General features: G+C 38.9%; 3 protein-coding genes and 1 long non-coding RNA gene across 11 annotated transcripts; all 4 read left to right on the top strand.

Moving 5' to 3' along the window:
- The first annotated feature begins 20,117 nt into the window (after nt 1-20,117).
- On the top strand, nt 20,118-67,573 carry LOC127432512 (HMG box transcription factor BBX-like). 5 transcript variants are annotated; one of them, XM_051683688.1, is made up of 17 exons: nt 20,118-20,251; nt 22,248-22,327; nt 40,952-41,123; nt 41,368-41,625; nt 43,277-43,478; nt 43,567-43,634; nt 46,698-46,778; nt 46,941-47,018; nt 47,312-47,389; nt 49,868-49,945; nt 51,035-51,920; nt 54,983-55,121; nt 56,683-56,831; nt 57,007-57,096; nt 59,029-59,217; nt 59,473-59,662; nt 60,338-67,573. In XM_051683688.1, the coding sequence occupies exons 3-17, from the start codon at nt 40,965-40,967 to the stop codon at nt 60,417-60,419; spliced, it is 2,727 nt and encodes a 908-aa protein (XP_051539648.1). In that variant the 5' UTR covers nt 20,118-20,251; nt 22,248-22,327; nt 40,952-40,964; the 3' UTR covers nt 60,420-67,573. The 5 variants fall into 5 exon arrangements, with proteins under 5 accessions (XP_051539648.1, XP_051539653.1, XP_051539652.1 ...); XM_051683693.1 differs by having other exon boundaries at nt 56,683-56,792; XM_051683692.1 differs by having other exon boundaries at nt 49,871-49,945.
- A 17,193-nt stretch (nt 67,574-84,766) lies between these two features.
- LOC127432523 (popy Class I histocompatibility antigen, A-1 alpha chain-like) lies at nt 84,767-90,914 on the top strand. Of its 4 annotated transcripts, XM_051683721.1 has the most exons (6): nt 84,767-84,872; nt 85,164-85,212; nt 85,491-85,856; nt 86,059-86,373; nt 88,366-88,455; nt 90,351-90,913. In XM_051683721.1, exons 1-6 carry the CDS (start codon nt 84,870-84,872, stop codon nt 90,506-90,508), a joined length of 981 nt encoding a protein of 326 aa, XP_051539681.1. In that variant the 5' UTR covers nt 84,767-84,869; the 3' UTR covers nt 90,509-90,913. The 4 variants fall into 4 exon arrangements, with proteins under 4 accessions (XP_051539681.1, XP_051539682.1, XP_051539683.1 ...); XM_051683722.1 differs by lacking the exon at nt 88,366-88,455 and having other exon boundaries at nt 90,351-90,914; XM_051683723.1 differs by lacking the exon at nt 85,491-85,856 and having other exon boundaries at nt 84,774-84,872; nt 90,351-90,914.
- Nucleotides 90,915-98,009: 7,095 nt separating this feature from the next.
- On the top strand, nt 98,010-104,740 carry LOC127432525 (tapasin-related protein-like). Its single transcript, XM_051683725.1, has 5 exons — nt 98,010-98,091; nt 98,257-98,619; nt 98,822-99,136; nt 99,618-99,698; nt 102,506-104,740. The coding sequence occupies exons 1-5, from the start codon at nt 98,046-98,048 to the stop codon at nt 102,625-102,627; spliced, it is 927 nt and encodes a 308-aa protein (XP_051539685.1). The 5' UTR covers nt 98,010-98,045; the 3' UTR covers nt 102,628-104,740.
- Nucleotides 104,741-110,733: 5,993 nt separating this feature from the next.
- LOC127432533 (uncharacterized) lies at nt 110,734-121,338 on the top strand. The gene is made up of 3 exons (XR_007895760.1): nt 110,734-110,836; nt 114,272-114,332; nt 120,008-121,338. It is a non-coding gene; the product is annotated as an uncharacterized LOC127432533 (long non-coding RNA).
- Nucleotides 121,339-130,726: the final 9,388 nt, after the last annotated feature.

A 130,726-nucleotide genomic window follows, 5' to 3' on the forward strand; every position in this document is an offset into this window, starting at 1 on the left:
TGCAAAATGTTAGCCTCTGTCACCATTCTCTCATTGCATCTTTTTGCCATACAATTAAAGTGAATGTTGACTGAGATTGTCATTCTGCCGTACATCTCCTTTTGTGTTCCTTGGAAGAAATAAAGTCGTACAGGTTTGGAACAACTGATTAAAATGATGAAAGAATTTTCATTTTGGGGTGAACTATCCTTTTAAATTGCCTGAGGAAAGCGCTAGTAAACTATTGTGCTTTGAGATACTTTTAAAAAGTGTTAATTGAATAAAGTGCCAAAAAGGATTAGTATTGTGCATGTCTGCACTTCATCCTCACAGGATGCATGCCTGAATGCACACGTAAACACAAGTATTGCGCTAGCACAGGAGTACAGGATCGAATTATCCCTGTGTAAGCACTGAGGTCCCTTCAAATAAAGTAGGATCTTTTAATCAATGAACACACACACACACACACACTGTGGCAACACAGTTGTCACCTTCCTCATTGCATTCATTTATTATCTTGCTATTCATCACTGGAAATGGGATATGATATGGTGCTGAGTGCCCTTCATATTGTGTTGACCCAGCGAAATGGCTTCTTGTTGGTAACAGTTTTTCTGAATTGCTAAAACACTAAACCCCATTCTCTGAACCAAATGCTCAGTGGCCTAAACCCATTTGTCGAATCAATCACTGTTTTTTTCAAAACTCGAAACACATTCTCACTCACTAAAACACATTTCGCACTGTGATGCACTTACTTTGCAAAACGGTTAACACGGGCAGCAAACGTTAAACTTAACTGCAACACAGTTGTCATCGTTTACACACAACGACTCAAGATTGTTCACACTTGTTTCTAATGATGTGAAACATGATGCTGAGGCAGAATGAATCTCTCATTGACTTTGATTTTGTAGTTGCACAACATTTTTGAGTGAGTGCACTATAATGTGTTTTTCATTTAGAGTGTTCTTTGTTCTTTGGGGTTTTGCAGCTGGACTACTGTATTTTTACAGTATGCAAGTGCTGAATATACAGACATTCAATATTGTATTACTTGCAGTACTTACAGTATACAGTATATTCATTTATTTTATTTTTTATTAATTGCAAAATGCGCCTACTATATACAATAATAAAAAAATCATTCTGTAACTACATGCCCGGATGCTGTGTTCTCCATTTTCTGATGTAGTGTCTAATGAATGCTCTGTAGTGTTTATATATCGACTTGCTGTGTTTATGATCTGAAAGCATTGTTTGATTTTGAGCACAGATTAAATGGTTTTGAGGAAATTGTTTGATTTTGCCAGAAGAGGGTTTTATGAATGAAGTTTGAAGATTTGGTTTTGTGTATAAAGTTGTGAGAAAATGAGTGAAGTTTTCAAGAATTGTGTTTTAGCAATTCAGAAAAACTGTAACATAAATCTGAGTAAAGATAATGACTCTGATCAATGGGATTGTTTGGCAAAGGCCTGATCAAATCGCTCTGATGCAGTGCTTCCTCTGCTGATCTGATGCTAAACACATTATCTTCCCATTTCCATCAGGCCCGAGGCTCTCTCTGCCGCATAATGTCTGCCAGACAATCAGTCTCTATAGGAAACCAGAGAGAGAGAGAGAGAGAGAGAGAGAGAGAGAGAGAGAGAGAGAGAGAGAGCTGTGTCACACCCTCTGATCTAAATGTCACAGGCCTGAGCTCCTCTCCTTGATGCCATCAGGACCTACATGCATCCGGATGGGTTACTGATATAGCACAATTTTCTGTGGATTCTGAGATTCTGTCACAAGCAATGCTATTTTATTTATTTATTTATTTATTTATTTTAATTTTTTACAGATGAAATCTGGGTCGGGTCAGTACTGATGTAATGTGAAACTTTTATAAACATGTCTTTTATCTTTTTTGTCTCCTTTGAGTGTATTCAAAATTAACTGTATTATTAACATTCTGATTTTTGCATAAAATCTATGTAATCTTTAATGACACATCAAGCAGCTGGATTGGGCAAGAGTTGTTTAAAAAGATAATGTATACTTCCACCTACTGGACATTAACCTTTACTGCAAAGTACCTTGCTAAAAGGACTTTTCGGTACACAAGTAGTCTACTGGACTCTATTTCAATAAATAGGTCTATAATGAAAAATACATTTAATGGTTTCTTTTTTTTATGTATATAATGATTCTATTACATTAATATGTATTATATAAAAAATATATAATTATATAAATATTCAAATATATGAATAAAACATTTATAGAAATAATGCATTTATATTAATAATATAAAAATATGTGATTTTTATATTTGTATTGGCTTTAAATTTACACCCCTAAAGATAATTTCAAGTAATGAAACGTTTCAATAAATAGGCCCATAATGAAAAAGAAATTTAATTATCCCTTTTTAATAAAAAAATAATATAATGATTCTATTACTTTAATTTGTATTCTATTAAAAATATGATATAATATATTTTTTATAAATAATATATATTTAAAGAAACAATAATTTGAATAAATATAATTCTAAATAATACAAATAAAAATATATGTAATTTTATATTTTTACTTGTTTCAATTTTTAATTTTTAAATGAAAAATTAATACAATGATTCAGTTACATTAATGTTTTTAATTTAAAATAAAAAACTATAAAAATCATATTTGAATAATGCATATTTATTTGTTCAGAACTTCTTAAACTACTTCAGAGTTCTCATCAAAACATCCTCCATGTGCAGCAATGACAGCTTTGCAGATCCTTGACATTCTAGCTGTCAGTTTATCCAGATACTCAGGTGACATTTCACCCCATGCTTCCTGTAGCACTTGCCATAGATGCGGCTGTCTTGTTGGGCACTTCTCACACACCTTACAGTCTAGCTGATCCCACAAAAGCTCAATAGGGTTAAGATCCATTACACTCTTTTCCAATTATCTGTTGTCCAATGTCTGTTTCTTTGCCCACTCTAACCTTTTCTTTTTGTTTTTCTGTTTCAAAAGTGTATTTTTCTTTGCAATTCTTTCCATAAGGCCTGCACCCCTGAGTCTTCTCTTTACTGTTGTACATGAAACTGGTGTTGAGCGGGTAGAATTCAATGAAGCTGTCAGCTGAGGACATGTGAGGCATCTATTTCTCAAACACGAGAGTCTGATGTACTTATCCTCTTGTTTAGTTGTACATCTGGCCTTCCACATCTCTTTCTGTCCTTGTTAGAGCCAGTTGTCCTTTGTCTTTGAAGACTGTAGTGTACACCTTTGTATGAAATCTTCAGTTTCTTGGCAATTTCAAGCATTGTATAGCCTTCATTCCTTAAAACAATGATTGACTGATGAGTTTCTAGAGAAAGCCGTTTCTTTTTTGCCATTTTTGACCTAATATTGACCTTAAGACATGCCAGTCTATTGCAGACTGTGGCAACTCAAAAACAAACACAAAGACAATGTTAAGCTTCATTTAACAAACCAAATAGCTTTCAGCTGTGTTTGGTATAATGGCAAGTGATTTTCTAGTACCAAATTAGCAATTTAGCATGATTACTCAAGGATAAGGTGTTGGAGTGATGGCTGCTGGAAATGGGGCCTGTCTAGATTTGATCAAAAATGACTTTTTTCAAATAGTGATGGTGCCGTTTTTTACACCAGTAATGTCCTGACTATACAGGTGCATCTCAATAAATTAGAATGTTGTGGAAAAGTTAATTTCAGTAATTCAACTCAAATTGTTAAACTCGTGTATTAAATAAATTCAATGCTCACAGACTGAAGTAGTTTAAGTCTTTGGTTCTTTTAATTGTGATGATTTTGGCTCACATTTAACAAAAACCCACCAATTCACTATCTCAACAAATTAGAATACAGCATAAGACCAATAAAAAAAACATTTTTAGTGAATTGTTGGCCTTCTGGAAAGTATGTTCATTTACTGTATATGTGCGCAATACTTGGTAGGGGCTCCTTTTGCTTTAATTACTGCCTCAATTCGGCGTGGCATGGAGGTGATCAGTTTGTGGCACTGCTGTGGTGGTATGGAAGCCCAGGTTTCTTTGACAGTGGCCTTCAGCTCATCTGCATTTTTTGGTCTCTTGTTTCTCATTTTCCTCTTGACAATACCCCATAGATTCTCTATGGGGTTCAGGTCTGGTGAGTTTGCTGGCCAGTCAAGCACACCAACACCATGGTCATTTAACCAACTTTTGGTGCTTTTGGCAGTGTGGGCAGGTGCCAAATCCTGCTGGAAAATGAAATCAGCATCTTTAAAAAGTTGGTCAGCAGAAGGAAGCATGAAGTGCTCCAAAATTTCTTGGTAAACGGGTGCAGTGACTTTGCTTTTCAAAAAAACACAATGGACCAACACCAGCAGATGATATTGCACCCCAAATCATCACAGACTGTGGAAACTTAACACTGGACTTCAAGCAACTTGGGCTATGAGCTTCTCCACCCTTCCTCCAGACTCTAGGACCTTGGTTTCCAAAAGAAATACAAAACTTGCTCTCATCTGAAAAGAGGACTTTGGACCACTGGGCAACAGTCCAGTTCTTCTTCTCCTTAGCCCAGGTAAGACGCCTCTGACGTTGTCTGTAGTTCAGGAGTGGCTTAACAAGAGGAATACGACAACTGTAGCCAAATTCCTTGACATGTCTTTGTGCGGTGGCTCTTGATGCCTTGACCCCAGCCTCAGTCCATTCCTTGTGAAGTTCACCCAAATTCTTGAATCGATTTTGCTTGACAATCATAAGGCTGCGGTTCTCTCGGTTGGTTGTGCATCTTTTTCTTCCACACTTTTTCCTTCCACTCAACTTTCTGTTAACATGCTTGGATACAGCACTCTGTGAACAGCCAGCTTCTTTGGCAATGAAAGTTTGTGACTTACCCTCCTTGTGAAGGGTGTCAATGATTGTCTTCTGGACAACTGTCAGATCAGCAGTCTTCCCCATGATTGTGTAGTGAACCAAACTGAGAGACCATTTTGAAGGCTCAGGAAACCTTTGCAGGTGTTTTGAGTTGATTAGCTGATTGGCATGTCAAAATATTCTAATTTTTTGAGATAGTGAATTGGTGGGTTTTTGTTAAATGTGAGCCAAAATCATCACAATTAAAAGAACCAAAGACTTAAACTACTTCAGTCTGTGTGCACTGAATTTATTTAATTCACAAGTTTCACAATTTGAGTTGAATTACTGAAATAAATGAACTTTTCCATGACATTCTAATTTATTGAGATGCACCTGTACTTTGTGATCAGCTGAATGCCACTTTGGTGAATTAAAGTACCAATTTCCTTCCGAAACAGCAAAATCTGTACATTATTCTAAACTTTTGGCCGCCACTGTATATAAATTTACCAGGATCATTTCGATTCACTCATTCATTCATTTCGAAAAATGCAATAGTTGTCCAGCTGTGTAACAAGTTTCCTTCTCAAACGTTATGTGAACACTAATCCAGGTTGTTCTTATGTATTTCTGAAATATTTTATAAGCAGCATTGCAAAGCTTTGGTATTGCTTCTAAACAACATCAAAAGGATGATGTAACAAATCAATTTGTCAATAAACAGATTTACTGGTAGAAGGGGAAAGCAGTGCTTATAAATATGACCATGATCTTACTGTGTAACTGACAGATCTGCCCACTACTGTAGTGTGTGAGAATGAATGAATGAATGAAGAGTGAGAGAGCATGTCTACATCAGTGCCTCTGAAGCTCGTCAGTGGGAGATAAATGAGACCGCCAGGGGAGCATTACACACACACACACACACACACACACACACACACACACACACACACACACACACACTGAATCTCCATTTCAAAAATATCTCCCTCTATCTGCCCACCAGCTCTCCTCTCTTCTCCCCTGCTATAAATGCCAGCTGCCCCCTGCTGTACGCAATGGTGTTTTTCTGCACACGACCAACTACAGTCGTTAACTAGAACTATGGCATCATATGAACCAGTCACACACTGGAGGACCAGATCTCCCCCTCCCAAATGCTAAATTAGCTGGCCTTCACAGCAGGGACAATTAACATGTAATCCCTTTTCATGCTAATAAGACCTGCCATCCCCAGTGTGTCCTTCCATCCACTTCCTGACCCATCCAAAGAGATTAACCTAAATGAGAGGGCCGTCTGGCAGGAGGCCCCTCTGAGTCCCCTAGTTCAGAGGCTGGAGAGGGAGGGGGAATCCTCCAGCGGTATTTTCCACCAGAGTCAGGAAACAGCAGCTCTGTGTATCCAAACCCAACCTCCCCTTCCACTCTATGTAAGAATGTACAAACTGGAGTTCTAGAATATTACATAAGAATGAGCTTACTTTGAATTCTAGAACTGTGTTTGAAAAGAGTTCTAGAACTTTAACGAGGCAAGCTACAAAATGCAGCCCTTCTTCACTGGAGTAGTGCTAATATGCCTCTCTCCCTCTCTCTCAACAGTGTGGCCACCAATCCACCTACAGCACTAACCTAGAAATCCCCGGACAGCCAATCAAAATCAAGCATAGACTTACTTCAGCTCTGTTCAAATCCTTTTACACTGATGCTTCTTAAAGGGATAGTTCACCCAAAAATTGAAATTCTCTTATCATTTACTCTTTCTCATGCCATTCCAGATGTGTAAGACTCTTTTTCTTCTGCAGAACACAAACAAAGCTTTTTAGAAGGATATTTCAGCTCTGTAGATCCATACAATGCAAGTGAATGGTGACCAAAACTCTGAAGGTCCAAAAAGCACATAAAGGGAGCCTGAAGGTAATCAATAAGACTCCAGGGGTTAAATCTATGTCTTCAGAAGCTATATAATAGGTGTGGGTGAGAAACAGATCAATATATAAGTCATTTTTTTAAGAAATTAAGAAATTTTCAGAATGTGAAAGTTAAAGTGGAGTTTTATAGTAAAAAAGGACTAAAATATTGATGTTTCTCATCCACACCTATCATACAGATTCAGAAGATATGGATTTGCACTGGTGCCTTATGGATAACTTTGATAGCGTCTTTATGTGCATTTTGGATATTCTGACATCTGGTCACCATTCACTTGCATTGTGAGGACCTACAGAGCTGAGATATTCTTCTAAAATTTAGTTTGTGTTCTTCAGAAGAAAGAACACCTCTGGGATGGCATGAGGGTGAGTTAATGATGAGAGAATTTTCATTTTTTGGGTGAACTATCCCTTTAAATGAATTAAAATGTTTGTATACTTTATATAGAGTACTGTGCAAAAGTTTTAGGCACATAAGATGTTTCACAAAAACATTTGTCTTAAGATGGTTATTCATATTTTCAACTTTAGTGTGTCAATAGGGAAAATAAATTTTAGACTCCCAAACATTACTTTTGCAAATAGTATAGAATAGAATAGAATAGAAGAACAGGGAGCCCTGCAACAGATGGCATGGTCCCCACAGAGCCCCCCACTGAATATTGAGTTAGTCTGTGATTACAAGAAGAGATAGAAGCAATTTAGACAGCCAAAATAGATAGAGGAACTGTGGCAAATTCTCCAAGAAGCTTGGAACATCCTATCTGCCAACAACCAAGAAAAACTGTGTCCAGGTGTACCTAGGAGAATTGGAGCTGTTTTAAAGGCAAAGATGGTCACACCAAATATTGATTTAGCTTTTTTTGTATGATGTTAATTGATAAATGAAAACGATTTATGGCATTATTTTTGAAGACATCCTCACTATGCAATATTTTTCATAACTGCCTAAAACTTTTGCACAGTACTGTGTATATATATATATATATATATATATTTCTGTTCTCTATTTATTAAAGTTTTAAGTCATACCTTTTGTTTCTAACCAGATAATTTGGTGACACTCAAATGTTTTATCATAAATGTTGTCATGAATGTTATAATTCCAAGCCATTCTAGCACAGTGTTTTTTGACTAATAACATCTTAATTATTAGTTTATCAAATCACACACCTGACTGCATAGATTAGGCTGAAGCAGTGCTGCAGGTAACCAGCAGGGGGCAACAGGAGTAGACTTTTAAAAATAAGAAGCTGTAATTTTATTCCACTAGATAGTGCTAATGTACCACTAAAACAACATTAGCGGCAAAAATCAACATTTACAATACATCAGACTTAGTAATGAGAGCAGACATCAACGAGCATATTTAAAGAGCCTGAAAGTGGGTTGAGCAAAGATTCTACTGTCCTTATCTTCAGAGGTTAAAGAGCAGGACAACTCATATGGCCCTCTGGCATTGATCTATAGCTGCTCCAGAATTCACCAGATTATCTGAATTTCATTAATTTGGTCAAAGATCACTGGTGAAAAAGGAATCCTCAAAACTTGCTTGAGAGAAAAGAAAATGTTGCACTATAAGCAAAAATAAAATAAGTCAAATGATAAAGCTAAAATGTCAGCTATCTTCCATTTATGCCCTGAATGCAGCATATGAGAAGCTTCCTTCAAAGTAGGAAGTTCAAGACAACAAAAACAAAACAGTTTTGCAAGTGCTACCAATTAGGTTATAAATTCCCACTAAGGCAAGCAAGCTAAAGAAGTTAACATGCTAAAGTCCTTCCCACATTAAAATGTATTAAAACTCTCTTATCATTTACTCACCCTCATGCCACACCAGATGTGAATGACTTTCTTTCTTCTGCAGAACACAAATGCAGATTTTCTGAAGAATATCTCAGCTCTGCTCTTATATCATGCAAGTAAATGGTGATCAGAACTTTAAAGCTCTAAAAAGCACATAAAGGCAGCATTAAAGTAATCTATGTGACTCAAGTGGTAATATCTATGTCTTCAGAAATGATATGATAGGTGTGGGTGAGGAAAATGATAAATATTTAAGTCCTTTTTTGCTCTAGACCATTTCAAGGGGTATTCGTCAGTTAAGGAAGTGACATCTTTGTGCCTTGAACATTTCCTGCTACTTGTTGAATTTATTCAAAACAACAGCGGGAGGCGCTTCATTCATATTGACTTTAACACGATTAGCATTACTCATGTTAACACGGTTGTCATAAATGTCATTATTAAAATGTGGACCATGTTGTTCGGTGGCTGGATGTTCCCTGGATGCCTGGAACTAACAGAACTTAATATTGAATGAAGCTGCGCAAGTAATTAACTATTACATTTAGTCATTTAGCAGACACTTTAATCCAAAACGAGCACAAAAAAATAAAAAGGTCACGCAGAAAGCTTCATTGAATGGGTTCATTGATTATAATTACAGCGATCCAATATTCCAGATCTCTTCGCTGAGGAAATAATTGTGAGCATCTAAGCTATGATACAGTTTCATCACCTCTCTCGCGTAGATGCTCAGTATCAACAACACATCTGGATAAGTCACTTCACGTAAATGTTTGATGTTCTTAATATATGTTAACTCAGAGCCTTGTTTAAAGGATCCGATAATCTCCCAGGCCAGAAGCGTTGTAATTCCTTTGTTATTGTTTACATACTTGAAATGGTCTATAAATCTCTTTGACCACCCCTGACCAGTAGATGGCGATATGCACAAAGAATGTGAATCGCCAAAAAACAAAAGAAGAAGAACGTGGAAGTAAAAGTTGAGAGTTATAGTAAAAAGGACTTAAATAATATTCTGTTTCTCACCCACACCTATCATAACACTTCTGAAGATATGGATTAAACCACTGGAGTCGTATGGATTACTTTTATGCTGCTTTATATGCTTCATGGAGCTTTAAAGTTCAGGTCACTATTCTCTAGCATTGTATAGACCATTAGAGCTGAGATTTCCTTCTAAAAATCTTAATTTGTGTTCTGCAGAAGACAGAAAGTCACACACATCTGGGATGGCATCAGGGTGAGTAAATGATGAGAGAATTTTCATTTTGGGTGAACTATTCCTTTAAGTTAAATTAAAATGTAATGCACAAGTATATGACTTTGTACATCAATAATCGTTTTAATGGCTTTGCAATGTATTCATCATAACAAAATATGTAAATACAGTAAATGTGGTACTATACACATTTTATTATAAAATCCACCAAGGAGCCCTTGGCCTGAAAAACATCAAAGACCCCTGAATTAGTCATTAAGATGCTGCTTTTATCCAAAGCAACTTGGTACACTTAAACTACACTAAAGGACAGTACCTATAAAAGGTTAAACGCTTAAGGACACACAATGATGATAGTTCTTGGATCAACCCTTGTGGCATTTGAACCTAGATCCCTTTACTAGCACAGCTCATTCACTATATAGTACACCTCCTCAACCATGTTTATTAAAGGTGAACCCTGTAATTTTTTTCCTCATTAAAAAGTTGTACTCCTTAAGCGATTAATTGTCATTTTGAAACATATGTATAAAATCATGACCACTCATATGAGATAAAGACTCCATGTCAGTAACCTTATAAAAGCTGTTTTACTGTCATGGAGAGGGTCTCTTAATGGGGGCTGCCATGTTTGGATCACATGAAAAGCCAGAATTCTACTCATTTAATCTCAGTGATTGCCCTGTAATTACACACTTTCACTCTTGGATTAAATTTAACATGGCTGAATGTGAATAGTGAAGTGAATGTCTACAATGGCACTGCTAACTGAAAACTATTGGTTTGAATGATGCTGCATCTAGGCCCCAATGTGACAGTGTAAGACCCAGGCGGCATACGTAAAAAATGACTGAGTGCACCTTTAAGGTGATCATCCATAAAGGTTACTAAAATGTGCATATAAAGTTTAATTAATCTGTAAATATGTGGATGAAGATGACAATATTATGTGATATTGTTAGTCTTTGAATGTACATACAGTCTTTTAACAATTAAGGCCCAATTGAAATTAATAAGTGGCCAAGAGTAGAACCAACTGAAGTACTTACTGTAGGAGCAAAAGCCTCCCTTGATACTACTGTATGTACATTTATACATGTAACTATCTCATAAATCTGTTCAAATAACTCATTATATCATTTTTTATTAAATTATCATATACTGTGCATTACTTCCCAAAATTCATCAAAGTACAATAATTCAGTTTATAGATCTGACACAATCAATAGATGATGGCAAAAATAATTTGTGTTCAGTCATTGTGTGTTATCAGTATATTGTTATTTGGCCTGAGATGGGGTTACATAACATGGAAGTTATGTTAAGTTAACTGGCACCATATTTGCTCAATCAGCATAGTAATTAAAGAATTTGATTCTTTCACAAGAAAGGTGGCCTCGTAAATCACACATATTCTGACATTACAGTATTCCCGTAAGTCCGTCACTATACAGTAGATCACCCCAAAAGAGATTCCACTCAACACAGTTTGTATAGAACAGGCTATACACTTGAAATCTCTCATTTCACCCCTAAAGCAAATCTGCAACCTAGTATGCACTATTGCTGTAGTGTATAGTATAGTATAAAGCCTAGTGTAGAGAGACAAAAGTGAGATCTGACATGTACTGTATATTACAGGTTGAACACCTGCCAGCCTCAGGAGTGTATACTTTGAAGGTGATATTACAGTTAAGTTGGTTGCTCTTGCGAGCACGAAGAATTGTCTTTATACAGAAGAGCAACTAAGGTGTGGTGTTTTAAATTCATTCCTGCATGTAATTATTGTTAGAGAGAGTGAGGGATTGTGTGGAACTCTGCCATGAACTTCAATTGTAGGTATTTGGTGGAACCATCTCAAATGACCGAGGCAGAAGCTGTTGTGTGATTTAAAGATTTGAAGTGTTTAAGTTCAATGTTTTCAGATATTCAGTGCTGATGAGGAACTCAGAAAGTGTAATGAACTGGCCATGGAGATGGTGTTAGGATCCCTGTGCTGGAAGTTTATTATGAACACAAGCAAACAATCCAAATCAGCAGGCAAATAGAGGTAGTCGTTAAGCAAGCGGTATAATCCAATAAATCAAAAAGACAGTCCAACAAGGCAAACAAAACAAAGGGGTATCCAGAAGGCAGTAAATCCAGGAAAACAGGCAATGGTCATAACATGAAAACAATCAGCAAAGGCAATGGAAAAACGCTTGGTAAGACAGGATAAACTGGCAATACTTCGCAAAGTCAAAATAGAACAGCATGGTATTTATATAGTTTAAACAGGAAGTCACCAAAGAAGAAACGGTACAGAGTTAGTATTCGGGAGAGGGCTCCCTCTGGTGGTTGGTAGGAGGGTTAACAACCTCGGATGTTACAGAACCCCCTCCTCTACGAACAACTCCTTGTGTTCTTCTGCTGGGATGTCCCCTTGGTCGTGGTGCTGGACGATTAGGATGGGCATGATGAAATTCTTGGATCAGGGACGGGTCCAATACGTCCTTGGTGGCTACCCATGATCTCTCCTCTGGTCTGTAGCCCTCCCAGCTCATCAAGTATTGCATCTGGCTCCCTCGTCGTCTTGAGTCCATGATGTCTCTGACCATATATGCTCGCTGTAGCCGGACATGTGCGCTGTCCCTCACCCTCTTCCTTTGCTTAATCCAATCGTCCACCGCTGGCACCGTAGAAGGTTCTCCTGACCAAGGAAACATTGGGGGTTGGTAGCCCAGCATGCTTTGGAAGGGGATAAGACCCGTAGAGGTATGAGTGAGGGAATTCTGTGTATATTCGGCCCAGGGCAGGAAATCACTCCACTTCTCCTGTTCACAGCTACAATAACTCCAAATATATCTGCCTATCTGCCTATTTAGACATCCACCTGTCCGTTGGCCTGAGGGTGGTAACCAGAGGTGAGACTCACATTGATATCCAGTTGTTTGCAGAAAGCCTGCCAAACTTGGGACGTGAACTATGGATCTCTGTCAGACACGATGTCCTCTGGTATTCCATAGACCCTAAAGACTTGGTGGAACAAAGCATTAACAGTTTCCATGGCAGTGGGTAAACCCTTGAGAGGGACAAGTCTACATGATTTAGAAAATCGATCTATTATTACCAGAATGGTAGTGTTACCTTAGGAGTTTGGCAGGTCTGTGACGAAGTCAATGGACAAGTGGGACCATGGTCTTTGTGGTATTGGCAGTGGTTGAAGCAACTCCGTGGGCAGTTCTCTGGGGGTCTTGGATTGGGCACACACCTGACAAGACTTTACATAGTTAGTTACATAATGAATCAAAGCTGGCCACCAGAAGGAATTATGCACAAGGGTAACAGTTCTTTGGATGCCAGGATGTCCAGTGCTCAAGGAAGTGTGGACCCATTGGATAGTCCTCTGACGTAGAGCTTGGGGTACGTAGTGCTTGGTCGGGGGGCAGTTAGGAGGTGACGGTTCATGCTGTTGTGCTCGTTGTATCTCCTCCATGATGTCCCAACTAATCAGTGCTATGATGACAGATGGTGGCAGAATGGACCCAGGGTAAGGTTAGAGGTAGGGTGGATCATTTCTGCGTGAAAGTGCATCTGCCTTGCTGTTCTTGCTGCCAGGGCGGTAAGTGGCTTAAAATTGAATCTGGAGAAAAACAATGACCATCAGGCTTGACGTGGGTTCAATCTCTTGGCTGCCTTGATATATTCAAGATTTTTGTGATCAGTGATAACCTGGAGAGGGTGGACTGCCCCCTCTAACCAGTGACGCCATTCTTCGAGGGCTGCTTTCATGGAAAGTAATTCCTTATTTCCCACATCATAGTTACATTCTGCAGAGTTAAATTTTCTGGAGAAAAAAGCACAAGGGTAAAGCTTGCCTGGTGTTCTGTGACGTTGTGACAGGACCGCTCCAATCCCGCAATCTGAAGCATCTACTTAAACAACGGGAAGATTGGGGTCAGGATGTTTCTGTATCGGAGCGGTCATGAAGCTTGACTTGAGGGAGATGAAGGCCTGAGCGGCATTGTTCCAAGGCAATTTGTTGGGCTTTCCCTTGAGCAATGACGTGAGTGGGGCTGCAATGATGCTGTAATTCCTGATGAAACGGCAATATAAGTTGGCGAAGCCCAGAAACCGCTGTAGTTCCTTGATTTTTGAAGGTCGAGGCCATTCGGTGACTGCTGTTATCTTAGAGACATCCATTTCTACACCTTGATGGCTGATATTGTCACCTAGGAAAGTGGTATGGGAGGTATGGAATTCACATTTTTCTGCCTTGACAAATAGTTGGTGTTCCTGGAAACATGATAGAACTGTCTTGACCTGCTGGTTATGTTGTTCCATGTCTTGTGAGTAGATGAGGATGTCGTCAATGTAAGCCACCACACAATGATTCAGTAAGTCTCTGAATATCTCGTTGATAAAAGATTGGAAAACCGAGGGGACGTTAGCAAGTCCATACGGCATGACCAAATATTTATAGTGCCCCCTGGTGGTGATGAAATCAGTTTTCCACTCATCCCCTTCTCAGATTCTGACAAGGTTATAAGCACTTCTCAGATCAAGTTTGGTATAGATCTTTGCCTCACGCAATTGTTCAAGGGCTGAGGTGATAAGTGGTAATGGGTAACAGTACTTTATGGTGACAGAGTTCAGGCCTCGATAGTCGATACAGGGACGTAGACCTCCATCCTTCTTCTCTACGAGAAAGAACCCTGCAGCAGCTGTGGAGGCAGAGGGACGGATGTAACTGGAGGCAAGGGCTTCCTCAATGTAATTTTCCATGGCGAGGGTCTCGGGGCGTGACAATGCACATGCCTTGCTTCTCGGTGGGGCTGTATTGGACAGAAGTTCAATGGCGCAGTCCCATGGATGAGGAGGAAGTCATGTAGCTTTGATTTTGCTAAACACCTCACTGAACTCTGCATACTCCTTGGGGATCGTGGCCCCTTCTGTGATTCAGGGATCTCAATACTGGTGATGACAAGGCATGGAAACAGCAACATGGAGACAACGTTTGTGACAAAAACTTGACCATTGCGTGAGATCACCTTGGTTCCAAGATATCGATAGATCATGGATGGCCAGCCAGGGATGACCCAGGATAAGAGCATGCTTGGGTGAGTTGATGACATATAGTGAGATTTTTTCTACATGAAAAAGTCCAACCTTGATGGTTATCGGAACAGTCTGTTGGGTTATGCCAGTACCAATAGGAGTGTTGTCAACAGTGGTGATGTTAATCGTTGGGGAGCATTGAATGGTGGGTATGTTGAGTTCTTGTACAATCGCCTGATTAATGAGATTAACAGCAGCACCAGAATCCACTAAAGCTGTAAAACTCTTTACATGATCACCAATGGAGACCTCTACAGGTAACAGAAAATTATGTGAAACGTGTGATACAGTGTTCATTGTACTCACATTTTGCCTTGACTCAGGAGAACTTGATTTCTTGTATGGGCATGCAGTGTTGAGATGACCTGGTGAGCCACAATAAAAGCAAAGGTTTTCGGTGCATCGATGTTGGCATTCCTCCACGGAAACGCAAGTGTAAGCAACTTGCATGGGTTCGGGTGATACAGTGGATGCCTGGGCCTGTACTGAGATTGTAGAATTCGAGGTGAAGCGAAACTGAGGCCGTGAAGCATTCTGAAGCAGGTTATCAATCTTGATGGTCATAATTATGTATTCAGAAAGATTCGTACCTTCACCCTTGCAGGTCAGTTGCGTCCTGAGTTTCAGGTTAAGCCCTTCACGGAAAATGACATCATTCCACCCACTCTGAGCCGCTAGTGTCCTGAACAGAACTGCATAATCCGCTGCTGATCGATGACCCTGGCATAGATGAAGTAGCTGAACAGAGATATCTTGGCCGCCTGCTAGATACTCGAAGACTTTGTGGATTTGTTGAACGTAATCAAATGAAACCTGGATTTGAGTATCTTTATCCCAAACAGCGGTGGCCCAATCGAGAGCTTTGCTGGTAAGCAGTGACATAAAAAAAGAACATTTCCTGGCATGTTGATCAAATGATTCAGGCTGATTTGAGAAAAATACCTTGCATTGTCATAAAAAACCCCGGCATTTTTCAACAGAACCATCAAACTTATCAGGTAGAGCAAAGCTTACTGGTTTAGCATGGGGAGCTGGCAGTGAGTGAATGTATTGTGTCAAACATTCGTTGGCAGCTCGTAGGTTGTTCAGCTGGTCTTGGTAACCCCTTAATACCTCGCACTGGTGCGCGTATGTGGCCTGGGGCTGTGAAACTTCCTCTGGATCCATGTTAGGCAAAGTATTCTGTAATGAACTGGCCATGGAGACGGTGATAGGATGTGCTGGAAGTTTATTATGAACACAAGCAAACAATCCAAATCGGCAGGCAAATAGAGGTAGTCGTTAAGCAAGCGGTATAATCCAATAAACCAAAAATACAGTCCAACAAGGCAAACAAAACAAAGGGGTATCCAAAAGGCAGTAAATCCTGGAAAACAGGCAATGGTCATAACATGAAACAATCAGCAAAGGCAATGGAAAAACGCTTGGTAAGGCAGGGTAAACTGGCAATACTTCATAAAGTCAAAATGGAACAGCATGGTATTTATATAGTTTAAACAGGAAGTCACCAAAGAAGAAATGGTACAGAGTTAGTATTTGGGAGAGGGCTCCCTCTGGTGGTTGGAAGGAGGGGTAACAACCTCGGATGTTACAGAATGTCATAAGGGATAGTCTATTCAGACTGATCTCACAATGAAATCGGAAACAGTAGGTTCTTTTCTTTAGCTAAAATTGGTCTGTGCCTACTGAAATTCGAAACACTGCCTCCAGTGGCCAAAGCGGTAAGTGATGTTGGGCGAATGGGCACATGTGAGCTCCATTTTCCAGGTGTAATCTCCACTGAGGGATGGCAAAAGTGAGTTGTGAAGTGAGTTGATTTCAGCTGTACACAGGGGCGGACTGCCCATAGGGAGAACCGGGACTTTTCCCAGTGGGCCAGCCGCGAAATTGGGCCAAACAGGCGGCGATAAGCTGAAACGGGCCATTGTGCTATGCCGACCAGGCCGCAACTTGCTGAAGAGGGCCGCAAAATGGTTTCTATGTAAAATCCAGGGCCGAATTCTCTTCCCAGTCCGCCCCTGGCTGTACAGGCTGTAATACAGTGAATATGAATGAATGTTTTATAAACTGAACCCCCCCAACCCAAACCCCAGACCTAAACCTAACCATCAGTTGGGTAAAAATGTGATGTTAGAGGGGGAAATGCAACCTCCGGATCATGCTTGTCACTGAATATGTGAAACGCCGTACTTTCTGGTGTCTGAACCTGGGTGTCCTACGCTGCCGATGCAGCGGATTTCTGGTTGCACCACAGGGGCATGTAAACACGCTGGAGCCGATGCAAACATGTCTGATGGAAGATGCCGCTTGTCAGTGAGTTGGCATAACTTTGTCGATCCTAGTGTACTGGAAGCAACGGAAACAACATGCCGACCTCCCGTGTGATCATGTTGGTCTAATAAAATACACAATCAAAGCCTAATTTGAGCTTTGTGTGCAGTTTAGAATGAATTATTTATGGTCTCACAATACTATTGTGGTTTCACCTCAATGAAACATTATTACTACAACATACACAAGCTACAGAAAGATGTTTCGGTTGTCTTAAAGTACTTAATATATTATGCAGCAATGATGTATAGCAATAATAGCATTGCTAAATTTTTTACTCACCTAATGCAACATTTAAATGATTTTCAAGCCCCGAACAACAGATGAAAATCAAAAGAGAGAGGGAGTGTACACAAAAATAGCAATCCACACAAGCCCTTTGCATTTATCATCACTGTCAGGACAGTAAAAGAGGGGCTGGGACATTAATAAAGACCACCAATGCAAACACCTTGATTCTGTGGGCCACTTCAATCAAAACACTAATCTGATCAGAGTGCTCTCTCTATTACTCTCTCAATGGCCAAATTTTACAGATGCAAACTACTTAATCAGTGCATACTGTTTTAGATGATTCATCAAAATAGAAGTGATTCGATTTCACTTTTGTGGGAACAGAATGTGTCATCAAACTTATCTGACCGGTAGGTTAATGATTGGCCTATTAGGTTCACCCATCGAAGGTGATGGGATAAACAGGTGGGAATTTGATGCCTTTGGTGTGAGTGGTAGATTCGGTTACACCCATAGAGAAAAATTTAAAAATGAAAGCTTTAGGTTTACCATGGTTCCTTAACTACAGAATGTCACGTTTGGCATTCGTGTTGGATTTCTCATGATGAAAAACATGATGAACACAAGTAACAAAGTATTAATGGTGATTCAGGTACATTAAGTTTAAGCACAGCCAATTAATCATCAAAGTTCATCACTCACCCTGCAACACCTAAGCATAATAAATTGTCACGATGATCCATCAGAGACAAAATAGCAAGAGTCTGTGATAATAATCATGAAAACAAAACATATCATGGTAGTGATGAATTAGAATCAACAGAAAACTCATCAAAATCAGTTTCTTCAATACATTCTGTATCAGGGTAATTTCTACAGTGCTCTGCCTTTTAAGTCCCCAGTACAAGTTATAGTATTTATAATGTTTAATTTTCTACCGATTACAATTTTAATTAGCTTGCTAAAAAGAATAAAGACTATTTATTTTATTACACACTGCTGTGGGCCTAAAAGTCACATTTTAAATCATTGACAGTGAAGCACTTGCAATAGAAGTGAACGGGGCCAATCCGAAAACATTAAAATACTCACTGTTTCAAAAGTATAGCCAAGACATAAACAATATGCTTGTTAACATGATTTTAGTGTGATAAAATTGCATCCTAACCTTTTCAGTGTAAAGTTATATCCAATTTTACAACTTCCATGCCATGACGACATAACACAGCAACCCTTAAACCCTAAAGCGACGGTAAAAACGACAATTTAAACTACTTATCGGCTCAAATAATACACAAGTTTTAGCATAAGAATGAACGTAAGTGCTTTCATAAAATGATAAGCTTCACATTTCTGCCTTTAAACCCTCCAGGATTTGGCCCCATTCACTTCCGTTGTAAGTGACTCACTGTAAAATTGATTAAAGAAGAGTCGAAATAATTTTTTGTGGTAATCAACGTTATGCCACAGATGCTGTCGATTGAGCTTAACGTGTGTTGAACACAGAATATTCCTCGAACAGAAATAAAATCACCTCTGTAAATTTCCAAATATGCTAGATATAATTTACAGACGATGCAGTGGCAAATTTATGCAATGAATGTCCACCCTGTTATCATCCGGCATGGAAATCTGAATGTTTAGCTTGACCTGTAAGACATATTAAATATTTAAATGTCTTTTTAATGATAAAACAAAAAGCTACTTTAAAAAGTAAGCTTGCCCAATGTAGGAATGACCCATAATGTTACAATTATCTATTTCTTTACATGCATTATCAAGGTTCAGTCGCCACGAAGCAAGTATACAAAGACATATTATGCAAGAGTACAGACAAGCTGACAGCATACTGTCCTGATTCTTCCAGTACCGCTTGCATAGGGTTAAATCTAGCATTACACCACGAAAGCTTGACAGATATCAAAAGTATGAACTTAGAACGCTGAAGCATCGCACAACCCATCTCTCAGGTACGATTCTCTCTGTCAACCCCCTCTTCCTCATGATAGTAATCATCGTTAATCATCAACATCATAAAAACGGAAATAGATTGTTCGATTATAGCTAATGTGTGGCCAAACTGATATATAGGCTGATATAATGCAATGTCCACTCTCATGTTAGCACGTACAGCCATCGCAAGAAAAACTCTTCATAAAGAGGGCACGAGACAGGAAAACGGTGCAGCAGTATGTGTGAGAGAACGAGGGCAGTGACACGAACGAACACCTCGCAGGGCTTTATAGCGTGTTTTAGCCATAATGAACCCGCAAGAGGAGTGAATGACGGGCGAATACATCAATGTTGTTCACAAACGTGTGTTTGTACTCGAAGACGGCTTGGTGTGTGTTGGGGATAGCTCTGTAGCGTATGTCACACTGTGTACAAGCTCTCTTTTCTCGATGGCGTCTCTGTATCGTTAAATGTACACCTCCTGTTGATCTAATGAATGATTGTCTGGACTTCTTCTGTAACTACTGAGTGTTGTGCACGTTGTATTAACGTCCAGGACGTTTATGAAGATGTGGTTTTAATCTCTCTGTGTCGAAAGAGTGCCGAAATGTTTCGCGCGCTCTGACTGGCTTCTCGGGCTGTCACTCAAGCGTGCGGCCAATCACAACCGCCCTTACATGAAAACTATTTTCACAGTGCATGTACAGTAGACTGTATGTTGCACACACACACACACACACACACACAAAAAGAAGAAGAAGAAAAAAGTGAACAGGGAAAGACACTGAGAGAGGTGGACAACGGCACGGTCGACATCAGACCTGTAAAGTCACTTTGGTGGCCTGTTGCAGGTAAGCGCCGACGCACATGCACAGTTAAAGACTTTATTTTACAAGCACAACACCGATCTGACACGAATATGCAACACCCAGGAAGCTCTATTAAAGTAGTCTTACACGACTAGTAGAAAGAGAGTGGACCTGAGATCAAAAAGCATAGTGGTGTCATCCTTTAGAAATGGGTGCTGTGATCAATTGAAAGGGAGTAGAAAAGTTTATGGCTGAATGACTTGACTCATAAGGCCATAGAGTGAATGCATGTTGATGATGATGATGATGATGATGTGACAAGGGTAGGCCAGTCGGTCCTGCGCTATGAACATCCACACACAGTGCACACAGGCTTCATAACAGAACAGTCGGTGGGAACACTTGAACGCACGAAGGGGGAGGAGGAGGGCTGCGAGAGAAAACAAGCTGAGAGGGGAATTGTTCGACTGAAACGAAAGTACTCATTCGAAGTGCCATTCGGCCACCACCGTTACTCGTTTTGAGCGATCGGCGCTATTCGGATGTAGTTTTGTCGACTTCACACTGCGCCGTTCCATGCACGGCGGCGTCCATCCGGTAAAAATAATATAGGAGCTGTCTGCACGGACGGCCACTGCAGAGCAGTTCTGGTGTGTCAATAAGTTTGAGGTGCACCGAATGCTGGAATGAGAAGGCCCTGGCGTTTCGGCAGGATTTCAGGGGTAAGTTTGCGCTCACGCACGCCGCGATGACTGAAAACTTGGACATATTTTGTGTGCGAAAAATACCCGAGTGCCGATTGTTCGCGAGCTCGCGCGCAGACTGGGCGAAATTCGTGCCAGTTTGTTGCACCGAGGCGAAGTGGCGAAATGGAGAATCGCACTATTATAAACAACTTCAGCGATCGGTGTGTTTGACACCTGCTTTCTGTGAAATTAACGATGCGACCCTCGAAGCGTAGATACAACATGTACGACATGGGGGGGGGGGAGAGAAGGCAGCGATTTGCTCTCATCAGAGGATCAGAATGGGCACTTCCCTCATCCAGCGCAAGGTTACAGCGTCACGAAAACATTCGAACGCGTCTCATTGAAGTTGCGTTCCAAAAGTGCGAAAATGTCGTTTACGAAGTATCCAGCGCGTGCGGTTATTGCACAGGGGTCTGGCAATGACGCTTTCAGACGAGCTCGAGCTATGTATCTCGCATCACAGGGGGCTAGCAGGCTAGCCAGCTACTTTGATTCCATCTGGCGAAACGCAGCGAGGAACCCTAAGACAAAACCGTATCATGTGAAAAGTCTACCTCGAAAACCCCTAGTTTAAGTAATGAAAGCTCGCGGAGGGGGTTCTCTCTGTATATAAACCGCCTTGGCGGAGTTTGACAGGAGTGAGATTTATACTTCATCTTCCCCAAAGCAAGATGGACTCTCTTTTCGCTTGTATGTGTTGTCACAGCCCACATCGACATTTTTTGCACCGTCTGAGCTCAGCTCAGATAAGGGGTCAAATGAGTTATGAAATGGGCACTATTGTGTTAATAATGCGAGAATTTCAGCGTGATTGGAGTTCTTGATTCGGTGTTCTTCTAGAGTTCCTCCGGGCTGCAGAGAGAGAGAGATAAAGAGAGAGAGAGAGAGCGCGAGCATCGCTCTCAGGCTATACCTGAAAACTAAACGGTCTGTTCGGTCCGTCCACTCGACGAAATAGTGACGGATATGCTTTAATAACACATATGGGAACGAGCCGTCGTGTATTGAATGAATTCCGTGTGTGCTGTGAGTGATGTCACTCGATGTATACGGGTAATTCATAACTTTACGCTTCATCAACAAAACCGAAGGTGCCACCATAGTTTGAAGCAGGAGCAGCGCGCGCACGTATGCCTCCTTCTAATCCACAACACACGGTTAAAAGTCGTTAAAAAAAAAGTCGAGACAGCGTTATGTGGTGCATTTGGCTTTTCTTTCTACGATATATTCCTGTACTGAGGGCACAGTGTGTGTTTTTTTTTTTTTTTTGTTGTTGTTTCACTTTGTAGGTCATCTTCATCGCATGATACAGCCTGACTGACAGATCCATCCTCATCTTTCCAATACAGTATTTCCATATTCTGTGACTGTAAGTACACCTTCACGTCATGCCATGTGTTTTTTCTCCATCAGTAGTTGTATCTTGCGATTTCACAGACTATTTGGGATCTGGTGCCTTCACATCATGTATCAAACAGTCATGACATCACAGATGTTAAGCTCATGTCTGTGTATAATCACCTGCTTATTGGTTTGTGCTCAATCCGAGATGAAATACATATTAATTCTTCAACCTTTTATTATACACAAGCTAGGATGCTCCAAAAAAAAAAGTTATAGTTTTCTTAATGATTGCATTTAATAACAGTAATTGTATACAAACAGTGTGTTTGATCGTCATATAGTCTAATGACCTGTCACATGCACAATATAAAATGCAATTAAATGAATATTCCGGGTTCAATACAAGTTAAGCTCAATCGACAGCATTTGTGGCATAATGTTGAATACCACAAAAATGTATGTCTTGTCCCTCCTTTTCTTAAAAAAAAAGCAAAAATCGAGGTTCCAGTGAGGCACTTAACAATGAAAGTGAATAGAGCCAATTTTTGGAGGGTTTAAAGGCGGAAATGTGAAGCTTATAATTTTATAAAAGCACTTACATTAATGCATCTGTTAAAACTTGTGAATTATATGAGCCGTAAATAGTTGTTTTTACAGTCGTTTTTGGGTTTATGGCATTGCGTCTTTATGACAACGAAGTTGTAAAATTAGCTATAACTTTACACAGAAAAGGTATGTAAGTGATTTTATTACACTAAAGTCATGTTAACACATATATTGTTTACGTCTTGTCTATACTTTTGAAACAGTGAGTATTATAACATTTACTGATTGGGCCCCCCATTCACTTCAAGTGCCTCACTTTTACCCAGATTTGTGCTTTTTTTTTTAAAGAAAAGGAGGGACGAGTCGATATTAATTTTTGTGGTAATTCAACATTATACCACATATGCTATCGATTCAGCATAACTTGTATTGAATGCAGAATATTCCTTTAATAACTGTGATTTTTGCCATTCAAGTTTTTGTAGATAATAGCTGGGGTTATAAAAGATAACTTGCCTAGTAAGTACAATATTGACATTTACATATGAAGTCCCAAACACTACTGTTTGTAATGAACACCTGCCTTTTCTCTTGGACAATACAACAAACTTATAGGTTTTCATTGCATTCAGGAAAAGTGCATCATTGAAGTTTGATTTCAGCCTTTTATTTCTGTAGTAAAACACACACACCTGAGTGTTGTGTAACAGAGGTAAGCGATGAATCAAGTAAGCTGCACCATTGGGTTTAAAGTAGTTTACCCAAGAATGAAAATTCACTCTATATTAATTTACTCATCCTCATGTCATTCCAAAGGCATGTGACTTTCATTCTTTCATTGGACAATAAAGAAGATATTTTAATTAAAATAGCCCTCCATCATTTTAATGCAATCGCAGTGAATAGTGCCATACTTAAAAGATTAAAAAGTGTCATAAAAGTAATCCGTTCGACTTGAGGCCGATTTAAACTTCTGCGCTGAACTTACACCGTAGGCTCTGCGTAGTGGCCAACATAGTGGTATGCTTTTATAGTTTTGCGTTGGTCTGTGAGTATACAGCCAAGTGCTAGTTTTAGTATATTGAGAGAAAATGCCTTCATTTCTAACATAACTATACATTTAATAAATAATGGCAAATGCAATTTGTGGATTCAAAAGTATGTATTAAGTTATAGCTTCATAAAAAACTGTTCATCAAACTATGTAACATTTAGGTACATATTATTTATTATACATGTTTCCTGCCATGCAGAGATAATAATAAATCAGGCATAGACTGTATGCTTGCTAATGTTAATCAAATTACAGTTGAAGTCAGAAGTTTACATACACCTTAGCCAAATACATTTAAACTCAGTTTTTCACAATTCCTGACATTCAATTGTAGAAAACATTCCCTGTCTTAGGTCACTTAGGATCACTACTTTATTTTAAGAATGTGAAATATCAGAGTAATAGTAGAGAGAATGATTTATTTCAGCTTTTATTTCTTTCATCACATTCTCAGTGGGTCAGAAGTTTACATACACTTTGTTAGTATTTGGTATCATTGGCTTTAAATTGTTTAACTTGGGTCAAACATTTTGAGTAGCCTTCCACAAGCTTCTCACAATATGTTGCTGGAATTTTGCCCCATTCCTCCAGACAGAACTGGTGTAACTGAGTCAAGTTTGTAGGCCTCCTTGCTCGCACATGCTTTTTCAGTTCTGTCCACACATTTTCTATCGGATTGAGGTCAGGGCTTTGTGATAGACACTCCAATACCTTGACTTTCTTGTCTTAAGCCATTTTGCCACAACTTTGGAGGTATGCTTGGGGTCATTGTCCATTTGGAAGACCCATTTGAGACCGAGCTTTAACTCCCTGGCTGATGTCTTGAGATGTTTCTTCAATATATCCACATAATTTTCCTTCCTCATGATGCCATCTATTTTGTGAAGTGCACCAGTCCCTCCTGCAGCAAAGCACCCCCACAACATGATGCTTCCACCCCCTTGCATCACGGTTGCAAGCCTTACCCTTTTTCCTCCAAGCATAACTATGGTCATTATGGCCAAACAGTTAAATTTTTGTTTCATCTGACCAGAGGAAATTTCTCCAGAAAGTAAGATCTTTGTCCCCATGTGTACTTGCAAACTGTAGTCTGGCTTTTTATGGCAGTTTTGGAGCAGTGGCTTCTTCCTTGCTGGGCAGCCTTTCAGGTTATGTCGATATAGGACTCATTTTACTGTGGATATAGATACTTGTCTACCTGTTTCCTCCAGCATCTTCACAAGGTCTTTTGCTGTTGTTCTGGGATTGATTTGCACTTTTCGCCCCAAACTACGTTCATTTCAAGGAGACAGAATGCGTCTCCTTCCTGAGCGGTATGATGGCTGCATTGTCCTGTGGTGTTTATACTTGTGTACTATTGTTTGTACAGATGAACGTGGTACCTTCAGGTGTCTTGAAATTGCTCCCAAGGATGAACCAGACTTGTGGAGATCCACATTTTGTTTCTGAGATCTTGGCTGATTTCTTTTGATTTTCCCATGATGTCAAGCAAAGAGGCACTGAGTTTGAAGGTAGGCCTTAAAATACATCCACAGGTACACCTCCAATTCAGTACACCTCCTATCAGAAGCTATATTGGCTAATTATCTAAAGGCTTGACATCATTTTCTGTAATTTACCAAGCTGCTTAAAGGCACAGTTAACTTAGTGTGCATAAACTTCTGACCCACTGGAATTGTGATAAAGTCAATTAAACATGAAACAATCTGTCTGTAAACAATTGTTGGAAAAATTACTTGTATCATGCACAAAGTAGATGTCCTAAACGACTTGCCAAAACTATATTTTACTAATATTAAATCTGTGGAGTGGTTAAAAAAATTAGTTTTAATTACTTCAGCCTAAGCGTATGTAAACTTCTGACTTCAACTATAATGATTAACCATGCGTTGACCAAATTGCGATTTGTTTATAGTTAAAAGTTCTTTAAAAATATCAATATTTTAGTATATAGTTTAAAAGTCCCACTATCCTGTTTTTATAGCTTGTATTTACATTAGGAGTATCAAATAAGCCCTTGTATTTAATAATGTGTGTCTCTTTTTAGGGACATGTTTCTGTATCAAAGTCTACTTCTACTTCTTGTGGCACAACTAATAGGAAACTTTTATATTAAGAGACATAAAGCTAACAGTGAAGACATAATTAAAAGAGTGTGGTATTGCCCAATCCCTTTTCTCTCTTTTGTAGATTCAATCACAGTTTCTTATCTACCTATCTTTGTCATTATCTACCCCATTTAGCTATTTGTTTTTTAATCAAATACTGCCTATTGGACTTTATTAATATGATGGTTATGATTAATGTCATGCACCAGTATCACATTCTTTGAATCTTAGAAGGTTATTGAAATTATACAGAATAGAATAGAGTAGCTTTATATGTATAAGTTTCTTAGAAGTGTAACTTTGTAAATGAACTGCAAACCTATTGCAAATCCTGTCGCTCTGTCACTGTTATCTTTGTTCAGTGAAGTTTTGAACTCTTATTTTATTTAAATTTGGAATATTTAGAGGTAATTTGAAGTTGACCTCACATTAGAAGTGCATGAGAGCACATGAGAGGATAGGAAAATTCCAGCAAACTGTGCACAGTGAACTTCATGAAATGCATAAAGTGTAAAAACCTTGTTCTGATGCTCATAATGAGATTTCACATTTTCAAATTTAATTTTCAAATTTTTCCAAGTCTGTTATTGTTGATTTCCTTTGCCAGTACTGAAATTGGTATTTGCACCTGAGAGACAGAAACAGATAATCGTGGAATCAGTTTATTCAAATTGAAGTCAAGTAATGCTTGCTTAGCTGTCAACAAGAATACTTATTTTTTTTTGTTTTTTTTGTATTTTTTTTTTTAGAGCTTGTTAATGGGTTCATATTTGTTTTTAATATGTTTTGTCTGTCTAAACTTTTATGTTCAAGAAATGTTCCAAGTTAAATAGAACTTAAGCTCCATTGTCAGCATGTTGTCAATTGCCTCAAGATAATCATTTTGACCCATCCCACAGCTTGTAAAAACAAACAAACAGGTTTACAGTTATGCATTTTCAACTTAAGTCAGTCGTGCTAGGAATTGTATTAGAATAAACATTAAAATACACAATCAGTCCCACTAGGATTTCCTGATTATTGCGGCCCAGAATGACTGAATTTGTTTCCGCTTTTCTCAAATATTGCGATTGTTTGTGTTGTTTGGCAGTAAAAACTCACAAATCATCAGTGGAAATGTGTAATTTGTGTCAATGACAGTGTATATGCAATAACATGTAAATATTTTAGTTAATTGAGTTACCAAGGAAAAAATAATGAACACATACAAAAATACCATACATTTAGGTGAAAGCTGTGATATGGCTGTTGGGAGAACTTTAATAATTTTTTTATTAAAATTTTCTGCAGAAAATGCAAGAAAAGTTTTTTAAGATTGAAATAGGCCTACAATAAATCTGTAAACTAAAAACACAAATGAGGATTCAATAATTAGGCCTGTTGTGATTTATTACTTTGTCTAATACAGAAATCTGATATATGGCCATAGACAAACATATAAAACTGTAGTTCATATATTTGAGCATTTGCATACATACTCATATTCCACAAGAAGGCTATTTGGAAGAATAAATGTTACATATATGTAACCTTTTTATATCAGTGAAAACCATATATGAACATGTATTTCATATACAGTTGAAGTCAAAATTTTACATACACTTAGGTTGAAGTCATTAACACATTTTTAACCAATCCACAGATTTCACATTAGCAGACTAGTTTTGGCAAGTCATTTAGGACATCTACTTTGTGCATGACATGAGTAATTTTTCCAACAATTGTTTACAGATGGATTGTTTCACTTATAATTGAGTAAATCACTATTCCAGTGGGTCAGAAGTTTACATACACAAAGTTAACTGTGCCTTTAAGCAGCTTGGAAAATTCTAGAAAATGATGTCAAGCCTTTAGGCAATTAGCTAATTAGCTTCTGATTAGCTAATTGGAGGTGTATGTACATCCTGTGGATGTATTTTAAGGCCTACCTTGAAACTCGGGCCGTTTACACAACAACGTTTTCAACTAAAAATGGAAAACTTTTTATGCGTTTTGGCTGTTCATTTACACGACAACGGTGTTTTGGGGCCTGAAAACGCAAACTTTTGAAAACGTGTTTCAAAGTGCACGTTTTTGAAAACGATGCCGTTATTGTCTCCGTGTAAACATACAAAAACGCGAATTTGTGAAAACGATGACGTCGTGCGCACGTGTATTCAAAACTACAATGGCAAATTACAGGACTGTGTTTGTGCTGCTCAAGATTTTGAGTTTACTGATGCTTCTCCAGCAAAGTAATTGTAGTAAAAAAGCAACCTCATCGTCCGTCCAGACAAAACTGCTACATGTTTTCCCCATCTTCATTTTTTGTATTCGCCGCTCTGTGGAAGAATGCTTATGTGCGCAGGCATGTAGTATTTCTTTACAAAGTAACATCGCCAACTACTGGCCTGGCATGCATAATACAGCGTTTTTAGTCGTTTTCTCAGATCCGTGTGAACGGGGATCGTTTTGACAACATTGCCGTCAGTGCCTCTTTGCTTGACATCATGGGGAAATCAAAAGAAATCAGCCAAGACCTCAGAAAAATAATTGTGGACCTCCACAAGTCTGGTTCATCCTTGGGAGCAATTTCCAAATGCCTTAAGATACAATGTTCATCTGTACAAACAATAGTATGCAAGTATAAACTCCATGGGACCATGCAGCCACCATACCACTCAGTAAGGAGACACATTCTGTATCCTAGAGATGAACGTAGTTTGGTGCGAAAAGTGCAAATCAATCCCAGAACAACAGCAAAGGCCCTTGTGAAGATGCTGGAGGAAACAGGTCTATATCCACAGTAAAACGAGTCCTATATCGACATAACCTGAAAGGCTGCTCAGCAAGGAAGAAGCCACTACTCCAAAACTGCCATAAAAAAGCCAGACTACAGTTTGCAAGTGCACATGGGGACAAAGATCTTACTTTTTGAAAAAATGTCCTCTGGTCTAATGAAACAAAAATGTAACTGTTTGGCCATAATGACCATCGTTATGTTTGGAGAAAAAGGGTGAGGCTTGCAAGCCGAAGAACACCATCCCAACTGTGAAGCATGGGGGTGGCAGTATCATGTTGTGGGGGTGCTTTGCTGCAGGAGGGACTGGTGTACTTCACAAAATAGATGGCATCATGAGGAAAGAAAATTATGTGGATATATTGAAGCAAGGAAGTTAAAGCTTGGTCGCAAATGGGTCTTCCAAATGGACAGTGGCCCCAAGTATACCACCAAAATTGTGGCAAAATGGCTTAAGGACAACAATGTCAAGGTATTGGAGTGTCTATCACAAAGCCCTGACCTCAATCCGATAGAAAATATGTGGGCAGAACTGAAAAAATGTGTGTGAGCAAGGAGGCCTACAAACCTGACTCAGTTACACCAGTTCTGTCTGGAGGAATGGGCCAAAATTCCAGCAACTTATTGTGAGAAGCTTGTGGGAGGCTACCCAAAACGTTTGACCCAAGTTAAACAATTTAAAGGCAATGCTACCAAATACTATTTGTTATTCTGACATTTCACATTCTTAAAATGAAGTAGTGATCCTAACTGACCTAAGACAGACAATGTTTTCTACAATTAAATGTTTAAATGTATTTGGCTAAGGTGTATGTAAACTTCTGACTTCAACTGTAAGTGTATAGTGTATATACTGCCATTTATCAGATTCGTACTAAATTAAGTTCTAGTCACATTTTATTGTAAAATTAAGGGAATTTTAAGTGAAAAGAAATGCCATTAACGCCGGAATTTTGTGTCTCATTCACCGCACTGAGAGTGAAGATTAAACACTAGCTGTGATGTACATGCGCTGTCTGCGGTCCGCGCGAAGTTGAGACAAGGATTTTGGTAGTGAATGCAAAACATTACGGTCTCACGTTAATTTAACATTCGAGTAATGGCAAATGTTTCTTGGCTGTTGCGGGTTCATATATGCAGGGTTAATGACACAGAGGAGTCGAGGAGGAGATGCTCTGTACTGTGGAGATGATGATAGAATGGAAGCTGTGCAGTTGGATGTGTCGTGACCGCTTCAAGTTTTTTTCCAAGCACATGTTTTGCCGCTGTCAGTTTAAAGAAGATATTGGATTACCTCGGATTCACAGTTTATGCTGAAAAATTGCAGGAATTATTTAAAATTGCAAGCTATTGCAAATAATGCCAAGATTGGTTGAATTTGCAAGATTGCAAAATCCTAGAGGAACTACACAATGTTTCGAAAAAGTAGTCACAAGACTAAGAGGGAAATTCACTAAGAATGAATTAAAAGCGCTATTTATTTACACGCCGGTTTATCGCCTGATGCACTAAAGGGATTATGCATATTAGGCAACAACAAAAAACCTTAAATAGCAGATGATGCAACAGACCAACACAATATGGCACACTCTGTCGGGACTGTACAGCATCACTCGACTACTGTGATCCAGACACTTGAATCCTTTTAACATGCCAAAAGTGCACTTGACTACACTGTGCATCTGGATATACAGTATGCCAGATTATAACTCTCTTCTCCATCATTTTATCATTGTTTGATAAAACAATGTTAATCAGAACAACTACTGATTAATAGAAAATGTACACATGCATCTCTTTTAAGTAAAATTAATTTTACCGCCTACTTTCCTGGGACGGTAATAGTGCAGCAATGTTTATTGCGCCGGGCAAATAGCACAGTGTTCAGTACTGATTGTGCCTGCTTAAACAAGATTAAGTTCACTAAATCTTTCACAAGATTTAGTGAATAAGATTTTGCACTGAAATCCCATGTACAAAAATTGTGCCACAAAACTCTGTGTCTTTAACATGTTAACGTTGGACTAGTATGAATCACTTACTAACCTTGTGTATGCGCAGTTCTATCCAATAATTTAACTGCTGTCATGACCATGTTAAGCCAGTAAACCTTAGCGTGTTATCCTCAAAAATACCAGAAAGGAACACAGAATAACTTTTCGCAAAATACTTTTACGTGGCGCAAACTCCACGCACGGGAATCATGTTGGTAAGGCTTAACCATATGTTCATCTGCCTTGAACAGTAGTCCACCACTTAAAGGACAATTCAGACAACTTTTCAAGTAAATTTTTGTATGGAAGAATGTGCTACAGTATATGGACTTTAACAAAATTCAACCCTTTACATTTGTGCTTTTAAATCCTCTGGAATAGCTTGCTATTGTGACTTTAGTAAATTTCTTTAAAGGTATAGTTCACCCAAAAATTTAAATTCTCTTTTACTCACCCTCATGCCATCCCAGATGTGTATGACTTTCTTCTACTGAGCACAAATGAAGATTTTTAGAAGAATATTTCAGCCCTGTAGGTCCATACAATGCAAGTGAATGGTGATCAGACCTTTGTAGCTCCAAAAATCACATAAAGGAAACAGAAGTAATCCATAAGACTCCAGTGGTTACATCTGTCTTCAGAAGCAATAAATTAGGTGTGGGTGAGAAACAGTTCAACATTTAAGTCCTTTTTTTTATTATAAACCTCAACTTTCACTTTTACATCTGAAAGTCACATGTGGTACCTGTTTAGTTTCATTTTCACATCTGAAAGCTAAAGTGGAGATTTAGAGTGAAAAAAAGGACTTCTCACCCACACCTATTATATTGCTTCTGAAGATATGGATTTAAACACTGGAGTCTAATGGATTACTTTTATGTTTCCTTTATGTGATTTTTGGAGCTACAAAGGTCTGATCAGCATTCACTTGCATTGTATGGACCTATAGAGCTGAGATATTTTTCTAAAAATCTTTGTGTTCTACTGAAGAAAGTCAAACACATCTGGGATGGCATAAGGGTGAGTAAATGATAAGAGAATTGTTCTTTTTGGGTGAACTATCCCTGTAAGTGTAATTCCCAATAGTTCTGAAAATTAATGTATTGTGTATTTATGCTCACAACCATGATTCACCATGATAGTCATATATTTAGGTTATGTTGGTTAGAAAGATGTACTTTGATAATTGGTGACAATCTTTTTTTATGTGAGAATATTTTCTCCAAGAAGTTTTTTGAAAATGTAAGCTCCCGCAATGTCTGTTTTATTGCACTATATCAGGTCTTTACTCACTCAAAATGCAGCTATTGCCACTCCAGCTTAGCAAGAAATATGTTATATGGATGCAGTCAAAGATGATTCTGTGATATAGTGTAGGCCCAAAAATGTATTAAAGCAATTACAAATAAATTAAAGCAATAAGCCATGAGAGGCTCCACTTTGCATCGTGCCAAAGAACGCCCCTTACCCATGGTAAAGTCACTGCACTCTGTAAATGATGTTGTAATTGCGATTAAGTTCGATCAGTACAGCTTACGTTACATATTTTGTCTGGAGCATCTGCATGCTACATTCTTTTCGTTATACATCCAAAACAAGCTAACCGTTTCTGAATTACTTTGTTGCGGTTTTATACATCAGTTAATTAAAACAAACAATCAACTTCACATAGCAGCATGAAAAACATAATTGTTATTGCAGTTTTGCCAAAATTATACACAGAAATTGAGCAGTGGACATGTCTATGATTGGTAAATGTTACACTACTGCAAAAACACATTGGGTCTGTTCCAAAACTTGGTAAGCTGCCTCGCTGTTGTGTATGGCAACATCCTAACTGAAATGGTGCCTCAAAAGAGACCGATTTGGAAAACTCTTTATCGTTAGCTCCTGCAGCGCACGGGAGACTCGACTAGCAACTCGTTTCAATACAGGCAAAGTCTTTCTCAAGGCAAGTCAGTCCACTTAGTGGCCAATCTGGAGTTGATTGACTGGGGATGTCTGTAACTAAAAGGTGAGTGGATCTTTTACACGTAAGGCGATACTTTCGTTTCTACATCCGCAATATTGGACGTTCCAATTTCTCCCATTCATTTCAATACAAGTGCTCTTTCTCAGGCTAAATGATAGAGGTGATGTGAGAGGAACGATGCGATACTCATAAATATGCATAGCACACACAAAGTTTGGGTAAAATATTTAGTTTTCTATCATATTAATTGTAGTATTGAATGTATTTTGAATGTATTCTCACTTCGTCAGCTGTCTTGGATTTATTTTTCCACCGAGCTTATAACGGTGCATTCTGGGAACACCCACCCTGGAGAAGGATACATATGATGATACCTTAGTATTTGGCCAAAATGAGATATCTTAAGAGGCAGCATAATTAAAGGGATAGTTCACCCAAAAATGAAAATTCTCTCATTTACTCACCTTCATGATATCCCAGGTGTGTATGACTTTCTTTCTTCACCAGAACACATTTAAAGAAAAATATCTTAGCTCAGTAGGTCCTTAAAATGCAAGTGAATGGAGATTTCTCTTTTGAAGCTCCAAAAATCACAGTCAGCCAGCATAAACGTCATCGATACAACTCCAGCAGTTAAAGTAATTGCTTCTGAAGTGATACGATCACTTTTGGTGTGAAAAAAAGATAATTATTTAAGTACTTTTATAACAATAATCCAAAGCTTTGGGTAAGCTTCACGAGAGGGTGGTGTCCAAGTGGTCTCTCGTGTGACGTAGTGTATTCGTGTTGCCATGATACAGACGTAATCTCACGTTAAGACATGCAGAATAAGCACGCAAACGCACCATTGTGAGTAAAGAAATGGATACAAAATCAGATCTAAATCAAAACCAATCAAGCTGCTGTACAGCATTCCTCCTCCTCACTTGTAAACAGCGCCACTCTTCCAGCTGTGCCGCACATGCCTTAGTTCTCCCGTGTTTCAAGTGCCAATGTGATACGTCAAATAAGTCACACGTACATAAAACTGCTGACCGGAAGCATGATTTAGAGTTTAAAAAAAGTACTTAAATATATACACCAAAAGCGATCGTGTCGTTTTAGAAGACATTAATTTAACAGTCGTATAGACATTAATTTAACAAGAGTCGCATGGATGACGTGTATGCTGACTGTGATTTTTGGAGCCTCAAAACAGCTAAAATATTTTTCTATTTTTCTTCAAATGTGTTCTACTGAAGAAAGAAAGTCATACACACCTATGAGGGTGAGGAAATAATGAGAGAATTAAAATTTTTGGGTGAACTATCCCTTTATGAAGCCTACCTTTTGGAACAGCCTTCGTGTCTGGAGTGCGCCTATGATGTCTTAAAGTGCGGCCTCCGGAGACAGCTCTCAAGGTTTTGAAACAGACCCAATTTAAATATAACTTTTTTTGCTCCACAGGAGTAGACATCAATGGTATGATGTAATTGACACTTCATGATTGCCGTATTTTCTGAAATATGTCACTTTTTATCATCTGAAAGGCCCTGCAACTTATAGTTTGAAGCAACTTGTATACATAACTTTTAATTAACTGATGTCAGCTGGTCAAACACATGCACACCAAAACAGATGAAAACATCAGTCATAGAGACGGAAGAAGCATTTTAAAGTTGCCTATTCAGAGTATTTTGACTTTACAAAGTACTTTATGCATCAATTTGAAATATTTTGTCCATCATAACATTATTATTCTAACAAACTCTAAACCGCTGTGAAAAACTACTCACATGCCCACAAAATGATGTTTCATCACAATCGTAGTAGAAACTTTCAGTCAGTGAACCGGATAATTAATACATTGCAATGAGGCTTCTAAATATCAGAAATATCCACAGTCGCTAATGTTAATGAATGAATAGAATACAACAGGCACACTATTTTACTGACTAAAAGCTGTTTATTTGTGCACAGCATAGAGTTACAGATGTTTTAACAGATGTGGCTTAATTGTTGCGTTTCTTACGTGAGACATAAAAAGTATATGTGAAATCTTCACGGAGCACGTTTGACATCTGAACCGGTGAAGTGCCTGCTGCATGCAACCTCTGTCAGTGCGTTTTATACAGAGATGCGACTTACTGTATGTGTTTTTCTCTCTCAACAATGTGATTTGGACCTGGTGCAACTTATAGTCAGGTGCGACTATATTTACAGTAAATACGGTAGTTCATTGTGGCAGCTGTAATTGTAATCCAAATTACTTATTTAATTAATTGTGCAGGCCTAATAAAAATATATATTTATTATTAATAAATAACGGAATTAACCATTCTTCTGCCAAGTAATTTAGTTCATTAGTGCAACTGTAGGCTGTTTGTGGTTGCCAAGCAACACAACAACCGGATGCATTAATATAGAATGTACAGTCATAGGTTTGCGTTTACAGTCGTTTTACAACTGTTTCGAATGTGGCTCATCCAGTCAGAATTTAGAGCCTGAACTATCTGTTTATAAAAGAAAACCAAGTGGCATCTGCAAACAAATGATGCAAGACCTTTTGCAGAAATACACTATATTGCCAAAAGTATTCGCTCACCCATCCAAATAATTGAATTCAGATGTTCCAATCACTTCCATTGCCACAGGTGTATAAAATCAAGCACCTAGGCATGCAGACTGCTTCTACAAACATTTGTGAAAGAATGGGCCGCTCTCAGGAGCTCAGTGAATTCCAGCGTGGTACTGTGATAGGATGCCACCTGTGCAACAAGTCCAGTCGTGAAATTTCCTCGCTACTAAATATTCCACAGTCAACTGTCAGTGGTATTATAACAAAGTGGAAACGATTGGGAATGACAGCAACTCAGCCACGAAGTGGTAGGTCACGTAAAATGACAGAGCGGGGTCAGCGGATGCTGAGGTGCATACTGCGCAGAGGTCGCCAACTTTCTGCAGAGTCAATCGCTACAGACCTCCAAAGTTCATGTGGCCTTCAGATTAGCTCAAGAACAGTGCGTAGAGAGCTTCATGGAATGGGTTTCCATGGCCGAGCAGCTGCATCCAAGCCATACATCACCAAGTGCAATGCAAAGCGTGGATGCAGTGGTGTAAAGCACGCCGCCACTGGACTCTAGAGCAGTGGAGACGCATTCTCTGGAGTGACGAATCGCGCTTCTCCATCTGGCAATCTGATGGACGAGTCTGGGTTTGGCGGTTGCCAGGAGAACGGTACTTGTCTGACTGCATTGTGCCAACTGTGAAGCTTGGTGGAGGGGGGATTATGGTGTGGGGTTGTTTTTCAGGAGCTGGGTTTGGCCCCTTAGTTCCAGTGAAAGGAACTCTGAATGCTTCAGCATACCAAGAGATTTTGGACAATTCCATGCTCCCAACTTTGTGGGAACAGTTTGGGGATGGCCCCTTCCTGTTCCAACATGACTGCGCACCAGTGCACAAAGCAAGGTCCATAAAGACATGGATGAGCGAGTTTGGTGTGGAAGAACTTGACTGGCCTGCACAGAGTCCTGACCTCAACCCGATAGAGCACCTTTGGGATGAATTAGAGCGAAGACTGCGAGCCAGGCCTTCTCGTCCAACATCAGTGTCTGACCTCACAAATGCACTTCTGGAAGAATGGTCAAAAATTCCCATAAACACACTCCTAAACCTTGTGGAAAGCCTTCCCAGAAGAGTTGAAGCTGTTATAGCTGCAAAGGGTGGGCCGACGTCATATTAAACCCTATGGATTAAGAATGGGATGTCACTTAAGTTCATATGCATCTAAAGGCAGATGAGTGAATACTTTTGGCAATATAGTGTAACTTGACTTTACTAAGCCATGTTGCAATTACTTTTAAAAAATGGTATCAAAGTCATTTTTAGTGGATGTGTGATGGTGTCCTAGCAGAGTTCATCACATTAATTATGGACATGTACCACTCAATTTGACAACCAGAAAGTGTCCAGAAAACTTATTGTCTAAATATTGAACAATATATCTTTTGTTTTATAATTTAAAATAATAAATGTTTTGCTTGAAATATCACTTTAAGATAAACACCTGTAGTTTTCATTTTCAAAAGAAGAATCAAACTTATAGGGCTGCCCCCGACCAAAGATTTTTCTTTTCGACTAGTAATCGTTAGTTTAAGCCATTAGTCGACTAGTTGTCGCACATTTATGATATTAATTTAATTACTTATATATGTTGGGGGGCATCAGAAAATGGTTTGAGTTCCAGGGCAGGGAAAGTACGTTATAAGTAACTTTGCTAACACTGTTCTATATTACAGAGAAACAGTAAACCGTAATAATGACCCTTTAAAATATAAATTATACAAGCGCACACATGAAGCGAGCCACAGCGACACCAAAGCGGTAATGATTCTGAATGTGTCGGAAAAACCAGCAGGGAGACTGTCTGAACATTTTGTTAATTTATAGAGAAAAATGCAATTTAGGGTTGTGCCGACAGACGATGATCTCGGGGATCGATGATGGTCAGAGTGATCACCAATAGCTGATGCCTTTGACGATGTTAAGACGATGTTTGGCTAGTTTTCCCATGTATTCAATTATTATTATAATTATTATTATTATTATTATTATCAAATTAATATTACAAATAATTTGCCCGTGGACACGCAGACACGTGCTTGAAGAAAAACACTTTATTTTTTTAAGAACAGATGACAGAAAAGCCGTCTATGCACATGTATGACATGCTGTTTGTACGGAGGCATGCAGTCTCGGGGAACACACGCATGTAAAAGGTTCTCACGCTTTCTCTGTTTCTGTCTTCTGATTTTTTTTTTTTTGTTGCAACAACAGTATCGTCTATGAGTGCTGCAGATGACCGCAGACATCTCTGCTCAGGAGGTGCTTTGAGTTCAGTTCGTTTTATTTCCACAGAGCAGTTCATTGTGAACGCAACTCGGCAGCCTATTCATCTGTGATTAAAATAAAATAATACAAAAACACGTTCACCTCAAACCATGAATTATATCTCATTGATTATTTGACACTTGCCTGATGGTAAATTGAAAGGTGGTTACTTATATTTTTTTTATCACGTCATTATTTTAATTGCTTTCTCGTTTTGTTTGGAGTGCAATTTGAATTTAGAAATTCATTTGATTTTAAGTTTTTCATTTTTTTAAATAAATTAAATTTTCAATGCAAAATCACTAAAGCAACAATGTTCACCGATCCCTCAGCCCGTGGGTTGCCAATGTAATTGTGTGTGTGTGTGTGTTTGTGTGTGTGTGTGTGTGTGTGTGTGTATATATATATATATATATATATATATATATATATATATATATATATATAATATCTTGTGAAGGAGGGAACAAAACGAATTTATTTACACACATGATGTATTTTCCTGGACAACAAAATACCCGAACGGTACAGAATGCACAAATGAAGAAGGTTATTTGCCAGAGAGATGTTGTCCTTCACAACTGTTGTAAAGCCATCTTTCAAAAAGTTGAACAACACGCATTTTAATTGCACTTAATTTTTTTTCACTTTCATTTTTAGTTAAAAAAAAATAAAAAATAAAGTTCAAAGTTTGAAATTAAGGTGTCTTGCTTTATTGTGTAGGCTTAACCCTTACCCTACTTAACTTTAAGTAGGGTAAGGGTTTTATCCCATAGTACCACCTAGCATCCAACCAGCTGTAATACCGGTGTTCGTTGGTTTCCTGTGGAGTTGTTTTTTTTTTCTGCGACCAACCAACCAATCAAAACTTTGTCAACCAAGACTCTTCTCATCGACTAACGTTTGGTCGACTATTAGGGGGAAGCCCTACAAACTTAACATCGAAATGAATCCTTAATGACAAATTCAATGTCTAAAGTAGGTTGATTAAGCGCCGTTAAGTTCACTATTAGCTGCTCTTTCTCAAGTGTGCATTCTCTTCATTAATGACAGTTTGATTGATCATACAAGATTTTGTCTAGTGACACAAGCCTTTGTTTTTAACACTATCCAAATTAACAGCAAGAGGGCAGCAGACAGTAGTTGATGAAAGCCATACAGAAGATGTCTGCTGGTATTGGAATATCTAGATACACTTTACTCCCAAATACCTTTTGTTGTATTTTCCGAGCACCTCTGGACCAGGGATCAGGAACCTTCCTTTGTTTGTTTGAGGATGTACAGTTTACACTCTAGCCCATGACAATTGCAGCACAATTATTAGAAAACAGTAATTGTTATGAAAATGGTCATTTACTCACCCTCATGTTGTTCCAAACCCATATAACTTTCTTTCTTCCATGGAACACAAAAGTAGATGTTAGGCAGAATGTTAGCCTCAGTCACCGTTCACTTTCATTGCATCTTTTTTGCATACAATGAAAGTGAACGGTGACTGCAGCTGTCACTCGCTTACATTTCTGCCTAACATCTCCTTTTGTGTTTCACAGAAGAAAGAAACTCATACGGGTTTAGAACTGTTTGTGAGCGTACAGTGATGATTTGTGTATGTGAGATGTGTAATCAGGTCTTATTGGAGAGGAGAAAGCGTGTATGCGTGTGAAGGTCACATGTACAGTATAGCTGCACTGGAGCTGCGGCCGCAGAAGAACAGTGCTGAGATCGACAGGGAACTCTGTGTCCGCCTCCCCTCACCGAACACTGCACTGCACTCGATAGCATGCTTGTTTTCCCTGAACTAACAATACACTGCACTCTGAATCTGAGCTGAATCAACATTGTACAATTGTCTTATGTCGGCTCACTCCAGCTGTTTAAGGCCTAAAGATCCTCCCTGCTTAATTTACAAGCCCATCAAAAGTACATTATTGCTGTCTGGCCTTTTCTTATATTCTTATGTCAATTTATATTTACAGACTGTGGCTTTCTCTCTGTCTCCTTCTATCTCTCTATTCTATTCTGCCTCTCATCTATGTCTGGTGTCAATGTGTGTTTATTATAAAAAGTCACTCGTGCCTGGTGGGGTAATATTTATGCAGCACTTATTGTAATATCTCAATTATCACGTCACTGAATGAGAAAGAGAATAAAAAGAGGGAGAAAGCTTTTGTGCAAGTCAGTAATTCAAATATTTATTCCAAAGAGTATTGATAATCTTTGACAACAACAGGAAAGTTTACACATTGCTTTTAGTTATGTAATTTAATGTAGATGTAAAAGGGGAGGTGTAACTAAAAACAGAATTGCAACAATAACATTAATATTGCCTTTGCATATTAAAGGCAGTTATGATGGGACAAAATCAGGGATTTACCTGTGTCACAGCGTTTACCAGATAACAGGGTTTGCTGGCATTACAACAAAGTTGTAACATTGGATTTAACTTTTACACAGTAAAGGTTAGTGATTTTATCACAGTAGAATAATTAGGATAGTTCACCCAAAGATTAAAATTCTCTCATTATTTTCTCATTCTCATGCTATTCCAGATGTGTATGACTTTCTTCTGCTGAACACAAATGAAGATTTTTAGAAGAATATCTCAGCTCTGTAGGTCCTCACAATGCAAGTGAATGGTGACCAGATGTGAGAATGTCCAAAATGCACATAAAGGCAGTATAAAAGATATTCCAGTGTGCACAGCTCCACTCCAGTGATGAAATCCATACCTTCTGAATCAAAATGATAGGTGAGGGTGAGAAAAGTTCAATATTTAAGTCCTTTTTTATCATCACTCTCCACTGGTGATTGGCATTCTTTGTGCATATCACCACCTACTGGGCAGGGAGGAGAATTTATGGAAAAAAACGGACCTAAATATTTATCTGTTTCTCACTCTTACCTATCATATCGCTTCAGAAGGTATGGATTTAACCACTGGAGTCTTATGAATTACTTTTATGCTGACTTTGTGCTTTTTTTGGGGCTTATAAATTTTGGCACCCATTCACTTTCATTATATGGACCAACAAAGCTGAGATATTCTTCTGAAAATCTTCATTTGTGGTCTGTATAAGAAATTCATACATATGAGATGGTATGAGGGTTAGTAAATGATGGAAGAATTTTCATTTTTGTGTGAACATCTCTTTAATATGCAAAGGAAATGTTAATGTTTTTGTTGCAGTTCTGTTTTTACATTTCCTGCCAGGTCATATAATTAAAGTGGGTCATGTTTACATGCCCTCTTCTTGTCTTATGGTATATAATGTGAAGTTACAGTGTATTGGTGCCTGTGGTTGACCTCTGACCTTTGCCCCTTATTAGGGTCAGCAGCAGTATGAAGGGTGGAGGTGGAGGAAAGGAACCTCCGGTGGAGGGAGAGGTCAGCGGAAAGAGGCCCAAACGCAAGTGCCTGCAGTGGCACCCGCTGCTTGCCAAGAAAGCTCCAGACTACTCTGAGGAAGAGGAGGAGGAGGATGAAGAGGAGCTGGAGAAGGTGAATCATTGTACAGGCTGGATTAACTATTGACTCTGCATTAACCCTGCTCTAATGTTCAGTGAGTGTTTCCTGCTGAAAAGACCAGCAGATGTTGTGTTTTGGATGAATAGTTTAATAGGCCTGGAGTAGGTTTTTAGCTTTGACTTTAGATTCATGCAGCTTTCTTCAGTGTTGCTGTTGGAAATGACAAGGTTTCCTTTGTGTCGTCTCTTTCCAATTTTTTTTCCACTCTTCACCTCAGGAGCCAGTGTTATGTGCAAAGAGTGGGGGTCAGGAGACAGAATGTGGTGGAGTGGAAGATGATGGTGAAGAATTCTCATCTGAGCAGCGGGCTCGCCGGCCCATGAATGCCTTCCTGCTGTTCTGCAAACGGCACCGCTCGCTAGTCCGGCAGGAGCACCCACGACTTGACAACCGGGGTGCCACTAAGATCCTGGCAGACTGGTGGGCTGTATTGGATCCCACAGAAAAACAGAAATACACAGACATGGCCAAAGAGGTGAGAGACCAAATTAAGGGCCGTTCACACAGGACACATTTTTGTGTCTGTCTGCATTGTAAAGATGCAATAGATGGACATCTTTGACCATTGTGATGCATGTCATGCCACGAGCGCCACATTTTAAAGACACCCTGTGAAGTTAAAAGAGGGAATCAAAGCTTATTTTTATGCAAGAGCACATTAAACATAGGAGGTGAGCAGGTTTGCATTTGCACATTAAAATAATTCTACTGTTGGGGGGCCTGTGTAGCTCAGCGAGTAAAGACACTGACTACCACCCCTGGAGTCGCGAGTTCGAATCCATGGTGTGCTGAGTGACTCCAGCCAGATCTCCTAAGCAACCAGATTGGCCCGGTTTCTAGGGAGGGTAGAGTCACATGGGGTAACCTCCTCATGGTCACTATAATGTTGTTCGCTCTCACTGGGGCACGTTGTGAGTTGTGCATGGATGCCGCCGTAACGTGCTCAACAAGCCACGTGATGAGATGCATGGGCTGATGGTCTCAGACGCGGAGGCAACTGAGATTCGTCCTCCTCCACCCGGATTGAGGCGAGTCACTATGCCACCACGAGGACTGGGAGTGCATTGGGAATTGGGCAATCCAAATTGAGGAGAAAAAATTAAAATACATTTTATTCCACTGTAAAGATGAAGTGTAGAATTTCCGTGCTACTAGTGTCACCAAAAGGTATGGCGAAAATAATGATTGAATGTTTTCAGCAGGTTTCCTGAACATTCCCCCCATTTGCAGTTGGTCTGACAACCAGAAAGATCTGCAGAAAATTCACATCATTGGTTGCGTCATTGTTGCTGTATCGGGCTGCTCGGGATGCTCAAACAAAAAGAGCAATGTTTTTGATAGCACAACAGATCCATTATTTACAATTTTCAAATCAACCTTGAAATTTCTTATTTATTGATGTCTATATATATATTAAGCTGGGAGAAAGTCATTTAACATCGGAAAAATGCATCTAATATACCTTTTAAAATAATGTTAATCATAAATCAGTATAAGGGACACACATCATGTCCATTAAGGAGTACATCTCTTTATGCTGTAAGATGATTAAAACCCAGTGCTCATTGTGAACAAAGACTTATAATTTAATGAACTGGTTAACATCTGCCCTCTCATTGCGGTCATAGTGCCATTTTCTAGTGTGGGGTCTTCAGTAGGCGATCACTTATTAGCCTTTGCTCCCAAACATTATCAAGTCAGCGAATGCCTCATCACTGCCTCTGCGCAAGATTGGATGTCAGATTGGGTGAAATTGGTGTTCTGTGATCTTACGCCTTTAAATTACATTGTAATGACCCTGGTAGATGTCATGTATTATCTCAGATGATGTGTGTTTTCATCCATAAAGTGTGTACTTCTCTAGTTTGAATGAAACAGTTCAGGCAGAAAAGATAGTTTTGTCATTATTTACTCACACTAATTGTATTGCGAACCGTAAAGCAGTCATTTTTTTGTGGAACACAAAACTAAAATTATCAATAAATTATAATCTGAGACAATGTGTAACTATTCAGTTTTAAGAATGAAATGCTTCACAGTGTCACAGTTTAAACTTCTGCTTTTCTATATTTTTTAAGTGTTTGAATTTACAGTATTATATTAATAGGGTGTTTTGCATTGTACAGTACAAGGATGCCTTCATGAAGGCTAACCCAGGTTACAAATGGTGTCCTGCCACCAACAAGCCGGTAAAGAGTCCCTCCCACTCTGTGAGTAATGCCCGTAAGAAGGTCTGGTCCCTGCCCTCTAACCCTAGCAAGGATTCTTCCGTTGCCAAAAAACAGCCCAAAACTGACAGCACACCCCAGCTTAACTTTGCCATGGCAGGTAGGTACACAACAGAAAAAGCATTTAACGATGAAAAGACAAACCTGTGTGACATCTCTTAACAACTTTTCCTCTGCTGTGTTCATAGATCCCACTAAGATGGGGGGCCTAAGCATGCTGCTGTTAGCTGGGGAACACGCCCTGACTGCCAGAGAGGTATACGACCAGCATCGTAATACATGACACTACAACACAGCTTATTACAGTTTTAGGATTATAGTAAATTATACAGCACATCAGGATGCTCTGCCTCTATTTCGCCAAAGATCCCAAGAGCCTAGGATATGTTGGAAAGCCAGACTTTTGACCAATCGATAAAGTTTGGTGCACGTTGTAGTTTGCTTTTAACTGCCCATTCAGTACGTAGTTCTTTTTAGAAAGAGTAGTTGTTTCCATCCTGCATTTTTCTGTGCAATATCTTAAAATTTGCTTACAAATATTTGGATGGAAACCCAGGATTGGCGCTGCAGCCAAAAATGTGGTGAGTGCCATACATGGGCTTTTTTAAAAAAACATTTGTCTGTTTAATTCCTTACACACATTACGGAAAGCTGCCAATACTGCTTTAGATTCACATATGCTTTAAAAGGTCATTTTTGGCCAGTAACAGTGGGATTCTACGAGGTGTACAAAACAAGTTGATATGTTAGCAGTGTAAACAGGCTTTGTTTTTTTTTATCTAAATTTAATTTAAATCTGTGTGCTTCCTTCAACACACAAACATCTATGCGTTAAATTGGTCCAGTTAAACAAGGTTTTTAAAACAGGAACTGAAAGCAGGGGTCCAGATGAGACTAACAGTTGTTAGTCTAGACCCGTGTCCTTGTATCCCGATATGATTGAGACAAATCTGCATCATTGTGTACTCATGGCAGACCTCTGATATAATGAGCACATGATCAGTGCACACATAAATAGACTATAACAGGCCCATCTCCACGGATACAGCAGCCACAGTGGGTTATGACTAAACACGCTGGCACTGTTTTGGGCCCCAAACTGGGTTTTTGTGCCATTATGAGTTGCACAGACTAGTGCTTTAGTTTTTAGGCTTTGTAGTTGTGGACTGAGATGTCGGTGTGTGTGTGTGTTGCCTACATTGTGAATGTCCCCACAAACATAGGGAAACCTGAAATATGGTACATTTTGATTTTATATATATATATATATATATATATATATATATATATATATATATATATATATATATATATATATATATATAAAATTCCATTCAATTGGATATAACAAATATGTCGTTAGCTCAGTATACAGTCAATAGAAAGTCTCCACCATTACATAAATTCAAACGTGTGTGTGATTCAGGGATGTTTCTGAGCTGTGTGTTTTGTTTGTGTGAGTGTTCCTGTGTGTTCCACAGACTCTCACCCCTGTTAATCCTCTGTAAATTCCATTTTCCTGCCACTAAGTGATCCTAATTACCTTCGGCGCAGTGCATTTGTCACTGAAGAAAGCCACGGGAGGTTTATACAAAACAAAAGACAGTGTCTCCATGTTTTGTAGACTATTACATTACATCATCTGTTTAGCTTATTTTGAGGAGAGGATGTAGAGGAAATGGCAGGGCACAGGGCAAAATCCTCTACCTGTTGACTATTGATTCATACCGTCCATAGTTATAAAGGATATTGTAAAAAAAAAAAAAAAATGCAGCCTTTTTACAATATTTAAATTACCCAGTGTTAATGTATTTTCCCTTAATTGTTTAAAAATGGGTCCTTCTTCAATCGGAGCAATCAAACAGAGATTCAATGTTTGAAGTGTTTCAAATATGTAGTTGCAGTAAAAAATCTAGTTGATATAACCAAGGCACATTTTCCACTCTAAATGAATACAAGGAAGAATGATATTTAATAATTGTATTAATATGCTTTACGCATCAATATAGCAATACATAATACATCAATATTTACCTACATAACTTTTTACTTCAATTACTATATTTTTACAACTGCATTTTAATACACGAATAATGCCATGTTGGGATTATAATAAACAGAACTATCAACACTGCAGGCACTTAATGTGCCGCATCATGTTGCAATGCACTTTCAGTTGATCGACGAATTTTGCACTTTATTTTAAATAATTAACTTGATTTTATCCTGTCCATCTGAAATAAAATTAGTTTATTTACAAATAACATGTTTTTTATTATTATTATTTTTTTCTCCCCTTTTCTCCCCAATTTGGAATGCCCAATTCCCACTACTTAGCAGGTCATCGTGGTGGCGTGATTACTCACCTCAATCCGGGTGGCGGAGGACAAGTCTCAGTTGCCTCCGCTTCTGAGACATTCAGTCTGCGCATCTTATCACATGGCTTGTTGTGCATGACACATGCTGCTCTCCGCGATCCACGCACAAATTACCACACGCCCCATTGAGAGCGAGAACCACTAATCGCGACCACGAGGAGGTTAACCCATGTGACTCTACCCTCCCTAGCAACCAGGCCAATTTGGTTGCTTAGGAGACATGGCTGGAGTCACTCAGCACTCCCTGGATTCAAACTTGCGACTCCACGGGTGGTAGTCAGCGTCAATACTCGCTGAGCTACCCAGGCCCCTACAAATAACATGTTTGAATTAATTGCATTATGTTTCTGATCTATGGACAACAATTTATAATTTCGTTTATATCCATATTTGTATAAACTTATGTTTTTCTAAAATAGTACATGAGAAGTCTGTTTTTATTCTGATGGATAAAGTTGAGTACCAAGTTATTTGCCCATTTGCTGTTCCTGAAAGTCTAAGCAGTATTTTTCTCTTTTTATTTATTTATTTATTCATTTTTACTGTTTAAATAATTCTTGAAAAGAGCAAGCTATGAATTAAATTATGTGTCAAACCTTGTTCCAAAAAGAGCATGTATAACAACAGTAAATTTGCTTCAAGGTAAACTGATGCTAGTAACTTAACGTTAACGCAATCTCCCATTGATTAATTTGGAAATTCCTGCAAAGCTTGTCATAGTGAGCAACAGTAACCAATGGGGTGCGGAGCTTAACGAAGGGTCAATTGATGAGCATTTTCCAATTTATTGAACCTACTTTTGGCTTTTCCATCATGTTGTCAACAGAGGGAGTTGTGGAGTTGCAAATGTCCATGATAAAATTCAAAGAGGATGTTGATTCATAAATTTGCATACTTTTATCACCTTGTTCTGCTTTACTGATGTCCTTTATTCATTTTAGATTTCCTCCAGCTCTTCCCAATCAGGAAGCACAGATGTTGCTAAACATACTGGGAAATCAGCCCTTTTCCAGCTCGCTGAGGTGAGGCTACCTGAAGACCTGTCAGTACTGAACAAGACTCATGAAACCCTCCTTAGCAATGAGACATCTCAGATATGCCTGAGTGGCAGTGTACATCTAAATGACTTGAGCTTAATTATCTGAATGCGTTTTGTTGACAGTCATGTTTGTGCTCCTTCTCAGCAGATTTCTTCCAGTCCAGTGCAGCCAACTGGGGGAAGGAAAAATGCTGAGGATACAAGCTCTCTCACACATGTAGAGGTGAGAGGCATAGACCTGTGTGCCACATTCACACTTGGGGTTTTGGTGTAAACCCTGGTTCGATGGACCACACAGCTTAAAACTGCTTAAACCAGCCTAAGATGGTAACTGGTCTTCAGCTGGTCAAGTGCCCAAAACCCCTCTAAGACCAGACTGGGAGACCAGCTGTAACCAGTAAACCAGCTTAGGCTTATTTCAGCTGTTTTTTTTCCTAAGGGCAAAGAGTTTGGTTCGTTTTATTTGTGTAAAAACTCTCATTCATTTCTCTTTGTTTCTTTTTGTGTCCTCCTTAGGCCTCTGGACCATCTCAGCCAAGCTCACCAGACCTCCCCAAAAGTTGTGTTAAATCACCCCTGTTTCAGCTGGCTGAGGTACAGTTGTACTAAACTCTCTCCTAGAGACTGATTCAGATGTCTCTCACAGTGCTACTAGATTATTCCTGCACAGCACTGCATCAATGTCGAATGTATTTGAGAATTATTTAAAAATATAGTAGTAAAGGCCAAATTGCATCTGAATTTTAAAAATAAACAGTACATTAATTTCTTCGCACTGAAGTTGGAAACCGCAACGTCATGTTCTTTTTTTTTTTTTTTTTTTTTTTTGTATTCAAAGGCTAGGTCGAATTTTATTTATTTATTTATTTATTTATTTCAAATGAACTGTTCATTTAGTAATCCATTATTTTTTCAGTGGCCTGCGATAATACACACACAAAAAAATATAAAAAAAATTATCATTACTGTAATGACATTCAAACTGTCTTCACAGTTTTTGTGAGATTCACCCTGTGATCCTGAACTCTTGTTAGTTGTAAATATGTTGTCTTGAAACTGCTTGATTTCAGTCAGTAAGCCAGTGTTTGACAGTTGATGGTAACAAGCCTTTTGCAACTTACAAGTTACTGAAGTTAAAGGGAAAATTTAGCTGGTATGATACCTGACAAACTCCCTCCATAAAAGTGGCTATTTTGGAAGTCCTGTACTTTCAGTTATTGGTTTTGATTTCAACACTTCTTGCCACTGTCATCAAGAGTCTTCAGGTGATACTGTTTTGGTTCAAAGAAAAAAATTATGTATTTAGCATTTTTTGTCTTACAACATGAGCATGTGATATTTGATGATGGCCATGTACTGTAAGTCTGTGACCTGCGTCCTTTCAATACTCTAACAAGCCCTGCAAAATATGAGATATCTTAGGTGACAGCATAAATAAGATACCTATTTTATGAATAGGTCAAGAGTGTGCCTATGATATCATAAAATGCTACCTCCAGAGGTTGCTCACTAGGTTTTTGAACAGACCCCATTTGTGCTATGGACTTGAAAGATACCTCAAATTGTGCGACTTGTTGAGGAGAATGTGCTATTACCTTTCTAAGCAATCAGACTTAAAAAATTACCTGGCGGATGATAAAATGGACACACAAAAAAACCATAGACTTATACTGAATGAGGGACCCGAGCCATACCTCGAAACCAGATTATAATAGATCATATGCTGCCTTCAAGTGCACCTAAAAGCTCCTACAACCGTGTCACGCTTTCAAGTCGGAAACAAAATACGAAAGAAGCCAAATTATCATATACATAGCAAATTAACATTTTTAACATAAAGCAAAAACATTTAAATATTTTAGCAAAATCATTGCTTTCCGTCATATTTCATGATGAAACGCCGCTTCCTTATCCTCTAGAGAGTTTTCCATTTGTAATTTCAACATTCATGTGCTCAGAATTTTTAATTACGATATTTTCGATTCCTCCTGAAGGCTGCAATAGAGACTAGAGACAACCTAGCAACCACCTAGAACGCCCTAGCAAGCAACTGCATAGCAACACCCTGGCAACTACCCAAAACACCCTAGTAGCGGGTTTTGCACGGGCAAGCACTACAATAATTTTTTTCACAAAGTGTATAATTAACCTGAATGCCATCACAGCATTGTGATTTTAACCAGAATCCTCCATTGATGGCAGTATGTTTTCTGTTAAAAAAATAGTTGATAAATCTCTCATCATTTACTCACCCGTGTCATGTCAAACAAGACTTTCTTTCTTCCGCAGAACACAAACTAAGACATTTTAATGGAGATATGATGTCTATTTGTCCATTCATTGTAAGTGAATGGTGACCACATTTTCAAGCTTCAAAAAGCACAAAGGCAGCATAAAAGTATTCCATACGACTCCAGTTGTTTAATCCATGTCTTCTGAAGCGATCCAATCATTTTGGGTGAGAACAGACCAAAATATAACTCCTTTTCACTGTAAATCTTGCCATTGCAGCCTCTAGGCATGATCATAATTTCAAGCTCAATTAAACTTCCTAGTGCTTGATGCATGCATAGAACGCTAGATTGTGTTATGAAGTGTAATCGAACTTGAAATCATTATCACCAAGGAGACTGCTGATGTCAAGATTTAAAGTGAAAAAGGAGTTATATTTATGTCTGTTCTCACTCAAAACCGATTGGATCACTTCAGAAGACATGAATTAAACCACTGGAGTCTTGTGGATTACCTTTTATGATGCCTTTAAGTCATTTTTGGAGCTTGAAAGCTTGGTCACCAGTCACTTGCATTGTATGGACAAACAGACATCGTATCTCCATTAAAATATCTTTGTGTTCTATGGAAGAAAGTCAGATGACAATGTCGACAAACGAGTAAATTATGAGAAAATAATAATTTGTAATTTTGGGTGAACTATTCATGTAAACAAACCAAATATGTCTGTGTGCATTACTCTGTGTGTATATTTCCTAATACTCCCAATATGTGTGTTATTCCTCTGTGTCTACTTATTGGTATTGCATCATAATTTGTGTGTTGTCTCTGCCTCTGTAGCAGATCTCCTCCAGTAGGTCTCAATCTGTGTCTGAAGGGAGGCAGTGTGGTCAGTCAGCTCTTTTCCAGCTCGCTGAGGTACATCACACACCCACACACAATGTACACTCACTGCCCTGGGTTAATTACAGATATTAGACAGGATGAACCTTGCATTATATATTTGCTGTTATTGTGCAGAATGAACACTCAGTGAGGCATTGGCTTGTGTTGACTGGTTAGCATGGTTAATGGCAGGCAATGTTATGTAATAAATCCTAGGACAGTTTTGGTATAAATGCTGCCACCTGGTGGGTGCTCATATCAAGTCACTATGAAATCAAAATTGACACCATTATGTTCTTAATTAACGTTCCTAGTCTTATTGTTAATTATTCGTTAGTGCATGTTATTCCAAAGTAAATGTTTGTCTTAGTAATCTTTCATCAAAATCTGCCTCTGAAACATCTTTCCTTTTTTGGTTGATGTCACCAAGCCCTAATGATTTCTCTCCAACCATTTCCCATGTTCCAGTGGAATTAGACGGAATGGACTTAATTTCAAGATAAATTCTGAAAACGAATCTTAAAATCTTATGCAATTTTGCTTCTCTATTGAATCTATCTTGTTTTAAGGATATTTAGATCAAATAACTGGAAAACAAGAGAAAGATACTGATTAAGAACATGATTCATTGCAGTGTAGAAACATTTCACAAGTCAATAAATTCTCAATTGATAAAATTGAATTCCCTAAATTTTTTTCACTCAAATCTTCAAAACGGTCAAATTTTCCATCAAATAACATTTAAAATCAGCAATAAAATTTGACAACAATCATATCTTAAATTGTGCTTGTTTGGCTCGGATCACGCCAAAAAATGCTATTTTTTAGGCTGGTCCAGCTAATGCGCATATGAGTTCTCCATGAAAACATGACAGGCCATATTTAGCATTACAATTTTTCCTATTCATAAGCATAACAGTCAAGTCTCATTTTGTATAGTCAATGCTTTAACATATTACGATCTGGCTGATATATATTGCATCATATCTAATGACCTGGTAGTGGAACATAGTATTTTTTATGAATATCTAGTTATGAATATCTAGTTTTATATCTAGAGTTTTTTATTTTTTTTTTAAATTCAAAACCTAACCTGTAACCTTAACGTGTGTGTGTGTATAGATTAGTCTGGCCTCTGAGGCAGAAAAGATGGAAGCTCGTTCCTCCCAGCCCTCAGGTGGTTCCTCATCTCTCTGTGCTCAGCACAGCTCAAGTAGCACATCCAACCCTGACCACAAAGAGCACATGGACTCTCCTCATCTTCCTCTTGACACGCCATCGTCATCATCATCTTCCTCTTCTGCCTCTACCTCCGGCTCCTCCTCTTCCACTGTCACCACCCCAACTGAGCTTAGCCCATCAAAGACACCGAAGAAGAAGAAAAAGAAGAAAGAAAATAAAGCGTCCGACGAGTCTGAGAAGAATCCCGGTTCGCCCAAAAAAGTGAAGAAGCGTCAGTCATCCGAGTCGGACTTGGACAGTGTAATGTTCACTATTGAGGCAGTAGCTAAAGGTGCTTGGGGCTCAGAAGAGATACCCAGGAAGAAACCTCGTCCCTCAGGAAGTGAGAGCAGCCCCGTCGCGGACCAATCTCCACCTGTGAACAAGAAAACGAAACCTAAACCGAAGAAACAGCTGAAGATGAAAGAAGACGTGACGGAGGAAGAGGGGGAAGAAGAAAATATAAAGCAACAGGATGTGGAAATGAAAACAGAGGAAGCTCACCTGAACCCTAAGACAGAGGATGAGAAGGAGCCAGATGTGAAGGTTGAGCCCCCTAGCTGTGTGGAAGAATTAGCACCTCACTGTTCTTCTCCACTTCCGATTGAACCAGAAGAGAAAGACACAGACACCAAACCGCCTAAAGCCAGAGAGGAGGATAAAGAACCAGAGGTTAAACCAGAGGCCTGTGGCTCCAGGAAGTCAGAGCGAAGCTGTAAAGGAGCGCTTTATAAGACTCTGGTGTCTGAAGGGATGCTCACATCATTGAGAGCAAATGTGGATAGAGGTAATTATCAAATTTGGTTCATCCAAAAACAAAAATCCTGGAGTCACTTATTCACCCTCATGTCATGCCAAACACGCAAGACTTTTTTTTTTTTTGTGGAACACAAAAAAAGATGGAGGGGGAAAACATGCAAAGAAAGTGAAAGGTGCCTGAGGCTCACATTCTGCCTTACATCTCCTTTTGTGTTCCACGGATGAAAGAATGTTTGGAACAACATGAGGGGGAGTAAACAGTGACAAAATGTAAATTTTTAGGTGAACTATTCCTTTAAAAAAAAAATCGGTTTTGAATTGGTAGATAACTGTCTGGTGATTTCTGTTTATTCCTGTTCGCTGACCTTGTCAAGTGGAGAGTGTGAAGACATGTGACTAAATATGAAACTCGTAGCCCACTAGTTTCAGCTGAGCAAAAACGAATTCATAAATCACCCTTCCTCAATTATCTAAGTAGAAGAAATTGTTATTCTACATAAACGACACCACCCCAAAAGAACTTCAGATGTTCTTTCTAGGGTTTCCTATTATGTATTAATGTGCATTTTAAATTAAAGGGATAGTTCACCCAAAAATAAAAATTGTCATAATTTACTCACCCTCATGTTGCTTCAAACCCATATGACTTTCTTTCTTATGCGCAACACAAAAGATGTTTTAATGGATATCTCGGCCCATCTTTTTAGTCCAACAGGAGTAGAGAGTGAATCACTTTAAAGCTTGAAAAGAGCCAAAAAAAAGTGTCTTCTGAAGGCATACAATAGGTTTGGTTAGAAACAACCTGAAATCATAGTAATTTTTCAGTTAAAATATTGATGTCCGTTGCATGTTGAGCGTATTACAAAAGTTTGTTCACAGTGTCACGTGTGTTCTCACCAAAACTTGCACTGTGTTTAGCTCTAAAAGACGTGAGGGTGAGTAAATTTTGACAGAATTTTCATTTTTGGGTAAATTGCTTCTTTAAAAATAAATAATTCATTTATAAGCAATAAATCAAAAACCATGTCAGCAGCCATAATAATAATACGTTTATTTTATATAGCTCCTTTCTACAAACTCAAGGTCGCTTTACAAGTAGCAAGCAAATATAAAAACAAAACAAAAAAACAGAAGAGCAGATCAGATAAGAGTCAGAATGACACGGCAAAGATGGAGGGATAGAGTTCCATAATGCTGGAGCTATAAAAGCCCTGCCACCCAGTGATGTTAGCTTAAATGTGGGATGAGTAGTAAACCGGAGTCAGAAGACCTGAGTGAGTAGGATGGTGTGTAGGGATGAATAAGATCTGTGATGTAAGAAGGAGAAAGACCATGTTGAGCTTTAAATGTTGTGAAGAGTAATTTATACTGAATGCGGTAAGAGATAGGTAGCCTGTGCAGTCTACGTAAAATGGGAGTGATGTGAGATTATTTCTTGGAATAAGTGAGAACCCGAGCTGCAGATTTCTGAATGTATTGCAGTTTATTGATTGTTTTGATGGGGAGACCAGAAAAGAGGGCATTGTAGTAGTCGAGTCATGAAGTGATGAAAGCGTGAACAAGAGTCTCTGCATCTTTTATATTGAGAATGGAGCGTAGTCTGGCAATATTACTGAGGTGAAAGAAAGCAGATTTTGTGAGAGAAGAGATGTGAGGGAGGAAGGAGAGTGAAGAATCCAAAATAATGCTGAGGTTTCTGACTAGAGGAGGGTCTGACCAGGACACCATCAAAATCAACAGACTGATCAGAATGGCAAGATGTACGGTTTGTGGAACCAACTAAAAGTTAAGTTTTGTCAGTGTTAAGTTTGAGAAAATTATTGGTCATCCAGCTATTGATGTCATTGATACATGCAGATAAGGAGGTTGTGGGTAAGGGGGCAGTAGGTTTTGAACTCACTGTTATGCTGATGACAAACAGCTTTATGTCAAAGTTGAGTCCGTGGTGGCGGATGATGTGACCCAGGGAAAGCATATAATTGAGGAAGAGCAGTGGACCAAAAACAAAACCCTGAGGGACACCTTGAGAAACAGGAGCTGTAGTAGACTTTGACTGACGAATAGAGATGTAGTGTTGACTGTCAGAGAGATAAGAATTGAACATTGAACATTAATTGATATTACAGTACCAGAAATGCCCATAGCAGAGTGGCGAGAAATGAGTATGCTGTGAGATGGTGTCAAATGCAGAACTGAGATCTAAGAGAACAAGAATAGTGAGGGCACCAGAGTCTGCGGCCATTAGAAGATCATTAATGACTCTAATGAGTGCAGTCTCTGTGCTATGGAGTGGTCGGAAACCAGATTGAAAACACTCAAAGAGATTGTGTGAGGCCAGGTAGGATTGTAGCTGAGAGGCAACCACTTTATCCATCAATTTGGACTGAAATTCCCACTCTGTTAATGAGGAGGCAGATAGGCACTGAAATGGCAGACAGACAATGTTTAAGCAGGGCGGTGGGGGTCAGGTCCTACTGACAGGAAGTAGAATTAGATACTTCCATATCATCTCATCTTGTAGCTCTAGACTGGTTACTGGCTGAAGCTAAGCAGGGTTGAGCCTGGCTAGTACCTAGATGGGAGACCTCCTAGGGAAAACTAAGGTTGCTGCTGGTAGAGGTGTTTGTGAGGCCAGCAGGGGGTGCTCACCCTGCAGTCTGTGTGGGTCCTAACACCCCAGTACAGTGACTAAGACACTGTAATGTAAAAAGGCACCATATTTTCGGATGAGATGCTAAACCGAGGTCCTGACTCTTTGCTGTCTTGTAAAAGACTTGGGGTGTAACCCCGGTGTCCTGGCCAAATTCCCCCCATTGGCCCTTCTCAATCATGGCCTCCTAGTAATCCCCATCCATGAATTGGCTGTAGCACTCTACTCTCTCCTCTCCACCAAAAGCTGGTGTGTGGTGAGCGTACTGGTGCACTATGGCTGCCTTTGCATCATCCAGGTGGATGCTGTACACTGGTGGTGATCGAGGAGAGTCCCCTGTTCATTATGTAAAAGCTATATAAATGTAACATTCAACATTCATTCAATAAGGACAGTGACCTGGAACTGTATCTAGGTTTACCATTTGGTCTGTTTTCTAGGGAAAAGAGGTTCTATGCGTGGCAGTTTGTCCGATCATGAGGGTGGCTGGAATGATGAGAGCTGGGGATTTTCTCAGACTGCTGCCAGCAACCCTAAAAAGCTCAAGAAGTCCAAGTCCAAAGAGGAAAGCACCCCAGGGTGAGCTGTAGTTTCTCCATCACTGCACTAGATCTGTAGAAAAATTAAGATTGTTTTCCTGCAGACACGTTCGATGTCATTTGATATTGACTGAATCAGAATGCCCCCGGTATTTTATTTACTTTTTTTATTTATTTATTTATTTATTTTTTTAAGGCTAAATTGTGGGTTTGCTAATATTTATTTGTTAATTAGGCTAATTGGAGACTGTTAGTGGTCTATAAAGTTTTCACGCATTTTCTCAAAAGCTGTAATTTTTCTAAATTTGTTTAGCTTGGTAATTAAGTAGTCCGAGGAATTTTGTACATTTCAAACATTTACCGTATTCATATTTGCCATTCCATGATCATAGTATTACTCAACTTTACACTAAAAGACTCCAAACATGATGTTATTTAGAACCGGTGTCTTCAAACTTTATCAGGCCAAGGACCCCTATGGAATGTTCCGAAAACTCGGCACAAATATTACTTGATCGTCATTTTTATGTGGGAGGGACAATGAAACATTTAGTTTACTAACTTCTTAAAGAAATAGTTCACCCAAAAATTATAATTCACTCATCATTCACTCACCCATAAGCCATCCCAGATGTGTATGATTTTCTATCTTCTGCAGAACACAAATTAATATTTTTAGAAGAAAATCTCAGCTTTGTAATTCATACGATTCGTGCATTAAATTCTAAGATGTCTGAAAGCATATGAAAGGTTTTTGTGAGAAACAACCCTAAATGTAAGTGAATGGTGACCAGAAATTTGAAGCTCCGTAAAGCCAGCATAGAAGTTATACATACGACATACGATAAATCCATGTCTTCTAAAGTGATCCAATCATTTTTCGGTGAGAACAGACCAAAATATAACTCCTTTTTCACAAGAAGTCTTGACGTCAGCAGTCTCCTTGGTGATCATGAGTTCAAGCTTAATTACACTTCCTAACTATCTAACATTCTGCACATGTGTCAAGCACTAGGAAGTGTAATCGAGCTTGAAATCGTGATTGTGCATAGAGACTGCAATGGCAAGATTTACAGTGAAAAAGGAGTTGCATTTTGGACTGTTTCTTAACCCAAAACCGATCAGATTGCTTCAGAAGACATGGATTAAAACACAGGAGTCGTATTGATTACTTTTGTGTTTCCTTTATGTGCTTTTTGGTGCTTCAAAGTTTTGGTCACCATTCACTTGCATTGAATGGACCTACAGAGCTGAGATATTCTTCTAAAAATCTTCATTTGTGTTCTGCAGAAAAAAGTCAAACACATCTAGGATGGCATGAGGGAGAGTAAATGATTAGAGAATTTATTTTTGGGTGAACTATTCCTTTAACTTCAGCTTTGAAGTAAGTTTCATATGTTTGTTTTTTTTTTTTTTTTTTTTTCACAAAAATTAGTTTGAGATCAAACAATAATTGGCCGTAGGGCACTGCAGACTCCCTGTTGAAAACCCATATATAGAACATTCCATCATGTTCCATTGTACCATTTTGGGACGTTGATTCCCAGTGAGCAGTGGTTTCAATCTGATGGCTAATGTTTTACTATGTATAATACTCACAGACTAGGAAAGCTTGAAGAGGAGTTCGAGAAAAAGTTCAACAGCTTACCGCAGTACAGCCCCCTGACATTTGACAAAAAGACTGTGGCGGTCACCAAGAAGAAAAAAACAAGTATGTCCAGCCCTCCTGAACAGCCCAAACCCTGTAAGGGTGAGTGCATTGCATGCTTGGAAACTGACATCACATCCTCCTGACCCCACACTCATTTCCTCATTTGCCTGATTTCTTAGGGAGTGCTCATCTCATGTTCAGAATGACATTGCTTCCACCTAACATAGCATGCTCTGTTTTTTTGTTTGTTCTGTTTTATTTCTTTTGAAATTAGGTTCATCCTCATCTCAGAAAAAGACTTTATTCCACAAGATAGTCAACAAGTACAAACACAGGAAGGAGAAATCCATTGCAGCAGACAAAGGTGACACCCGATCAACCATTAAACACTGGGTCTCATTCACTAACAGTGTGTACACATTTTCGATGCACAAAACCTGTGTATGAAGGTTTTCATGTAGAATCCATAATTCATCAGTAAGCTTACTCTTAAATTTATTTTAAATTTAGAACCAAATTAAACCACACATACGCTAAAATCACAGACTTTCTGTGGCCTAAGGAATGTGTTAAGCATAAATGTTTTTTAAGATATGTTTATATACATTACATGTATTATTTATATTGTATACACTGCCTGGCCAAAAATAAAAGTTGCATAATCTAATATTTAGTTGGACCGCCTTTAGCTTTGTTTATGGCACGTTCGTCGTGGCATTGTTTCGACCTCCTTGTGCAATGTCACAACATTTATTTCCGTCCAGAGTTGAATTAATCTTTGGCCGAGATCTTTTATTGATGACGGGAGAGTCGAACCACTCCATAAAGTCTTCTCCAGCACATCCCAAAGACTTTCAATGGGGTTAAGGTTAGGACTCTGTGGTAGCCAATTCACGTCTGAAAATGATTCCTCATGCTCCCTGAACCACTCTTTCACAATTTGAGCCCGATGAATCTTGGCATTGTCATCCTGGAATATGCCCGTGCTGTCAGGGAAGAAAAAATCTATTGATGGGATAACCTGGTCATTCAGTTCATTCAGGTAGTCAGCTGACTTGATTTTATTGCTGCATAACGTTGCTGAGCCTAGACCTGACCAATTGCAGCAACCCCAGATCATAACACTGCCTTTTTTTCAAACTGCGACTTTTGTTTTTTTTTTTTTTTTTTTTTGGCCAGGCAGTGTATCTTACATAAATTTGATTATTTATATTCTACAATATATATTATTGTAGAAATGAAATAACTAGGTCATCTTGCAATTTAGTAGTTTTTATTTCAGTATATTTGTTTGTATTTAGTTAAAATTGTTTAATTTAAAGTAACAAAAATGCATGGATGACTGCATTAAAGCTTGATCTGGGATCAGATCTGCAGAAATGCTACCGATTATGTGTAGTTGAGGCCAATATAAAAAAAAATTTGTGTGTTTTGACTGGTTTTGAGATTTACTAGAAGATCTTCCTACGGAAAACCCTTATTTGGGCATGTGATAATCCGATTTCATCAACATTAGAATTAGTGTAAGAATAAATTATGCTGTATGGCATAAATTATGTGCAAACACCTTTTCTGTGTGCATAAGTACGTAACATACGCAATTATTATTGAATGAAACCCACTGTTCTGATATTAGCTTCATTCTCAGGTTGTGTATGAGAGTGCTAGGAACTGTGTCTGCATTGTGGTTGTAGTTGTTTGTGTGTGGTTTAGCGCTGTGTGTTTCAGTACTTCCTGCCGCATAGCAGGGAACACTGGCATATCTAGGTCACTCTGCACTCTGGTTATCTTAAAGGTGCACATGTGTCACAGTTATGTAGATTCTTTGATGCAGCCTGTTGTGTTGTAGTAAATGTGCCACAAGCTGCACTAGATGTCCCAAACTATGTGGACACCCGAACATCACACCCATATGTGCTTGTTTAGCATTTCATTTTAAAACATTGGCATTAATAGGAAGTTCATCAAATCATTTCATTTTGTGCACAGGGACTTTGTCAAACAGGAAGAGAAATGGTCCCTCCAAAAACTGTTGCCACAAATTTGGAAGCATACAATTCTCTAGAATAGCCACAACTTTTTTGTTTTTACTGGAATTAGGAGACCTATCTAAAACCATTAATTTGAAGGAGGTGTCTACACCCTTTTGTCCATGTAGTGTAAACCAAATATTGTACTTTATTTCTGACCATCGAGAATCATAGGTGACTCTAACGACAAAATCTAAAGACTTCTAGATTACAAATTCCAGGTCCGTGTATGTGCTCTCACATGTTTCATCCTCTTGTTCTTTTAGACAATGTCGTACCTGACCCTGTGCTCATGGAAACAAGTCCAGTGAAGTCGGGTAGTCCATGTGTGTCTCCCACTCCTGAGCCCCTGAAAGTTCTGGACTCGCCCGTGGGCAGTCAGAAAAGGAAGGCCAGGAAGAGTAAAATCACACACTTGGTGCGCACAGCCGATGGCCGTGTGTCACCTGCAGAGGGTAAGCATTACCCACAATTTCCTTCTACAGTGTCATCTTATTTAGGATTGTAAAGAGATGTACACTTGAAAAATGTTCTCAAATGTGGTGAAACCCACTCTGAACACCTTAGCAACTGTACACAGTTAGGCACCTCTCACTCTGTCTACAAAAATGTAAAAATCTTGTTTGTACATAAAAAAAACCTTTTTTTATGTACAAACAAGATTACGGTTACACAGCACAAATTATTATCCTTACCCTCCTTTTCTGCAGAGGAAAAATCTGATCAGGCCAAGAATCAGGATGAAAAGCCATTTACTCAAGAGACATTATGCAATAGAGGGGGCTGCTACACTGACCCCAGGTCAGCGGAAGTGGACAGGGCGGACGCGTCTGGTGGCCTCCCGGCCTTCTTCAGCTTAGCAGCCCTCGCTGAGGTTGCAGCCATGGAGAATGTGCACAGGTACACGGGAACACGCACCCCTACAAACAGTAGTTCAGTGGTTCTCAACTTGTTTTGCTTCTGAACCCAGATTTTACATTGAACTTTGAGTGACAACCCAACACAATACCAAAAGTATTTATCATACAAAAGTGTCTTAAAATCAACCATGAAATGTATCGATATTACCATGAATGATGTACATGCATAAAAAAAGCAAAAATGTAATATATTAGCCAGCCCAACACATGGAACAAAAACTGGGCCAATTTTATAATTATTAATAGATTTTTGAACTGACACAAGGAGTAAAAAACACTTTTGTTAATCAGCAAAGCAGGCAATGTTATTAGCCAATGGCAATAATCTCAAAAAGGCCTAATATCAGCCTGGGCTACATTTCCCAAAAGCATCGTAAGCCTAAGTAGATCATAGAAACCATTGGCGCCAATGGTCTCTGTGATCAACTTAAGCTTGCGATGATTTTGGGAAATGCAGCCCAGGCCGATATATCGATCTATCACAAATCTTAACTATGCACAAATTTACGGATAGTTGCATTTTATTATTTGCATTTAGCATTTTCTTATTTTATTTTTTCTGTTAGACCTTCCATCCTTCAGTTGAGAACAGAGAACACAGCTCTAAAAGGGGGTGTGTGTGTTGAAAATAAATGCCACTGTGTTTGTATTCCAGAGCCCAGCGTGCTGTGAGCATCCCCACTGATGGTCAAGTAAAGGACATGGCCCCTGTATTGATCTCCTGTGCAGACCAGTGAGGTCTTAGCCTGGCCCGGGCCAGGTCCAACCTGGTCAGGGCCCATGTATGGACATGCTGGGACCTTATCCTTGACCCCTGGCCCTGCTGCTTGGGGGATACAGAGAAAGAGAGAGAGACTGGAAAGGGATGAGAGAAGCTCTGAGATGGATGATGTTTTATCCCAGAAGCCTTCACCTTCCACCCCACACCACCCTCCCTCCCTTTCACCCCCTCGGGGCCCCAGGGAAGCCAATCCTGGTCCCCGAGCTTCCTCTGTTGGCTCCGGACCAGTTATCAGACTTTACAATCTGCAAGAAATGGCTACTATTTAAGGTCAAGTTTTGCGTACAAGTGCATTGAAGCAAGTGCTCTCTCTCTATTTGTCTTTTTCTATATATTTTTTTCTGGTAAGCTTCATTGCACAAACTTCTTCACATTGCAACATTCACTCTCTCTTGGTCAGAGGAATGTTTTATGGCTTCCTTCTGCCCTTCCTGGTCTGAATCTAAAGAGAGGGAGAGAGAGAGAGAGTGTGTGTGTGTGTGTGTGTGTGTGTGTGTGTGTGTGAGAGAGAGAGAGAGAGAGAGAGAGAGTGTGTTTCAAGACTGCTCAACCTCAGCTTCATACCTCAAGCCCTATTCAGATTTTTTCTGTTCATGGTTCAATACCATCTTCACCTTCACAATGCACAGTTGATGCCTAGATGCCTCTTTACTTTCAAGCAATGACCCTCAATTTGTCTGGTGCCTCTGTCAGTTAAGAGAAAGCACCTGTTTTTCTCTCACAAACAGCAGTAATATGTCAGGGGGGAGCCGGATGTTTGTGCGAGTCGTGCTGCGGTCGCACGCATGCCTACAAGAGTTTCTGACAGACTGAATCACCTGGTGGAAAACCAGTTGAAACTTCCGAAATTGTGACACACTGTCACTATTCATTCTGTGCTTTTGCATAGCCAGGGTCCAAAATTAACTCTTGCAAAGTGCCAAATGGGAGTAAAAATGAATCGCTAACTTTATTAGGAACTGCAGCATTGCTTGGTTTAAACCGAATTGTAACAACACTGGTCTGAACCTCGCTAATGTAGGTGACTTGCGCTATTCAAATCAAAGACACAAACAAACATATTAACATAAACAAGTGACGCGACTTGCGCATCTTCTAACGATGTATAGTCTACATCAGTGGAACATTTTCAATCTTAAGTTTATCTAGGACGTCTACTTGTTTTTTTTTTTCTCCCGAACTCCTTGTGGCAAAACATATGTGGAATATTCCTTGGATTAAGTCACCAAAACAAAAATCTGAAGTTCAGTATCACATTGTGCTAACGATTCTAAAAAACGATGCAGTTTGTGACAAGTGCAGTTTCACCATGAGACGGAGACTGACTCGTCTCATAAATGATGCTGCGAGTGACCTGCGCTGTTTGTAAGTAATAGCTAAATAATCCCTCTGTTTATTTTTCCTGGTAAATTTTCTCAATTCACTCGTCGTTGGCCAATGTGGCAAAAGTTATTCTGGACCCTGTGCACAGCTATAAATGAGTTTGGTATCAGAGCAGTATGGTGATACTTGAATGAAAAAAAAAATGCATTTTATGTCAATACTTGACCTTACTGCAGTGTGTAGCGTCTTGCTGGATAATCCAAAAGAGTGCTACTTGTCTCCTAATATAGTTTAATAACAGACACTGCACTAATTTTTTAGCTACCGTAGACGAGGCTTTTAATAGACTTTGGCTTTTGCTATAATAGCGATTAATTGTTTGTAGTTTTGTTTAGTATCAAATTAGCTTTTGTATTGTCACTGAGATACTCAGTCCTCATTTTCCTCTTGTAGCTGAGGCAGTAGATGCTGTTCATTCCAGCTAAAAGTACCAGCACACAGTGGGAGAGAGCTGGAAATGAAAGAAAAATAATGGAGAATCCTGCTGAAAAAACCCTAGCATTAATTTCCTTGATGGTTTGGTGCTGGTCTCGCTAGTGGACCAACATAGCCATGCTGTTCACCAGCAAAACTTAGTTGATGAAACTGGTTGACCAAGGCAGTCTTGCTGGTTAAAGGGATAGTTCATCCAAAAATAAAGATTCTGTCATAATTTCCTTGCCCTCTTGTCGTTTCAAACCTGTATGACTTTCTTTTGCGGAACACAAAAGGAGATCTTTGAATGAATATTCCGGTCCATCTTTTCAATACAATGGCAATTGATAGTGACTTCAGAGCTTAAAAAAAAGGACCCAAAGAAATCATAAACGTAGTCCACGTGTCATCTGCAAAGCTTTCTGAAGGCATATGATAGGTTTTTGTAAAACCCAAAATGTGACATTTTTCAGCAAAATTATTGACGTCAGCTGCGTGTTCATGGCCACTATGAGAGAGGCTTGTTCACAATGGCTTGCTAAAAACAATGCTCTCGATAATAAATAGTTCTTATGTCTTTGAGGGTGAGTAAATAATGACAGAATTTTCATTTTGGTTGAACTGTCCTTTCAACTATCCAAATCACAACGTAAGCGGGTGACCAGCCCCATTGTTTTTTCAGTAGGGAAGAGTAGAAAGAAATTTCTCTCACTCACATACACTTTGTATCATGGGATTTGAAGCATATGTGTACTGCATATGTGCACATCCTGTGTTTCAGGCACTTGTGATTCAGACCATACCAGTGTCATGTTCTGCTCCCTGTGTTCTTGGGCTGGTTTGAACCTCAGATTCTGCTTTCTGAAACCCTCCTTAGAACCCAGGAAGCCTATATTATATAAATGAAGGAATGCTATAAGCCAGATCACAGGTTTAAAACCCGTCACTAGCTATCTTATGCTGTTACAGTCACGCTTTTCCCTTTTTAACGTGATAATTGATGCTCTTTTGTTCATTTTGCTCTTAAAGTCACCAATTATTCTTCTTAAAATTATATTGTCTGTGAATTTATGAACTTATAACTAGTAAGGTTTTTTTTTTACTTCTTTGAAATACTGTAATTTCCCTAAAAATTCTTCTGTAGGGCGCCGTTTTCCTTGCTTTCTTTGTAATGTTTTGTCATAAAACCTCAGCCTTTCCTGAGGTCTACTGGATCAAGACTGTTGTCAAAAGCTCATATACAAATATCTGTATGTGTGTATATATATTATATACCTATGCTTACCTGTTAAGCCAACAAGCACTGAAAAATAATGTACCGCCTCTAGACGATTAGTTCCTGCTTTTGGAGTGCACGCGCGTGGCCAACATCTAGTGTGCAAGGTGGGGCGCAAGAATTATGTCTGAATGTTCCCCCCTCCCAGTTATTTATACTATAGAGGCATTTACTCAAAGCCAAGGGTTTAAACCTCAGTGTATTTTAAGTAATAGAAAGCTTGCAATTGTGCCTGAGGCAGTCGTGAGAACTATTAATGTTTACCTGAAGAATCAAAACCTAATCACTTTTTTAAGTGTGATTTTACGAAGCTAGGTAAATTTTATAAATCACCTTTATGGCCCGCTTTAGAAGCGAGTAGTCGGGTGAAAGTATTATTAATTATGAATAATAAGATGCTAAAGCTCCTGCTCATCTGTGTTGAAATCATTTGATTGTGATTATGGACGTTTGAAGTGTATCAGGCAGCAGTCTGACTGTGAATCCCCTCTTCAGTATAAACATTAGGCAGGGAGAACGGCATGTTTAATATGATGCGAATAAAAATGGGGCTGTGAGATACATGTACAATTTGTTCTGAAAGCTCGACACCAAGTTAAACATGGCTTCTATCCTGCCTAAGGTCCATAGGAGGAATATCTGTTTCCTCCAAGTGCAATGAATCATGTTCAATGAGACTCAAAATGTTGCGTCCCAAATGTTCCTTTGAAGTTACTGTAAGATGTCTTCCCTCGTGTTTTAAGTTCTTCCCAGAGATCAGAAGTACCATACATGTGCGTATGACACGTTGTTCTCTCAGACATTTGCTAAAAAAAAGTGAAAATGATCTGTAAGGGAAATTTCATGATGCAGAGGGTCAGGCATGCTTATTCCACTGAGCTTAGCCAGTGGATCTGTCTTCAGGTTTAAAATGTATTATATCAGCACAATTCTAATACTTCTAATCTTTTTAGATGGTTGTCCTCTGAATTTACCTACAGTGAGAGTGGTGTGCAAATGTCGGCACCTTTTCAATGCCTATTTTAGAAAGACAATATTTGCACCTTAAACCCATACCAAAGCAACATTATGTTCTTAGAGGGATAGTTCACCCATAAATGAACATTGTCACCATTTTGCCAGCTTTATCTCGCTCCAAACCAGTATGACTTTCTTTCATTCATGAAACACAAAAAGAGAACTAAAGCAGAATGTAGAATGTAGTTTCCATACAATGAAAGTGAACGGTGACCAGGGACTATCTAAAAATGACCCCAAAATGATGGCACTTTTCCACTGCACGTTACGGTTCGACTCGAATCGACTCTGCTCACTTTACTTTTCTGAGTTTGCTTTTCCACTGCAGTTTAGTGCCGCCTCAACGTGGGTGGAATTATAGGCTGATCGTCATAGTTGTGCCGCCTCTACTGCCGTAGAGGCGGCACAAACGTGTCAAACGTGTCATCTTAAATGCGACACAAACATTACTGACCATAAACAATAACACGACTGCTAGCTGTTAGCTGCTAGCTCATTGTGCTGCATAAATCAGTTGTTGCATGGTGATTTTACACAAATGTAACAGTTAAATTGGCCTGGTTGTTTTAGAGGCAAGCTTTCCAGTAGCTGGTCAACTAAATAAAGTGAAGCTTTCAAGCAGAATATTGAGTTAACGTACCAAAACGTACCTTCCTCCATCGTGGACTCCAACAACGCCGAGTCTAGGGCACTCTCCCTCCCGTTGCTCGCCGGTCTATTGCCATAGATAGCGTCCATTTGGTCGAACCACTTCCACATTCTTCTGTTTGAACCGCTCCGGCTGTTGTGGTCATTGATGGTTCTGTAGTCACTTAAGTTTTTTTTAACTTTTCCCTACACTGTTGGTTGGTCCGGTGGTAGCCGTGTGCGGCCAACAGCTGAGACACTTCCTGAAAGACTTTTTCATTTCACGTCGTTTCGTTCGTCGCTAAAGAGAGGAACGTCTGCACCTCGTTTATTGACCACGGCATGGTTTTGTGCACAGCCATTTCTTTTTACAATTCGAAAGTCGCGTGAACAAATGATATTGCTGTCGCTGTTGCTAACTTTAAAAATAGCGGGTTGTTGTCCCGTGTAGCAAATCCAGTGACACTGGTAGTGATGATTCTCTCTGACCAATTGGTGATCTGCAGGGTTTTGACGTCACATTTAGTATCGGCTCAGCTCGCTTGGAGGTGGTACTAAAAAAAGTATCGGGTAGAGTCGAGACGAGTTGAGCTGTACCGTGGAGTGGAAAAGCCCCATAGTCCAGAAAAGTAGTCTATACGACTGGTGCACTATATTCAAAGTCTTCTAAAGCCATACTTTTATTGAGCTTTATTGGGAGAAAAGACAGAAACTTAAGTGTTTATTCACAAAATGTCTTCTAAAATCTCATTAATGTTTGCTTGTATTCAAATATGGCACATATTTGATGTGTCAGAGCCTGGTGTGTCATCAGTAGTGCAAAACGTTATTGGTTCTTGTGTTTCGTAACCATAAGCAAAATTTGAATGCGTGCAAAAGTCAAAGAAATGAGATTTTCAGTCTGTTTCTCACACAAAGCTGTTATATGACTTTGAATATAGTGTACAATTATTTAATTTTATGGTACTTTTATGATTTTTATTTTTTTTATAATTTTTGGAGATCAACAGCATTGTGGCACCATTCACGTTCATTTTAAGAAAATAACAGCGTAAACACCCTCCCTAACATATCCTTTTTTGGTGTACGGAATCAGTTGGGTATGGAACGACATGATGGGGAATAAATTATTTTTTTGGGTGAACTGTCCCTTTTAAAGATTGATCTCCCCATCTCACCAGTGTCCCCTTCGTGATTTTCATTCTTAATAGTGACCCCCTCAGGCATATTTAGAGGCGAAATACCAGTAGATGTATTTGAACAAATTGTCATTGCTTGTGAATACCGTGTTGAATGACAGCACGACTTATTTGAACGTCCCAGCATGATGCATCAATAGAATTTGCTCAAATATTTTGCCCCTTGTCATTAAGCTCACCCCTCCTTTTTTTAGTTAGAAGATGCCTCTTAGCGAAATTCCTCTATGAAACTGAAATTCCTATATTAGCTATAAAGATTATGATATTACCCTTTTGTGCTAGATTGTCTCTTGAATGTAATGGATTTTGTACCTGTATTTTTCTAATTGCTTCAGTCTTTCGGTGGCTTTATATGGAGGAATTCTTGGCTGTTTCCTCAAGTAAATAATTGTATAAACTTCCAGTCCTCCTTACAGCACAGACCCTGACTTCTTTAGTGTGCAGTATATGCTCACTTTTGCTAACAATACTACAGTCACCCTCATCAGACATCAAATCTTGTTTTACGCATTTCGAAGAGAAACAAAGCAATCACAGATATTAATTGCCAAACCTTCCACATTTCACCTTCTCTTGAGTCTCAAAGGGAGTCTTAAAGTTCACCCAAAAAATGGAAATTTCATTTACTCACCCTCATGTCATCATTACAACATTGTGGTGAGTAAATGATGACTTTTTTTTTTTTGTTTTGTTTTGTTTTTTTTGAGTGAACTATCCCTATAATTACCGAAATATGCACCCTGTGAATTATGATTCATTTCTTTGTACAAGAATGTACGTTAATGGCTTTAGATGCAGTTGTAGAGCCGTCTTTTTAAAAGCTTACCTGAGATCCTGTACTGATTCCTCTAAGGAGTTTCTACTCTTGTGTGCTTGGTCTGATTATTGTCACTAGTACTGTATGATGCAATGTATGGATCTGATTGTTACAGTCCAGTTGTTGATGCAGCCTTGCCTTACTGAACCCTGCATAGAGGGGGATCCCTTCGCCATTGCCCTTCTCACTGAGTCTTATGTCATAACACTGTCTGCTGACGCAAATGTTATTCTTTAAACACCTATTAAAGTAACATATATATGTAACTGTTTGCTCTCTTACTTTCAATACAGTAAAACTTTGCATTGAAATGTTTGGCATTTGGAATGTTCTATTTATAGTGAATTTTCCAACAACACAATAAAAGGTTGATAATGTTGGTTCTGTGGTTCACCTATTTAAACTAATGCAGATCACCGCACAGTTCAGATGCAGGAAGGTAAAGTATTGCACTATGAATGTAGCTGTCGACTTCATTAATACTTGTGAGTTGACACTGTTTGGTGCAAACGAGATGGCAGTGTGAATCTAAAGGGCGGGAAGACTTAAGCAGCGATGACAATGGCGTCTTTAATGATTTTTCACCACCTGATCCTTGTCTTCAGCAATACACTGTGTGTGCGAGGGTAAGTAATTTATATTTTGTGGCGATTCTTTATGAAGAAATGTTTAGGTTGCTTTAATGAGGTCGCGTGACTGTACGGTCTCTAAGTAACTAATCAAATATGAGAAAAATTGGAATAGTGCATCATGACAACAGACAAAATGTAATTAGATTAGAAATCTTAATAGCAGTGGTGGAATGATTTAAGTTGGGTAGTTTGGTTAATATGGAAAATGTGCTCAATAAATAATAATAAAAATCATTTACAAATTCAGTACACCTAAAAATCCAACATCATCCTCATTAAAACCTTGTGTATATATACCAATGCAACACGTGCTTCTGCCATTTAAGATTTTTTTTATTCTAGAAAAGAATATATTACCGTGTTATAGAAGTTTATTTTCCTGCTCTCCCTGTTCTGCACGATGTGTTTCAGATGAAAAGCCAAACTAAAACTAAAATGTGAGAAACTCACTCCACAGGTGCAGAGAATGTTATCAGAGGGGAAACTGCCCATCTGCCCTGCCACTCATTCACAACTCTGTCACAGTTTCTGTGGATAATATTTTGTTTTTATATATTTACAAATGGCACAGCTATATGTAAATATTGTTTTATTGCTTACGATGATGAAACTTTCACATGACAATAAACAAAGTCTAAGCACTTGTCACCAAGTATAGACAATGTTCAGCTCAGTGATGCTGGTAATTACACTTGTATAATGGCGAGAATGATTCCGCCACCATCAAGTGACTTCATCGCAGATGTGAAACTACACGTTGAAGGTGATTGTGGCATTCTGTACCTAATAAACAATGTTTTTGAACAACATTACATCTTTGGATAATTTTCATTTTTCAGTGAACTATCTCATTTAATCACAGAAATGCTGTCTCAGATGTGTATGACTTTCTTCTGCTGAATACAAACGAAGATTTTTCTAAGAATATCTCAGCTCTATAGGTCCTGGCAATGGAAGTAAATGATGACCAGAACTTTGGAGCTCCAAAAGCACATAAAGGCAGCATAACAGTTATCCATATGACTCCAGTTGTTAAATATTGATCTGTAACTTCTGAAGATGTAGATTAAAGTCATTTGCTATATATATATATATATATATATATATATATATACACACACACACACACACACACACACACACACACACACACGCTCTCACTCTCACTCTCTCTCTCCCGGTCAAAAGTTTTGAAACACTCATTCTTATTTTTCACATTTAAAATAATAATAAAGTCATAACATAAATGGAACTGTGGGAATTATGTTGTGACTATAAAAATCCAAAATAAATCAAAACTGTGTTATATTTTAGCATCTTCAAAATATTCAATTTGCAGAAATGTACTCTTGACATTTTCTCAACCAACTTCTTGAGGTATCACCCTGGGATGCTTTTTAAACAGTATTGAAGGAGTTCCCATCTATGTTGGGCACTTATTGGCTGCTTTTCTTTATTATTTGGTCCAAGTCATACATTTCAAAAACTTTTTTTTTTTTTTTGTAATTAAATTTTAGTTTTATAATGAAATAAATTAATATGGTTATAATAATAGTAATAATAATTATATTTTTGTCTACAAAACTAATTTCAAACATTTAAGCTTACGCCTTCAGATCAAAAGATTTTTAAGATCATGAGAAACATTTCAGTCAAGTGTTTCAAAATTATGATTATATATATATATTTTACTTACGTTAAAGGAAATTATTAAAATGTTGTCTGGAATATATTTATTCTATTGGAGTAATGTTAGATGTATAAACCTAAAGAGAAACATTTCCAGTTCCATTCATATTTACAGTATTTGTGTAGCCCTTTTCATAATAAATATATTGTGACTATTGAATTAAACACATTTGTTTTCTTACAAATAAGAGACATTTTTTTTTATAATACATTAAATTATATGCCGATTCTTTTGATTTCTGTTTTTATGTCCTGTTATTGCTGCCAATAGCATTAAATAATCATGATCAATCTCATGAAATCAGAATGAAATGGTAATAATGTAAAATAATGTCAACATTTTTATACTTTTTGTCTCTGAACATTTTCACCGACCCCCTACATCCTCTTGCAGACCCCTGGGGGTCACTGGGCCCCAGCTTAAAAACCCATTCTCTAGATAATTCACTCTGCTTTCTGTGAAAAGCCTGATTTTTTTATCTTTGATATTGATGTTAGCTGATTTTCCTTTACTGTAAAGTGTATAAAGCCGATTCAAGGAGTTGGGTGGGGGGTTGTTCAGCGTTCAAACCAGATTGTGAAATTTTATATCTAACGTTTCCAGTATCTCATTGCATCTCATGTATGACTATTTGGAAAACAGAACCTCTGACAAAAGAGACAGAAAAACATGCAGACTCCATGTGTTTGTTAAATGCATTGTTATAAATGTTATAATTCTCATTTTATTCTCATGTGACAATAGTTATACAATTAATTAAATAGTTATATATCTGGTTAATACAATTAACCAGAAAGACTTTAAGGAATATTCTGGGTTCAAGCTCAGTTGATATCATTTGTGGCATAATACTGATTACCACAAAAAATAATTTCGACTTCTTTCGCCCCTCCATTTCTTTAAAATAAGCAAACATCTGGGTTACAGTGAGGCACTGTCATGACCTCAGTCTGACAGCCCTCTCCTTTCTGTTGTCTATTAAAGTGTTTGTTTCTATTCTGTGTTTGAGCACATGGCTCTGTTGTGTTTCCTCCTTCCACGCCTCCTCGTTTAGTCCTAGTCATGTTGATTGTCTGCACCTGTCCCTCATGTATCTTGCTTTATATATTGTGCCCTTTTATTTCTTGTGTTTGTTGATTTGTTTTGTTAGCAAGTTTGTCTGCTTTTGTTTAAGTCTTGTTCCTGGTCAGTCTTAGTTTTTGTCTTTATTTTTTGTTTTATGTTTAGTTTTCTCTCCCTTGTGAGAGTTTTGTGTTTCCTGCTTAATAACTTTTTGTTTTTCTCCACTCATTTTTGCACTTGGGTCCTTCCAGCTTCTGTACTGTGACAGAACAATTCTACCATAAATTGAGTCTGCAGGAATGAGGGTCCCCCCCCCTCCTGAATCTCTGGCTTGCCAAAGAGCTGCTAAAGCTGAAAAGCTCTCAGGTCCCTGTCAAGGGGACCAGCTGGTGAGGGAGTATGCACTGGGGTTTCTAGCATTGGCCTCTGGTTTGCCTCATTGATACCTTTTGTTGTGGGCCTGTTGAGCCCATCAAGTCTTGTATTCCTGCTCTGGGTGAAGAAGGGACTCCTTCTGAGACTATAAAATTGGATTTATTTTATCTCTGCCTGCATCTGAGGACTCTCTTCATCCCAGCCTACGGACAGCGACGCTTCACAACCCCCCCCCCCCCCACCAATGGTGGATGCTTCTGCCCCTCTTCCCATCACTCGGAGGAAGAAGAGGGCGCTCAACCAGCCCTTTGCTCAGTCCAGTGGCCAGCACCCTTCAGACACCAGCAACCAGTCTGCTCAGTCCAGTAACCAGCACCCATCAGACACCAGTGAGCTGTCGACCAGCCCTTTGCTCCGTTCAGTGGCCAGCACCCATCAGTCACTGGTAAGCTGTCTGTTGCTCAGACGAGTGGCCAGCACCAGTCTGCTCGGTCCAGTAACCGGCACCCGTCAGTCGCCAGCAACCCATCTGTTGCTGCTCCCAGTAGCCGGCACCCATCAGCCACCAGCCCTTTTGCTCTATCCAGTAGCTGGCACCTGTCAACAGCTCACTGGTGTCTGACCAGCCCTTTGCTCAGTCCAGTGGCCAGCACCCATCAGACACCAGCGAGCAGTTGACCAGCCCTTTGCTCAGTCCAGTAACCAGCAACCAGTCTGATACTCTTCCCAGTAAACTACACCCATCAGACACCAGCGAGCAGTTGACCAGCCCTCTGCTCCGTCCAGTAACCAGCACCCACCAGCCCTTTGCTCCGTCCGGTAACCGGCTTCCGTCAGCCACCAGCCTTTTTGCTTAGTCCGGTGGCCAGCACCCAACAAACCAGCCACCACTCTGCTTCGTGGTGGCTGGTTTGTTGTCAGACAACAAACCAGCCACCACGTCAGACACCAGCCCTTTGCTCAGTCCAGTGGCCAGCACCCAACAAACCAGCCACCCGTCGGCTCAGTCCAGTGGCCGGCACTCATCGGACACCAGCCACCAGTCTGTTACTCATCCCAGTAAACCGCACCCGCCAGCTACCAGCAAACTTGTCTGTTGCTGCTCCCAGTAACCAGCACCCACCAGCCCTTTGCTCAGTCCAGTGGCCAGCCACCAGTCTGTTGCTCATCCCAGTAGCTAGCTTCCATCAGACACCAGCAAGCTGTCTGTTGCTCAGTCCAGTAACCAGCACCCATCACCCACCAGCCCTCTGCTCCGTCCAGTAACCGGCTTCTGTCAGCCACCAGCCTTTTTGCTTAGTCCAGTGGCCAGCACCCATCAGACACCAGCCATTTGCTCCGTCCAGTAGCCGGCTTCCGTCAGCCACCAGCCCTTTTGGTCAGTCCACTAACTAGCATGTCCTGTCTTTGTCCCTTATCTGTTCCAAAAATGAACTTTTAGATAATTCAAGATAAATGAGGAAAAACCTCTGATCTCTCTGTTGCAGGGTCCAACCAGAACTTTCCAGTTATGTGTGGCTCTTTACAGCATCTTCATCATTGTCACTTCTTTCATTTGAGTGCTGTTTAGCAACTGCAAATGTATGACCTCCACATTCAATAATAATAAATTACCAAAGTTCAGCCATGAAATGGTGGCGTAAGCTGATAGGTTCTCTGAACTTGTTATACGTTAGCTAGTTGACTTAATCACATGTGACTTGAGCCAATCGGCTCACATGGCTTAAGCTGATTGGTCCTTTTGATATGTTATGCGGTAGCCAACTCACACCTCTCTCTTTGTCAAGCATTTAAATTGCTCAGTTTTGTAGATAAGCTGGTTTCACTGCAGCGCTTTGAGTTTTTCTCTGAAACCCAACTCCACCTCAGCTCCACTTGTCTAGATCTGCTAAATGGGGATTGTTTGTAATGTCTATTCATGTCTTGTGTTTTGTCTAATTGTGCAGCAGCTGCAGTATGTCCAAACGCTTAACTCAGTATGTCTGTGTATTTTCTAGCAACAGAGAGTCTCTGTACTCCACAGCAGAAGCGTAGCAGATCTAGTAGCCAAAACTAACATCCTATCAATATGTCATGTCATTAACATGCTAAATCTTTCTGGGAGTTGTCATGAGTGAACTGTATTAGTAAATTCAGTGAAGAGATGCTTACATTTTCCATACACAAATAGTTTCCATACTTAAAGTTTGAGTCCTGTAAAATCTTTAGTACTACAATCTTTAGCATTTAACTTCTTGAACATAATCTGATCTTGATTTCAGTTCTTAAAATTAAGCTCACTAAAGAGTTCAAGCAACATACTCTCACAGTAAGTCACAAAATGTCAAAGTTCTTAGTTCTTTTAGCCGATATGACAAGTTAGTAGGTTTGATCTTGGTGGATTAGATCTGCTTTCGCTGCTGCTGCAGAGCAAGTATGAAAACTTGCTATGCTAATAATACACAGACTTGCTGTGAGCATATAAGACAAGCTGCTGCTGCAAAATAAGACAAACTGCACTGAGCATGTAAGACATACAGCTACTCAAATATACGTGAATACAGTCCCAGAGAAGCAGATCGAGTAATGTGGTGCTGAGGATGAGGGTTTCAGTCATTGCATGGAAACGGACCCATCAGCTTTAACCATGTAAGACGACTGGCTTAACAGACTACATGTTCAAAGGACCTATCAGCTTGTGCCATATTGAATTTCATGACTGAACTTAAATTAATTCCACAAACCTTTAAAGGCTCTTTTAGCTTTGTCTACGCAGAGTAAACAGATGTTATTCTGGTCTGTGAAACTGTTTTAAACACTTGTGTCACATCCTGCAGATAAGAGTGTGACCTCCTGCTGTCCTAGATCATCAACATAAGAAGAGAGGAGACACAGAATGTGTGAAATACAACCAATACATTGCAAGATGTTTGTTATGATTTCTAATTAACTTAGAATTTATTTTTCCATTGGTATTAAATGTCAGTTGATTGACCTTGCTGTCAAAATTTAACACATACTTATTACTTTTTAATATCATGTGCCATAGCCTGCAAATACAGGCCTGCTCTTCAGGTTTATATACAGATGTCATTATGCTAAACATGTAATATACAAAGTGTTCTCTTGTCCACTTGTTTTGTAAAACCCAGTTTTTTCAGTAAAATTAAGTGAATGCTTCAGGTGTCTTATGACTTGGTGCACTATATATACTGTATTGTTTACAAGGGATGTTCTGCCTCATTCACCCATAAGGAGCTTGAGGCTGATTCAAGGACACCCTGTACCAGATTAGGAGGCTTGTGTGAAGATTGCTGCTTTGACGTTCACGTTTTAATTCATGTTTCGATTTCATGTCTTTTATTTTAAAATGTAATTTAGCTCCTGTTTCATGTCATGTGACTCATGTTTCAAGTGTTTTTTTTTTTTTTTCTTATTGGTGCTTGGTTTATTAGTCTTGTCTTTCCATTGGTTCATGTGTTTATTGTCTTATCTTGTTTATTGGTTCTGTCTCTTCATTGGTTGTCTAGTTAACTTGTTACCCATGTCTTTGTATTTAAGCCCTTATGTTTGCCATTGTCCTTTGCTGTGTATTATTAGGCTGAATCGTTTTAACTGTGTTTTGGTAACTTTGCCTGTTTATTCTTGTCAAGTTCTAGTCATGGTTCATGATTTTCTTTTGTACTTTCATGCTTGTTTGGATTTTACTATTTTAATAAACTGCACTTGGATTCCTGTTTTACGTCCTTTGTCTCATCTGCTCCTGTTCTAGCCTGCACTACCTAACAGCTGCTTGCTTACCTAACATTTCATGGTCTCCCTTTCCAGTACGCCATGGCATCTCATGTAGGCTATGCCTTGGAAAGCAGAATCTCTGAAAAACATTAAATGTACCGACTCCTTAATCTAAGCAATTTTTGTTTGTAAAATGTTATACTTGCTTTTTAAACCAGTTTATTCCAAATTGCTTTGTGCCAAACTAGTATTTCGCAACTAAGACTATGAACCGGAAAGACATAATTCAGGATATGAAATAGAAGTTCTATACAAAGAAACAGATCACTGTAATCTAATAAGCAGGATTTGTGTAAAAGCTTATCTTTAATGGTTTGGTAAGCAGGAGGATTGTTTTTTGATTGTCTTTTCATGGTTGTGGGAAAGTACATTGAGAGGAAGTTATCACTGTGTGTGTGTGTGTGTACATGTGTGCAAAAGGGTCACGCGCTGAGCCTAGCTCAAGGAGGTGTTCGGTCAACATGTTTTTAAAACATTTAACAAATTTTCTTTTAGTTTTGATTTCAATTTATCTAAGGGATACGGGTAAGTCATTTTAATTCTTAGTATATTTACATAATCGTATCAGTTCACTTTTATATAGATCAAAAAGATTCCAGATTTAATTGTCTGTTGATAATACTGTGTGCTGATATTTATTGCCTAAACCCATTATTTTGTATACTCGATTTCTCAAAAACAATTCATTGTGATATCTACTGTGACACATAAGAGCTCCCAGTGATGTATAGAGTGGCCTCAAAATGTGTTTGGATACTTAAGACAATATAAAAATGCATGACTGTCTTTTTATTATGTAACAAAATATGAAGCCACTGGCATTCGGTTTCAAATAAATATTGCATAAGCACATGGTTCAAGCAAAACATCTGACCAAAATAACTTTGTTTGGATTTTAATGGTAAAACTGTAAATCATGGTAAATGTGTAAATTTAATGGGAAAGTGATTTTCATTCACTGAAAAGAATGAAGAAAAATATTTGAATAGTAATTCAAATAAAAGTTGGTTCTGAGCAAAAAACAAACAAAAAAAGTCTTGCAGATGCCTTTTGGTTTGATGGTTTGCTATGACATTCAGATATTTTAAGTGTGACTTCAGTTTTTAAAAAAGTGTCAAAATATTTTTGGGGTTATTATAAATGCATGTAATATGCAAGTGCATCAATACATAAATGATTACGTAATATATTTATCATTAAAGAATTATATATATATAATATATATATACAGTGCCTTGCAAAAGTATTCAGACCCCTGACCAATTCTCACATATTACTAAATTACAAATGGTGCATTGAAATTTCATTCTGTTTGATATTTTATTTTAAAACACTGGAACTCAAACTCAGTTATTGTTAGGTGACATTTGTTTTAAGTTGGGAAATATTTTTATGAAAAATAAAAAACTTAAATATCTTGCTTGCATAAGTATTAAACCCCCACGCATTAATATTTGGTCGAGCCACCTTTTGTTGCAATAACTGATTTAAGTCTTTTGGGGTACATAGGTACCAACTTTGCACACAGTGAGGAAGTGATTTTGTGACTTTTATATAGTTAATATTTCTTTACGGTATTTTTGATCACTGAAATTTGTCCCACTCCACAGGTGCTAAGAATGTTTTCAGAGGAGATACTGTCCATCTGCCCTGCTACTCAGATATCAATAACAGTAGCAGAGTTTCTGTAAAGTGGAAAAATAACAGAACAAGTATTTGTAATTATAATTTAATTGACTACAATGAGGGAAGTTTCAAAGGATATTGTAAACCTCGTTTTACATTGATTAGAGAGTCTTTTGCACTACGTATAGACAATGTTCAGCTCAATGATGCTGGTAATTACACCTGTCAAATTTCGAGAATAATTCCACCACCATCAACTGATTCCATTTCAGATGTGAAACTACACGTTGAAGGTGATTGTGGCATTCATAAATTATTCATTTAAATTTCCTTCCTTTTTAACACCATTAGCTGTTAATAATACATTAATACACAATGCTATTGGAATCATAGAATACTAGAATTCATGTTGGTGTTGCTCCACTATGGTAGATCCAGGTCTCTCATTGCAGCGTTTGAACAGCAGTAATATCACCTGCATCCTTCTGCTCTGCTCATTGGAGAGTCTGAACCCTGAGCAGGTGAACTTCACCTGGAGCAGAGAGGGTCAAAGGTTATCTCATCCATACACCTCTTCTGGTATGAGCAGTGAGCTGCATCTGTGTAAACCAGCATGGAGAGAAGGAGACACATTCACCTGTAATGCTAGCTACTCAAGCAAAAAAATACTTTACAGCCAAAGTATACAGCTCTTAAGTGCTGTCAAAGGTGGGTCATTTAAACTATTGTACCTGTCACTTACATGATGTTTCATTTAATCAGTTACATTGAATTTAAACATGAGGAGTACCCATGACCATAAAACCTGACTGGGAGTAATGAAACATGGCTTTAAATGTGATTTCTGCCCTAATATCAAAGGTCTTACTAAACAAAAACGAAATTATGATCCAACGTGAATTTTCTTTCTCCATGTCTGTCAATTTCTCGTGCTCCCTCGTCTCCCCCACACTTACACACACACACACACACCCGTATGCACTACCCTTTTACTCCTATGCCGAAAAGCAGCGCATCCTCCGTTGCTAGTTCTAACATGACGTTTTCGATTTAAGGCTTGAGCTGTATCAAAGCTAGATACACTTGATCAATACAACAGTTTCTATATTATCTGCTCCCCTCACACACACACACACACACACACACACACACACACACACACACACACACACACACACACACACACACACACACACACTCGTGGACACAAATTATACCCGTAACGCACACACGTATGGCCCAAACATACTCGTGAGAGAAAAACTGTCGTCATGTCAGCACACTCCTGCATCTCAGTGGGGATGAAAAAAAAAAAGTTATTAAGGTTTACAACTGGAATATGGTGACACGCATCTTGGCGATTTTGAAGCGAAGTTACTTCTGACGAGAGCTGCAACAAAAAAAAAAAACAAAAAAAAAAGGTAATCCCAGGAGTGAGAAACTCTCTCACACTCACACACACACACACTAACTCACACACGCACTAACTCACACACACGCACTAACTCACAAACACACACACGCACTAACTCACAAACACACACTAACTCACACACACACACGCACTAAATCACACACACACACACTAACTCACAAACATGCACCAACTCACACACACACACGCACTAACTCACACACACACGCACTAACTCACAAAACGCACTAACTCACACACGCACTAACTCACACACACACGCACTAACTCACACACATACGCACTAACTCACACACGCACTAACTCACACACACGCACTAACTCACAAACACACACGCACTAACTCAAAAACACACGCACTAACTCACAAACACACACACGCACTAACTCACAAACACACACACGCACTAACTCACAAAACGCACTAACTCACACACGCACTAACTCACACACACACACACTAACTCACAAACATGCACCAACTCACACACACGCACTAACTCACACACACACGCACTAACTCACACACACACGCACTAACTCACAAACATGCACCAACTCACACACACGCACTAACTCACACGCACTAACTCACACACGCACTAACTCACACACACACACACACTAACTCACAAACATGCACCAACTCACACACACGCACTAACTCACAAACACACACTCTAAATCACACACACACACACACGCACTAACTCACACACACGCACTAACTCACAAACATGCACCAACTCACACACACGCACTAACTCACAAACACACACACTAAATCACACACACACACACACACACGTACTAACTCACAAACACACACACTAACTCACACACACACGCACTAACTCACACACATACACTAACTCACACACACATACTAACTCACAAACATACGCACTAACTCACACACACACTAACTCACACACGCACTAAATCACACACACTAACTCACACACGCGCACTAAATCACACACACACACTAAATCACACACACACACACACACACACACACTAACTCACACACACACTAACTCACACACACACACGCACTAAATCACACACATACACTAACTCACACACACACACTAAATCACACACACACGCACACTAACTCACACACACGCACTAACACACACACATACTAACTCACAAACACACACACTAACTCACACACACACACGCACTAACTCACACACATACACTAAATCACACACACATACTAACTCACAAACAGCTCTAACTCACACACACACTAACTCACACACACACACTAACTCACACACATGCACTAACTCACACACACGCACTAAATCACACACACACACACTAAATCACACACACACACTAAATCACACACACACGCACACTAACTCACACACACGCACTAACTCACACACACATACTAACTCACAAACACACACACTAACTCACACACACACACGCACTAACTCACACACATACACTAAATCACACACACATACTAACTCACAAACACGCACTAACTCACACACGCACTAACTCACACACACACTAACTCACACACACGCACTAAATCACACACATACACTAACTCACACACATGCACTAAATCACACACATACACTAACTCACACACGCACTAAATCACACACATACACTAACTCACACACATGCACTAACTCACAAACACACACACTAAATCACACACACACACTAACTCACACACACGCACTAACTCACAAACACACACACTAACTCACACACACATACACTAACTCACACACACATACTAACTCACAAACACACGCACTAACTCACACACACACTAACTCTCACACACACGCACTAAATCACACACATACACTAACTCACACACACGCACTAACTCACACACACGCACTAACTCACAAACACACACACTAAATCACACACACACTAACTCACACACACATACTAACTCACAAACACACACACTAACTCACACACACACGCACTAACTCACACACATACACTAACTCACACACACACACACGCACTAACAAACACACACGCACTAACTCACAGACACACGCACTAACTCACACACAGGCACTAACTCACGCACTAACTCACACACGCACTAACTCACAAACACACACGCACTAACTCACACGCATTAACTCACACACACGCACTAACTCACGCACACGCACTAACTCACAAACACACACGCACTAACTCACACACATACACTAACTCACACACACACACTAAATCACACACACACGCACACTAACTCACACACACGCACTAACACACACACATACTAACTCACAAACACACACACTAACTCACTCACACATGCACTAACTCACTCACATACACACACTCCAACTCACACACATACGTACTAACTCACACACATACGCACTAACTCACACACACACACATACACACTAACTCACAAACACACACGCACTAACTCACACACACACGCACTAACTCACAAACACACACACTAACTCACAAACACACACACAAACTAACTCACAAACACACACACTAACTCACACACATACGCACTAACACACACACACACACACACGCACTAACTCACATACACGCACTCACACACGCACTCACTCACACACACACACACTAACTCACAAACACACACACACTAACTCACACACTGACTCACACACACACTCACACACACACTCACTAACTCACATCTGTGGCGAAAGAACGTAGTTCCTCTCATGAGAGCATTTTAGGGACGAAAACCAGAAAATGTCTTGAGATAAAACTCAGTGTCGATGTCTTAAGGTGTGGTAACCGTAGTATAAGCGTAATAATTGACTGTGGCCTGTTAAATTGTTTAAAAATGATGCACACTTGAGGTGTAACTGTCACTACCACCTCAGGTGTGTATTATTTTTAAACAATTCTTATTTAAAAAATCTGATTTACAAACATTATAAATCAGAAACGTCTCAAAGACATCTGCTGAATGTCTTATTGACATCCGAGAGGAAACGTCTTATAGACATATTGAAGATGAGCAAACAACCTAAAAAATATGTCTTCCAGATGTAACCACTCTGATAGCACACGTACATCACCCAGACGTCTGTTGGACGTCTGATGTACACACACATCAAATAGACGTCTGGGTAATGTACGTGTGCTATCAGGGTGGTTACATCTGGAAGACGGAAGAATGTTTGTAAATCTGATCTTTTTAAGATGTTTGGCAGATGTTAATTAGAATGTGATGCTTTCCAGATGAAACGCTCTTAAACAGACATCTCGGAGATGTACTGTTTGTGTGCTGTCTGGGTTATTATCCCGTCCATCTGAAATGAAATTTTACTTACCAAATATCATATGTGTGAATTTAAGTATAATGTTTTTCAACAGAAATTGAACTGAACATTTACTTATTATATAATTATTATTAGAGTAATGTTAGTGTTAATAAAATTATGAATACATGGGGTTAGAAACAAAATATTTTTAAAATTAGTAGACCAGATACCAGAATCTGGAAAAGTTTTCTATATAAACATGCCATGCGCTAGATGGATTGTTCCACCACATCCTGTTACCTTTTTGTCTATGCGTGTTGTTTAAACTGACTGCGCCTTTCTTCTGATGCACCAATGAACTGTATGTTCACAGAATATCCTGCCAGTTTATCTTTGCTGCTGATAATCACATGCAGCGCAGGGATCATCCTCTGCCTGATCGTCACTACTGTTCTGTACAAATGTGAGTGTGATTATGTTTAGCTCAAACACACATAAAATATTACAACTCAGATTGCTTCAGTTTATACCACCCTGCTGAAAAACAAAAATCTATGAAAATGGTCTCCAAGCCTGGACAGGCCGGTCTCTTGGCTGGTTTTAGTGGGGTTTGGGGTCTTTTTTAGCTGGCCAGATTGGGAGACCAGCTAGTAGTTGATAAGCGAAACCAGCTCAAGACCAGCATGACCAGGCTGGGAGACCAACTTAAACCAACCTGCAAACCAGCCTATTCTGGTTATGCATTTGCCTCCCACAGTGAATATATGTCATTATTTATAAAAGTGAATGATAGAAACAGAAAATGAAGGCATGAGGAGTCATACTTTATTCATTTGTTGCACAATGATGCAACTTAAGGAATAGTGCACTAGTTAAAACAGAAGCCATGATTTCAGCGGAAACGATTACAAATCTCTCACCCTGTCCAAACATCTCTCCATCTCTCACACATCAGCATCCTTCCTTCTGTTTCTGCTTTCTGTCACCATGACATCAAAATCTTAAAGGAATAGCTCATATCAAGTCCGCTTTCGATCATTATTTAGTCACCCTCATTCGTTCAAAACTCAAATCGTTTGCTTTCATTGTCCTGCATGAAACACCAACAGGGAATGTTTTTTTGTTTTTTTTTCTCCCAATTTGGAATGCCCAGTTCCCAATGTGCTTTTAAGTCCTTATGGTCATGTAGTGATTCGCCTCAGTCCAGGTGGCGGAGGACGAATCCCAGCTGCCTCTGCGTCTGAGACCGTCAACCCGCGCATCTTATCACGTGGCTTGTTGAGCGCGTTGCCACGGAGATATAGCACGTGTGGAGGCTTCACGCCATCCACCGTGGCAACCATGCTCAACTCACCACGCGCCCCACCGAGAACGCATGTGACTCTACCCTCCCTAGAAACCGGGCCAATTTGGTTGCTTAGGAGACCTAGCTGGAGTCACTCAGCACGCCCTGGGATTCGAGCGAGCTAGCGAACTCCAGGGGTGGTAGCCAGCATATTGTACCACTGAGCTACCCAGGCCCCCCAACAGGGAATTTTCACACAGCTCTTTTCCATACAAGGGCAGTTCAAAGTGACCATGCTTGTCAAGCTCCAAAAAGGGCAAAACCACCTTATAAGCACAATAAAAGAAGCATATGTGGTATATACTTGTGCATTTCTGCCAGAATACTTTTAGATAGCTATTTTTAACTTTTTGAGGCAACAGTGGTGTAGTGGCTACTGCTGAGTTACCACAGTTTTATTACAGTTACTATTTAGGGAAGGAAACTGTGGTTTCCATGGTAAATTTAGGTAAGAATATGCCTGTAGTTGACATCTGCACTTAGTATTTTAAATTTAAGTTGTGAAATCTCAACATGAATTAAGTTGTCAAGATCTGAAAATATACTTCCTCACTGGTCAACACATTCAAATTTATTTCCATTAGATGGCGACAGAAAGCAAACCTCCCTCAGTTTCTGCCATAATACCATTACTACAGTACAAAAGATAGAAAGACAGAAAGAAAGAAAGGAAGCACTCTTATTAAGTAGGCCTCTTAAAGGTGGTCAGGATTGCAAAAATAAACCCAAGACAGGTTGATTAGGGCTTGTTTCACCCTTAAGGGATTTATTTTGTGATTATGACTTCAATGGACATGATTTTGATTTGTTATGATTCTATTTGTCTGCTCTTTGTATATTATTATGTTCCTCTCTCCCTGTCTGTCTGATTGCACTGGACTTGTCTAACTGGTTGACTTTTTGATTGTGCAGGCAGAAAGAAAAGAGATGAAAATGGATCGATAGTGTTCAGCAATAAAGTCTACGAGAACTTCAGTTACACCATGGCACGCCAGACCGCCCAGGCCAATGCTAAACCACAAACAGAAGAGTGCATTTATGAGAACTAACCTACTTCATACATAACATAATGTCACACTGAACCTAAACTTGTTACAAAGGCCATGCAATGTAGGCTAAACTGTAAATGTAATGGTTTTTCTAAGATATCTGGAAGTGATGCACACTGAATGTGAAGCAAAGCATTCTCACTGCATTGATTAAAATGCTTTCATTGAAAAACATAATTGCAGACAATCAGTATTTTTGTTCTCATTGAATTCAAGCTCTGTATAGGAGCACTAAACTGTCATGTGTGTTGAATTTGTGATTATAGGCAGGGACTTTACATCTGTTTTCTTAGATAAGGTGCTACGGCATTAATTTATTACAACCTCTCTTTGCACTTTTTAACATATGACTTTTATTTTTGGTACTTTATTTGGAATACTTGCTGTAATGTTGTATTTTCTTGTAAATAAATCACAAATGTCATGACATTTAGAGCCTTGTCTCATAGTCTCCCTACAGTCAACCAATCTGTTAGTTTGCAGAAACCAAAATTTCACACTCATTCAACTCAGCTGTTAAAAAATGTTTCAGCTATTAAAAAAAAAAAAAAAACCAGCATACTTTTAGCTAAGTTGTATTCTGTCCTAAGTAAATGCCTGAGGTTATGCTTCTTTCTCCTGCCCACTATGCTTTCTTCACTCCTGCCCACTCAGTGTTTGTGGTGACAGTCATATCTTACTTAGTTCTTCTGTAGCATCCTTTTTACACATTGAAATATCATGCAGATTTGAGATCATTACAGAGTGTGACATTGCACATGAGTAACTTAACAAAAACTAAACACCTTTAGTCTGAAAATATGCTAAATTAAATAAATGTGAAGTTTTGGTTGAAAAAAAAAAAAGTATATATGTATATATATATATATATATATATATATATATATATATATATATATTTTTTTTTTTTTTTTTTTTAGACCAACAAAGAAAAATGCTATTTGTAAAATGCACCCATGTCCTATCTGTGTTCTATCTGGGACTTTCAAAATTGAATAGCTCTGTGGATATTTGTGTTTATTACTTTTTCTGAGCTCAAGATTTCATTCTATATTTTACATTTCTTCTGATTCGAAACTCTTTCTTGTTGGGTAAATCTAGAGCAAACAGCCCTGGCTGTAAAGGTTTTGTTTGGTTAATTGTGTTCTAATTATTTGTTTTATTACATTTGTGTTTAATGTATTACAGAACCATACTGTTACAATATATGCATTTCCTCCTTGTAAAGTGTGTTAAGAAATAAAGAAATGAATTTGAAGGAATCCAGATGATCTGTTACTGTCAGCTGTTGCTTACTGTTGCATAACATGAAAAGGAAATCAGCACAACTCAGTATCACAGTACGCAACACTTCGGTTAAAGACAGTGAGACAGCAGACATGACCAACGCTTTTTCTGGAAAGAGAGATGGTGAGTGTGTGATTATTATTGAGATGTGCAAGGAATATTACAGAATTATATGAAAATGATGTACAGTATTTGCATGTTGGAGGCATGTTTAATCTAAACTACAGCTATTCACGTATATCACTGTACTGTATATGCCAAAAAAGAGTTCTAAATGAATATTTCTTTATTTGAACTGTAATTGTTCATATGAAATGTGCAGCACTGTACCTTTAATTCTTAATGCTTAAAATCTTGGTTAAAATGGTGTATTTCATATGACCTTTCTGCTCAATCTGTACAAATATTTTGCAGTGTTTATCTCTGATCTGCTGTGGGTGGATGCATCTGGCTTTGGTTTTCGGTAGTAAAAATGTTTTCTATTCATCTTTTATTGATAAAAACAGCTAATATGGTAATAAAAATGTATGGATAATGTATGGATATGACTATTTAATCTAAGTTAATAAAAAAACACAGTGTACCATTATTGTTTGTGAACAGCTTGTTAAATCTATCAGAATGCATTTGGTTTCCTTGGCAAACAGCAGATTACACAGGAAAAGCAAAGCAGCTAAAATATGCATTCTATATCTCGGAATGGGGAAGTGATGCCATTTTTTGCTGGTTTGTATTTTTCAGCTTTTGTCAAGACAACTCATGCAGCAGTGAACAAAACTAAAACTCTGTACATCCATCAGGGAAAGTCTGCCAATGTCAACTGCAACTACAACCTAACAAATGACACAGATATAATTTCAATACAACTGCACATAAATCATACACTGTGTTCATTCCTTTATGTTAACTCATGGAATAATCAGTCATGTAAAAACTACTGTCATGACCAAATCAGATGCATTTGGATTCCAAAGACTAGAGAAGCATCATTTGAGCTGTTAAATCTTCGAATAAATGATACTGGTACATACATATGTACTGTGAAAAGAAGTGCACCACCACCTGAAATGATTCTGGGAAAAGAAAGAACAAGGGTTCAAGTTATTGGTGAGCCAGTTACAACAAATCATCAATGCCTCCCAAATAAATGCTATGGCCACATACTGTATATGTTATATGATTTCATTTATAACACTGTAATAAATTCGTGGAGAACAATATCTCTAAAATCAGAAAATTGTATAGTTATTAACATGTCCAAAAACATTTTTACTTTTCTATTTTCTCTATTTCTTTTCACTATTTGCAGCACGTCCTGTATTGTCAATGTCCTGTGTGAAGATACCAGATGGATCATCAATGATGCTGTGCAGCTCTGAGGGATTTTATCCTCATTCTTTTGAACAGTTGTGGATCAGAGATGGAGAAATCCTCAACAGCTCAAACTCACAGAAACACATCAATTACAGCACAAACCCAGCTGGATCGTTCACTCAGAAATCATACCTGGAGTTGCCACCACAAATGTTTGCCGTCACAATCTACTCCTGCTGGATAAACCACTCATCCTTAAATGAACCACTGATGGTCAGCTTATCAAGCTCTTCTTGTGATGGAAGATGGGGTAAGTTAAGTAGGACACATTTCTTGTTTAAAGTTGAAATATGCATAATACTGTATATTTATTTGCCAATCAAACAATAGTTATATTATAGAATATATACAGTGTGTGTGTGTGTGTATATATATATATATATATATATATATATATATACAGTTGTGCTCAAAAGTTTGCATACCCTTGGAGAATTGGTAATATATGTACCATTTTTAAAGAAAACATGAGTGAGCAGGCAAAACACATTTCTTTTATTTCTTATGGGATTCATATTCAACTGTAGGTTATAACAGAATGGCACAATCATAAAACAAAACATGGCAACAATGAAAAAATTAAATGACCCCTGTTCAAATGTCTGCATACCCTTAGTTCTTAATACTGTGTATTGCCCCCTTTAGCATCAATGCCAGTGTGCAGTCTTTTGTAATAGTTGTCTATGAGGCCCCAAATTCTTGCAGATGGCCATTTGTCTTGGCAAAATGCCTCCAGGTCATGCAAAGTCTTTGGTCGTCTTGCATGAACTGCAGGTTTGAGATCTCCCCAGAGTGGCTCGACAATATTAAGGTCAGGAGACTGTGATGGCCACTCCAGAACCTTCACCTTTTTCTGCTGTAACCACTGGAGGGTCAACTTGGCCTTGTGCTTAGGGTCATTGTCGTGCTGGAAATCCAAGAGCGTCCCATGCGCAGCTTTCGTGCAGAATGCAAATTGTCTGCCAGTATTTTCTGATAACATGCTGCATTCATCTTGCCATCAACTTTCATAAGATTCCCCGTGTCTTTAGAGCTCACACCCCCCCAAAACATCAGTGAGTCACCACCATGCTTCACAGTGGGGATGGTATTCTTTTCACTATAGGCCTTGTTGACCCCTCTCCAAACATAGCGCTTATGACCATAAAGCTCTATTTTGGTCTTGTCACTCCAAATTACAGTGTGCCAGAAGCTGTGAGGTGTGTCAAGGTGTTTTCGGGCATATCGTAACCGGGCTTTTTTGTGGCATTGCAGCAGTAAAGGCTTCTTTCTGGCAACTCGACCATGCAGCTCATTTTTGTTCAAGTATTGTCGTATTGTACTCCTTGAAACAGCCACACTGTCTTCTTCCAGAGCAGCCTGTATTTCTCCTGAAGTTACCTGAGGGTTTTTCTTTGTATCCTGAACAATTCTTCTGGCAGTTGTGGCTGAAATCTTTCTTGGTCTACCTGAACTTGGCTTGGTATCAAGAGATCCCTATATTTTCCACTTCTTAATAAGTGATTGAACAGTACTGACTGGCATTTTCAAGGCTTTGGATATATTTTTATATCCTTTTCCATCTTTATAAAGTTCCATTACCTTGTTACGCAGGTCTTTTGACAGTTCTTTTCTGCTCCCCATGGCTCAGTATCAAGCCTGCTCAGTGCATCCACGTGAGAGCTAACAAACTCATTGACTATTTATACACAGGCACTAATTTTAATTTAAAAAGCTGCAGGTGTGGGAAATTAACCTTTAATTGCCATTTAAACCTGTGTGTGTCACCTTGTGTGTCTGTAACAAGGCCAAATATTTAAGGGTATGCAAACTTTTGATCAGGGCCATTTGGGTGATTTCTGTTATCATTATGATTTAAAAAGGAGCCAAATAACTATGTGATGATAAATGGCTTCATATGATCACTATCCTTAATAAAATATTTTTTTTTTGCATGATCAGTCATATTTTCAAAATCAATGCCAAAATTTCACAATTTCTGCCAGGATGTGCAAACTTTTGAGCACAACTGTATATATATATATATATATATATATGTATATATATATATATATATATATATATATATATATATATATACACACACACACACACACACACTGTATATATTCTGTATATATACTGTACACTGTTTAAATAAAAAATATCTAGCTTGAGCCATCACATTTAAAGCATAAAAGCTGGGGGTTTATAACAGGCCTTTGCAATAATGTCTATTCTGTTCAATAATTCTTTCTTGTAGATTTATCTTCTTGTGCTGTGACATTGGGGTTTGTCTTCTCTGCGGTGCTGACTGCCATTTTTATCATTGCAGTCATGTATAAATGTTACAGTGAGTTTCAAACACAATCTCAGTGTCTGAACTAAGACTCTTGTTTTTAGTTCTTCAGTTTAAATGTACTTTTAAATATAGCTCCAAAACGGGAAATGAATAGATGATTTTTTTGCAAACACCAATGAAAGTTTTTTTTTAATATATTGCAAATACGCAATATCTCAACCAGTAAACCAGCAAAATGCACACAGAAAATATGTACTGTAGATACAGTAAAGAAGTGAAATTTTAAGGAATATTCCAGGTTCAATATAAGTTAAAAGGGTCAAGTCTTGAGGAATCGATTTTTTCTTGATAATTTGACATATAAGTGGTCACCATCTCTTATAACTCTCTTTTCAGCTGAATACAGATTTATTAGCCTTTCACACTTTCACGGTTTGTGTTAATCTGGACTATTTTCACTGTTGTCAGTTTTAAATAGCATTATTTTATCACCAAATCTTGTATGCCTGATAATATAAGTATTGGGAAGCAACAGTGTGCCGAATTTGTTCAGTTTTCAGTTAATCAGTCGAACAGCTGTTGTAATTTGACTGAGTGCGTCACATATATTAGGACATATAGCTAACAATGATTGTCTGGAGTGAGTGCTTTTAGTGGATTTTGTAAATCTCTTGCATGTTTTCATTCTTTCATTTTTGGATAAAACAGTTCCACACGTGTAATGGTGGGAGGGTGTTCACTCTTCAGATGTTTTAGCCAATCAGAACAATGGGTCTTAAAGATGTACTATGGGGTAAAACAGAGCGTTTCAGACAGTGTAGAAAAAGGTCATGTAATACTACATTTTGACTGTTTTTTGTGCAAGAAAACTGTACTAACATAATCAGTGAACCTCAAGGAAGAAAATAAAATAAAATAAAAATCCATGACATGACCCCTTTAAACTCAGTCGTCAGCATTTGTGGCATAATGTTGAGTACCACAAAAAATAATTTTGACTTGTCCCTCCTTTTCTTTAAAAAATGAAATCTGGGTTATATTGAGGCACTTACAATGGAAGTGAATGGGGGCCAATCTGTAAATGTTGCAATACTCACTGTTTCAAAAGTATCGCCACAAGACGTAAACAATAAGCATGTTAACATGATTTTAGTGTGATAAAATGGCTTATTAATCTTTTATTCCAATTTTAAAACTTTGCTGCCTTGACAATGTAATGCCATAAACCCTAAAACAACCATAAAAACCACAACTTTACAACTCAAATAATACACAAGATTTAACAAAAGAATTAATCTTTTAAAGGTGTTTTTATAAAATCATAATCTTCCATTTCTGCCTTTAAAAGTGTCTTACTATAACCTTGATTTTTGCTTTTTTTAAAGAAAAGGAGGGATTAGTAAAATGTATTATTTTTGTTTTAATCAGCATTATGCCACAAATGCTTTTGAGTGAGCTTAACTTGTATTGAACCTGGAACATTCCTTTAAAAAGCTTTTTCTGCTTGTTCTGTTGATTGTTAGTTAATTGAGTTATATTAAGTTTCAAGCACATTTCAAACACATGGCCTTTGTGTTACCACTTAAAGCAAATTTTTATTTAAATTACCTATAAAATAGAATCTTTATGGTGTAGTTCGGTCTGTGGATGACATTTCTAAAACAAGTCTCAACACAAGTCGCAGTGAGTCACAAATCTCATACACTGGTTTCCTGGTTTCATTGGTTAGTCCTAACAACCTCAACTGCGTATGAACCTGATCCACAGCAGAATATATAATATAATTAAATATGACATATGCACGCAATATGCTATACTGTATTAGTAGTATAAAATTGATATATAATGAATTTCTAAAAAAACTGAAACGTAAAAGAAGCAAATTTATTCTCAAGCCAGTCTTTCATCATCCTTTGCAATGACTAAATGAATGTGGTCTCTTCCAGGAAGAGCACATCAACAGTCTGTATCTGCAGCAGAAGTCAGCATCACTCCTGAGATTGTTTCCCACACTCATCTGCAGTCTGAAATGCTGTATTCAACACTGGGTGTTCATCATCCAGTCCCATGCAGCCCTGTCAGAGTCCACTCACCTCCTCACTGAACACTGACCAAAGACATTCCATTTACATTTATGCATTTGGCAGACACTTTTATCCAAAGTGACTTACAGTGCCCTTATTACAGGGACAATCCCCCTGGAGCAACCTGGAGTTAAGTGCCTTGCTCAAGGACACAATGGTGATGGCTGTGGGGATTGAACCAACAACCTTCTACTTATCAGTTCAGTGCTTTAGTCCACTACGCCACCACCATTCCAAAATGACTTCTGAATGAGTGCCTCACTCACTACCCTGGTACCAGCTTTATGTAATATATAGATATATAATATATACAGTATAAGTATTTGTGTGATATCAACTACTTTTCTTACCCTAACATTCGGTTGACTGTCTTTGTTAACTTATGTGTACTTAAATATACCAAATATACTGTATATCATTTAAAAAATACCAGTCTCTTTGTTTTGTTATTCAAGTTGGCCTGTGTTATCCAAGTACCATTCCCTTTGCACCTCTAAAGACCCCAAAAATATGACTTCACATTTACTGAGCAAAATATCTTCACTGGGTTCCTCAACTGTCTCTTTAGGGACTCTTTTTCTCCAAAGTTAATTACCATAATTGTCAGGATATAAGACAAACACCATATCAAATACAGCATGCACAATCTTGACAGAGGCAGTGACATTTCACATTTTCAACTTCAATACACAATGCCTACAAATAGCACTGCGTATTTTTTTATAAATTAACGTGAGGAAATAGCTTTCAAAGGGCTTCCTATCACAGTGCTAAGATGTACAACTGAAACCTGTGTGCAACAGCATGCAGTAATTGAGTCTGAGCATGTCGTTCATGTGACTTTGTGGTCATGGTATGTAAAGAATTCACTCTTTTTTATTTCACATTTTTCCCATGTGATCTATATTAACCATGCATGCATCAGTGCTTCAGCATTTTCACAACCTCCTACACTGTGTGGTTAAAGTAACCAGACCTTACTGGTTCTGCAGTTCAGCCATCCAATCAGAGCATGTTGCTCTAAAAAAGAGTATTTGGTTGAGACAATTACAAACAAATAAGGGCTACGAGACACTTGGTTTAACTATTTGTAATTCCATGCACTTTTAGATGAACTCCATGCATTTTAGATAGTGACATAGATACAGGTCATGGTGTTTCCTCTCCAATGTAGCTTGACGTAAAACTAAACCCTGTTGCCTATACCCTCTGTTCCCATCCAGTCAATGAATCACTTTTGTTTCTGTATCAGCAAAGCACAAAACCTAAATCTTTTTTTGCTCCACTTTATTACACAGCTCTCTGGAATGCTCGATTCTGACTGGTCAATGGTGTCATCTAACAGCCTGATATTTCTGAGTAACTACATCTATCCACATTTCAGACCGCTCATCCGGGAATTGCAAGTCATCTTTCCTGCTTCTTGTATCCCTCTGCGATCTCTACAAGTAAGCTGATGAAACAATTTCAACTCAAATCAGTGTTTCATGCCCATTATTTATTGATTTGGCAAGTAGTCTTGTAATAAGATGCATAATGTGGAGTCAGACATTTATTAATTACAAAATAAACACCAACAGAATTTCAGATAGATGTGTTTGAAAAATGTTCAAAGTGGACTCACATAATTTGTTAATAGAATAATTGAGATGATATGAAATGCCAAATGTGATTGAAATTAACAAGAAATTATGCACCCATTTCTGAAGTAGTTATTTTGAATCTTAATTTGTTACTCAAAAAAGCATCTTACTGTCTCAAAAGTATTTGCATTAGTTGAAAAATTGTGCCCTATAACTGTTGCCCCTGAATCTACACAATATCACTTTAAACCCCCTAGGGGCCTTTTACCCCAAATTAGTTTTAACCCAAGTGAGGGAGCCTTTTACCCCAGGTCTTGGGTAAAAAGGCTCCCTTGCCACTTGTTTTCTTTTTCAAAACAACCTTCTGTTGGTATTTCTTTTCATACATATTATGTTCCTCCATCATTATTCAATAAAAAATAATGGATTTTCCTGAATCTTGATACATTTTGTGGCCAGAAAAAAAAGCGAATTTTCCTTAGGGTGTGTCTTTAGCCCCATTGTACCCTATGCAGAGCACTTTTCTGTTGCTGGTGTAATGGTGGCCAGCTGATAGATAGCTGTGCAATGTGTATAAACCTCACTCTCCTGACTTCAAGAGGCTGAAGCCTTTAGCCTCCTTGTTAGCGCACCCGCCTCCCATGCCGGAGACACCGGTTTGAGTCCCATACGGAGCTGGTAGAACAGGAGCGTAACAATGGTGCCATGACCCGGATTTTTGAGGTTAAGGGGGGTGAATGTAATGGTAGCCAGCTGATAGATAGTAGTGCAATGTGTATAAACCTCACTCTCCTGACCTTAAGAGGTGCACTAGCGACTGACGGTAGAGGCTGTAGCATTTAGCCTCCTTGTTAGCGCATCCGCCTCCCATGCCGGAGATGCTGGTTCGAGTCCCATACAGAGTGGGTAGAACAGGAACGTAACACTGGCGATTGGTAAGTCAATTACAATATAAAATTCAGTAACCACAAGTCAATAACATTACAGAAATATTATAGATGAGAGGGATAATTTACAGTCAGCCGGTTGATATCGAAAAAAGAAAAAAACAGACAGGGTGATCAGGACTCAAGGGGTTTATTTTGCGATAACACCTGGCTGACTGTACATAATCCTGATTATTACATGGCTACTAACCAAATAAAGAAATACATGGACAGAAAATATTGATTTGCATGAAGAAATAAATCGCTGAACAGGTAAAATGCACCTCTGGTTTGCGACCAGAGTTCTGTTGCTATTTATTCTGTGCAAATGACCATCCTCATTAACCAGCCTATTACAAGACTACTTGGCAAATAAATTAATAAATGGACATGAAACACTGATTTGCATATGAAATTATTTAATTATCCAAAATAATGAAATTAAATCCATGAAATCCACCTCCGGTTTGCGTCGGAGTTCTGTTGGTGTCTATTTTGTTAATAATGACCATCTGACTGCTCATTTCAAGTTTATTACAAGACTATTGCTGATAAATAATTATCTTAAATTATTTTATTTGCTTACTTGTAGAGATTGCACAGTGATCCGAGAAGCAGGAAAGATGGCTCAGATAGCCGGATGAGTGGTCTGATACGTCTTAATCCCGGATGTGCGGTTGTTACTTGAACATATCAGACCACTAGATGGCTGCATTGACCAATCAGAATCGAGTATTCCAGAGAGCCATGTAATATATATATATCCTTGTTTTGCTTTTGTTTTTATTAAAAAGATGTAGGCCTTCAACTTCGTTGCCATGACGACGTAACACCAGAAACCCTAAAACAACCATAGAAATTACAATTTAAACAACTTTACAGCTCAAATAATACAGTTTTAATAGAAGGATTAATGTACTTTTCTAAATTATATGCTTCACATGTCTGCCTTTAAACCCTCCAAAAATTGGCCCCATTCACTTCCACTGTAAGTGCCTCACTGTAACCTCGATTTTTGCTTCTTCTTTTTTTTCTTTTTTTTTTTTAAGAAAAGGAGGGACGAGTTGAAATTAAGCAGAATAAATAAATAAATATAGGGTCTGACCTTGGCTGTTCACTGCCCCCTTTGGTCTCATCGCCTGTTGTCTCACAATCCACCTAAACACTTCTCTCCTTGTTTTGCTTTTGTCTAAGATGTGACACCACTCTGCCACTGCATTTGTCCTCCTGCTATAATAGAATGAAAATCAATCAACCAAGTGTCCTGCAGGAATGTAACTGAAATGATAAAACCACTGATTTGGATATATTAGTAAGATAAAATTGTAAATATGAGCAATAATTTGGTATCTTGACTGAAATAGATAAGTTGACATGTCCTGCTGTGTGACATGCTATACTCTAAAACAGCATTTTGTTAATTCTTTAATAATCATTACGCATGCAGGTTTTATGAATATATTAATTGAGAAACTACATGGAATATTTGCACTGTAAAAAATAATTTCTCACACCACAGGGCCATTTGAAATGAACCAGTGAAAGCATAAAGGTGATAAAAATGGCAAACAACCTAAAGTCTTTATGTTGAAATAATACAAATTTTATGGACATGTTTTGCAAACCACCTTTTGCATGAACCACCCATGCATGTTTTTCCAAATCAACATGCATCACTTGTTGCAACACATTTTTACGTACTTTCACAATGTGTGGTCAAAGAATCAAGACTTCACTAATGCTTCAGTTCAGCCATCCAACAAGAGCGTGGCAGCGATGTCCTTATACCCCAAAGGGAACTCTTAGTAGAAACAATGATCTGTCTGTGTGGTTTTAAAAATGCACATTCCAACACCTGTGCAGTCACTCTAAGCAGTAGGCTAAACATATAGATCTGAAGAGTGTGGTAGCTGTGACCTTTATTGCTAGGTGCACTAGAAACATGAAATACATTATAGGAGGTGGATATAAATTCTCTTTTATGTCAAACAAACATTTGGCCATTTTATAAACATACAAATAATATACAGTAGTGGACAAAAATATTGGCACCCTTGGTAAATATGAGCAAAGAAGGCTGTGAAGAAAAATCTGCATTGTTTATCCTTTTGATCTTCCATTAAAAAATAAAAAAAAATCACAAAAATCTAACCTTTAATCCAGGGTGTGCTGAGTGACTCCAGCCAGGTCTCCTAAGCAACCAAATTGGCCCAGTTCCTAGGGAGGGTAGAGTCACATGGAGTAACATTCTCGTGGTCACTATAATGTGGTTCTCGCTCTCCGTGGAGCACGTGGTGAGTTGTGCATGGATTTCGTGGAGAATAGCGTGAGCCTCCACAAACACTAGGCCTCCGCGGTAACGCGCTCAATGAGCCACGTGATAAGAAGTGCGGATTGATGGTCTCAGACGCAGAGGCGACTGAGATTTGTCCTCCACCACCCGGATTGAGGCGAGTCACTACGCCACCACAAGGACTTAGAGCGCATTGGGAATTGGGCATTCCAAATTGGGGAAAAAAGGGGGAGAAAATAATAATAATAAAAAATCTAACCTTTAATTGAAGTAAAACAATTGAAACAAGGGAAATATCTCATTAATAAATTAATATATTTCTCCAAAACACATTGGCCAAAATCCTTGCCACCCTTTTATTCAATACTTTTTGCAACCTCCCTTTGCCAAGATAACAGCTCTGAGTCTTCTCTTATAATGTCTAATTAGTTTGGAGAACACCTGGCAAGGGATCTGAGACTATTCCTCCATACAGAATCTCTCCAGATCCTTCAAATTCAGAGGTCTATGTTGGTGGACGCTTCTCTTCAGTTCACCCCACAAATTTTCTATGGGGTTCAGGTCAGGGAACTAGGATGGCCATGGCAGAACCTTGATTTTGTGATCAGTGAACAATTTTTGTGTTGATTTTGGTGTTAGGTTTGGGTCATTGTCCTGCTGGAAGATCCAACCAGGGCCCATTATAAGCTTTCTGACAGAGGCAGCAAGGTTTAGATTTTTTATCTGTTGGTATTTGATAGAGTCCATGATGCCATGTATCCGAACAAGATGTCTAGGAAAAAAAAAAAACAGCCCCACAACATTAAAGATCCATCACCACATTTAACCGTGGGCATTGGGTACTTCTTTATCTCTGTGTGCGCCAAACCCATCTCTGGTGTTTGCTGCTAAAAAGCTCTTTTATTGTTTCGTCTGACCATAGAACCCAGTTGCATTTGAAGTTCCAGTAGTATCTGGCAAACTGAAGACGCTTGAGTTTGCTGTTGGATGAGAGCAGAGACTTTTTTTCTTGAAACCCTCCCAAACAACTTGTGGTGATGTAGGTGATGTCTGATATTTTTTTTTGAGACTTTCTGACCCTAAGACCCAACTAATTTCTGAAATTCTCCAGCTGTGATCCTTGGAGATTCTTTGGCCACTTGAATCATCCTCCTCACTGTGCGTGGAGACAATATAGACAATCGTCCTTTTCCAGGCCAATTGTTAACATCTCCAGTTGATTGGAACTTGTTAATTATTGCCCTGATGGTGGAAATGGGCATTTTCAGTGCTTTGGCTATTTTCTCATAGCCACTTCCCATTTTGTGAAGCTCAACAACCTTTTGCCACACATCAGAACTATATTCTTTAGTCTAACCCACTGTGATTGATGATAAAGGGAATTTGGCCTGTGTGTTACCTCATATTTATACCCCTGTAATACAGGAAGTCATGGCTGAACATTTTCATGTTCCTAGTCACCCAGGTGCGCTAAAAAATGAAAAATATGAATGAGAATATACTTCAGATATATTTTACTCATAAGAATTTCTAGGGGTGCCAATAAAAGTGGCCAACGTGTTTTGGAGAAAAATATTTATTTAATAATGAGCTATTTCCCCTCTTTCCATTGTTTTATTTCAATTAGAGGTCAGATTTCAGTGAATTTTTTTGAATGAAAGATCAAAAGGATAAACAAAGAAGATTTTTTCACAGCCTTCTTTGCTCATATTTGCCAAGGGTGCCAATATTTTGGCCACAACTGTATATGTATTTATTTATTATATAATAATATATAAAATATAAATATACACAATAAACATATATAAATAAGCTTTTTTTTTTTTAATCATAAGTTGCATTACAGCCCTATGAAGTAATTCTGATAATTATATTTTCATTTTGTTTACTTGGAACACTTTACATCTCAGTCAGGTTGATGCTGTTCATTTTAATCTCTTTCCATAAGCTTTTTTTAACCAAATGCAGACAAATATAAAAATGATCACTGTCGAAATCATCCTGTTTCTTCTCTGAGGGCAAAAGTGTCATTTAGCTTCATGAACCAAATACAGCTCAGGAATCGTGATACAAAACAGGTCATTGCAGTTGCTGTCAACGTGCACAACAATAAAAGTGCACCTCCCTTCAAACCAGCAACACGGATGGACTAACTTCTTCATTCTCCCTACTAGAAATACAACACAGTACAAAAAAAAGGATACAACAAGGTAAGAATATGGAAATTTAAATCTTGAAAGCCTTATAGACCATGAACATTATGCCATATATAAAAACAGATTACATTTATTCCATGCAGATTATTTTTATTTTCATTTTATGAATGGGTAGTTGACAAAATATGTACATAGACTTTTTTCAAAATCAAGATTTCAGGTTAGAATTTATGTATGAGGGAAAGTGTATATTTTAGGTGCTGTGACTGGTCTCTCCATTTCTTTTAAGTTGTTCACCATTTTTAATCACTTTACTAGTTCATATTAAATGGTCCTGCAGTGTAACAAATGAACTGTAAAAATCTGAAATATTCCATGAACTGTAGATGCTTAATGAATATGAGATAATAAAAGCTGCATGCATATTATAAAATGATTAGCAAAAAGATTTTTAGGAGTATAGCATGTCACACCGCAGGACATTTCAACTTTACAAAAGTATTTCATTTCAACTAACAAAATATAATATTTCATCACTTTAGATTAAGAGGTTAAAACAAAAAATCTATAATTTTCTGTTCTCTGTGCAGAAATTAACTATGCATTTCTATTGGACCAGCTGGATCCTTCTGTCTTTGTTTTCTGGTAATATCAATGTACTTTAATGCATTGGTTATGATAAAATATTGAATTTAATTTCTATATTGTCTAGCATGCCTGCTTAAAAAATCCAGTAACTGGTACATTGGTATGAACACTGAGCTTCTATACAAGTTTTTACAACCAAACATCCTAACATTTGTTTTTCAGCTTTGACAACAGAACTCATTGTGTTGAAAGGCACTCCAGTTCTTACTGTTCATCAGGGAATGTCAGTCAATATCAACTGTAACTACAACCTATCAAATGACACAGATATCATTTCAATACAACTGCACATAAATCATACACTGTGTTCATTCCTTTATGTTAACTCATGGAATAATCAGTCATGTAAAAACTACTGTCATGACCAAATCAGATGCATTTGGATTCCAAAGACTAGAGAAGCATCATTTGAGCTGTTAAATCTTCGAATAAATGATACTGGTACATACATATGTACTGTGAAAAGAAGTGCACCACCACCTGAAATGATTCTGGGAGAAGAAAGAACAAGGGTTCAAGTTATTGGTGAGCCAGTTACAACAAATCATCAATGCCTCCCAAATAAATGCTATGGCCACATACTGTATATGTTATATGATTTCATTTATAACACTGTAATAAATTCGTGGAGAACAATATCCATAAAATCAGAAAATTGTATAGTTATTAACATGTCCAAAAACATTTTGACTTTTCTATTTTCTCTATTTCTTTTCACTATTTGCAGCACGTCCTGTATTGTCAATGTCCTGTGTGAAGATACCAGATGGATCATCAATGATGCTGTGCAGCTCTGAGGGATTTTATCCTCATTCTTTTGAACAGTTGTGGATCAGAGATGGAGAAATCCTCAACAGCTCAAACTCACAGAAACACATCAATTACAGCACAAACCCAGCTGGATCGTTCACTCAGAAATCATACCTGGAGCTGCCACCACAAATGTTTGCTGTCACAATCTACTCCTGCTGGATAAACCACTCATCCTTAAATGAACCACTGATGGTCAGCTTATCAAGCTCTTCTTGTGATGGAAAATGGGGTATGTTTAAATATTACATATTTCTTATCTAAATTTGTAGTGTGTCATTTCTGCGCCACCCTTGCCACTGAACAGAATTGCAAAAATAAACTTTGTTTTCAAACAGCTTTCTGTATACTTCCCCTTTCTGCTGTTGATCGAACAAACAATCCCACCCAAAACTCATGCCATTGGTTGATAAAATTTTGTTGTGTCGGCTGGATGTGTCACTCAAAACAAACAGATACATTTTTATAGCACCATAGAGACTATAGTGTTCATAATTTACGAGAAAATCAACCTACGAATGGCTTACTTATAGTTGTATTTGCATATTAAGCACGGAGAGGAGAACATATTTTAACACCAAAAAATGAACACACTAAAAAACAAATTATTAGTCTCTCCACGTTGTTATGTGTGTACCACATTGTACTGTAAGCATAAATGAACATTTTAAATAATGTCTGCTGTAATTCTGTTCAATAATTTTCTCTTGTAGATGTAACTTTGACTGTGACAGTGGCGTTTGTCATCTCTGCAGTGCTGACCCCCATATTGATCATTGCAGTCATGTGCAAAGGTGATAGTAAGTCTCAAACATCATCATAATCCCTGATTCTTGTTTTTTATAGTTCAGTATATTTGTTATATAATATTAATGTTCTAAATTGTATTTATATTGTTTTTCACATAGCAAATGAACATGTTGTATGAGAAAAAATATAATATAATATAATATAATATAATATAATATAATATAATATAATATCAAGAGCAAGAGTGCTGATTTAGGGCCATATAACACAAATGCATTTGTGCATGGAACTACTTTCTTATGCGACGGATCAGAATTTGGCATTGCTGGTTCTGGTTGCTGGTTCAAAACAAATGATGTGTCCAAGCCTCTGTATCACGGCTTGGGCTGTATCTAATAAGTTATTGGAGAAACAAGGATGTGTGTGTGTGTGTGTGTGTGTGTGTGTGTGAGTGAGAGAGATAGAGAGAGAGAGAGAGAGAGAGAGAGAGAGAGAGATAGAGAGAGAGAGAGAGTATGGAGTATGGGCTTAATACACCCATTATATAAGAGTGGAGACAAATTCGACCCCAATAACTACCGAGCCATTTGTGTGAACAGTAATCTGGGGAAGACATTCTGCTGTATTCTGAATGCCCTGATACAGGCCTTCCTTACCAAGCACAATGTCTTGAGTAAGAGTCAGACTGAATTCCTACCAAACCACCGCACCACTGACCACATTCACACACTACGCACGATAGTCAACCAGCATGTTCATCAAAAAATCAAAGGAAAAATGTATGCATGTTTTGTTGATTTAAAAAAAAAAAAATCTTTTGATTCCATTTGGCATGATGGTCTATATTATAAAATTCTACAATCCGGCATTGGGGGTAAAATGTACAACACTATCAAATCTATGTATTCGGACAACAGGTGCGGAGTTAAAATTGGCAATAAAAGAACAGAATTCTTCACTCAAGGGCGTGGAGTGAGACAGGGCTGCAGGGTCCAACTCTGTTCAGCTTTTACATTAATGAGTTAGCAGTGCTACTGGAACAATTTGCAACACCTGGACTTACTCTAAATAATTCTGAAGTTAAATTTCTTCTCTATGCAGATGATCTGGTGCTGCTGTCAGCTACTGCACAAGGGCTACAGCAGCACCTGGACCTGCTGGAAAACTACTGTCAGAACTAGGCCCTGACAGTCAATTTGAAAAAAAAAAAAAAACTAAAATTATGATCTTCCAGATACACATTCACTCTGGGAAACACTGCAATAGAACACACCCTACACTATGACTACCTCGGTCTAAAAATCAGTGCTTATGGGGGTTTTGGTCTGGCAGTGAATGCACTAAAAGAGAAAGCTAGAAGAGCATTCTATGCTATTAAGGGCAAATTTACCCAAGTAGACATTCCTGTAACAATTTGGAGTAAAATCTTTGATGGTATTATTATGCCTACTGCTCTGTACGTTTGTGAGGTTAGGGGTCCACTCTGTCTGGCAGATGCAGGTGTTACTGGGGGAGGACAATCATGCATCAGTTGCAGCAAAATTCATTTTTGTAGTGCACACCCTCAGAAACCAATTACTGCCTTAATGTACTTCGTTCAAAGTATTTTATTATTTTATTTTTTTATGTTCATAATGTCTTGTTAAATGCTTATTTTATTTAATGTTGTATAGTGTATATTGTTATTATAGTTTTTTTTATTTTATTCATTACCTGGCACCTTATTTTAATTCTATTTTTATTGTTATTTATTTATTTATTTATTTATTTATTGTCCTGTCTTGTCATTATCTGTTTTGTGTATTAATACTTTGGTAATATTGTATGTAAACACAATCATGCTAATAAAGTACTTTAAAATTGAAAATTTTGAGAGAGAGAGAGAGAGTGAGAGAGAGAGAGAGATGATGATGATGATGATGCTATAGTGTCTTAGTCAGCTTTCTGAAGATAATGTCATTTTGGTCAAATTCATCCTATTTTCTCTGTGGAAAAATAGCCGTTCAAGCGGGGGTATTTCTCTCTATTTCGCGGTAGCTGGTGCCCAAGAGTCATTCACTATAGAAACTGCAATCTCCTCTGCCATTTTGAACAGTATTTTCTTTCTAATGTGGAAAGTCCACATTAGGTAAGCGCCATGAATTTGTGTATTTAATCAGTCTGTTGTGTCACAGCTGTGATGAGCCTTAATGCTAAAGTTGTTAGTTTAAAGCCATTTAAAGCTATTTCCTAGCTTTAGTAGTGTAGTAGTAATACGAGCGATCACGAAGTGCAAATTAATGTAAACACTGACTGACGCTTGACTCACTTCACGTCACCAACTGGCTCATATTACACACAAAAATGGTCTTTTGCCACCACCTGCTTGCTAAAATATGTAATATCACAAAATTAAATGTAAAGATACACCTCTTAACATATCTGCACTGCTCTTACACTTTAGTTTAGAACGGCATGAACACAAGCGGAGTGATACACACAGTGAAATTGTCAAAGTGCTGATAGTGTGAGACCATCAGTACTCATAGAAAGTCTCTCATCCAATCAGATTCGAGGACCGGAACTAACTGTTGTATATAATATAATATAATATAATATAATATAATATAATATTCACCACAGTATGTTTTTAAAAAGTGACATAAAGTTACAGATTTCCCACACTGGTTTTATTTGTTTGGGCCTCAGGGTCCCCAGATGTCTACGTACCTGAATGTGATCACAGAATATATAATGTTGAATGGGTAACACTTGTAAATAAATAAATATGTGGAATTAATTTCTTCTCATGTGACAAAGGTTTATCATCACATGTGTGCAATATCTGAATGCTGTTTTCATGTTCTTTCAGGAAAAGCCTGTGAGTATCACCAGTCTGTAGAAGTGAATGTCCCACATGAGAATGTCTTCCACTCTCATCTGCAGTCTGAAGTGTTCTATAGTCTTGCCAGTCTCCAGTTATCTCCACACTAAACACTGACTAAAGACCATTTACGATGACAGACCATCTGATATATAGGCCTAGCATTTACTACCCTGTAAACAATTCATTCTCTTCCTACTTGTACAGGGCCGCATTAAGGTATTCCGGGGCCCCAGGTCTTACAGTTTTGCTGGGCCCAGAGATTCAGGGGGTTGTGCCCGAGGTGGAACGTTGTTACTCTATGACCATGTGCGACACGTCCGCATTTCGCTGTTGCGCACCGTCTCCGTGCAGCGTTTCCCGCTGCACGCGTTTATACCGGATGAGTCCTCCTAGGTTTATGTAAGAAACAAGCCGATAATTAAAACATATTTAACTTTAAATTGGCACTTCCGTCCAGGGTTCTGATGCTGTTTAAAATGGCCAAACTCTCGCGTGACATTCAGCTATGTGATGCGTCAACTGCTGGAAGGAAGCGTTTTTTAAAAGTTAATAATGTTTTAATTTTTGATTTATTTTTTACACAAACATATCAATTTGCTCCAGAAGACATTTATTGATTGACTGGTGTCGCATGGATTACTTTTATGCTGCCTAAATGTGACATTTGGACCGTCAAACTGCTGGCACCCATTCACTTGCATTATAACAGGGGTCCCCAGACTATGGCCCGTGGGCCGAATTCGGCCCTCCAAAATGCTTTGGACGGCCCGGACTGGAAACGTGAGACTGCACACTGCGGTTCACAATATGATAGATACGTATACTTTGTTGTCATTTGTAGGGACATACTTATGATGCTTAAACAAGTCTTTTAGTAGAATTGTTGAGACGCAAATTTTAATAAATGATAATTAGATTTTTTCTGATTGTGAATAACTGAATAATCAGCTTTTTCCTTGTTCAAAGGGTAAAAGACAGTCATTTGGTGCAATCTACTTGTGCAAAAGTGGACAATGAACAAATGAACTAATCTGAACGAATCTTTTTGGTGAACAGATTAAAAAGACCGTCAAAATCAAAATTCAAAATCAAAGTTCTTTGAGCCAATGGATGGATCCACTGATGTAAGATGAAGTAGGCTAAAATGTAACATTTCACACAGGTTTTATGTTTTTTCTTGTTAGCCTACAATAGAAAAACATAATGAAAGTTCTGTTGAAATGACTGGACCTTGACATGCACACGTCAGTGAACAGAAATAGCATGTATGCAGTGACAAAGCAGGACTACCTTAATTAAATTGCTAAGAAATTTATACATACAGTAAAGTTACCAATATTAAAATGATGTTCTGTGAATGGATTTAATTGTAAAAATTAATCCATATAATAAAAGCAGAATAATAATCTCTGTGACAAAAATACCTTAGGCTATTCTGGCCCCCCTTGAAAACACAGCCAAAAAAAGCAAATGGCAGCAAAACGTTTGGGGACCCCTTCATTATTAGGACCTGACAGAGCTCTATCTTCTTCTAAATCTCTTTATATGTGTTCTGTTGAAGAAAGACAGTTATACACATCTAATGAGTGAATTTTCATTTTTGGGTGAACGAATTCTTTAAGCCTAGGTTAGCATGTGCATTAATGCGGCCTTGTACTTGTAATCTATTTTCCATTTTATCTATTCTAAACACTCCATAGACTGTCATTGTTACAAGTACCTCTTTTGATGAACTAAGTGCAAAAAGTTGAGAAATAAAACTTTTTTATTATGTTGGTGAGGCTATCCTTATGAGGACTCTTCATAGACATAATGATTTTTATACTGTTTGAACTATAGATTATATCCCCTAACCCTAACCCTACCCCTAAACCTAACTCTCACAAAAAACTTTCTGCACTTTTACATTTAAAAAAAAAAAAACATCGTTTAGTGTGTTTTTAAAGCGATATGAATTATGGGGACACTAGAAATGTCCTCATAAACCACATTTATAGCATAATACCCTTGTAATTACAGTTTGTAACCAAAAAAATGTCCTTGTAAACCACCCAAACCCACCCACACACACACACACACAGTGGGTTTTCAACAAGTTTGTCATATTAGTGAGGACATTTTCAAAATTTCGGCACTCATAAATATAGTGAAACCTGTATACACACACACACACTTTCACACACACACACAGTCCCTGCATCAAAGCTAATAAACATGTATAATCATGCAAATTGGTGTGTCCTACAGTGTTGCATTCTGCTTTCATGTCTCCAATGCACACATAGCCAATATAATGAGTAAGTTGATAAAGCAGGCCATAACTGTTGGTCTAGGATCAGTTTCCCAAAGCTAAAAGCAAACCTTAACAATCAGTGAAACGCAATAACTGACTCAAGATCAGTGGTTGTGGATAACATTTTCCCAATCGCAGGCTGCATTCATGTGCAGAGAAAACATAGCTATAATTGATTGTACTTTTTTTTTTAAATAATACAACTTTTCTTAAATGAAGGCAGCGTGATTTGTGGATTAATTATTACGTTGTTTTGGTAGCATTAAACATATTTTCATCTTAAAAAATGTATTAAATTACGTCTCCACATATATGCTGTACAGAGCACCCCCATTATTTTCAGAAGCACCCTCAGCGATTTTGATCTGGAACTGGGCCTGTCAAGAGGTATTAGAGGTATCAGATTTTTGTCTGGTGTAGAATGCTGATGTACAGTATATCCATGAAATACCCATTACTTATAACTTTTGGAAAGGCGGAAATTGTAAAAGATTTACATCCATTTTACATTTCTTCAGTATTGTCTGTACAACCATTATTTTAATGTGCTTCCACTTTGTTGCACACCAGTCTGTTGAACACTAAATTAAAACTTTAAATGTCGTCAGACGCCCCCCTTCCTGTTTAAGAGGGCAAAAATAATGTACACGGTGCACCAGACTTTGTTACTGTTCAAAAAGGTCACAAAAGACTGGGTGTCATCTGACTACAGCAACCTTTGCCGATCAAAATAATAATAATAAAAAAAAATCTTTAAAGTTATTTTTATCAAAACATAAATGAAAATTGATGTGACACTTTTCACATCACTCTTCCAAACAAGCCAGATTTACAGGGCTCTACAGTAATATTGTTGTCTGATGTACACAATGACAAGTCTCAAGGCAAGTCATGTAGCCTCTTCAAAGTCTATTGCCAACCTCTCTGATCAGTGTCTTTGATTGTTCATCCAGTTTGCTTCAATGGAAGTAAGTGTAGATGAATGCCTTTCACATTACACCTCTTAATGACAGTCCTCTGTAAAAAGTGGGAACCTGCAATTGTTACCTTAAGGAGCTGTTTCCCATTTTTGGATAGCATACGTGCAAAACTTAAGCCTAAAAATAGGCTTTCATATGTGAAAACATGCACTCTGATATTGTAAATATATTGTAATAAAGTAATTGCACACTTTTCAAAGGGCTTCCTATGACAACATAAACCTTCTATGCAGCACTTCTTCTATACACACCTCCCACACTATGTGGTTAAAGTAAGTAGACCACGACTGACAACAGAGTGTAGTGTAGTGTTTGCCCTAAAAGGAGACTCTTAGTAGAGACAAATGTTTGCCTCGATGCTTTTTGAAACTGCACATCCTGTCCACTGGCTCAACACACAATTATGAGACATGCTGGGGATATACTGACCCTTTTTGCAAGTGAATCAGGTTATTGGAGAAGGTGATACATTTTCTCTTGGAAGACATGAAGACATTTTTAATAGTTAACCCAAAAATGAAAATTCTCTAATTTACTCACCCTTATGCCATCCCAGATGTGTATGACTTTCTTTTTTCAGCAGAACACAAATTAAGATTTTTAGAATAATTTCTCAGCTCTTTTGATTCATACAATGCAAGTGAATGGGTGCCAATATTTTGAAGCTCCAAAAATCACACAACTCAGCATAAAAGTAATCCATAAAACTCCAGTGGTTAAATCAATCTCCAGAAGCGATTTGATAGGTGTAGGTGAGAAACAGATCAATAATTAAGTAATTTATAATTACTATAAATTCCCTTCCCTGCTCAGTCAGCCTCCACTTTAATTTTCACATTCTTCTTCTTGTGTTTTGGTGATTCACATTCTTCATTCATACGCCCCCCCCCCCCCCCCCCCCAACTGGGCAGGAGGAAGAATTTATAGCAAAAATGGATTTAAATATTGTTCTGTTTCTCACTCACACCTCATTTCAGAAGATATGTATTTAACCACTGGAGTCATATGGATTACTTTTATGATCCTTTTTTTTGGAGCATCAAAATTTTGGCACCAATTCACTTGCATTGTATGGACCTACAGAGCTGAAATATTCTTCTAAAAATCTTAATTTGTTTTTTGCAGAAGAAAGAAAGTCATACACATATGGGATGGCATGAGGGTGAGTACTGTAAATAATAAAATAATTTTCATTTTTGGGTGTACTATTCCTTTAAGGATTTTAAGGAAATGTTATATTCAGTGCAAATGCAGATTGAGATACAGTCAAATGTACAATCTATCTTTGTCAACAATATTCAATTTCTTTTCTGAGATAAAAATTGCCACTTTGCCCAATAAACTGATTAACAGCAAGCAATCTTGATACACAGGAGGTCAGTGCTGTAATCTGTTCCTGTACCCTGACATCAACCCCATTCTGCTGAGTTATTGACAAGTGCCATCTCCCATCAGACTTGTTTGCATCATCTCGAGTGTGTTACCTTTTCCTGTGACGCTACTGATAGTCCATTGCATGAGCAGCTTCAGAGACATGGGTTCTGGTCCAATGGAAACCAGGAAGTAAACATGTTCACAACATAAATCATGAGTGCAATTTGGAGGTTGCATTTTGCTTCTAAGATTATATATTTTCTCCACTGACCGTTAGGTTTAGGGTTTGGGCATATGGTTTATAAAAAATGTATTCCTGTTGACTGTATTACATCATTTACAACTAAAAACAAATCACTTTTGGCGCCACTGTGTGGAAATTTCACCCAGAAATTGTATGCTCACACATTCCCATACATTCAACAACACTTCCAGCTTCTGCCACTGGGGGCTGTGCTTGGTAAGCACAGGCCGATTACAGCTGAAGAACTTTCAACCTACTGTTGCTAAATTCACTGTTAGATTATCAACCAGTTTCATGCAGCAACAAACCTGTCAGAGTCCAGTCACATCCACACTAAAACAATTGACTGAAAACAGTTCACAATCACTGACTGAGCTGGTAATTATCATGTATTACACCATCCAAAGTCTTTAAATGTCAATAAATGTATCCATGTTGGTTTAGCTTCTGTGTCTTTGCTTAACATCTATTGACTGTATCCTTATGGAGTAAAGTCCAGCGAGACAATGTATTTAGATCCTCGTCTGTATGGTGGCTCCATTTCTCTTGGGAAAGACAATAATGTTTTTGTCCGGATCACTATGCAGCACTCTGGTCATGACGGGTCTAAAGGTGGACTGAATGGCCTCCTTGATTTCCCCCACCAGTCGGACATAGATATGATAAGGTTTACAATAAGGTTTTGGAACTACACCTGGGCAGCATAGTGTATGTATGTAGTGGTGTGTTGTGTGTGCAGGAAGTTCCAAAATAGAAAGAGCATTTCTTGAAGTAATTGTGTTCATGATATAAAATGCTACCAACACAGTTATCAAATTAGAAGTTAAATTAATCAAATGACTGGTACTCTTCACATCTCCTGCACAGCAAGAAAAATCTTCCTGTTGATATATTGTAGAAATGTGTTTGAAATTATTAACTCTCAAAATGACAGTTTCAGCAATTTAGTGTAAGATAAATGAGAACTTCGGTCTGTCTTACAAATGAATAATTTTTAATTAACCTCCTGAGACTCAAGCATGAATGCTGTGTGCATTTTCCATTTCCCTTTTTGATTTGTAACTAGTAGCACCTAATAAAAAAGCAAACAAATAAAATAATAATAATAATAATTAAAGCTAATGGTTTTCCATAAACAAACTGTCAACATACTTTATGTGGACAGCAGGACTAAGATATTAAATTTTAAATAATACCAAGCTATAGAAAGTCAGATATTTTTTTTTATCAAACTGTTTATTATGTTTCCAGGAGTGCTGGTTATTCATGTTTTTGCGACGTTATAGACTATAACAGCTGTTTTTCTGTTAAGCTGAATAAATAATTCTTATTAAAATTAATGGCCCGCATCATCCAATCACTGCCAACCATGTTAAAATTAAATTTAGCATTATAAATTCTGAATCTATGCACTGATTACCATTGTCCCATGTCTGCCAAACATCAGAATCAGAATCAGAATCAGCATTATTGCCAAGTGTGCTTACACATACAAGGAATTTGTCTTGGTGACAGGAGCTTCCAGTGTACAACAATACAAAAACAATACAAAAACAGCAGCAAGACATAGATAATAATAAAAAATAAAAAATACAACTAATTATACACATACGTACATACACACACATACATACATACACACATACACATGCGTAGTGCAAATCTAATACAATCTATTATGTACACTGTAAATACAAATCTGTTGTGTACAGTGCAATTTTTTATTTGTATTTTTTTTCAGAGGAATGAAACGGCAGAAGAGGTTTGATGTGTTGGATAAATATAAGAAAGACTAAACTGTGTATTGCACATAGTTATTGCTCACTGGGGCAATTTAACTGTTCATGAGATGGATAGCCTGAGGGAAAAAACTGTTCCTGTGCCTGACAGTTCTGGTGCTCAGAGCTCTGAAGCATCGGCCAGAAGGCAACAGTTCAAAAAGGTAGTGGGCAGGATGAGTGGGGTCCAGAGTGATTTTTCCAGCCTTTTTCCTCACTCTGGAAGTGTATAGTTCTTGAAGGGGGGCAGGGGGCAACCAATAATCCTCTCAGCAGTCCGACCTGTTCTTTGTAGTCTTCTGATGTCTGATTTCGTAGCTGAACCAAACCAGACAGTTATTGAAGTGCAGAGGACAGACTCAATGACCGCTGAGTACAACTGTAACAGCAGCGCCTGTGGAAGGTTGAATTTCCTCAGCTGGTGAAGGAAGTACAACCTCTGCTGGGCCTTTTTCACAATGGAGTCAATGTGGGTCTCCCACTTCAGGTCCTGTGAGATGGTAGTACCCAGGAACCTGAATGACTTCACTGCTGCCACAGTGCTGTTTAGAATGATGGGGTGGGGGGGGGATCAGTGTTGGAGTGTTTCTCCTAAAGTCCACAATGATCTCCACCGTTTTGAGCATGTTCAGCTCAAGGATGTTTTGACTGCACCAGACAGCCAGCTGTTTAACCTCCCTTCTCTATGCAGACTCATCGTCATCTCGGATGAGGCCGATGAAAGTGGTGTCGTCTGCAAACTTCAGGAGCTTGACAGAGGGGTCCTTGGCGTTGCAGTCATTGGTGTAGAGGGAGAAGAGTAGTGGGGAGAGCACACATTGGGGGGCACCAGTGCTGATTGTACAGGTGCTGGAAGTGAGTTTCCCCTGTCTCATAAGCTGCTGCCTGTCCATCAGAAAGCTGGTAATCCACTGACAGATAGACATGGGAACAGAGTGTTGGTGTAATTTATTCTGGAGTATAGCTAGGTGGTATTGAAAGCTGAACTGAAGTCCACAAAAAGGATCCTTGCATATGTCCCTGGTCTATCCATATGTTGCAGGATATGATGCAATCCCATGTTGACTGCATCATCCACAGACCTGTTTGCTCGATAAGCAAATTGAAGGGGATCTAGAAAGGGTCCAGTGATGTTCTTCAGGTGGGCCAACACCAGTCTCTCAAATGATTTCATGACCACAGACGTCAGGGCGACAGGTCTGTAGTCATTAAGTCCTGTGATTTTTGGTTTCTTTGGGACAGGAATAATGATTGAGCGTTTGAAGCAGCATGGGACTTCATACTGCTCCAGTGATCTATTGAAGATCTGTGTGAAGATGGGGGCCAGCTGGTTAGCACAGGATTGAAGACACGCTGGTGAGACGCCATCTGGGCCTGAAGCTTTCCTCGTCTTTTGTTTCCAAAAGGCGTGGCTCACATCATCTTCACAGATCTTAAGTGCAGGTTGAGTAGCAGGAAGGGGGAGGAGGGGGGTTGCAGGAGGTGTTGGTGTTTGAAACCAAGGTTTCAGTGAAGTGAAGGTCAGTGTGGGTGTGGGGTGTGAGATTGAGCCTTTCAAATCTGCAGTAGAACATGTTGAGTGGTCCAAACATCATTGTAGCACTGCTCAGTGGAAGGAGGAGGCGAGAAGCAGATTTCCTGGTTCAGGTAAGCGTTTTTATTTTCCTCTCTGCAGCATAAACACACTCTCAAGGCTTTTACATTTGTTCAATAACAGTCTAAAAAAAAGCCACAAACTAGTTCACAAAATAAACTCTCGACTTTGTAATAACTCTTGGCTTCATAGTCCGTGCCCAGGCTCTCTCTCTCGTCTAACTGCTGTGTGGCTCTATTTATGCCGCTCTCCCCGTGCTCACTGAAATTAGAGACAGGTGTTAGACATAATTTGACTCAGGTGTAAGCGCCCTTACCGCTTTCTCTCTCTCCAGAGAGATGCTTGACCACGCCCCCGCTGCCACAGCGTTACATATAGTGAAGCCAAAATACAATGTCCACGTATGTGGACTCAGGGTCGTATGAGGTTAAAGGAATATTCTGGATTCAATACAAGTTAATCTCAATCAACAGCATTTGTGGCATAAAGCTGATTACCAAAAAATAAAAATTAAAAATAATAAAAACGTCATCATTGCAATGAAGTTGTAAAATTGGATATAACTTTAAACAGAAATGGTTAGTAAGCAATTTCATCACACTAAAATCATTCACTTCCATTGTAAGTGTCTCAGTGTGTGCCACACCAGATATTTGCTTTTTTTAAATCAACGTGGGAAAAGTCGAAATTAATTTTTGTGTTAATCAACATTATGCCACAAATACTGTCGAAAGAGCTTAACTTGTACTGAACCCGGAATATTCCTTTAACTCGGTTTAGTAAATATGAGCAATGTGCGACAGAATGGTGTTGACTTCTTGCTAGCATGTTTTTTCTCAGGTCCTACATAGCCCTTCTATCCATTGCTTATATCAAAACCTCAAACCACACTAGGTCATCTGACCTAAATTTACATACAGGTGCATCTCAATAAATTAGAATGTCGTGGAAAAGTTCATTTATTTCAGTAATTCAACTCAAATTGTGAAACTCGTGTATTAAATAAATTCAATGCACACAGACTGAAGTAGTTTAAGTCTTTGGTTCTTTTAATTGTGATGTTTTGGCTCACATTTAACAAAAACCCACCAATTCACTATCTCAACAAATTAGAATACATCATAAGACCAATAAGAAAATTACATTTTTAGTAAATTGTTGGCCTTCTGGAAAGTATGTTCATTTACTGTATATGTACTCAATACTTGGTAGGGGCTCCTTTTGCTTTAATTACTGCCTCAATTCGGCGTGGCATGGAGGTGATCAGTTTGTGGCACTGCTGAGGTAGTATGGAAGCCCAGGTTTCTTTGACAGTGGCCTTCAGCTCATCTGCATTTTTTGGTCTCTTGTTCTTATTTTCCTCTTGACAATACCCCATAGATTCTCTATGGGGTTCAAGTCTGGTGAGTTTGCTGGCCAGTCAAGCACACCAACACCATGGTCATTTAACCAACTTTTGGTGCTTTTGGCAGTGTGGGCAGGTGCCAAATCCTGCTGGAAAATGAAATCAGCATCTTTAAAAAGCTGGTCAGCAGAAGGAAGCATGAAGTGCTCCAAAATTTCTTGGTAAACGGGTGCAGTGACTTTGGTTTTCAAAAAAACACAATGGACCAACACCAGCAGATGACATTGCACCCCAAATCATCACAGACTGTGGAAACTTAACACTGGACTTCAAGCAACTTGGGCTATGAGCTTCTCCACCCTTCCTCCAGACTCTAGGACCTTGGTTTCCAAATGAAATACAAAACTTGCTCTCATCTGAAAAGAGGACTTTGGACCACTGGGCAACAGTCCAGTTCTTCTTCTCCTTAGCCCAGGTAAGATACCTCTGACGTTGTCTGTGGTTCAGGAGTGGCTTAACAAGAGGAATACGACAACTGTAGCCAAATTCCTTGACACGTCTGTGTGTGGTGGCTCTTGATGCCTTGACCCCAGCCTCAGTCCATTCCTTGTGAAGTTCACCCAAATTCTTGAATCGATTTTGCTTGACAATCCTCATAAGGCTGCGATTCTCTCGGTTGGTTGTGCATCTTTTTCTTCCACACTTTTTCCATCCACTCAACTTTCTGTTAACATGCTTGGATACAGCACTCTGTGAACAGCCAGCTTCTTTGGCAATGAATGTTTGTGGCTTACCCTCCTTGTGAAGGGTGTCAATGATTGTCTTCTTCCCCATGATTGTGTAGCCTAGTGAACCAAACTGAGAGACCATTTTGAAGGCTCAGGAAACCTTTGCAGGTGTTTTGAGTTGATTAGCTGATTGGCATGTCACCATATTCTAATTTTTTGAGATAGTGAATTGGTGGGTTTTTGTTAAATGTGAGCCAAAATCATCACAATTAAAAGAACCAAAGACTTAAACTACTTCAGTCTGTCTGCATTGAATTTATTTAATACACGAGTTTCACAATTTGAGTTGAATTACTGAAATAAATGAACTTTTCCACGACATTCTAATTTATTGAGATGCACCTGTACACTTTATTTAGTGCAATGTATCATCACAAAATGCAATTGCTCAGCCCCTCCATCAAAGTTTGCAATGGTAACCTAGAGAATTAATTAATTGCAGTGTTGGTTTTAAAGAGCATATCTATTCGTCTTTAAGTCCTACTAAACAGTAAAATGAGGGAAAATCTGCTCTGATCGTCTTCTGTTGTGTGTTAAAAAGGCTTCTGAATTATATTTAAATAATTTATTTAGTCTAGTTGGGACCAGCCCGTACATACCATCACAGGAGCACATTCTTACTTTCACACACGTTCTTACTTTCTCTCTGAAAGAAACAGAACTGCGATTATTAACACACCACTGGAAGCATCTGATGTACAAAATGGTAAGAATTTGGCTTATCTAAAAAAAAAACATTTCGACCATTGTAGAGCATATACTGTGTGTATATACACACACACACACACACACACACATACACACACATCATACTTCAGTTTATTAAATTTACATTTATTCATTAAGAATGTGTTTTATCCGAACTGACTTACAAACTAGAATATAACAAGCAAAATCATTTAATCCAAGAGAGAACACAATTCAAGTAATGCTACCATACCAAATTTCCATAAGTTCCAAAGTTGTATAATGTTAATGCAGAATTGTAAGTGCAAAAATGCTACATAGTCAAGTCTACATGGTACACAGATTACATGTTATTACATCGAGCCCTTTAAAATATTCATGCCAGCTATTGTAGACATATACCCCACGTGTCTTGGTACAATTTTTGCCAATAACTATTGAATACTATAACATTACATAATTTTATTAATAGCATTTTTGGATTTCACCTTAAACATGTACCCATAGTTATCCACTGTTTGAGGTAGAATATGCACATTTTCTTAATCTGTTAAGAAATGGTTACCAGACCATAACTGTAAATATACAGTAAATCATGTGAAATTTGTCTGTTTTTTATATCATTGGAACTGTAAATATTTCTCATGATATTTTGGCTGTCTTTGCAGAAATCATCAAAGTTTATCTTTCTGATTTGCTGTGCGTGGATTCCTCCATCTTTGCTTTTAGGTAATAGAAATTCTTTCTGTCTTGTCTGAAACAACATTTCGAAAACAGTGATTATGAAGCAAAAGTGAATTCATTTAAAATGTACAGTACTGTGCAAAAGTTTTAGGCTCTTGGGAAAAATGGTGCATAGTGAGGATGTCTTCAAAAATAATGCCATAAATAGTTTTCATTTATCAATTAACAGCATACAAAGTCCAGTAAACATAAAAAAAGCTAAATCAATATTCGGTGTGACCACCTTTGCCTTTAAAACAGCACAAATTCTCCTAGGTACTCCTGGACACAGTTCTCCTTCTGTCACTCACTCGACATTGTGTCGATGTAGTAACACTAGGGGTCGCTCTTGAGAGCCCTGAACACCTCAGATCTTTGAGAAAAGGCCAATGAGAATTGGCGAGTGGAATTTGCATGCCACTCCCCCGGACATACGGGTATAAAAGGAGCTGGCTCGCAACCACTCATTCAGATTTTTTCTTCGGAGCCAAGCGGTTGTACGATCAGCGAGCTGAATACTACTGCTGTTCCATTCACCTCTTAAGAAGCATATGCTGTTGGATATATGGCACATTTCCAGCGGCTTTCTCTCCTTCTGCACGACGAGTGCAGATTTCACCCCTGGGCGCTTCGACAGCACTAAAAGGGTGTATATTCCTGCTAAAGAGTATATTTTCTCTATTAGAGCACACACATTGATGTTGAACGTCTTTTTAAAGATACGTCTTTATAAATATGCCTTTCCGTCTTTGTGTGATTCCTGGATGCGGTCGCTATCTCTCAGCTTCCGATGGCCACGGGCGCTGCCTCACGTGTCTAGGCAGCGATCACACTGAGGCAGCGTTCATGGATGGTTCATGTTCTCATTGCGAGAATATGACCATGGCAACATTGCGGTCGCGGCTTTCCTTCTTCCAGGGGAAAGCAACTCTAGCCGCCCCCCATGTTTCGCCTTTTACCTCTGGGTATGAGTCCGGCCCGACTGGCACTGGAGGCGATTTGGGGGCTTCAATCGGCACGGCTCCGCCAGGTAAATCCCCGTGGACCTCCCATTCCTCAGTTTGCCCCCAGTGAGTTCCGAGAGGAGACCAGCTTGCCCCAGGGCCAGCTTAGTGTCCTTTTCGGAGCTCAGGAGGGGGGTGAGTGCTCGATCGCTGCATCAGAGAGTGTACTGGCGATGTCAGACGCTGAGGACTCGACTGGGCTGCCACCTTCGGGTCGGCCCACCCAGTCTGAGGTTGATGGCAAGATGACCGCCATGCTTGCCTGGGCTGCCACGTGTGTCGGGTTGGAGTGGAACTTTCCACCCTCCCCTGAGTCCTCGTGGCTAGATGATTGGTTCCTGGGTTCAGGGTGCCGCTCACAGCCACGCCCCCCCCAGGCACCTTTTTTCCCGGAAGTGCACAACAAGCTGACGAGGTCGTGGAGGGCACCTTTTTCTGCCCGAAACCGGGCCTTGCACAGACTCCCGCTCAAGATGCTGACACCAAAGCACATTTTGGCATGTGTCTGGCATCAAGATTGGTTCGTGGCGGTAGACCTAAAGGACGCGTACTTTCATGCCTCAACACAGACCCTTCCTACGGTTTGCTTTCCTCCCCTTCAGCCTGTCCCTGTCCCCTCGCGTCTTCACGAAAGTCGCAGAGGCAGTTCTTGTCCCGTTAAGGGAATTGGGTGTCCGCATACTCAACTACCTCGACGACTGGCTGATTCTAGCTCACTCTCGAGAGTTGCTATGCGCACACAGGGACCTCGTGCTCAGGCACCTCAGCCGGCTAGGGCTCCGGGTCAACTGGGAAAAGAGCAAGCTCTCCCCGGTTCAGAGCATCTCTTTTCTCGGCATGAAGTTAGACTCAGTCTCGATGATAGCGCGCCTCACAAGCGAGCGCACACGGTCTGAACTGCCTGAAGTTGTTCATGCAGAGAACAGCGGTTCCACTGAAACACTTTCAGAGGCTCCTGGGGCATATGGCATCCTCGGCGCCGGTCACGCCACTAGGGTTGATGCATATGAGACCGCTTCAGCACTGGCTTCAGACTTGAGTCCCGAAATGGGCATGGTGCCACGGCACACATCGCATGGCCATCACGCCGATCTGCCACCACTTGTTCAGCCCAAGGAAAAACCTTGCATTTCTATGGGCAGGAGTTCCCTACAACAAGTGTCCAGGCGCATCGTCATTACGACAGAAGCCTCCAAGCGAGGCTGGGGCACCATGTGCAACGGGCATGCAGCTGCTGGCTCCTGGACAGGACCGCGACTGTGTTGGCACATCAACTGCCTCGAGTTGCTGGCAGTATTGCTCGCCCTGCGGAGGCTTTTGCCGTTGATCCGGGGCAAGCATGTGTTGGTCTGTACGGACAACACAGCAACAGTAGCGTATATAAATTGCCAAGGCGGCTTACGCTCACGTCGTATGTCGCAACTCGCCCGCCGTCTCCTCCTATGGAGTCAGCGGCGACTGAGGTCGCTGCAGGCCACTCACACCCCGGGCAACCTCAATGCCACAGCGGACACGCTGTTGTGGCAGGTGATGCTCAGGGTAGAGTGGAGACTCCACCTCCAGGTGGTCCAGCTAATTTGGAGTCGGTTTGGCAAAGCACAAGTAGACCTATTTGCCTCCCGAGAAACCTCCCACTGCCCGCTCTGGTATTCTCAGACAGGGGCCCCCCTCGGCCCAGACGCACCCCAGTGAGCCTACTTGTGCGACCCTGTGCAAGGTCAGGGAGGACGAAGACAAGGTCACCCTCGTGGCCCTGTATTGGCCCACCCAGACTTCTCAGACCTCACGCTCCTCGCAACAGCCTCTCCCTGGTGAATTCCCCTGAGGAAGGACCTTCTTTCTCACAGATGGGGTACCATCTGGCACCCGCGCCCAGACCTCTGGAACCTCCACATCTGGCCCTTGGAAGGGGACACAGAAGACCTAAGTGGCCTACCACCAGCAGTGGTAGACACAATCTCTCAGGCCAGAGTTCCCACCACGAGGCAGCTTTATACCCTGAAGTAGCATCGGTTCGCGAATTGGTGTTCTCCCCAAGCTGAAGACCCTCAGGGATGCGCAGTCAGGTCAGTGCTTTCCTTCCTGCAGGAGAGGCTGGAGGAACGGCTGTCCCCCTCCACCTTGAAGGTGTACGTGGCCGCCATAGCGGCACACCACGATACAGTGGACGGTAAGTTCTTAGGGAAGCACGACCTGATCATCAGGTTGCTGAATCCTCCTAGGCCACACCTGTTCCCCTCATGGGATCTCTCCATGGTCCTCCTGGGCCTTTGCGGAGCCACCTTTGAGCTGCTAGAGTCAGTCGAGCTGAAAGCCCTCTCCTTGAAGACGGCCCTCCTGATTGCACTCACCTCCATCAAGAGGGTCAGGGACCTGCAAGCATCCTCTGTTAGCGATACCTGCCTGGAGTTCGGTCCAGGTGACTCTCACGTAATCCTGAGACCCCGGCTGGGCTATGTGCCCAAGGTTCCCACAGGTGGTGAACCTGCAAGTGCTGCCCCAGGAGGAGGCAGACCCAGCCCTGTCGTTGCTGTGTCCGGTGCGTACTTTGCGCATCTACTTGGATCGCATGCAGAGCTTTAGATGCTCTGAGCAGCTCTTTGTCTGCTTTGGCGGACAGCGAAAAGGGAACGCTGTCTCCAAACAGAGGCTTGCCCACTAGATCATGGATGCCATCGCTATGGCATACCAGGCCCAGGCCGTGCCCGCCCCTTCGGGAATACGAGCACACTCCACAAGGAGTCTGGCATCCTCATGGGTACTGGCCCATGGCACCTCTCTAGCAGACATCTACAAGGCAGCGGGCTGGGCGACACCCAATACCTTCGCGAGCTTTTACAATCTCTGGGTTGAGCCGGATTCGTCCCGTGTTCTGTCAGGTATGAACAGGTAAGTTCGGGAATATGGACAGCTGGACGGGTGTATCGTAGCGTATAGTGCCTTTCCCCTCCAAAGAGGCGAAGATGTGCGCTACTTTTCCCATGCGAGTTCACGAACCCGTGAATCCTGGATGTACTTCCTCCCTAGCCCTGTGGCTTGTGAATTCAGTGGAGGAATTCACAGCCGGAACCAGTACGTGTGCTAATATGCCCTTACTGAGGTAGGTGCTCCACAGGTGCCGGTTACTCCGGCATCCCCCGTGATGTATTTTCTGCAGTACGGTCTCCCTGTCAGCAGACCTGCGTCTCCCTTCGACAGAGCCATCTCTGTCCCGGCCGCCGTGTTTGTAGAGCTCCTCCCCTTTCAGGCAGGACCTACCACCGCGCCTCTTCCATGTGCGGTTCTGAGCCCACATGATATGCTTGCCACATGTTACCTCACCTCCGGGCAGGATGTGGTCTCCGCGGGGTCTTTTCCCCCTGATAGAATAGGATAGGAAAAGAATACCTTCCCCAGCGCATATATTGAGCGTTAAAATGGCCCCAGCCAAATACCTGAATTTCTCTGTGGAGAGAAAACATAGAGAGAAATGGCCGCAGCTAGATACGGCTCTTCCCCCCCAGGGATGTGGGGAACTATACAACAATTTTTGGGGCGTTGGGGGAGGCTATGTGCAGACCGGTGCACCTACTACTACGCACGCAGCAGTTTGCTTGCACCGGCAGTCCACGTAACACAGTTCAGCTAGTTGTGCCATTTTGTATAGGGACCCCTAGTGTCACTACATCGACACAACGTCGAGTGAGTGACAGAAGGGGAACGTCTCGGTTACTGTCGTAACCTCCGTTCCCTGATGGAGGGAATGAGACGTTGTGTCCCCCCTGCCACAAAGCTGAACTACCCGCTGAAATGGCCGGGACCCTGTCTCGGCTGCTCAGCACAAAACCTGAATGAGTGGTTGCTAGCCAGCTCCTTTTATACCTGTATGTTCGGGGGAGTGGCATGCAAATTCCACTCGCCAATTCTCATTGGACTTTTCTCAAAGATCTGAGGTGTTCGGGGCTCTCAAGAGTGACCCTTAGTGTCACTACATCGACACAATGTCTCGTTCCCTCCATCAGGGAACGGAGGTTACGACAATAACCAAGACGTTTTTCTTGGTTGTTGGCAGATAGGATGTTCCAAGCTTCTTGGAGAATTTGCCACAGTTCTTCTATCTATTTTGGCTGTCTAAATTGCTTCTGTCTCTTCTTGTAATCTCAGACAGACTCAATATTCAGTGGGGGGGCTCTGTGGGGACCATGCCATCTGTTGCAGGGCTCCCTGTTCTTCTATTCTGTTCTATTCTATTTGCAAAAGAAATGTTTGGGAGTCTAAAATGTACATTTCCTATTGACACACTAAAGCTGAAAATATAAATAACCATCTTAAGACAAATGTTTTTGTGAAACATCTTATGTGCCTAAGACTTTTGCACAGTACTGTATGTAGTAGTCACCTAAATTGATTAAATTTAATTCCTACTCTGTAAAATGTGGCAACCTGCAATTGTTACCTTAAGAAGTTATTTCTACCTGATATACTGTAACCCTTAAAATTAGTTTTTTTGGCGAAACCTTGAGTATTCAGTGATGTTAAATTACATTTTGGCTTCAATAAAACTAGATATTTTAGATTTTACCACATGAAGCACATTTATTTAGGTTAACATTTTATTTTTCAGTGTAATGTAGTTATATCTGCAACATGTTGTATACAACTCATAATTGATTCAGCTTTGTCTTTTGTCATTTTCAGCTCTGAAAACAGAACAGTGTGCTGAATGGCATTCACGTTTTTAATGTTCATCGGGGAATGTCAGTCAATATCAGCTGTAACTACAACCTATCAGATGACATTAAGATCTATAGCGTAACTCTTAATACAGATAATAAATTATGCTCATCCATGTTTAATAATAAATCATGGATATATCAGTCATGTCACAGAGACATTAGATATATTTGAATTACAGAAACTGGAGGAATATCAGCTGAGCTGTCAAATCTGCAGATAAACAATACAGGCACTTACAAATGTGTTGTGGAAAGACATGCACCTGCACCCACTGTGATTTTAGCAAGAGATCAAACTTTAATTCAGGTTTTTGGTAAGTCATTTTAAGAATCTGAAAAACAGTATTTACCCAGACTGATGTTAGAATCCATACTGTTCTATATTTACACCTATAACTCTGATTTAATGTCTTAAACCCCATTTCTTGCACACCCTTTTGTGTCTATATCATGTGTAAGAGGACCTGATGGATTTCTTATGATCCTGTGCAGCTCTGAAAGCTTTTATCCTTCTGGTCTAGAGCAGGTGTGGCTGAGAGATGGAGAATTCCAGAACATCTCTCAAACACACATTAACAAAACCAACCCAGATGGATCATTCACCCTTTATTCATACTTGAATCTGTCTTCTGCCATGTCTGATTGTGTAAACTGCACATGTTGTGTTAACCACTCCACCCTGAGTGAACCAGTAATGATCCACCTGTCCCCTACTGACTCTTATGGGAAGAAAGAGAAGACCAAAGGTATTTATAAAAAACATATATCAGTGTTAAATGGTAAACAATATATAGTATACATTGTACTAAGCTTCTACACAGTACTAAAGCTCATTTATAGACTAATTCAGCAGTGTGGAGCTGATGCAAAACATTGATAGAATGTTGTGTTTACTCTAATTCTGTTCAAGAACCTTCACTGTATTTAAGCAATAACTTGATGGTGGTTCTGGTCATTTGTGTATTGCTGCTTCTTATCATCCTGATTATCACAGTAATGTGTGCCCGCTTCAGTGAGTTCAAAATATTATCTCATCTCTATTACTACATAATGGTGTCTAGTAATGCAAACATATCATTGGCAAGCAATGATGAAACAATAATTTGCTTTCCAGATCTTCCATATTCAGTAAGTGTAATATTCAATACTGTTCTCATATTCTTCTAGAAAGAGCCAACCACTGATCTCCTATGGAAGTGAATTTCACACCTGAACCTCTCCTACTCTCTCCCCTGAAATCTGAGATGGTTTATTCATCACTAGGTGATCATCATCCAGTCCCATGCAGCAACAGCCCCCAAAGTCTAGTCACCTTTTGCACCACACTAAACAAATCAAACTGACTGACTGAGATAGGAGAAATCAAAGGATCTCTAATGTTCTGCAGTATATGCAGATGAATGATGAAGCATGTGTTAACTATAAAGGCACTTTCAGTACTCATTTTACCTTTATACCTTTTTTTTTTTATTTACCTTTTTTTTTATGTGGTATGAAACTTACATACCACATTCCATGACAGAAGGATCTAAAGTTCTATTTTCATTTTTCAAAGGCAACGTGTGTTTGTGAGTCTGTGTGTGCTTGTGAGTTACTTAAAGAGAGCAAACATACTGTACATACATACATACTAAGTCTTAATTCATTTCTGGTTTTTATATTATTTTATTATTCATATATCATTTTTATATAATCATTTTTTATTCATTTTACATATTGTTATTTGTCAAATTCCTATAAAGAGATAAAGAGTTTCAATTTCAAGGTCTTCAATGTCATGGGACGGTGTTGTGAAGAAGTAATTGTCCATTGACTTTGCATGGTATGGTAACACTTGTTGAATTAGTGCTGGTCATACAAAGTCAGACTGAGCATTGAGAAAGACACAATTAAGATTATTCAATAATCTCTGCTCATTTTTACCATCACTTCATCTCCTGCCTTCTTCTGTATTCCCCCTGTTGACTCTTGGGCTGGTAGGAGAGTAAGTTAACATAACAAGCTGTTGATGTTGACTGGTTTTGGATATCAGACAGAACTCTGATATATGGATATCTTCTGACGGAGAGAGAGGTCTTGTGTACACTGGATCTAACATGCATTTTCACTGCCTCATGTTTTCATATTCTAAGCATATAATTGAATACTGTACATGGCATCACAACTCTGTCTATAGGCTATATACATAGGCGGTGGGTGAATGAATTGCAGGGTAAGGGTACATCAAATAAAATTAAGTAAATAAATAACATTTAAAATATAAATACATTTTTCCCATCTGAATCCATACATTAATTTCAAGATTTTCAAATTGCAGGTTCTGCCTACTGTACAATGTTCACACTCCATACAAAACACTCCAAATGAATAAATTGTTGATTATTGTTATTTGCACAGACTTATTGATAATTATACATCTCAAATTGATGCCTATCAATCCATCATTCTTTATATAGTTAGTATCTTTATTAGGGCTAGGTATCGCCAGGCACCTCACGATACGATACGTATCACCATGCATATATCATGATACATCACAATATCATGATTAAATTCAGTTATGATTCACAAGCTCTTGATTCAATTCCAATTAATTTGGGTATATTTCAGTTATAATGTCCATATTTGCTCATATATGAAAGAAATGAGGAATGTCACTCTTATTTAGACAATCTGCTTCATCTTTATTGAACTGTTGGACATGATATAAATACACAAAAAACTGAATAAAAATATTGACACTGGGATCTATACAATAGCATGAAAAAGTATCACGATATATTGATATTTGATTGTATTGGCACAGCCCTACTCTTTACCCCTCTTTCCAGGAAATCTAGAGAATCTCCAGATGATGTCACGTGCAGTCTAAGAGAGCCTTTAGAGCCCTCTTTCACAGTTTATTGGCCAGACAGCCTTTCCTTCTCCTGTATCTCTTTCTTCTGAGCCCCCGCAGTTTTGTCTGTAAAACATATTCATACATTCCCCCATTGTCTGTTGTATATTTATGTTTACTAAATGTTTCTATCTTTGGTTACATTTATGTTAAACTTTTCTATTCTAAGTATATATTTTTTTATTCTAAAACAGGTATATAATAAACAGTTTAAAGCATTCCAAACACTGTTTACTCTTTTATCTACTGGGATTACACAAAAAAAAGAAAAAAAAAAGAAAAAAAAAAGCTGTTTATGGAAGTATCTTGTTTCACCAACAAAGGCTCACTTTTCAAGGTTAGTTCTCTGTTTCAGTATTATTCTACAAATTAACATCTTCTGGACACTCTAAGGTACTACATTATAATTATTTCAATTAAGGTAAACTACTACATCAAACTTGTAAGTCATAAATGGTATAATATTAAGATAAATTATAAGATAAAATATTATAAACTTGTCAGTTTATATATAAGGAAAATATTTGAAGCCTTCTATTAAACCAAATCTTATATTATTGCCTTTTTAGGATAAACTGGTTTTGCAATGTTCCTCACTTGGAAGTTGCTTTAATTTACAAGTAAATGTAAAAAAAAAAAAAAATGGTCCTTGCATTTTTGTCATTTTATATATATATATATATATTCATTCATATTATATTATGTATACATTTATTACAACAAATAGCATTATCGGAGGGCCTGGGTAGCTCAGCTAGTATTGACGCTGACTACCACCCCTGGAGTCGTGAGTTCGAATCCAAGGTGTGCTGAGTGACTACAGCCAGGTCTCCTAAGCAACCAAATTGGCCCGGTTGCTAGGGAGGGTAGAGTCACATGGGGTAACTTCCTCGTGGTTGCGATTAGTGGTTCTTGCTCTCAATGGGGCGCATGGTAATTTGTGCGTGGATCGCAGAGAGTAGCATGAGCCTCCACATGCTGTGAGTCTCCACGGTGTCATGCACAGCGAGCCACGTGATAAGATGCGCGGACTGACAGTCTCAGAAGCGGAGGCAACTGAGACTTGTCCTCTGCCACCCGGATTGAGGTGAGGAACCGCACCACCACGAGGACCTACTAAGTAGTTGGAATTGGGCATTCCAAATTGGGGAGAAAAGGGGATAAATAAAATTTAAAAAAACTATTAACATTATCCTGGACACTTATAAACATTTGGCATAATGTTAGCAGACATTTCAGGTGATTAAAGCTGCCAAATAATCACAGATGCAAAAATATTAACAGAACTTCAACTAGAAGATAATTATTTTACTTAACCAATCTGATGTGGTTGTTGAACTTTGAATGATACTCTAGCAATTATTACACTGCTACAACACAAATCTGTCATAGAAATGCAATTTCCCTGGACTGGACTGACTTTTTTTTTTTTTTGTTTTTTTTTTTTTGGATCACATTGGAGAACGTAAAAAAGTGGAATTAGAATTGGAAGGTGAAGTGGTAATTATATTATGGACCTATGACGTTGCAGTTACAGTGCCAGTAATCACAGAATTACCCAAATGTTACGAATACATTATGTAACTGGACCATTCTGGGTAATCTTGGGACATTAGGAGGACGTGAAGATGATTTGTGAATTGGTAATTTAATGGTAATGAAATTATGGGCCCATGACTTTGCAGTTACTTTGTCAGTAAGTAATGGAATTACCTAAATATTACAAATATATTAGGTAACTGGGCCATTCTGGGTAAGCTTGTAACATTAGGATGATGTAAAGATGACGTTGTGAATTGGTCATATAATGGTAATGATATTACGGGCCTGTGACATTGCAGTTACGTTACCTATTATTTGTAAATCATGAAATTACCAAAAAGGATGAATAAATTACGTAACTGTTACGTTGTGTGTTAGCAGGGATATTAACATTTTACCTTATAAGTTTGATATATTGTAGTTAAGAATTACATTATTGTACAGTTGTATAATGTAGAGCCTTTATTGTCCAGAAGCTTTTATATTAATCCTGAAAAGTTTCTGAACTGCTTTAAATTGTTTATGAAAGTTTAATATACAGTACTGTGTAAAAGTTTTAGGCATTTCTGGAAAATGCTGTAAAGTGTGGCATTTTCAAAAAGAATGTAATAAATAGCTTTTATTTATCAATTGACTTCATGCAAAGTACAGTAAACATAAAAAAGCTAAATCAATATTTGGTGTGACCATCCTTTGCCTTTAAAACCACACAAATTCACTTGCACAAAGTTTTTTAACAGTGTTGGCAAGTAGGCTGTTCCAAGATTAATGAACAACTTGGCACAGTTCTTCTATGGATTTAGGTTGCCTTGTTTGCTTCATTCTCTTCATATAATCCCAGATTTATAGTATGGTTTATTGTTCTTCTATTCAACTCTAAAGATGTTAAAATCTAAAACAAATATTTCCTACTGACACACTAAAGCAAAAGATAGAAAATAACCATCTTAAGACAAATGTTTTTGTGAACCATCTTATGTGCCTGAGAATTTTGCACAGTACTGTAAATGTAAACAATGATAGTGTACTGTTTCATGTGTGTGTTCATGTATTTCATGTCTTTTTTTTTAGTCCCTGTTCCCTTGCCATGTGATTTCATGTTTTCCCTCCATGTTCATGTGTGTTGTTTTCTTTGGTTTATTGTCTTGTTATCTTGTTTAGAGTTCTCAGTGTTTATTGGTTATCTTTGTCATGTGTTCTCCCATGTTCATGTACTTAAGCCTCATGTTTTCCTTTGTCCATTGTCAGGTATTGTTGAATGTAACTTTGGTTGTGATTGGTAATGTTGTCATGTTTTGTCAGGCTAAGTTTATGTCAAGCCATGTTAATGTCAAGCCATGTTTACATCAAGTTCATGTTTTATGTTTCTTTCATGTTTATAATTAGGGTTTATTGGATTTCACGTTTATAAATAAATTTGCACTTGGGTTCTTCATTTCATCGTCATTGTCATCATCATTGTCAGTACCAGCAGCATCATTACAGATAGAAACATGTTTATTATTGGGAAGAAAACAGAAATATTCATCAGAAAATAGGGGTATATATGAATATGTTTTACAGACAAAACTTCGGAAGCTCAGAAGAGATCCAGGAGAAGGAATGGCTGTCTGGCCAAGAAAGGCTCTAAAGGCTCTCTTAAAGCTGCACATGACATCATCTGGAGATTCTCTAGATTTCCTGGAAAGAGGGATACAGAGCCTGACTATATAAAGAATGATGGATTGATAGGCATCAATTTGAGATGTATAATTATCAATATGAATACTGGTGTCTGTGCAAATAACAATAATCTAAAATGTATTAATTTGGAGTGTTTTGTATGGAGTGTGAACATTGTACAGTAGGCAGAACTTGCCATTTGAAATAAATTAATGTGTGGATTCAGATGGGAACATTTTATTGCATTTTAAATGTTATCTATTTATTTCTTAATTTTATTTACATACCCTTATCCTGCAATTAATTCACCCATCGCCTATGTATATCCCATAGACAGAGATGTGATGCCATGTAGAGTATTCGATGATATGCTTAGAATATGAAGACATGAGGCAGTGCAAATGCATGTTAGATCCAGTGTACACAAGACCTCTCTCTCCGTCAAAAGATATCCATATATCAGAGTTCTGTCTGATATCAAAAACCAGTCAACATCAACAGCTTATGTTAACTCACTTTCCTACCAGCCCAAGAATCAGCAGGGGGAATACAGAAGAAGGCAGGAGATGAAGTGATGGTAAAAATGAGCAGAGATTATTGAATAATCTTAATTGCGTCTTTCTCAGTGCTCAGTCTGACTTTGTATGACCAGCACTAATTCAACAAGTGTTACTATACCATGCAAAGTCAATGGACAGTTACTTCTTCACAACACCGTCCCATGACATTGAAGACCTTGAAATTGAAACTCTTTATCTCTAACCTGTGAGACAATATAGCGCACAACATAAAATTAAGGAATTTGACAAATAACAATATGAAAAATTAGTAAAAATATAATGATTATATAAAAATGACATAAAAAATAGAAAGAAATGAATTAAGACTTAGTATGTATGTATGTATGTACAGTATGTTTGCTCTCTTTAAGTAACTCACAAGCACACACAGACTCAAAAACACACGTTGCCTTTGAAAAGCTTTAGATCTTTCTGTCATGGAATGTGGTATGTAAGTTTCATTCATAATTATCAGAGAAAGTCATGATAGACAGTTGGTAGCTTTTTTTTATATAGCTATCAGTTCATCGCTCAGAATGACTTAGAATAGCCTACAACACCTTTCTCTGAATGCTTATTGAGGGAAGTACAGCAGGATGCAGGAAGACGGTTGAGTATTGTTTTAGGTATAAAAAATCTACATCTAGTGCCTGTATTGTCCATTTATAGTCTTTAAACAACAGCTTGGACACTTACCTAGTTAAAAACAAGCTAATTTCAAGACGTTGACATCACGACAGTTCGTCACGCTCAAAGCACAAGACCTTCGGTTACACGTTCGGTTAGGCGTTCGGTTGGTCGGTCAGACGCTAGGTTTTGGCATGGAGTTCCCGCCTAACTGAATGTGTCATTTGCGTCTTACTGAACGTCTCACTGAATGTGTCGTTTGCGTCTCACTGAACGCGTTATTGGAGTCTCATTGAACTTGTCGTTTGCGTCTCAATGAACGTGTCATTTGCATTTCACTGAACGTGTCGTTTGTGTTTCACTAAACATCTTACTGAACGTGCCGTTTGCATCTCACTGAACTTGTCATTTGCGTCTCACTGAACAAGTCATTTGCGTCTCACTGAACGTGTTGTTTGCATCTCACTGAACTTGTCGTTTGCGTCTCACTGAACAAGTCGTTTGCGTCTCACTGAACATCTCACTAAACATGTTGTTTGCATCTCACTGAACTTGTCGTTTGCGTCTCACTGAACAAGTCGTTTGCGTCTCACTGAACGTGTTGTTTGCATCTCACTGAACATCTCACTGAACACGTCGTTTGCGTCTCACCGAACATCTCACTAAATGTGTCGTTTGTGTCTCTGTGTACATGTCATTTGTGTCTCACTGAACGTGTCGTTTGCATCTAACTGATCGTGTCATTTGCGTCTCACTGAACATCTCACTGAATGTGTCATTTGCGTCTCACTGAACATCTCACTGAATGTGTCATTTGCGTCTCACTGAACAAGTCGTTTGCGTCTCACTGAACATCTCACTGAACAAGTCGTTTGCGTCTCACTGAACAAGTCGTTTGCGTCTCACTGAACATCTCACTAAACATGTTGTTTGCGTCTCACTGAACGTGTCGTTCTGCCACTCTCCCCATCTCCGAGCACCACTCCTGAAACGGGGTGCTCCAACCGACTTCCAACCCCTCAAAATCACCTGCCTGGTGACCATAACACAGGTTAGGACCCAATCCTCCACATGTTTATTCTCCACATTAATTTCTGCCCAATCTCCCAAAATACAGAGTCTGGGGCAAAACGAAACCTGAGTGCCCAAGACATCATATACAAAATTCTGAATTCTCAACCAAAACCCTTGGATCTTAACGCACCCCCAAAAAACATGGGTTATATCTCCATCCTCCGCTTGGCATCGCCAGCAGGTAGGTGTGTCTTTAAGACCAAGCCTACACAGTCTAGAGGGGGTCCAATAGAATCTATGTAAAATCTTGAACTGAATAAGGAGAACCCTTGCATCTCTAGATACAGACTTCAGAATCTTAGTCCACACTCCATCCTCCAATACCAAATTCAAATCTTTCTCCCATAATCTCTTAATAGAAGTTAAAGCTCCATCCCCCATACTCTTTTACAATTACCTTTTCCAAAAGCCGCAATCACCTCTCCCAAAGCATCTGCCTCCTTAGTGGGGTGTGTGCTACTCCCAAAAATAGTATAAAGCAGGTGGTGCAATTGTAAATATCTATAAAACTGAGGTCTGGGGATCCCAAAATGTTGGACCAAGTTTTCAAAAGATCTCAACACTCCACTTTCATATAGGCCACCGAGTGTAGCAACACCCCTCACAATCCACTCTGGCCAGCAGAAAGGGGATTTGCCAATACATAATCTTGGGTTCTGCCATATGCTCGAGGCAACATTTAAATAAGTGTCCAATTTAAACAATCTGGACACTTTAGTCCATACCGAGTGTAAATGCGAAATAACGGAGTATAACTTAACTTTTCTGATTAGTTTGATAGAAAGGCTTTGTAATGGCGAAATAGAGGCAAGAACTGCCTGTCCAATAACAAACCAGGGAGGGGCTCTCTCAGGTGGAAGAGACCAATGAGCCAAATGTCTGAGACTGAACGCATAGTAATAAAATAAAATCTTGGGTAGGCCTAGCCCTCCTTTGTCAATCGGCCTATGCAACTTATTAAAATGCAATCTGGGACGTTTACCATTCCAAATGAAGGACTTCGCTATGCTATCAAATTGCTTGAAATAAGAGAGGGGGACATCTACAGGGAGAGATTGTAGCAGGTAGTTAAATTTTGGAATACAATTCATTTTAATAACATTAACCTTCCAAATCATCGATAAATGTAATGAAGCCCACCTGCCCACATCGCTCGAAAATCTTTTTATTAAATGGTCAAAATTAACACTAACTAAATCAGACAAATTTGCTGGGAATAAAATCCCCAAAAACGTAATGCCCTGTTTGGGCCATTGGAAGGGGCCCGGCTCGAAAGTCGTTACTGGACAGTACGCTGTCAGAGACAAAGCTTCGGATTTAGACCAATTAACTTTGTATCCTGAGAACTTGGAAAAGGAATTATAAATTCTGTGGAGGCAAGGCATAGATCTAGTAGGTTCAGAGACAAATAATAAAATATCATCTGCGTAAAGCAGAAGCTTATTAACATTTGTTGGAAATCAGGATTTTGCAAAAGGGACACATTAAGGCACCAACTATATAATTTATTTTTCTCATATGTGGCAACATCTCTAAACTCACCAGGGCATGATCTGAGACTAAGATATTTCCAATTGAGTAATCAACAACAGATGAAATGAGGGATTTGGATATATATATATATATATAAATCTATTCTAGAATAAATCTTATGGACTGATGAAAAAAATTATTGTCTCTACCAGATGAGTTCAAAAGTCTCCAAATATCCATAAGACCAAGATTTTTACACATCCTGTGAAGCATCAATGTTGCTCTAGGGGGTTTACGCACATTTGCTTCACTGTGATCAAGGATTGAGTCCATCAAAAGATTAAAGTCTCCTCCCAATATTATATCATGAGGGGTGCCAGTGGTTTGCAGCATCCCTTCAAGATCTATAAAAAAGAAGAAACACTATATTTATTCTTGAAGAAACACTATATCATATTTCTTACATTTAAGAAAAGTAATATCCTTCCTTCTTTTTATGGGGTGCCCCAACCCATTTACATTCCATGTGGAGAGAGATAGTACACTCATATTAACATTTGACATTTTGATATAGTAGAAAAAATAAATTGTGTCAAAAACAAAATTATACTGACCACATTCCCCATTAGTGAAACAATCAAACCCCGAACTTCCCCCCGAACAAAACAAACAGAAAAATGAAAAACGTGCGCATTAACCCCGTGCACGAAAGCGCCAACCGGCGACAATCCCTCTAAACTCAAAAGGTCCATGAACGCCCATGAGCCCCCACGACAACTTTGCCATCGGATTGCTAAATTACATAACAGAAAATACTTTGTAAAATAAACCCCAGCCAATAGGAAGA

This window comes from Myxocyprinus asiaticus, chromosome 42 (assembly GCF_019703515.2).
Source record: "Myxocyprinus asiaticus isolate MX2 ecotype Aquarium Trade chromosome 42, UBuf_Myxa_2, whole genome shotgun sequence".
Taxonomy (NCBI): domain Eukaryota; kingdom Metazoa; phylum Chordata; class Actinopteri; order Cypriniformes; family Catostomidae; genus Myxocyprinus; species Myxocyprinus asiaticus.

Excerpts from the sequence above, each read along its gene's own strand:
- LOC127432512 (XM_051683688.1), top strand. The coding sequence starts at position 40,965 with ATGAAGGGTGGAGGTGGAGGAAAGGAACCTCCGGTGGAGGGAGAGGTC. Across the intron at positions 43,479-43,566 it reads GCTTAACTTTGCCATGGCAG|ATCCCACTAAGATGGGGGGC; the intron begins GTAGGTACACAA and ends CTGTGTTCATAG. Across the intron at positions 51,921-54,982 it reads GAGAGCAAATGTGGATAGAG|GGAAAAGAGGTTCTATGCGT; the intron begins GTAATTATCAAA and ends TCTGTTTTCTAG.
- LOC127432523 (XM_051683721.1), top strand. Across the intron at positions 85,857-86,058 it reads AACAAGGGTTCAAGTTATTG|CACGTCCTGTATTGTCAATG; the intron begins GTGAGCCAGTTA and ends CACTATTTGCAG. Across the intron at positions 88,456-90,350 it reads AGTCATGTATAAATGTTACA|GAAGAGCACATCAACAGTCT; the intron begins GTGAGTTTCAAA and ends GGTCTCTTCCAG.
- LOC127432525 (XM_051683725.1), top strand. The coding sequence starts at position 98,046 with ATGCATTTCTATTGGACCAGCTGGATCCTTCTGTCTTTGTTTTCTG. Across the intron at positions 98,620-98,821 it reads AACAAGGGTTCAAGTTATTG|CACGTCCTGTATTGTCAATG; the intron begins GTGAGCCAGTTA and ends CACTATTTGCAG. Across the intron at positions 99,137-99,617 it reads TTCTTGTGATGGAAAATGGG|ATGTAACTTTGACTGTGACA; the intron begins GTATGTTTAAAT and ends TTTCTCTTGTAG.